Source organism: Lytechinus variegatus, chromosome 7, assembly GCF_018143015.1.
Source record: "Lytechinus variegatus isolate NC3 chromosome 7, Lvar_3.0, whole genome shotgun sequence".
Taxonomy (NCBI): domain Eukaryota; kingdom Metazoa; phylum Echinodermata; class Echinoidea; order Temnopleuroida; family Toxopneustidae; genus Lytechinus; species Lytechinus variegatus.
In genome coordinates, this window is record NC_054746.1 from 33,960,019 (window position 1) to 34,103,237 (window position 143,219).

The 143,219-nt window shown below is 34.7% G+C and overlaps 3 protein-coding genes and 2 long non-coding RNA genes across 6 annotated transcripts; 3 read left to right on the forward strand and 2 right to left on the reverse strand.

Annotated features, from left to right (window-relative positions):
- Positions 1–10,792: 10,792 nt before the first annotated feature.
- Positions 10,793–77,573, forward strand: LOC121418113 (sodium/calcium exchanger 1-like). Its single transcript, XM_041611817.1, has 7 exons — positions 10,793–10,797; positions 11,743–11,843; positions 23,004–23,138; positions 50,718–50,869; positions 72,265–72,364; positions 74,921–75,187; positions 75,782–77,573. The coding sequence occupies exons 1-7, from the start codon at positions 10,793–10,795 to the stop codon at positions 76,159–76,161; spliced, it is 1,140 nt and encodes a 379-aa protein (XP_041467751.1). The 3' UTR covers positions 76,162–77,573.
- An 11,905-nt stretch (positions 77,574–89,478) lies between these two features.
- LOC121419083 (diphthine--ammonia ligase-like) lies at positions 89,479–110,706 on the reverse strand. The gene is made up of 17 exons (XM_041613383.1): positions 110,591–110,706; positions 106,286–106,377; positions 105,058–105,242; positions 104,332–104,405; positions 103,592–103,710; positions 102,409–102,470; positions 101,763–101,854; positions 101,140–101,233; positions 100,380–100,536; positions 99,464–99,607; positions 98,597–98,726; positions 96,899–97,103; positions 95,286–95,531; positions 94,308–94,440; positions 93,193–93,288; positions 92,468–92,632; positions 89,479–90,550 (listed from the first exon to the last, which is right to left on the reverse strand). Exons 1-17 carry the CDS (start codon positions 110,611–110,613, stop codon positions 90,411–90,413), a joined length of 2,157 nt encoding a protein of 718 aa, XP_041469317.1. The 5' UTR covers positions 110,614–110,706; the 3' UTR covers positions 89,479–90,410.
- Positions 110,707–110,905: 199 nt separating this feature from the next.
- LOC121419084 lies at positions 110,906–113,795 on the forward strand. The gene is made up of 3 exons (XR_005970551.1): positions 110,906–111,090; positions 111,710–111,925; positions 112,952–113,795. It is a non-coding gene; the product is annotated as an uncharacterized LOC121419084 (long non-coding RNA).
- A 5,145-nt stretch (positions 113,796–118,940) lies between these two features.
- LOC121418008 lies at positions 118,941–120,610 on the reverse strand. Its single transcript, XR_005970420.1, has 3 exons — positions 120,434–120,610; positions 119,550–119,743; positions 118,941–119,061 (listed from the first exon to the last, which is right to left on the reverse strand). It is a non-coding gene; the product is annotated as an uncharacterized LOC121418008 (long non-coding RNA).
- A 7,568-nt stretch (positions 120,611–128,178) lies between these two features.
- Positions 128,179–141,576, forward strand: LOC121419085 (ADP-ribosyl cyclase/cyclic ADP-ribose hydrolase 2-like). 2 transcript variants are annotated; one of them, XM_041613385.1, is made up of 8 exons: positions 128,179–128,308; positions 132,840–133,349; positions 135,067–135,199; positions 135,922–136,167; positions 137,139–137,215; positions 138,095–138,196; positions 139,845–139,937; positions 141,348–141,576. In XM_041613385.1, the coding sequence occupies exons 2-8, from the start codon at positions 133,186–133,188 to the stop codon at positions 141,517–141,519; spliced, it is 987 nt and encodes a 328-aa protein (XP_041469319.1). In that variant the 5' UTR covers positions 128,179–128,308; positions 132,840–133,185; the 3' UTR covers positions 141,520–141,576. The 2 variants fall into 2 exon arrangements, with proteins under 2 accessions (XP_041469319.1, XP_041469318.1); XM_041613384.1 differs by having other exon boundaries at positions 133,152–133,349.
- Positions 141,577–143,219: the final 1,643 nt, after the last annotated feature.

The window sequence follows — 143,219 nt, forward strand, 5'->3', positions numbered from 1 at the left end:
AGTGAAGTCCACCCAGACAAAAGGCTGATTTCAATAAAAAGAGAAAAAAAATCATCAAAATCAGATCTATGTAAAAAAAGAAAGTTATGAAATGTCAAAATTTGTTCAAAGCAGTTAAATGCACAATAGAGTGATATGCAAATGAGAGAGACAATGATATCACTCACCGGCCCTTTTGTGTATTTTATTGTATGAATTATACAACATTTCAATCATTACAGATTTAATGATAAAGAAACACTTCATCAAGTCCAATAGGTTTACAATTGCAATTCCACATTGTCAGGAAATATCTTTAAATCACAATTAGGAGAAATTAACATACTTCATATGATATGAAATACAAAAGAAATAACCAGTGGGTGACATCATTGGTATGATTGGTTTTCTCATTAAATTACTGACCAGGATGTAGATATAACTCTTTTGTGAAATTAACCAAATCTAAGTTGTCATATTTTTTTGTGTTTTACATCCAATTTTGATGAAATTTTCAGCGTTATTGAGCTCGTTCAATTTTCTCTTTTCATTTTAAAACTTCATGTTGAGGTGGACTTGCCCTTTAACCTGTCAATCATCAGACATGTGCACTAGTATTTCCCTTTACACAGAGGAATATTATAAGTGGATAAATTTAGCATGGTATGTACATGTAGCACAAAGGTTTCATTTCTTTATTGAAGTCCTGGATAGAAATGGAAAGAATGACATTTGAGTATGAAAAGAGACGTATGTTTCATCTGCAGCCGTGTAATGAACATGCGTGTGGCATTTGAAGAATGCTCTAATCACAGACAAGGGAATCGAAAATAGGCTTGAACAGCCAATGCATATTTGAACAGATGCAGCCTTCTGTGCACACCGAGACTCTACAACATCCGCATATGCTTTTTAAAGTGCTTCGTAATCCCTGATCGAGTTTCTCTCCCATTTACATGCACTGCCAGCATGTTTTACTTTAATTCTTGATTGATGTTAAGTAATATGTGTGCTTATACATGTACCATGGCTACCTAAGCCATTGTTGTAATTTTGTTGCAAGCCCATTTGTAATTTGACACAGACTACATTACATTGGAGATATATAAGACTACATGTATCAATTTTATTATCCACTTATACCTCTTCATATTCTTGAATTATATTACTAGTTTTTGGAAGAATAATGAAATAAATTTTGCAAAATAACATTGATCAATGAAATGATAATATGCAATGATTTTGAGGGTAATGTACATTAAGGTTTACTATATATTCAGTGAAAGTTTTGAAAAAGATTGAAAGCAAGAAAATGTGTCATTTTATTTCTATTGTCAGCTGGGGTTGTTTGTAATTCATACGTACCAGTAAAATAAATGCAGATTTCCAGTGTGGTTATGAAATTATGAGAGATTCCCCCCACTCCCTTTTATCTATGCCTAGGATGCCTAGTCCCACATGTACACTTTCTGTGTTGTATGCAAGATTTTCACCCCTGCCATTGATTGACATTTCCCAAGTATAGAAGAAGCATACATGTATGTCTTCATTGCTCATGCTTAACGAAGTTACCAGCTGTAAAAAGTGATTTTCAAAGCTATTCATTTAATGAAGAGTACTTGCGCTTAGTCTGTATGGTTTGCTCTTTAAGTAATCCATTAAGAAGAGGGTAGATTGGGGAGGTAGAAATACTTTGCATGCAAAGTAGATGAGATGGAACATTCATTAGTCTTATTTACAGATGTTTTATTAAAGCCTGTAATTGATTTTTGGTAGATCAAAAGTAAACATTCATTTAATTATTTTCAAAGTTTGGATTCCTTATTAGAAAAATGTAAACTTATCTGAAATATACGTATATGTATTTTTCCCTGCATTTCACAGAGTGATATTATTGAGGAAATACATTTTCCATTCCATTTAAAAAATATCAATTTACAATATTTACTAACATCTTAAACAGCACAAAGTATCATACCATAATCATACATAATTATAATATTTTGCACAGCAGTAACCAAGATTTTGCACATTGACGAGTTGAGTTTTTGCATAAATGTTCGTGTGCCACTGAGATCTGTTATTTCATGTGAAAATTCCCGAAAATGAGTGCTTTTTTTTGTTTATATTAAGTCCAATGCCTTTTGCACGTAAAAGCAGCTGTGATCTATCACTTTGTTTAAAAAAATGCAGTGTAATCACAGCTTTTATTGATTTCTTATAAGTTGAAGAGGTTTCAGGTAATCCTATACTACTATTGATTTGTGATGTCAGGGCTCTGTAACATGCAAGTACAATATAGTATGAATCATACATGTAGATGTAACCTGTCTGGAAAATCATGTACCAAAATTTGTTTTTATATAGATATATATATATAAAATATTCATCACTTATCTTTATTTTGGAAATCCCTGAAAATTATCTTATCTGGTCAAAGATGGCAATAATGGCAGTATAAATACATAAAAATACATAGAGCAGTGATTATTTTGGCATGGTAAAAGAGCTATAATTGTTTGATACTTCTACATCTTCACAAGATAGTCAAATTGATTCACTCTTGGGCAATCTGTATCACTATATATATATATATATATATATATATACTTTTGATTTTAATTTTGGTTTTTATGACTGTAATCTCCATGTACATCTCTCAGAAAATAGAGTGTAAAAATAATTCTCAAATTTTTGTCCTTTGAAAAAATATATCATTAAGTTTCTGGAAATCTTCCTCTGTATTGATTTTTCTTCCAAGTTTATTAAATTTTGCCTTTCCTCATCTTTAACCTTATCATTGTTTTAATTTCTCTCCACAAATTCAAAACTATTTTTTTTAATTTGTTGTTAGTACCATGTTTGAACTATTCAAAGATTTGACACTAATTTCATATCTTGATAAGATAGCCATATATTTACATATAATATCAATCATATCAATTACATATTCCTTCATCATGTATTCTTAGACAAAAAAAACAATTGTTTTCACTTTTCAGTTCTTTCACATCTTCATTAGATCTAACTCCTCCCCCCCAAAAAAATAAAATATATATATGAAAAGCAATTTTTCAATTGCCTTTCTTTCTAATTTCCTCTCTGTTTTAAAAACACTGCCTCTATTAAATGTGACATTTATCTTTTTGTTGAACCCTTATTGTATGTGTGTTTCATATACAGATGTCTCTAGCGTATGATATATCATCCTTCTTTTCCTTCTCACTGTTGACCCTCCAATCTTTCATAATACATCACTGTCTAGGAATGTCTACAAACTCTTCTGTAGTGATGTATGAGATGTGATGACCACCCTCAGAATGAGCACCCACATGTTGTAGGTTGCATACATTTGTTCTCTTCATGATCAATCATAAAGTTGTTTTTTAACTCTTAACATACCATTGAAACTGAGTCCTGACTCTTATGTATCAGCTGGCGAATTTCAAATTGAAGAGTTAATCCAAACTTGGAATTTCTACTCGTCTTGTGCCCAGACATTCTTTCAGCCATTAAAAAAAGGGAGGCTGCATGAAATATTTCAAATTATCCACAATTTTCTTTTCACACCCTTACCTAACCTGACCTTTTCTTCTTTCATGCCCTTTTTTCTTAGCCAACTCAAGAAAAATTATTCAACAGTAGGCCTGTTTTTTGTTCATACCCATGTTCCTCATCGCAATGGTAAATGGCACTCAGTCATGGCTATGCAAAATTTATTACCCATTCCTATAGCACACTGAAAGTGAATCTCATTGTAGATTTAAGTGTTATACCCCTTCCCATTTCCCCCCTACCCCTTGCCCCCTTGCCACTGCATCCTTTCAAGATTTTTTTTGATGATTTTTAATTTTCCTTATTATACGTAACACAGTATTATCCTATTTCTTCACTTTTGATTGATACCCTTACAACCGCCTCATCATCTTGTGTCATAACAAGCTGTGATGGCAGACAAGAGGGGTGTTTCATAAAGCTGTTCGTAAGTTAAGAGCGACTTTAAGAACGACTGGTGATCCTTACGCACAAAACCATCGCTAATTAATGTATCATTTGCCAAAAGAAATGATCACCAGTCATTCTTAAAGTCGCTCTTAACTTACGAACAGCTTTATGAAACACGCACCTGATCTCCTCCAATTCTACATTATCCTTCCCCCACCCATGATGTATGCATCTCCACTTAGCAGATATCACTGTATGTGGTCCCTCTTTCATGATTTCCCAATGATTATTTTTATCTCACTTCAGTAAGGCAGTAAAAGCTGGTTTGAATGCATTCATTATGACCCTTCCATTCCCTCACACTGTTAAATGTCTGATTTGTATGATAAGCGCACCCCATTCTCCATCAATCACTTGTCATGCCCCCTCACCACCTTACCCCTACCCCTGTGTGTTTAGCAAGCTGTGATGGGGGAGTAAATTGATCGGCTCCCTTGCTGATCCACAGACCACATCCATAATTCAATCAGAGCTGACGACTATGCCGTCCTCTTCAACCCTTTCACAGGTTCGCTCCCCATCATTTACTGTGTGGTAGAAGAGGCCTATCATTTCAACATCAGATTAAAGGGAAAATATTGATGGAAATAATCTCAGCATTCAAGTTCTTTTCACTTTTAGGTATAACTTTGTAGTAGCAATGTCCAGTATGGAGGATTGCTACCCAGGATCTGTCTACATGACCAAAAATGTATCTGAAGTATTGGAGCTGAACAATATTTTGTGATAGTCTTGTTTATGCTTTTTTGTGTGCAATGCATGAGAGTTTCAGCAGACTTATTTTTGTATATGATTTTTAAAATGAATAAAAAGAATATTCCCAAATGTTAGAGCATTATAAGAATTTGCTAGTCACTTATAGGCAATTTTTTTTCTTCAAAAAATCCAATTCATGAACAGAACTGCAGTTGATCTCAAAATATTGAAGGTTTTTTAATAGATGTATGGAAAAAACTTCACTCTAGTAGAAACTGGTAGAGAACAATTATAAATTAAACATGTTGTATCATATAATATTTGTACGTCATTGAATACATTGAACATCACTTGTCTTAATGTCAAGCAAAAAGTTATTTAAAAAACATGTTCGGGCACCGATTTATGCTTTCCTATCTTGATCCACCCTAAGCCTTGGAAAAAAAGGTATATTGCTATAATTTGAGTATCCAAATAAGTGATTTCCCAAATGAAAATATTTCTTCTTTTTATGGTATTAAAAGACATTTTTTAAACAGGACTGATGAGCAAAATAATGAATTATCCAGAGGACATATATAGATCCATGTGCTCAAAGGATTTTTTTTATCCTGTGCACACCAAATACTGGTTTAGAGAAAGAAGCATTTGTTTTCATTATTAGACGGAAATGTATTTGTTTTCATTATTAGACGGAAATGTATTTGTTTTCATTATTTGAAAGAAGTGTATTTGTGAGGGGAAAATATTACTGCTTTCCTTAAATATGAATTATCTGGAATTACATGTAGGCTTATTTGAAAGGATATAGTTGATATAATTATTGATGAAACAAATCTTTTAAGACTTAAAAAGCTGTTTCTCAAACCAAGATGAAACATGTGTACAAGTGCATGTATTAGAACTAATAAACCCTGAAACAACCATTATTGAGAATAAAAAGCTAAAACTACAAGGCAAACCCCGATTTTGTAAATAGGCGTCTTATAGACACCTAAATAGTACACATACATGTAAGTGTATGAGATGAAATTAAGATGGTGTTTCTGGTCACTTTATATTTCAATTTTTGAAGCACTAAATAATTATTTTCGAACGCAATTTTTTCTGGGCTTGATTTTTGGAACATATCGCAGACACAGGTGACAAGTGTGACCTTCTAGTTCAGATTTTTTAAAAGTCAAACCAATTTTAACCAATCACTTTAATTCTGCTTGATCATATAACAAGTACAGTAGCTGCATACTTCCAGGAATCCTTCTTTGCATCCACTTCAAACACAGCAATTTTTTATCATGCATGTGAAAAAGTAAAGGCTTTCAAGTTTTATATTGTAGCTACAAAACATCCATTCATTCATATGAATACATATAATTGCTCCAGACACTAGACCAATTTATTCTCATCAGACTGTCACAATACTGCATTAACAAAGGGAAGATAGAGATGATAAATATTATGATTGACTATCACCATTAAGAATGTCTCCAACTTTTCATCATCAAAGATGCCTTTGCTTGACATTGATCAAGTTTTGCAATCATTCTATGACCCATTAAATGGAAGGTCTACTTTTTAAGCACTGTTTGGAAAGTTGTAACTTCCACATAAAATGTTTGATTGAGTGTTCCTGAACAGCAATCATCAGCACCCAAATTGAGGTTATGATTAGATCTGGTTATTTTGAAAACACTTGCGCCATTTTGTATGCACAGAGTTGCAAGATTTTTATTTTTGTGGAAGAATATGCAAGATACCTTTCTTCTTGAATTCCACTTTTCATTTTGTTCATTCATACCAGAAAAGCAGCTGCATATGTATGTCTGAAGACATATCCCAATTAGTTAGAAACTAAATTGAAAAAATGTATAAATATTGATGATAATAAATATGAATATCTACAGCACCAAATTATATTAGATTTAGAATAAGGTTTTATTCTATTTCATTTGTTCAATTGTTTAAAATTATAACTTTGCTAATTACTCTGAAATAAATACATGTATCTCTGAAGCAGTGAGAGCATGACTCATTTACTCCTCTCGTTTTGTTGAAAACACAAATATAGAGAACATTGCTGATTCTCATGTTCATTTGTGAAATGTAGTCTTCTCGCCTCTTTAGAATAAACAAGCCTTTGACTTCCCTTAGACGTGGGTGGAAATCCATCCCTTACCCACTCAAGTGAGGTGCTATTAATCACAATTCACCCTCCAATTTGGGCCAGACAGTCGTCGTCGCAGGCAATCAGCCATATTCTTGTCACATCGGCGCTTACTGCTGCAGCTTCTTTTTAAACACCTCTCTGGTCGTGTTCTCATTACAGATCACCTTTTGGGGAGATGGTTATTTCTTCTTAACAAATGCATGTTAGTGTGTTTAGAGAGAAAGATAACTTGTGTTCATTTTTTATTACTGTTGAACTTTATAATCATTCAAACATTATTCTCATCATTTCATGGCTTGGGAGTGTTGACTCAGTATTATAAAATCCAATCATATGAACCAGAAAATGCGGGTTCAATTTCCCAGCCAAGTCATACCAAATACTTTAGAATGTGACATTCTGCCTTCTTGCCAGGTACCGTAGGCATGTATGTAAGAATATCAAGGGTAATGATAATTTATGATGTTATGTAGACCCTGCTGGAAGATCCGCTTTAGTGGTTTTCCTTGGTAAAAAAAGGTAATTTCTATTGCTTTTATTATAATTATTATGATCATGATGTTGATGATGATGGTGATGACAATGATAATTATAATTATTATGATTTTTATCATCATCCTTGTCATTATAACCATGATGATGTTGATGTTTATTACTACTATTATAATTTTCATCATCATCATCATCAGATATGCACACTGATCACAGTCTCTTAGTTTTAGCTTACATGGGTCGCTCTTAGCCCCATCCGAGAGATGATGGTCTTGACACCACATAACAACATCAAGACCATTTCTTCTATGAATATCTTCTCCAATATTCTTACTGCCAAAGTCACACGTATCAATTCATTTTAGGGAAAAGTGCCTTTGATGTTGAAATTCACACATTTTCCCCCAACTAAATGTATATTCTTCGTTTGAAGTTTGGATGTTGTGTGAACATAACCAAAGAAACTTATTGAAGTCCCAGTGCTTCATAAGCTGATCAAGTATTAATGGTAGTTAGCACACCAATTCAGGGAAGAAGCATAAAGCACTTACAAGGAATCTCTTATGTTTTCCCAATTTTCATAATCATGTTAATAGAATTTGCAATAAACTGGTGACCAACCTTGACCTAAAAAAATTGTAGATTTTCCATTTAGATTCACTAATATTCATTCAGATTATGTGGGGGAATTCTAAAATGTGATTTCACCAACATTTGTCTGGTCACTTTTTGTCAAATAAAAACTTTTTATGCACTATTTTCTTAAAACTTTCTTTCATTTACTATGCAAATAAACCATTTGAGTTACCAAGTTTTGTGGTTATGCCAAATGACATTTGATTGAGAATTATCTGCATCATGTAAAATACATAAGAAAAAAAAAGTACGAGAAAAAAAATCTCATGTGCTCATTTCTATTGCATGTACATACATGTATCTTTCATTTGAAAAAAAAAATATGGAAGGAAATTAGATATTTCTATATATAATCCATATGCAGTGATGAAAGATTTAAAAAGTAAAACATTGTAAACATTTTGGCTTCTCAAGTATTCTATTGTTTCAAAGGGGTTAAGATATAATGGACTTAATATCTGATGGTCAAGATGGGCTCCAGTTGATTGAGTGCCTATGTCCAGCTACAAGGAAAACAACTGTTTAATTTTTCAATGCTAAATGCATGAAGTCTAACCTTCGTAAGCTGTGATGTGTAATTTCATATCCAGAAAGTGCTCATTAGACAAGTAGCTTTAATAGACACAGGGCTTAAAACATGGTTGTAATTTGTATGGGTTATTATGTAAAATATGAATCCCTTATCAAGAAATATCTATTTTGGCTCAGATGAGCAATTTACCAAAAATAAATCATAGAACACCAATTCCCAAGGAACTTGGCTTCTGCGTCTCTAAAATGTATGCTGTGATATAGAAATGACAATATTCATTATTGGTCTGCAAATATACTTGCAATTGACTGTTTATTTTGAGTTTGAAAGCCTACTTATGCCTGAATTTAGATTTCTGAAGATCATGTTCTTAGACTGGTACCACCTATAGATGCATGTATCTTTATCTTATCTGTGGTGATAGACCTTCAATTATAATGAGTCTACCATATGGGGTCTGATGGTCATAAACACTACATGTGATATTTGAGAACACATCAACAACAGCAGCTACGTATTAGTTGCATTCAAGCAATTTTCTAAATGCTCAAATCACGAGCATGAATCACAAATCAAATGCAACCATAACTACGAGGAAGCATTTATGTGATATTTCATCACAACTGATACTTCCTCACTTTGATGCATGCAACTGGGCATCATAGTGATGCAACTGTGCATCATAGTGCACAGTTTGACCCAGGAAGTAAAGGTCAACATGTGTAAAATGGATGAAGGCATGGGTATACTATAGAATCATGATTGAGATCTCCTTTGCACTCCATTGCACTCTGCAGTACAAGCACCATAACAGCATTTCTTGTTGTTGCATTTGAAAGGACATTTCTGAACTACAGTGAATGATTAAAAATTGATTGATTGATCGGAACGTCTTTGAAAATATGATTTTTGGATGGAAAATGGGCACTTGAACACGTCTGTTTTGTTCACTGCAATGGAGCCTGCCTGCCTGGCTATAAGAAGCCTTGAAGACTCTTAAACCTTGCATGAATGATCAAGATTTTTCCTTTGTTATTAGATTCTGTTGACATCATTTGATTATTTAATTTTATTTCAATTTGAGAGTAGCTAATTATTTTTTGTTTCCTTCCACAAGGGTTAGAGTTAGAATAAGAAGAAGCAATTATTCGCTGAAAGACCTTTTAATGTTGGGAAAAAGCATATTCAATTATTATAGACGACTTTTATGTTTGATGTGAATTACACAATCTTCAGTCTGACATGTGTTTAACATTGATGTATTTTTTCCAGTGTTACATTTGTTGTAATGTACACCATCATTTACATTAGGTGTAATATAAATGTTCAAAATTTTTTTGTTTTAATTGTTGTTTATCTTGTATCAAACATTAAATAGAATGAGAAAGACAATTGTATGCATTTATATTTGGTTTAATCCAGCATACATAAACATGAGTGTTCATAATCACTATGTATGTAGATGTCAGAGGGTAGTGTGTTTGAATCCCAACACAGCACTGGCTTCATTTAGCAAGACATAAGTCCACACTTTGCCAGTCTGCATCCAAGACCCTTATTTTTACCTGGTAGGATGCAAAAACCATTGAACATTGCATTATGCGTAGCATTTGAGATTGGAAGCTCTTGTTCTTGAATATGAGCAAGTCAAAATCTGATGATCAGGGTTACATACTGTATATCTGTAATATTCTCAGAAACGTCATCTCCTGATGAATTGCACGCAACATAAAGGCAAAGTATTCTTTTCAACTGATGGTTACTTTCCTCCTTGTAAAAAATGTTTTTCACTTGCTTTTGGGTCTGATATTTCTGATCTTAGAATTAATCACCCTTGGGCTAATAATCTAATGAGATGAGTTTTCAAGTAGGATAAAGTACTGCCCTTATGAATAATGCTCCAAGGTGACTGCTTTTGAAAAGAATTCATTAATACGTCTTACTCTATAGAGAGACATGGTCATGATTATGAATAGTCCTTTGATTGCACTGTGCTTTGGACATTAGCCTGTTGGGAGATAATTATGGTATATTAGAATGACTAAGAATGGGTTGGATACAAGATATAATATAAGAGTTAGGGTCAATGAGTGCAATATTTGCCCCAATGATTGGAATATTTCTGGTATCCCATGAAGTTGGCCATTCAATGTAATCATTGTCTTTAATGATCAATATACAGAAGGTATAAAATGTGAAGGCAGTACAGCTGGTCATTGCAGAAAAGTAATATGGGCATTAGACCATGCAATACAATATTGCAGAGCATGATGTAAACATAGAACATGGGGTATTCGTCAGTATTCGTTTCATACAGTAAACACTGTACACTGATACTGCATACACATTTTAATGCACTGTTAAAATATGAAATGTCCTATTTGGATAATAATTTTTTGTGTAAGGATTTTCATAGTTATGGAACTAAAAAGATAAAAGATGCTGTTGGTAATTATTTTTCAACTGTGAATTTACAGCAACAACAACAACAACAACAACGAAAAAACACTCAATAGCTGCTACATTCACATTGCAGATTTTGTCTATTTATTTAGATGCTGGTTTGGAAACATACATGTAGATGATGGTTTTTAAAGTTCCCTCACTGTTCATTCTGAAGTACAATTATTTTACAAAACCTAGACCCTGTTGCAAAATAGTTACATTCAAACATAACTCATAAAATCTAACGCAAGTCAGAATTGGTGTCACATTTTTGCTGTATATAACTCTTTCTCTGATGGGCCCCAGAGCTCCTCCATAATGCAAAGCTATGGAAAAAATCACACCATTGATGTGTACACTTGAACAACAGTGCAGAATAATAATGGTCAATGCCATTGGGACACAGGGATCAATGAATCCATGAAAATCATATGAAAATTTGCATTACCCTTTTATAAGATTTGAATTTAAATTTGAAATGAAATACACATAAAGTGAATATTTACCAAGTCTTCGAACAAGCTTTAAATACACTTCTAGGAAATACACTCCAAGGGAAATTTACAATGTAGGTAGAAATTATAAACATTTATTATTGTGTTTCTGCATGCCAATGGACAATATATTGTCCGTGGTATTTAGAATATACATGCAGGAAGAGTATTAGATTAAACCCAAATGGTTAAAACTACCCAGCCATTTGATATACCGATATCAGATTAACAGTGTATGAAAAAGCATAGGTTAATTAACCTTTTCTAAATCCTCTCAATCTGTATCTCCCTTACAGGAAATATATCACTGTCACCGTGATCGACGACGAGGAATATGAGAAGGAGGAGAACTTCTTCATTGAGCTTGGCTTGCCCAAGCTAGTCAGGAGAGGTAATGGTACGTGTTTCTGGGCCCTCGTCTCTTTCTTACACTTTTCATAGAGCATAATAAACATGTGACTTGCTGCAGGAAAATATTTTCTGTAAAAAAAAAGAGAATTTTTTTTTTATACTGCTTAATATTTCAACAATATTGTCCATGGTATGAACCATGTAGCCAATTCAGTTTATATTGTAAGCAATTGTTTGGGGTATATGTTATTTTATCCATGATGATGTCATGATGAAGTTTTACGTGAAGAACTGGGCATCCTTGTAGCAGGTCACATCTTCATCAGTTCACTGATGACATCGCAATGTTATATGTCTAACTTTAATGCTTTCAATCCTATGGTTCATTGAACTGACAACTCATTTCTCATGACTGCGTCTTCACTGTCTCAATAATGCTATCATTACTCAAACTCTAACACCTTGTTCACATATAAAGAACTACTAAAACATATTGCATCGAATACAAGGTATTATGAAAGCACAGTGCCATATGTTCATACTGTATGGTGGGTGCTGTATCCTGAGCTGACAATTGAATTGAGTGTCCTTACTTTTTTCAAAAATTAATTCCTATGGAATGAGAAGCACAAAACTGTTTCATTCGACAGAGACAAAGCTTTGGGTAAATTTGTGTGAGTGAGATTTGATAATATCTTCTTAAAAGGGGAGGGGTATTGAGTCAAAGTGCAATATTTTGTCTACAAATTTACCAAATTAAAAGCTCATAGATTTTATAAGAAAGCATACTTTAGAAATGTAATGTGCAACATTTGAAAACCAGATTTTCATGTGTTGTATAAGAATTTTATTATTCACTCCCTGTTCTTAATATGATAGCAGCCGATGGAAATGTTCAGAAAGTGCAATTTAATACATCTCTTAGAATCTAATAGCATTTTATGTAGTCTCATATTAAAGCATACATTCTTTACAGATAATGCTTTTCAAAACCAATCTGGTAGTCATACTCATATCTTGAATAAGTAACATCTCATTAATTTTCATTTGTGATGGTGGCTGCTTTTAAACTTCATATGTCAATATTCTTAAAAAAACATTCTCAATCAAAATCTTTAATATTTCATTAACATGCATTAACAATGTTTTATTTTAATTCATAATATTAGTCATATTAACATCTCATTCAAAACATACATTCACACTACTTGTTTCATTTAAAATTCATAATGTTTTTGTATTCATGATGTTATGAATATTTTTCTCCAACATTTCATCAATATATTTCTCGGACATGCTGCTCTTTAAAGTCATAACATTGTTAAATTGTCATATAACACCTATCTGAATTCAAATCTTTATAATGGCTCTGTAACACAAAGTGTAATGATTGATCTGTTGAACTTATTTTATGATTAATTGTATCAATGACTGTATGCTATCAGTCAGTTGTATAATCGATCACAAAACTTTGTGGTGTAGGGCCTTGCAAGTCTTTTTAACACTGCCAGACTATTGTTTGGTGGACCCGAAGTATGCTCAACGATACAGCTCATGTCATCAAAAATTATATGACCATGCATTACAGGTTTGTTAACTTTCAATTTATAGTTTCTGTTACAAACCTTGCAAAAGTTCATCGCTATCATGTCAACTTTTTCATGAATCAACCCCTTCCCCAAAAATTTTGAGGAAGAGTTAGAAGTCTCAAAAGCCTATGGTGGAAGCCATCAACTTCAATGCAAATATGTTTCGTTGGCAACCGTGGTCGTGAAAGTCAACAAGATGATCTGTCAATGAGCATACTTTAAGACCACCATACTATTATCTCTTGCAACTTCAGTCTGCATCTAGTTCACTAGTTTTTTTTCTTACTTCGTTCATCTCTATCAAGTGAGACTTGTGCCTTTGACTACATGATTGTTCAGTGAATATTGTTTTCTTGGGGCCCAGTTGTGAGTTTGTTGTAGAATGTTTTCTAATCTTCAAGATCCAACAAGCTCTTTCATCTCTTGTTGGTGATGTCATCCTAATCCACTACTTGAACACACCTATTGCTCACCTTATCCTGCAATGGGGTTTATTTGCAACATCTTTGTCCTTCGCTAATTCTACTGTTTGTTCTAATATATTATGTGAGTTGATTATATTCTACCGTATTCCAATTTATGTGATAAAATTGTCAATATAGTAGAGTAATGGTATCACTGAGTTTTATATGCATTACAATTTGCATTTGTATTGATCTTGCTAGCCTTTGATAAGTTTGTATTGAACTTGCTGATATTTGTTTTGAAATTGATTGATTTTATTTTATTTCTGCATTCAATATAGATATGCAACATAACATCTAGGTGATACATTTTAGTTTTACAAAACAATAAAGCAATAGTCTAAGCAATGAAAAATAAATTTCAACAAGAAGCAATATTCAATTAAAAGAAAATATCAGTTTAAACGAATGCAGGAGACCCATCGTACACTCTTAAAAATGCGTGGTTAAAAAACGACCAAAACGTGGTCGTTTTTGACCACGCACGCGTCGTCAACTATGCACACGTCACGCACGTGGTTGAATTGACCACGCAGCAAGTGGTTGCCCAAAATGACCACGAAGCGTGGTTATAACTTTAACCCCAAACGTGGTTCTGTCCTAACCACGTTGCGTGGTCACATTTTCGTGACCACGCATGACCACGCACGCGTCGTCAACTATGCACACGTCACGCACGTGGTCAAATTGACCACGCCTCGAGTGGTTACCGAAAATGACCACGAAGCGTGGTTATACATTTTTGTGACCACGCATGACCACGCACGCGTCGTCAACTATGCACACGTCACGCACGTGGTCAAATTGACCACGCCTCGAGTGGTTACCGAAAATGACCACGAAGCGTGGTTATACATTTTTGTGACCACGCATGACCACGCACGCGTCGTCAACTATGCACACGTCACGCACGTGGTCAAATTGACCACGCCTCGAGTGGTTACCGAAAATGACCACGTAACGTGGTTATCATTTTAATAACTCCAAACGTGGTTCTGTGCTAACCACGTTGCGTGGCTGTTAGATAACCCTTCGGACGTGGTTATTATTCCTAACCACGAAACGTGGTCGTAACGTGGCCATTCCACAGCCCTGCTATAGCCACGAAAACATGGTTATTTATGACAATGTGGATAACAAATGACATACATGCACACGAAATCAAGTGAAATTCAACAATTTGCATATATTCTTATAAATAATGGCAAAACAATTAACAAATAGTGTCTTAAGCTTGCATTATTATGGGGCAAGTTGGGATGACAATGAAATAATTGCAATGATTAAGGCAGGAATTAATGATATCTGTTTTACCCAATCGTGCATCCCCCATATCCTTCACAATTCAAATCACATGTACACAAATTATGTCGATCCAATATTCCCATTATGAAGTAGAACAAAGCTTCAATGCATAAATCAATATTAATACATTTTCAGCAAATTGATAAACTATCTATATCAAATCGAATGAAACGACTGCATACAAAAAACAAGAGCCCAGAGTGGCTAGGACCTACCCCGAGATTCTCACAATACATTATAAAAACATTATTCCAACATATATTGTGAATATTTGTAAAACATTCCATTAAAAACATTTTATTAACATTTGATTTATGTATTAACCAAAACAACGTTAAAGGGGTAGTTCAACTTTGGTAGAGAAGGCTCTGGACAACTCACATTCTTAGCGAGGCAACAAAAAAACTGAGTTGCAAATTTCAAAGAAAATTCAATTTTAATGACAGAACAAAATTAATTTTGTCAGAACAGTTCATAAATAGCTGAAATATTGATAAATGTATCCCCAATCGTAATAAATCTGGGCCCTAAGATTTATTAGGCTTTTAAAAAAAATAAGAACAAATGCTTGAACTATTTGAACATTTTCTAAGAGGTTTTAAAAGTTGTTGATTACTATATTTAATCATTATTGAAGAAAAAATCAAATGTATAATTTTGTATCAAAACAAAGTTTAAAAATTCTTGTATTTTAATGGTTCTTTTAAATGATAACATGCTGGTCACATAATCTTATGTAATTTTCTATACTTTTGCAGCATAATACTAAGTTTGTAATGTTATTTTGCAGGTTTTGATTACTAAAACTTGGCCACACAACAGCTGTACTACCCCTTGAAATAAATCAATGTCATATAGATTCCATCTTTACTTCCAATTTGCAATTTTATGTTGTACCTTCTCCTATGCGATTGCCTAGCCCTATTGTAATTTCCTAACATACAATATTTTCATTGCAATTCATTTCCAAACATAAATGCGAAGAATTTACAATTATTGATTTCTTTGACAAAACAAATGAGTACAAAGAAACCTCGCATATGTCGAAGTCCTCGGGACTGAGAAAAATGCATCAACACAGCCGAAACTCAACTCCTTACTTCGGCAAATCCAATTTTATTTAACATGTATATACATAGTAAAAATCGGGACTTTTCTTTTGCGAGGTTTTCGACTTTACCGACTTCGACACATCCGAGGTTTACTGTGTCTAATATAACAGACTTCTATAAATATTAAAAAGTGAACATTACAATATATAATATAACCAGCAATGACCTGTCAGCTGTAAGAGCTAATTCTCAATCCAGAAATAGAATGTAAACATGTTCAACATATACATTAGGCCTATGTACAAATTGTAGACAACAATTGTATCTCATCATAGTCATAGCAATTTGAAATTTACAACTGAGTCCTTTTGTGATCCACAACTGAGTCCAACTCACCAGGTCCAAAAATTCACAGCTTAGTCCTAGATCTCTAGTCCTAGTCCTCGACATCACCATCAGTCTAACCAGCATGACCAGGTAAAGGGTTTGGGCATCACGAAATGGATATCAATCTGTCTCAGCAGCTCAACATATTCCAAAACCAGCAGTGCAGCACAGGAAATGATGAAAACTCCACTCATCTAGGTCTAGACCAGGTCCAAGACAAATGGTCCAGAAATGTAGTCTACAGTTTCCATCAATATAGATCCACGAACAAGTTTAGACTGGTCCAAATAACAATTGCTCGAAAAGAAAACAATAAGAGCACAGCAGAGCGTCCAAATATCAATAATATTGAACCAGTTTGCACTCACTAGAACATGTTCAGCTCTCGTTTTTAGCTCCAAAGCGATAGATCTCCCCAAGATCCCAGTAAGTTACTGTTATTCTAGGCCTAACTGCAAAATTCGTCCAAACGCACGGTATCGATAACACATGCCATCAGCCAATAATCAGGTCTAAGTACGTTACGCGTCGGCTCGCTCCCCCAAGGACGAGCTAACGAACGTTCATCCTCAGTGAGTCAGTCCAAACTACAATACCGGTAGTACAAGTGCTCACGAATCACGGTCCTCAATCATCCGACGTCGAAACAGCGGAAGATCCGGCAACTCAGTCCAGACTACAGTCTACACTAGTCCAGGTTTCACTTCAGCAAACCACAGTTCACTCCTACTTCCATCAGAAGCCTAAACAAAACTGTGAGAGTTCCCTTCCGAGTCCGATCGTGTGACCTCAAATCGATCAGCGATCCAATGCCCGTACAGCCTATAGCTAGCCCGATCCCACGTCCGGTCCAGCTACACAATACACACACGCATTCCAGTCCAGCAGACGGTCCATTCCTCCAACGCTTCCGGTAACCCCGTCAAATGTCCAGTATTTCACATTTCTGACATGAGTTCAGTTCTGCTCGCTGCCACCATGTAATATTACGTTGGTGGAACACTGTATATCACTGAGATGGACACATGAATGATTGAACTCTCAATTATCAAGTTTATTTAACGACTCGGAGCACGTAGTTCTTACATCTTGGTTTCATGTCGCGTAGCCAAGCAACCCGTAGCAACCACTTAGCAACCACGCGCATATGCATAAACATATATGATATTATCATAACATGAACCACGCTACGTGGTCTTTTTGTCTAACCCCACTGTGCGGGGTCACCAAATTAAAATGACCATTTATAAGCATGGCTAAAATTTGACCACGACTGGGTTAGACAAATAACCACACTATATGGTCATTTTGGCTAACGGTGAGGGGTTATGTTATATAATGTTATATCGAGCTTTTTACCAGACTGCTAGAGAGCACGAATGCCTGTGAGCAAGCATGCAACCAGGGGACCGAGGGCTTAAGGTCCTCTCCGAGGAACCTGGTAATGAGGATAAATGCCTTACCAAAGGGCACTAGCGCACCACTTGGGAATCGAATCCGGGTCACCGGAGTCCGAAACCCTCGCTCTATCCAAAATGACCACAAAGTGTGGTTACAATTTGACACGTCATGAAGTTTAGGTCAAATGTTTAACCGCGCTATATACGTGGTCATTTTGGCCACTGTGCGGGGTCATCCAAAATGACCATTAAGCATGAATGATTATTGTCCATTTGAAATGTTCTGCGTGTACGTGGTCGCAATATAATCATCGTGGTTAGTTCTACTTGATGCTGACAAAAAATGACCCAATTTTTGTGACTAGTATAATTATCGTCGATCAAACCGTGACCACGAAACGTGGTCAAATTATGCTCTTTCATCTGACCACGTTCTGCGTGGTCAGTATAACTAATCATCGTGGTTAATTCTAGCAGTGGTTCTGACCAAAGAACCTGTTTCGTCGATCAAACAACCACGAAACGTGGTTAAATCATTTTGACCACGTAAAACCACGCAAAATCCGACCACGCATTTTTAAGAGTGTAAGTGGTTAAGCTTAAAAATTATGGCGGCCTTGTAAGAATGGTACATAAATGCCTTTCTTCATTGATCAAGTGGGTGCAATGCAGGTGCGGGTGAAGTAAAGGGCAGTTGAATAATTAACTTGAAGAGGGGGATGCATATGATTCGATGGTTTTTCTTTTAGAAGTAGCTTTAAATGAGTATATTGTTGAACAAGAAATCACCCTTATGAAAATATTATAGGAGCAGAGAGGCAGAGAGAAGATGTTTATCTGATTTAATGTATTTTACATCTTTTGCATCTAAACAGACAATAGGTGATTTCATGTTTGGTGTTGATATTGGTGTTAGCGTTAAGACCATGAATCGAGCTACTAAACATAGCCTAAACACTTATCGTATGTTTGCAAAAATTACCCTAATTGTTATTAATTACTATTAATTATGATTATTGATAGCTCAAGACCCAGTGATGTCAGTATCAGCTGTGGTTGGTGTGCAGTGGTGTTAAAATGACAACACCAGTGCTTATAAAAGACCACGCCAAGCATTATACATTATTATTAAATTATTGGTGTTAGTACAACACCCATTGGTCTTAGTATAACACATTCTGTTATTCATTTTAACACTATTTAGTGTTATTTTCAAAACAGACCATCACGAAAAAATTCTTTGAGCTCCATTTTCAAGAAAACTACTGGGTTCAGAAGAAAAATAATAAGCCAATGTTAGCTGGTCTGTTTTACCCCACTTTCCCTTTAAGAACTGAGGTGTGGTTCTCCCAGAACATGACCACTAGTTTTTTTTATGATGTTGTTGAACACAAAGACCAGTTGGAAATACTAACTCGAAATCACTAAAAGCAAGATAGGGGTATCTAATGATTATCAGCATTCATTTATCATTCAACAAGGTTTTATACACATCCGGTCTTACCTCCTATTGTATATTTTTTTTCACATTTTCATTCTAACTGAAATTTGCTCTTTAGTTCCTTAGACATTTTTTTTACGTTGGTCCATGGAATATTGGATTGGCTTTAGGGTATACTAACATGGGGAATATGATTTGCTCTAATGCTTTTGAAATGAGAAATCATGGAATGGGAGATTGAGAGAGAAGGAAACACCAAGTGTTTGTGAAACATTTCAAAATATTTCTTAGTTTCAAAACAGAATAGTGTTATTTTTAGAATATAAAAAAAATCCTGTGGCTCAGGCTAAAAAATGTGATTAATGAAATGGCAATGGCAAACAATATGATAGGACGATGAGATACAATGCAGTATGATATGATTGAATTAAAAATGAATGTACATTAAGGTAATCAATCACAGCGAGGGTGGTATGATGGTGAGCACAGGGAAAGAAAGAAAGACAGGGTGATGGTAGAAGTTGGAATGGAAGAGATAGGGATGGAAATGTTGATATTGAGGAGCGATATGGGATAAAATGCAAACAGATCTACGCACACCAAAAGCTACCATGCTTGCTGCCTGTATCATTTGCCCATATATTTCTAACACACATATTTGTCAGCAGCGCACCTGAGTTAACACTCTAATCAATGATGGCTTCTCTGGTTTTGATTACCGAGTAAGCAAATAAGAATCACTTCCAACCGAAAGGGTTGTATCAGAGAGATGTTTCCTTCCTGATACCGTCTTCGTAGTTCCGTCATACTAGCTTGGTACTACTGTGTGCATTTTAAGGAGCATGTTGGCACCCGTGGTGGTGATGATTATGATAATTAAGTTCATTATTAGGGGAAGGAAAGGAAGATGCATTGGTGATGACAAGGAGGATGAGCAGAAAGTTGATGATTGATGATGATGATGATGAAGTTGATGATGATGGTGGTGGTGGTGGTGATGATGGTAATGATGATGATGATGATGATGAAGAAGATGAAGTTGATGATGAAGATGATTATGATGATGGTAATGATGATGATGATGATAATGATGAAGAAGATGAAGTTGATGATGAAGATGATTATGATGTGGTTGATAATTTATGAAAATAAAAATAATAATGAAGATAAGATGATAAGGGCACTAATCACAGTGATGATAATTATAATAGGACTGGTATACACCATGATGATATTGTTTAATTTGCATAATACTGAATAGTTTCCATAGAATATGCCCTATATGAAGAATTAGACATTTAATGGAGTGTGAGATCCCATTAAGAAAATATCAAATTTCTGTTTTACAGTCATTGTCATACTTAAAAGCACAGCAGCAACAAAAAATGTAATATCATATAAAATGAAAATGAGAAACTTTTTTTAATTGGGTAATGTGGTGTTGATGCATTGAAGAAGAGATGTAGAAATTCCCTTTGCAGCCTCACCTCCACTTTGACACCATCATGCATGGCAGGTTTGTCTACTCAAATTTGTAGACAGATAGAGATGGACTACACTAGGGGTATGTTGCAAGAAATATGCAATCAATTGCAAGTCAAGTTTAGGTTCCCAAATCAATCAACAAGTCTTACATTTAATTGCATGTTTGCGTTTGATTTCTGATGTGCTTTTTCCAACAGAGTATATAGATTTGCTTCCTATATAATTAATTTGTCAATTCAAAAATTTTGAATTGATTGCAAAAACAACAACCCTCTTTATTTGCAAGCAGGAGCATGCTTTTAGCTGAACATGCAAATGAAAATGAATATTAAAAGAGAGTTTGATGTATAGGTCCCAAAAAAGCAAATAATGAAGGCAGTGTTAGTGATAACAATTTATTTAATACTTAGTATATCTGGGCCCTGCAACAAAAATATGTATCACTGCCCCCTCCCGTAAATCCTGGATCAGCCCCTATTTGACATGTAACACTGGATATTATCAAAATTGATTTTGCATAAAAATTTGAGGCACTGTTATAGTTTGATGTTACCATCTTGGCATTAAGTGTTTAAGAATCAAGGAATTGGTGGACATGAGAAATCTATTTGTTGGTTTAAACTATTGTTCAAAATAAAAATGTTACAGTGTGCAGCTGGCTGTATTTAATCTGATATGTTTGCCAGAATTATCATTTTAACATTGATATTTGGTATCCTGTATTCAATATATTTGTTCCTGTTAATGGATAAGTAAGCTTTATTTCATACTGTTGATTTAATCTAAAGCTTCTGAAAGCTTTCTGTTTTATCAAAGTGCATTCTCTCTGAATTTCTTCACCATGAAGTGGAAAACAATTTTTTATTCAAAAATTTCTTAGGGCAAATCCATTACTGTATCATCTTGCAATTATGGTCATGTTTTGCACATTTTTTTTCAATATGCAGTGCCGTACACAATACATGGCCATTGCCAAATTTAAACATGGTCACGTCGTGTTTTTTTTTCTTTTCTCATTTTTTTGGGGGGTGATGTTGTTTTACAGGTTATCAAATATATTAGTAATGGTCTTTGAAATTTCATGTTTCTGATAGGAGGAAGAAAATCACCTTAATCTTTGCATCACTACCTTATTCAAAGATATAGCATATATAGAGAAGAAAAGTTAGTAGCTACTAGCTAGAGGGGGGGGGGGGTGGTAGGAGAGAGAGAGAGGGTGTGTGTGTGTGTTTTAGATAGAGACATACATACAATAAACAGAGAGATGGCAAGAAAGATAAAGGAAAGGGAGGGAATGGGAATGAGAGAAGGCAAGGGGGTGTATAGAAAGAAGAAATAAAGGGTAAGAGAAGACTATTCACTTTGGTTTTGGTGATGGTAATTGCGTGCATAGAAAGGGTAGATAGTTTTCACATCCTGAAATATTGATTTTCATTCTTCAAGATGAAGGTGATGGAACTATGTTTTACATTTTTCTTAACATTATTGCAGTCATTGAGTTTAATCATTATGATACATTTAAAGTAATTGAATATTATTTCTTATTCGTTATTTATCTCTGTAGATCTGTAGCTCTATTTAATTATGTGATGGTGAGGGAAAACTAACACAAAAAGTTATTAAAACTTTAAAAATTGGTTGAAGTGAAGTTTTTCAGTGAGTTCACAACTGATTCCAACATTTTTCATTCAATGGTGTCAGAGTCAATTCAATAGGAATCCAAAATCTTTTCAAAGAATGGTTATTAGAGCTAAGAAAAAATATGTTCAAAACTGATATATTCTACCAATATATCAATTTTGAATGCATCTGTGACTTCATTTGTTTCAAGCTTTTTATAACAAATAAATAAGAACACATCTGAAACTGAGCTTGCCCTCAATAACTCATAATATAATGTAGGTTTAAGCTAAATCACTCTTTTTTGAGGTGGTGGAGGAAATTAACAATATAATTTCATCGACACATCTACATGTACTTATCTTCATGGTGGTGTTCACTAAATATAAGCACATACATGTATTATTCAAATACAAAACACTGCATTTTTATGACGTGTGAACCTGATTCTTCAACACAAAAGGGGCGCCTGTGGCAGCAAAGGAGGCGCCAAAGCCAGACAACAAAATGGGTCCCAGGGCAAAGAAGAAATTGCAGAAGAAGAAGAAGAAACAAAAGAAGACAAACAAGAACGGACATTCTGTGCTTTTTAACACAGGTGAGATGGAAAACAACATATTATGCTTCCCTTCAGTGTTTTTTTAATGAATTAAAACACATAGTTTTCTTGAGTTATTGAAACAAATGAATTATATGAAATTATCATTCATTCTTCAAATGGATGATTTCAATCAATGAAGAATATTACGACAACTTTAAAAACCACAGTCTTACAAACATCTATATAATGATTATTTTCGTCAAATGAAATACTATGTTTTGGCCTGTAATGTGATATACAATTCAGATGTGTGATTTACATGCAATGTTGCCTAGGGTTACACTTGTTATTTTCATTCTACTATTCCCTACAAGTATAAAGAAAGCATCACCATCACTCATGCATATCTACCAACACAATTACCCATGCTGACTGCGTTGAATATCCAAATACCTACGCACCCCGCATCACAAGTACCCATACTTATTGTATAAAGAGCATGCGAGAAGGATCGAACAGCCTGATTTAGAATACCAGGCATGCATACTTGATACTCGATATCTTTGACCTTGCTATATCCATACATGTATACTGCTCCAGACTGGAGTGAAACTGGATTCTTTTATTGAACTTTGCAATGTCTGGGTTACCCTTCCATATCATACCATCAATTCGGAAGCAGAAAGACATTGATTAGCATGTTGAAGAATGAATTGAGTTCAGTTCAGCTTGTTTTATTCAGAAGCAGAAAAATCTTGGCTATATGCTCCTTAATGTTATACAGTTTAATGCAGCCCATTTCATTTAGAAGAAGAAAAAAATCAGCTCAATACTAAATGAGTTCAGTTTCATTCAATTCAGCGCAGTTCATTCCATTTAGAAGAAGAAAGATATTAGCTCAATCCCACATGAGTTTATTCAGGTCAGTGAGTGCCACTCATATCATTCAGAAATCGAAAGACATCAGCCCAATGTAACAAGAGTTCATCTTCATTCAGTTCAGTGCAGCTCTTTTCATTCAGTAGAAGAAAAACTCAGCTCAATATTTAATGAGTTAGTTCAGAGTAGCTAAGTTCAGAAGCATAAAGATATTCCTCAAGAGTTAAATGAGGCCACTTCAGTGCAGTTCATTTCATTCAGGAGCTATTTGTTGTTAGCTAAGTGTGAAGTAAGCTCAGTGCAGTCCTGCACAGCTCATTTCATTCAGTAGCAGAAAGACGTTAGCCCAATTTTTACGAGTTCACTCGGTTCAGGATAGCTCAATTCATTCACTTGCAGAAAGACATGAGATCAGTGTCAAATGTAGTCATTTGCAATACAGCTCATTTAATTTTGAAGCAGACAGATAGGCCTATAAGCTTTTTTAAAGTGAATTTGAGATAAGTTCAGCAGAGCTCATGTCATTCAGAAACTAAAGAATCTTGACTCCATGAAAACTGAGTTCATTTCAGGTCAGAGCAGATCCTAAAGATATCGTCGCACGCACCATGAACCATCCTCTCTGCGCACTTCAATACGAAAGTTAGTTTCGCAGAAAGCGCATTTAAAGAAAAGCTTTTTTAAAACCAGAAATAAGTGCACCTACAAGTAAAGCAAATTATTTGCCGGTGTCTTCGTTCGATAGTTTAGGTTCCAAAGTTTCATCCCGTATCTTTATATTTCTTGAAGTTAATTATTTACGCCACAGTGGGCATCGTAACAGAGAGGACGGTTCGTGGTGAAATCGCGAGGTGCGATAGCGCACTGTATCTATTCTACGAGGACGGTTCGTGGTGCGTGCGGCGATATGTATATAAGATACATAATAGTGTGCACATTAAATACTAAGTACATGTTTATATAGATAGTTTAAATATTTTTTATCATTTTAATTTTTAAAGCAAATATGTTTAGCCCCCCCAAAAAAACAAAAATTAAATTAAAAAAAGATACAAGATATGATAGAAATTAAATCCTTGAATGCCAGAAACAGGAAATGATAATAAAATTTGATGAAAAACTTAACTGATAATGCATGAAAAAAAAGGATATTACAAGAAGTTTGGGCATATGTCTATTGCTTTGGAAACTTAGAAAACAAGGCAGAAAATGAAAGAAACCGCAAACCCACAGAGAGAAATACCAGTACAAGTACGAAATGTGTATACATTGGATAAATCAAGTACATACCAATGTTAGTAAAATAGGGACAAAAAAAATCCAATCCACTACACATGAAGTGGTAAATTTGTTAAAGCAATAAAGAAAGGAAGATATGATCTTTCATACACAGGTAAAAACACCCACACTCACATAAAACTCATTGATCTGTATTCTGAAGTCAGGTTTAATGTAGACCACAGTCTAACTCTGTACTAAAATTATTAAGAGCCAAAAATTCAAATATTCTGTCTGTATTGTACATTTATTATGCTAACTATTTTGTTTCTTTTTGCTTTCATAATGAAGAAAAATACTTCAAAATATTTCAGATATCATTTACAGACAATTATGGACAATTTGAGTGACAAATGAGTTAATTAATTCAATGTTTACTGTTAGGGATTTGTGCCCCAATTGGCGCTCCATAGTTAAACCACAACTTTAAACCAGGGTTTAATTTAAACCTGAGTTCAGAATACGGGCCATTGTGTCTAAATGAACTCGAGATCAGTTTGTAGTATATTAATTTTCAGAGATTTTCAATCGTGATCATGAAGTCAATTCATTTTCAGCTAATTTCTATTCAACAGTTTCTACGAAGAAAATATGTGCATGGAGTACATTTCTGGATTTAAATGTATTATTGAAACAGTGCTGTATCAGTAAATGTAAAATATTTACACTGCAATCGGCAATATATGGATAGATTTTTTAAAAGTCTGTTTTGAAAATTTTTTCATTTTGGTCTTGATTTTCAAGCAAATGAATGATTCAGTTAAATTTATGGAGTGTATACCAACGGCTTTTATTGTTTTTTATGGGATTTTATTTATTATATATGTTGAATTATAGATGGGTACTGCAGTACACACACAAAAAAAATCATCTATTTTAATGGAATAATTTTTATCGAAACAAATAAAACTCAATCTAGAAATGATTGACCTCTTGATGGATGAAATGGGCAAGATGGAGTGTAGATGGACACTCAATGATTTCAATTAACTGGCTTTCCTCTTGAGATGTATTCACACCCATCCAATCAGGGAAAATGTCTGAAATTACAAGTACTTGTTGAGAGCTCAAAATGCGTGGGAACATCTGATTAAATTCTTATAGGTTGTGATTGTCTGACAACACTAACATGTTCATTTGAAGTTTTTGTCTCACCTGCATAGCATAGAGAGACTTTTCTGACTGTGGCAGTTGGGGCGGCCTCGTCAACACTGAAAACTTAACCTAAGGTTAAATTTTTGAAATGTCATCACAACTTAGAAAGTATACAGACCTAGTTTATGAAACTTAGACATAAAGGTAATCAAGTATTACCAAACATCCTGTCTGAGTCTCAGGTCACATGATTAAGGTCAAAGGTCATTTAGGGTCAATGAACTTTGGGCATGTAGAAATCTTTACACAAGGTTATTTTTTTTAAATTTCATCATAACTTAAAGAGTATATGGACCTGATTCATGAAACTTAAACATAAGAGTAATCAAGCATAACAAAACTGCTTGAGTTTCAGGTCACACAGCCAAGTTCAAAGGTCATTAAGGGTCAATGAACTTTGGCCATGTTGCAGGTATTTGTTGAATTGCTAACATAACTTTGATAGTTTATGGATCTAGATCATAAAACTTGGACAGAAGAGTTTAGTATCAGTGAACATCCTGAGCGAATTTCAGGTCACCTGACCAAGGTCAAAGATCATTGAAGGTCAATGAACTTTAGCCATATTGGTGTTTTTGGTGGAATTGTCAATATAAGTTTGAAAGTTTATGGATATAGTTTGTGAAATGTGGACATGGGGGTAGTCAAATATCACTGATCATCTTGCACAAGTCTAAGGTCACACGATCAAGGTCAAATATCATTTAGGGTCAAAGAACGTAGTATTTCATCATCATATGAATGGTGTTTTTCAAAGTCAGCACTGCTGCTCTATTGAATCGCATAATGCAGGCGAGACTGAGGCTCCACTTGTAATTTGCTTCCATACTGAAATATCCTTTCGACATTGAAAAAAATTGTATTTAGGTCGGAAAGCATTGTGAAATTTAAAGGTACTTTCTTTTAGACATACCATTAGTTCTTTGCTTTCATGCAAGCTGAATACCTGATATTTTTCTGTTCAGGAAGAATACCTGATTAGATATTACCAGATATTTTCCAGTTAGGACAGATGTGAACACTCTTTGGTCTTGCTGGTATACATACCAAGATTGATTGACAGATAGCACTTGTATATCTGTCTGTAGTTCATAACCTAGTCTTCTTGATTGTCTGCAACTGTTTTTGCTGTTTGTGTGACAGCTCGAAGAATTGGTTGTATTATGACAACAGATCTCTCAGAATGTTTCTGTATAGGTGATTTCTTCAGTGATCATACAAACTGTTATATCAGTGAGTGTAAAGATGTAGGGATTTTTTGCAGGAATCAGGTTATCATCAGTGGTGTTCTATAATGAGTTTGTGACGGTCTCTGAGAGATAGAAATATTTGTTAAGATTGCACTTTCCCCATTCAAAACATAATTATGTTACAATATGGCAACGAAAGCACTAATTATGAATTTTATCGACGCCTATAAATCCTGAAATTCTATGAAAAAAGGCATTATTACCCAGTCATGTCAGTCTATTAGCAATTTTTTTCTTTCCTATATTTATTATGATTATGTTATGGTTTGCGGAGTCTAGCATTTGAAAGGCCATGGGCCTTCAACCTCAATTTAACCCCCCCCCATACATGATCTATAAGTTGCAAAACATAAAATTGATAATTGCCTTCTAATATTATCAAGGCACCTTTTGTTTTTCCATTTAGAGTTGTCTGGAATATAACTCTGATTTTGATCCTTCAGATTGTCATTGTAATCTGTGCATCCATTTTTAGTCATCTTGCAGATAATGCTTTCAAGATGATCCCTATATCCTCTGATTGCATTTAGTAATTGCCTTTACGAGTTGATCCCTTGCAGTAAGCCCTCTAGTGTGAGATGTCAGTTATGATCTGTCATTCCTCGACTGAATTGTCATGTCCAGTTTCCAAAGATTCTTCGTGCTTTTCTTATGAATAAGTCCATGGCTGTTTGCTCGCTTCTTTGCATTTAGATGAGGCTGTATGGAATGGCGACAAGAAGATTGATCTTATATAGCAGCGCCATTGTATCCAATGCGCAGGAGTTGATCCCTCATAGAGACGCTGTATGCCAAGTTGTCACTGTTAATCGTGCATGCCTATGCTGAAGGCTCATGTCCAGTTGCTTACAATCTTGTTGTTTGTATAGCATACCATGAATGCTTTTACAGAGCAGTTGGTGACAACCTACATTTATTGTAAAGAATATACATCTGTGTGATGATGGTAGTTCTTTGCAGGAGCTCAATGGTAGTTTTCTCATAAGCAAATAGTAAACACTACTTCATGCAATCAATGATTTGGGGGTTGGGTCTCCTATTTTGGGTAATTCAATATTTTTTGGGGCAAGACAACACTGTTCATCTTTGTTTGGTTAAAAATAATACAAAACCAATCTTTTATGAAATATGTAATAAGTAACCATGTAATGAGCTGAATTTGCTTTTATTTAATTTCTTATCCAAAGTTATACTTAGATGTACATGTGATGTTCTTTTCACTTATAATGTACTAGTCAGTGTGTGGAACGTTGATTGTGTGAACTGGTATTTATATAAACAGAAATGCCATTGAATTATTCCATAGAACTTGGAAATACTATGTATCTTGTGGCCAAAAAAATATGACCAGGGCACATCGTCTGTGATTTTACGAACTGGCACAAACCTAATTTTTCGGTCAAATTTTCTAGATGTATTTTTTTGCATATTCTGAAAGCCTGTGTTTCACTCAATTGATTTGCCAAATTTCAGATAAAAATTTGTATTGTTTAAAACATAAGGATATGTTTAATTTTTTTACGAACCGGCTCAACCCTCTCCTTTGATTTTACGAACTGGCTCAAACCATTCTTTGTATACTATAAAGTCTTTGGAATGGAGCGCACATGTTAAAGACCCAACCTAGATGCTGCACGGTTACACTTTGTAATTCCAAAGGTTCGTAATTCTGAAGGTTCTTTATTCCAAAGGTTCGTAATTCCGATACACGTAAATTGCCTATACCTCGATGTTCGTTAATCCAAAAAAAAGGGTTCCTTAATCCGAATATTTGTGGCGTAATTCCGAAGCTTCATTAATCCGTAAAAGAAATGAGGTTTGTCATTCCGAAGGTTCGTTAGTCCAAAAACAAATTCGTAATTCCGAAGGTTAACGAACCTTATTTCGCTTTCGGATTAACGAACCTTCGGAATTATGAATGTATACGATGCTGCAGATATGCGGCGTGTATGTGATTTGTGCATCTTAAAAAACAGTGCGCATAGTGCGCTGGATTTTACAAACTGGCTCAAACCCCCTGATTTGGGTAGAAATCAGCTTCTGAAATGCATACATGCTCTTCATTTTGAATATTAAAAGAATGAAAAGGAATTGTGGACAATTTTTTTTATATTACAAAAGAATAGATTGTATGCTTTAAATTGGTATAAATAACTGATGTGGTTTCTTTCAAAGCATAAAGTTATGAGTGTCTGAGAAACATCCAAAATTTGAACGCCATTATCTCGAAATCATGTTCTGGAGACAAGCAGAGGTTTGAGCCAGTTCGTAAAATCATTGACGATATATGAACACTGTGTTCAAGGTAAGCATTGAAATAGTTTGTCCCTGAAATTATGCTTGCATTTCTATCCTCAAAAATTTGTTGACACTGGAGTAGCAGATGGGAGTCCCCTTCAGCTCTGGAGTGTTGATTTTGATTGGTCTCAGTTGTCCCATACCAGGGCAATCACCGTCAAATTAGCATCGATTTTCCAAGTCCCAGTTTTGGCTACCCCCTTTCGTTTTGCAGACTGTTCAAGATATATCCTACCAGTCAGTGGGTTTTATTAATTAGATTACATAAGGGGTTGCAGTGTAATCAATAACGATGTAATCGTGACCCCAGCTTGCCTGGTGGAATTTACTTGTACCAGTATGGCTTCATCCTTTACTATATAGCTGCTTGTGTAATATAAAATAAAAAAAAAACATTTCAAGATATTTGACTGGTGGAAATGACATTAAAGTGACATCAGGGAATTGTTTTTATAAACAAAGGACAGTATTCTCAAAAGAGAATTTGAATGTCCCATGGTACAAAACGCATGATCTGGGCAGAATTAGTAAAGTTGAGTTTGCTTATTTCATCACATTTAACACTAAGAAAAGTCCAATTATGAATGCACCCTTCCATTACCTAAATCTACATAATCCATAATTTTGAACCATGGTACAAAAGAAATCTTGTGAGAATACGGGAAATACACCCCGTGAATATGAAGGTAAATGATAAAGGTATAATCACAGGAATTTGATTTGAAGTAAAAAAAACCCAAAAATCTTAATAATATAGCAGATTTCATGATAGTAATGGTATTTATCCAAAGATTTTCTGACAGTATGCTTTGTTGAATTAAAAAAAAACATAAAACAAACCCAAAATATGTGATAATAAACCTGGTCATGATATGAACAATTACATCATGGGGGAATAGGTGATTGATTAAATGGAAATCAGAATTAAATTATTATCATGCATCATCAAAGAAAGGATTTTTTTCTTATTCTCAGATGAAATCACATTAAGGGCTATATGATCTGATTAATCATATAACTTTGTGTTTGTAATTCAATTCTTGTCAAAAGAATAATTGCATCACGAATGAGGAAATTTGTGTGTCTAATACATGTACGTTATGTTTACATCAGATGAAATTTTCTTGATAAGTTTTCAAAATAGCATCAATAATAATTTCTCTTTCAAAAACAGGTAGGGTTTTACTTTCTTTAAAACATGTTAGCCAATGCCTCTCATTTTAGATCTGAAAAGAATGGCATTTATTTTATTTGTTTTTGAGAGAGAAGCATTTCTTCTATTCTTTCCTGTGAATCACTGAGTTACATTGAGTTAATTCTCCCATGTTACTCTTGACATAAAACCCCATAATTTTCTCTCCCTGAGTTCCCTTAATGAATTAGTGTATCTTTAACAGTATAACATATTAATATATCTTTTTATAGTGTTTTTTCTGCAGGTGTTGTGTAGCATTATGTTAGTTTTTATAATGTAATGTTATATAATTATACTGCTGTCATTGTCCTAGCCAATCTTCTGGTGCAAGTGACTAAGTTGTTAAAATGAATTGATTTTGGTAAATCTTCACAATTCAATTCCAGTTTAATGAGTATAGTTTTGCAATGCATGTTTTCCTCTTGATTGAGCTATATAATTTCAATTTGCACTTGTCAGGGAATTGTAAATGGTGTGTACACTTGAAGTGAATAGATTTATGATTTTTTAAATGACATTTTCAATATGTTTTTCATTCATGGTTTATGATGGGTGTGTATACCTTATAAATCCACTTCCATTTAAATTGGGAGCAAAATATGGAAACACTTTAAACAATTAAAAATTGAAATTGTAATATTCACAAGTATTCATTACTTGAGTTGCATATACATGTACTATATAAGAATTATTTTTTTTTTGAAAATGGATCCCCTTTTATCAGGAAACAATTTTATCTTCTATGGCAATTGTAAGCCATAGCATCTGAGCAACTGTAGAAATAAATTCTACCATTGTATTTTTGAAGAGAATAATGAATTACCATTTTGGTAATTGTTGGCTTAGAAATACTGCAATAATTCCAAACCATTTTTTAATGTCAGATTGGTGTCTCCTTTAATACCACTCTACTGATTAGTGATTACTATAAGTACTATTGTTTCAATGATATTTCAGTTAAAGCAATTTTCAAGAAAATATACAAACAGGAAATGAAAGGATGTTTGCGATACAAGTCTAAGTTGAAATTAGTTGCTGTAGCCTGGAGCCTTTTTCCCATAACCCTCGACTTGTGGCAACTTCCACAAAATAGAAACATACATAAACTTTTGTATAAAACAATAGATAAATTGATAAAGCTGATAATTATCATCACTATATGCATCAGGAACCTCATATACAATTCTAAAGAAATTATTTTTTTTTGTGTCAATATTGAATCCATCATGATTACAGCATTAGACAAATTTCCATACAATTCACGACTGTACACAGCAGGGGAGCAGTTGCCCCCCCCCAAAAAAAAAAAATAATTAAAATAAAGTAAAATAAGATAATGATAACAATTTTTAAAACTTACATTTTTACTGAAAATTTTCACAAAATTCACCAAAGTGTGCACAAAATCCTTCAGTTTCAGTTATAAACAAACAATAGTGCCCCAATGACAAGCTCGGTCCCTTTCAAGTTTCTTTGAAAATTTTAACCCGTACTGCCCCCTCCCCCCCTCCCTGAAATTTTTTTGTGTATGGCCTTGCTACAATTTATTGTGTTACGCAAACTTTTGACATCACAATTAGCTATGCACTTTTCTTTGTGATGTCATACACCTAATAGAGTGTCCACATAAATGAGTGCTGTAAAAAAATAATTCCATTAGATTATATATAGTACAGCACATGTTCATTAATACAAGGCCAAAGTATTTAGTTATATAATGCTAGATGGTCCAGATTTATTTGGTAATGTATGTAATGTCTGCTATTCACTGGACATTCTTATTTAATTATGGTTCAGGACGTTGGAATAGATAAAACCTTTATTGTCTTTTTCTTTTTTCTCAAAAATGTTCTCTCATCTTTAGTAGATATGAATATAGTCATTTTATATATTATAGAAAAGAAAAAGTGGGAAAAAATTCAAACCCAGAGGTGCATTGTCTCCTTAATTAACCCTTTCAGAATATTTCAATAAGAAATCTGTGAATATTGATTATGACATTGAGTCAGTCCTTGAAAACTAAGGAATACTTGCAAGCTTATTCTTGTTGTCAGGAGAAACAGAAAATTACTGATCTTTTTGATAGGAATATATATTACAATACTACATATCAAAATGTTGCAACCTGGGTAGGAATTCAGGAACATTATGGCCCAAACTCACAAAGGTGGTTTTTAAAACCATTAGTTGAACCCATGGTTTATGCAGATTTCCTGTATAGATTGTGCTTATTTACCGGGTATATTAAAAATGTCCATTGCTGATGCGCGCTTTTGTCACAGTGCACCAAGTTGATGCCTGTTTCCGTGGTTATCCATGCTATTTAATTCACGAGTCATTGTTTTGAATTAATGAGTCCACTCTTCAAACAGTGGACTCATGAATAAAATAGCATAATTAACCATGGCAACAGGCGTCAATTTGGTGTACTGTGACAAAAGTGCGCATCAGCATTGGAATTTTTTAGTATACGCTTAATTTATACAGGAAATCTGCATAAACCATGGGTTCAACCGATGGTTTTAAAAACCACCATTGTGAATTCGGGCCTATGAGTAGTTTATATCTTTAGCTGGTGCTGTTCTAAGTGGTAGTCCTATACAGGGTTTATGATTCATTTTCTCCCCATTCAATTTCAAATTCATTTCAGTTTTGATAATCAATTTAAAACATCAAATTATACATTTGTATGTATGAAATTCTTATTACATGAAAAGGAGGACACAATAAATGAAAACTTGAAAAATAAGAAGCCCAAAGGTAAACCAGGGAAGTAACAATGCGGGGACTGGCATCCTGGTCAATGCTCTTAAGAGAGTCGTATTCATGGTAGCATAATAGAAATTGATTGCAATGGTCACTGGTGCTACTTTACCCCAATAAACCATGCTCTATTAACCGGAACTTGTCTTGGCCCCTGTGACACAAAGGTTAGCAATAGATTTCAAATATGTAAACCCATTTCTGATTGGGTCCTGGTGAATGTTTTGAACGAAATGCACATGGATCAATAATCTTGATTGGCCATCACCATTTAGTGATTGTGTTACAGAGCCCTGATGTTTGAAGGCAAAAAGGGCAAATTCGTAGGGTTGGGTCACACTAGATACCATTTCATTTAGGCTCAGCATTTAAATGGCTTCATCTTACTTTTAGCAGAATGAGTGTGATGTCTCCTTCCATTTCGTCGGCGGTCATCCGAACCGTCGTATCACTCAATTTTGGTCCAAAAAAAAATTGATCTTGAGATTTTTGCAAAAATTAATGTACAAGTCCTAGTCTATTCCTAACTAAATTTCTAGGCAGCAATTTATTTCATTTTCTGAGATTTGAGAGGATTTTCGCAGCGATGCCATTTTGATAATATGAGCAAATCCCATTGGAATTTTGTACTGTAACAAAGCGATACAACGTTTTGACTGACCGCAATCTGCACTACATTGACTTTGCATGAGAAAAGCGATACAACGTTTTGACTGACCGCGCGCATTGAAAATCGCGGTCAGGGTTGTTGTATTCTCTATGGCGTTTTTTGTACGGGGAAATCTAAACTGCTCAAATTGAAATTACAAGCATGTAGCTCTTTTGCGATATTTTCTCTTGATCCTTGCTTTTGTGTAGAAATAAGGATACCATTGTCAAGCAATTGTCTTGTTCTTTCCAACCGTGTATTTTTATAGCAATGAATATGTTGTAAAGCTGGGGAACTAAGTGTGAATATTATAGTAAACTTTGAAGTCAATTTTCTCTGAAATGGGTTTTGCATTGTCGTATATGTGATATGACGGTTTGGAAGACCGTCAAAGATTTGACCAGAAATAATCAGTTTAAGATGTAGGCATCATTGCCCAGAAAACCGTGTCTAATGTCTGTTTTTAAAGGAAAAGGTTTCCCCTCTGTAAAAGGCTATTAGTGACATCTATTCTCAGAACAGGGATTACTTGAATATCAATTTTAATTATAGTAACATGAAAACAACATATCTAACAGATTCCAAGAAAATATTCCATAAAGTGTTTCTATATAAAGAAACAATATTGGTCAAATAATTATTTTAGTTGTTATGGCAAAATGAGCTTGACACTCTGAAAGCAGCATTTTTGTTCAACCAATTCATTTAACATGTGTATGCTTATCTGTTTTGGCAACATTGTTGCACACTTGGTCTTCAGTCAATTATGCATATTTATTCACATTTTTGATGTCCAGGGCCCTGTTGCATAAATGTTACTGTTACCATAACTTTGCCATCCACTGGTAACTACCATAGTAACGCTGATCACCAACCAATCAAAATCAAGGATTCCATACAAGTCGCCATCAGTAACTTTTATGCAACGGGACCCTGTCCGTACATTAATATCCCACCTTTTGAATGTTAAGATTTCCTCACTCTGTAATATATGTAGTCTGTGTAACAGTTGTAGTTGGTTTATTAGGTAGTGCACATCTTTTAGTTTGTTTTGTTTTTGTTTATGTTGTTTTTCTAGAAATGTAATAATTAGCAATTTATTCATTTATTAATAATTTGATTTTTAAAATCCCTGTAATTATTTTGTAGCCAGATAACTCTGCACTTACACCATATGTAAAACTCAGTTTGTGCAGATCTGTAATGATGTAACAGTCATAGATGAAAATTATCGCCTTCTATGGCTTCTCTTTTTGGCAGGCTGTATGGTGCATGTCGAAAAATATCCTCACACCTCTAAATTTATTGCCATTCACTTAAAAGTGTCAATGGAATAATGTCCATTTGCTCTCTTGCTGGGTCAAGATAAAAGGTGATTCGTTAATAGGGCAGCAGGGAAAGAACAGATTCAGAGAAGTGGGAAATTTTACTAAGACACAGACCCTGTTCCCATGACAAGATCAGAGAGTGATGCTATATCACAGGATGATCATTGGCACACACCTTGAAGGTCTTCTGGCCCACTGCACATTTCACATGTAATGGTAGTCTGCAACTCAATGTGATCAAAGATGAGGCAGGGTAACATGGTGTAGATTGTGATTTCTTTCCTGGATAGTTCTCCAAAGTTAATCAGTGTGGGATCATTGTCATCTAATGGAGGTGCATTCTCTCACCATTAAGGCAGCATGATTTAGATCGACCTTTCCCTTGTCATATGATCTGGATCTATTTTCCATTTTGCTCTATGTGGTATGCCTTTCATACCTCTCTTTGTTTTAACCATTTATCTCTCATTGGATGTTGAATTTCAATCACAAATCTAAGAACCCTGAAAAGTGTCATTGATTAGTATTTTGACTCATGCATAAAGGGTCATGTGTTCAAATCCCACCAAGCTTTCAACATCCTTTGGCATGATGCTGATTTTCTCCTTGCCATTCTTCCTCCAACCAGGTGCTAAATGTGTACCTGATATTATGCACAAATCAGCATAGGCATTTTAGCTGCTTGAGCTTAGTAGTTTGTGTTCTTATATTTCCCTGGGAGTGGGGGGGGGGAGGTTACAAACTTGTGAGGGCAACCCATAATGCTTTGAAAGGGTAATGGTATGTGAAGCACTTATACCCCTTTCAAAAATCTATCCTCCAATTAGCCGCCTAAGAGTAATGCGGATAATTCAATAAAAATTGCGTTCATAAACTCCGAAAATAAGCCGCATTATTTTTACGAGCGCCCGTCCTGAAAAAGGCGGATAATCGCCATGACAACTGGACACGCCCCCTCCGATGCGGTTGTGTTGGAAAAGGGTGACCTTGTGACCGCACCATGGCAATTATCCGCATTATTTGAAAATGCGTTCATAAACTCAAAATCTTGTCCCGATGCTGCTATTATGCGGATAATAGCAGCATCAGAGTAATGCGGATAACTCTTGTCCTCCTCCAATTTTACGACCAAATTATGCTGCTATTAGCCGCCTAATTCATTTTAATGGGGTTTATGAAAGGGGTATTAGAGACATAACCAGGATAAATGCCCATAAAGGCATAATGTAATAACCAATACCATGCAAAATAATATGGAATAAGCTTATTATTGTTTTTATATCTATCTTATTGTTTGAAGATGAAAGAATTCACAGGTCCGTAGATTTATATCCGTAATTTACAAGTCCTTAAAGATACCCATAGGGAAAAGCAACCAACTGTATATGAAAAGTGAGTGCAACCTTAGTCAATCTTTCTGAAATGCCCCTAGTTCAACCAAAGTCATTTTCTTTCTCAGCTGATATGTAAGTAAACAATCCTAAATGGGGTCATGTCCAATGAAGCAGTTTGTTCATCCCCTGTGAGATTTGATACCCTACCTGAAAGTTCAATCACATAAATTTCCAGCTGATATGATAGTTTATGGGCAGTACCATTGGTATATTTTCATAGATAGAGAGACTGCACTGCACAGAATGAGATGTGCATTATATGAAAATTGATTATTATTAGGACTTTATTTAATTCAAATTCCAAACTTATTGTTATTGTTATTAATTATTATTTGATTTTTATCTTTATTTTTTATTTTTATCATTATTTTTTTTTAATTATTATATGTTTTGCCGTAAAAACATACGATTGTGTAATGTAAATTCCTTCTTGTTGCAAGATTCACTTTTATTAATCTCAACAAACTACCTAGAATGATTTGATTTCAGAAAGTTATTAAATAGAAGCTTCATCTTATGCATTTACATATCATCTTAAATGATTAGCCAAATACAATATGTTAATTGTGATATGGATGAAAAAAATTTGAAATCAATTAAGTTTTCGACCTATGATTATGTTTGTCATTATCAAAATGGATGGATAATTAAGCAATTTTCCATTGATTTTCTTTCCCCATGTGCAAAAAAAAACCCAGCCTTATTTATCTTATGTATTTATATGCTATTTTTTTAATGATTAGCTGAATACAATGATTTTGATATGGAGAAAAAAAAATGAAATGAAGTATTATACCTATGATGTTTGTGTTTGTTTAACTTGGATTGGTATGCTTTTGTGAATGGTTCACCCTTAACCTATATACAAAAATAATGCGTTAGAATTCCACTATGGGCTTATTATATTAAACCCATCTGCCCTTTGATTAAAAGCTTTATTAGAATTGATTAGTAGCACGCATATACAGAAAATGTTAAAAAGCATGCCGGAAAGAATCAATCATAATCCATTGTTGAGAGCGGGCATAACGATCTTTAGCTTCCATGTGCGTAATGATAATGAGGCTCTGTTGAATGGCCCTCATTTGCATAATTGCTGATTGGTATTTTAGGTGGGCCACTGTATACACACATGTCCATATGGTAGCGGAGGTAGGGGAAACTTGAACATCGGCACTGAGCGTTGTAGAATTCACATTCTACATCCTGTATTTTCATAAAAGCAATATAGAACAAGAATAATCATGTAATAAATGGGAATACATAAAGCCTGGGCAACCCATTTCAGAAATATATTGCCCTTTCCTCCCGCCACCTTCTGAATATGTCTACTCATTTGGGTCTCTTTCCCTCTAACATTATCATCATACTGTACATGTAAGGAAAATCTGCTTTATATTGCTGTTTTGCCATCAGAGATGGAAGGGATCACATCTTGGAGAGCATTATGAGCTCATTTTGCCACAAATTTACCCTGATTACATGTTCTTGTAAGGTAGGTGAATCGCTTTGCGGTAGAAGTTGGGCTGTGTTATTGAAGTGCAAATATCTGTATAAAAGGTGTGACTCTGTCCAGGTTTCATACAACACAATCTTCCGCTCGATCACTAGGCTTGCTGGGTCTTATTGTCTGAGGTGGTAAAAGTTGAAAGAGATTTTTCCAAATAGAAAGATTCAGTATAAAAAGACTTGTCTGAATAGAACGATTCAATATATATTTTTTTATTTTTCTCTCAAGCAAAGTCCTTCAAATGAAATCATATGCATGAATGATCCTTTATGGTGTTGTACTTTACCATAAATCTAATCTTATTTTATTTTGCATTCCTGGTACTGTTGGCTTGTTCTGGAATTTTTGCTTTCATATATAATAAAATTTAATTTTTTTCCCCAAGTTAGTCACAATAAAATTTTCAGATTAATTTTAGCTCATGGTAACGCCGTAAAGATTGATTTTGGATATTGATTCTATATGCAGTTGTTGGGTATATTTTGAAGGGGATAACAAAAAGATGAATATATAAATCATTGTACATATAATATTTACAACACAGTAAAACATAGAGTATAAATAACCATTTATAATTACTGGTAACTTAAAATGAAAAAGGTAGCTATACTCTAGCTAGGATCTTTAAGAGTAGTGATGCATAAGAGAATGGGTTTTCAGCAAATTTACAAGATAAACCAATCATGCATGTGCATATCGTCAAATATGTCGCATAATTTCACAGTAGCTGTTATCCTTCGAAGTTTGTTGAAAATAATATAGTGCTAGAAGAACAATGTTCAATGACATTTAGACAAAGAATGATCAAAGAGGTAGACGTCCTACAAAGTCATTGTCTTATTCATTTAAAAATAATCAACTGGCAATCTAGTATCATATTGTTTGAAAAAAATTGAAAGTTATATTCTGCTTGAAAAGGATACAAAAAAATGGGAAACTATACAAATTCATATACATTGTATTTTTATAGTTTTCAAAGTAAATAGGATATGTAATCCCTCTTTATACCCATATTGCATTATAACATGATTGCATAGTTTTTTTCGAGGGATATATGGAGAGGGGGCAGGGGAAGGGGGAAAGGACGAGGAGGGATGGGGACACACTATTAATTGTCGTGCAAGTCACAACAACCAGTTGAAAAGGTAGCAAGAACACTAAATTGGATTTTACATAACCTGGAGTCTGATTTCACGATGCGCAAACCACTTTGACTTGTGTGAGTCACATGCAAAAGCAAGCCTCGTTCAGGCTATAAAGAGAGAGAAATATCGTAGGGGGAATGAAAAAGAAAGAGAGGGAGAGATAGAGGGGGCGGGAGACTGGGGGCAGAGAGGAGAAAGATGAGGAATGAGTCATGTGCAAAGTAGACATGCCTTAAAGTGGAATTTCATCCTGAAAAAAATTGGCTTTGATAAATGCAGAGAAATAAGAAAAAAAAATATTGGTGAAGATTTGACATAAATCTTTCACAAGAATAAAAACATTTAATTAACAATTTCCTAATTGCTGAATTAATTATAACATATACGAGAAGCTGCAGTTTGTGACATGTAATGTAAATTCCATGTTTCCATATCTTGTAATAATTTCATGATGAATAAAATCATGTTTATTTTAAGCAGCAGCTATGGCATGATACTTCTGAAGATATATTGAATGCACAATTTTCTGAGAGGATTCATATCATGTGACATGAGGGAGCTGCTCACAATCACATTTGAAATTAAAAAAATATTTAAAAAAATAATTCGATCAATTGTGTTGCAGATTTTTCTTAAATATGTGCTTATATCTCGTTTGTTTATTCTGCTTCTATTAACAACAGCTTTAAACGAAGGCTAGAGGGATAGAAGGTGGAAACTCGTGGGAAAGGGATGGTTGAGGGAGGGAAAGAGAAAGGAATTGAGAAGGAAATGGGAGAATGAAGAGAAGAGTATAAAACTCAACCATGCTCATGTGACATTAATATTCATAAGTTCTCTATCCAGCATCCACCCTTGTCTTCCCATGATAATGTTTTCTCAATATCCGTCCGTCTGCCTTGGGTGGACTTGAATCTATTCAGGCCTTCCCCCTTGTCTGGATAATGGAGAATTGCTTTAATATGCGCATGGCCTAGAGGAAGGGTACTACATTGTATGTAAGGAATCAAGTACTTCTCTGGGCTTTGAAATGGGCTAAGAAGTTCTGCAGGAGAGGTTGTAATCAAATAGGGCTAATACTGTGTATTAGATGTTAATGAGAGAGGGGGGGGGGGGGCATGGTGAAACAGGAATTAGACAGAGGCTGAGAGAGAGAAAACTGATAGAGAGGGTTCTATGACATTTGCTCTGGCGACAATTGCTCTGATGGAAAATCTACATGTTTAGCCAAACACAGAAAACCTAACCTCCAAAAGTAAATAAGCCCTTATCCATATCTTTACATTATTCTGAGCCAAAAACTCTATTACGACCCTAACCCTATGCCCTCTGAGATATTAGACAAGAGCAAATGTTGCAGGGACATAATGTCATATCACCTAAAGCCCGTCTTAAAATGTGCTGATTCGATACATTATTTTTTAATAAATCACATTTTGCATTAAATGTGAAACTTTCAAATAGAGAAAATTACTTAATTTGACGTGAGACATAATGTTAGGAATAACAAAATAATAATTTTGCTTTGCAAGCCCTGTTGTCGGAGTAAAGTCAGATTTGGCTTCAAGTCGCAGCCGGTGATGACGTCGTTATGATTTGGAATTGAATTTGCCTTTCTTCCTACATTGAGGCTCGAACTACATTTAATTTTGATTTCAGTAGTCCTACAACTATTCTGACCTCGGATGGCTCAGATTTTATTGGTTGGAGTGTTCATGTCAAAAGTTATTGTGATTTCTTTGAAAATATTTCTTTAAATATTGTTTCTAAAAAATAAATAGATAAAGAGAGAGGAAGAATGATGAATTCTAGTTATTTTCATGAAATCAGAGAGGCCAAATTATTGGTACTATCATGTATTACAAACTCTCTTACATCAGATGGTTCGAATAATGGAATTATTTAATGCAGACTGCTGTTATAATTCTACTTCATTCAAATCTCTGCAGCACTTTGCTCAGTGAAAAAAGAAATTGTTGACATGCAAGGGAGTGCAGTTGAGTGTCATTTATTAGGCGAATGCATCAAGTGGAGATGAACCTCATATTTTTCAAATGTCAAATGCATTGAGTGTTAGTTGAATTATTCTGAGGTCTTAATCAGTGGGGCCGCAAGTATTTTGGGATGTAGGAAGTCTGAATTCACAGCAACATCATTATTCACTGTATACAGACTGGTCAAAGGCAATTTCTACATGAAGTGGTTTGAACAATATTACCCAAATTAACCCATATTGGTTTAAGAGTAAAATAATGTTCTGTAGGTGATTCTTTACTAAAAAATGTTTCAATTTATACAAGATTTAATGTTTTTGTTTTACATAACAACCACAGACACTCCCTCTCTGAACAATATTTTGTATTATATGAAGATTTTAATCTAACTGGAAGTACTACTCACTGTAGCAGTGTTGAGTGAACATTTTGAACCGGAGGGTCAAATGAGATGTAATCACTCATGCATTGAGTGTTTTAAGATCCATAACCTTAAAATTTAATAGGTGATTCCTGGTATATCATGTATGGCTTGTATTAATCCACACTTTGTTACCACTGTAATGCCATTTCTTAGCATTTCAGTTCAAGTCTTCAAGATGAAAATCCAAAAAGGGGGATTAGGCAAGATATTGAAAGGATTATGATTAAACCTTGATGTAAAACATTGATTTCCTTTAATGTTTTTAATTCATAAAATGATGATTCGATTAAAAGACTACCTTGATATTAAATTCAATTTTTGTGAGAAGGATAGTTCCCATACTTCATCTCTAATAAGTGACCACTCTACAAAGTACTATGGTGAACAGAGACATGATATTTCATAGGAAAAGTGATTATTAATCAACCTATTATTGGTTTATGGCCTTCTAGCATAAACAGTGTTTCTACGCATTATCCATTAGCAACAGATGCTACCATCCTCTCATGAAAGGGAAATAAGGGATTATTTACCTTTTGTCTATTTTTGTACAGATAATGAATTTTCCTAGTCAACCCTAAAAATGCATGTGAAATTGCAAGTCTATGTCATCTACATCTAGTGTATTACAGTATGTAGTACACTTTGTCAAAGGCAGTTGTTAGGATCAGCCAAAGCTTTGAAAGACACTTGTTTTATATATACTTTGTTGTACAGACACAGCTATTTTTTCAACATTCATCGTTGCAAGTTACAAACACATTTTCTTCTTTGGAATAAAAATAATTTCTTTCATAAAGAGATGTTATTGGCTGTTGGTCAGCATCTTGGCATCTCATAAAGAGTATTTATTAGTCATGCATTAATTCATTTCTATTCATTTTGTAATTAAAAACAAGAACATACCCTCTAGCGATTATTTCAATCCGCAATAATGAACCTACATAGAAACAAAAACAAGAACATATCCATGTGTAAACAATTGGTTTATCAGATAGAGGAGCTGCATATGGATTGACATTTTAAACAAAAGAAAATTTTATGTTTTTGTTGCAAAAATCACAAACACTTAGGCCAGTATTCAATTCCATACTTAAGCCAGAACTTATTTCAGTATTTTGCTGAAGTAAAATGCTTAGACATCTTTGGTATTCAATTGTATTTATTTGCTAAGTATTTTGCTTAAATCTAAGTCAGTCACCTACCTGGCTTAAGTCTCTCCTGCCTGCAGTTTTCAACTGTGCATACTGGCAGTCGTACATACTGCGCATAGGTGGAAACATAAATTGTGCATTATTTGGCTCAGGCCTCATGACATTGCATTTATTATTAGTAATACCTTGGTCACATTTGCTCTACGGCGGCTGTACACCGAGTCGAAAACAGCCGTTTTATTCATTTGTATTCAAACCACCTATATTTTAATAGCTGGAACAAAAATGTTAAAACGGCTGTTTTCGACTCTCCGTAGAACAAATGTGACCATGATATTAATAAGTATTTCGCTTAAATTTGGCTCGGTAAAGTAAAATACTTAGATGTGATCTTAATATGAATTTAAGCATTTTGGCCCTGTAGAATGACAAGTTAAAAAATCTTTCTGTGTATGAAAATTCTTGTATTTCCTTGCATAATTTATAAAGAAAGCTTAACAAATCTGCAACCTATTGGCATGCATATTAGACCCTTACTTACAGTTGACCCTTATAATTGTGAACAATCAAGAAAACAGGAATAAGGGGATAAAGGACAAAATTCTTTTGCTTTTAACAAATATATATAGTCTTAAAACACTTAAAAAACTGCCTTTGCCAACATTTTTGCATTTCTTTCTAAAAACACATTGAATCAGGGGATGCAAATGTGACCTGTTTTGTCTTTGTTGATGTCACTATATTATAGGATATCCATTCTGTTTTGGGTTAGCGGCCCTTTTTTTATCTTGCTTATGACACCTTTTTTCTTATGATAGCACTTTTGTTTATCTATCTTGGAAGACATTGAACCATGGGATGAGAACCTGACCTGCCATGGTTTTGTTGGCGGGGGTGCGCTAATAGTAAATCCATTCTGTTATGGGGGCAGGGGAGGTGTCCTATATGTGATTGGGTTTGCTCATCATAAAGACAAGTATTCATGGAAGGGCTATTGTATTGCCACCTCGAGGCCTCAAACTGACAGTGTCATGAATTAAACATATCACACTGGTGAAGAATATCTTGGATATATGAATCTTCATCCTCCCTAATGATGATTGTGCATTGGTTTTTGACAGGTGATGATGATATGTCAAATGGACTTTGCATTGCTAGAGGCTGGGGCATAGAATGTACTTGGACTTAGTGGAGGCTCTGTGTTGCTTCTGTAGTTCTGTGGGTTATAAACTGAATGGGTTGTAACATGTATAAGTGTCTTACTGGTGTTTCATGTTCTCTTTAATGAGAGAACATGAAAAGGTCATTCTGTCTTTAAAATCAAAGTATTCTATTGGTCACATGTTATTGAACTCATCTTTTTCTGCCCTCTGCTATTTACAAGATTAAAGATGTGTCAGTAAGCATGTCCAAGTATACATCCTTATTATTAAAGGTCATCCAATATTTAAAGACAGGGTATTCTATTGGCATGTTATTGACTCCCCTTATTCTTCCCTCTACTGTTCATACAATTCAGATGTGTTACTAACCATGTCACACCATGCATCATGACTGAAAGGTATACATATAGCGTAGAGCAGCGCTTCTCAAACAGTAAGCCGCGAAGCTCTCTCAGGTGGGCCGCGAGAAGCTCCAGGGGGAGACAAAAAAATAGGATAAAAACTATAATATATTTCACAGACCTGTCCGAACATGGTATGTCCGATCAATCTATGCGGGTCAAACAAAACTCAAGCACGCCTAGGTATCATGCATGTTGCAAAGCAATGGTTTTAATGCAATTGTCGCCAATTTACCGGACATTTGCGAATGCAGATTAGTTCTCAAACTTTATGTTTCAAATTTGATTCAGAGCTTTGTGTTCAAATTTCATGAAACATTTTTTCATCAAAATGGATGTTTTCCTAAAATTATGGTAAGTGGGCCTTGAAAAAAATTTGAGAGTCAAAGTGGGCCTATAAAAAAAATTGAGAGTCAAAGTGGTCCTCGAGTAAAACAGGTTGAGAAGCGCTGGTGTAGAGGACTTGGGATCTTTGATTGCTTTGTACAGCTCAGATCACTAAAAGAAATACAATCTAAGGTTTTCTGATGCCAGAAAAATACAATATGTTTCATAAGTTGCATTTTTTTTAGAAAAAGTGGTTCAACAATATCTGAATATTATTTGAATAAACATTTAGCTATTTCAAAAATCTTCAAATTTTACTGTACATGCATCGTTGAATTAATAAATCAAATTGATTAATATTTAGTATTAGCAAATATTATTCAACACTCGTCCTGTAGATTTTAAAAGCTTTCTCTGAGAAAGAGGGGTTGTATCTTGATTAATAAATATCTTTGTTCCCTATGAGTTCGATTTTCAGTAACTTCAACATTTCAATACAAAACACCATTCTCTTTGAAGTGATTTAAGCAGTTTATTTTTAGAAGCATATTATTGCGAGAGAAATTAATTTAGCACTTTGGCCTGAAGGGTCTCGCTCTGGAAAAAACAGTAGTCCAATGTCCATTTATGCTGACCCCTTTCTTCCGCCTTATGCTCCCCATCACACTGTTTTCTGCAATAAGGACATTTCTGCCAGGCATCAGCAATGGTGTAACGCCCTTTTAGCGGTGTGCGGCTAGGTGTTGTTCTAAATCTGGATGTGTCACTGTTTAATGGTGCTGAACCACTGTTGATTTAGGAAGGCTCTTACCCATCAAGATAGCATCTCATGAAACAAATAGTCAGTGATTTTTCATGAGCAACTGTTATAAGCTACTGAAATTCTTGCATCTTATTGGCTCAGATCAAATTAGTACTGAAATCACAGGCTATTTTCTACATGATACACTCCCAATATTTGCGCTTTCATTGTTGATGTGATGGATATCATTTATCGCAATTTGGATAAGGAAACATTTTTTAAAGTCATACTAAGTGATGTTATTCTTCAAATTGCCAAAATTATTTGTCTTTCATGACTTCATTTTTCTTTAAAATTTGTATTTTAGAAATGAATAGAATATGATAAGGAATGTCTTTAAAAATTATTGATTGCCAATTTGCATCAAATCCCCTCCCTAGTGATTATGATTTTTCCATGGTGTTGCCATCTTACATTGTGAGCTTGAGAATTATCAACATAAAATGCTAATAAATTCTCACTTTCGAATAGTAGCAAATTATATATTCAAAGTGATCTGGGCAAACTGTATTTGTATAAAGTCATTGACTGCATAGAAGCGAAATTTAGAGATTAAGACCAAATATTCTGTATTGTAATATCAAATGTATTTCTTGTATTATGTTACAATATTTTTTTTATAAATTGTGTGAAGTATGGAAATAAATTGAATTAAATTCAAGTTAAGGCAGAATACACATCCATTGTGCTTGTATCATGAGATGGTATACTATTCATCAAATGACTCACAATCATTTCATTGAAATGGTAACTCTTCATATCTCATAGATACTTGAAAGATATATACAGGGAAAGCTTGATCTGATCATATCCCCTGAAAAACCATACTGGTCTTAACTCTGATGTTCTGTCTCGTTATAAGAATTCAGAGTCATATTTACCCATGACTTTGAATAGGGATTACCCAGCGTCTCCATTTCTAATCTTGTAATTCATAGACAATGTGAAATTAGGAAAGCTTCTGTGCAATCCCAGATGCAGCTAAGCTGTGGATGAGACTTTGTCTAGGTTCCTAATATCCTACATTCCCTGATCATGGTCTTTGCTTCATTATACATCTTATAAACAAATATTCACTAGATTTCAATGACGTTTTGGAAATTAGAGAGAGCAATAAGTTCACAAGTTGCATAATATTTTTATTACTATGATTAGCCATATACATTGAAGTGGATATTAAGACATCTGCAATTCCCCCCAAATAAAAAATATGTAATAATTAATGCATAAAATAAAATGAAAAAGAAAGATAATAAGAAATGGAAAAAATGAATAAAATGGAACATAAAAAAAATGAAGAAAAAAAACAAATAATAGAAAATTAAATAAAAAAAAAAGAATTAAATTTTTGAAAATAAAATGCTATGAATTCAAGAAACATGTTGACCCAGATAATTGTAGTATTACAGCAGAATGCATCCTCATGAGAATATTGGAGTGATGTTGTTATACATGGACCTGTATTCTTGAGGAAGTAAATATCATGTACATGAACAATATTATAACACTCTTTAACACACTTCTCAATGGTCTTTGGCCGGTATATCTGTATTAGATATCAAACATTGTTATTCTTGGTAAAATTAAGTAAATGTTTATTTTCCATTTGCAGAGACAGCACCAGGATGTTTTTGGTTGGGGGAGGGGGAGAAGTAGAATTAGTATTGAATTAGTTGTACAATATTAAGATTTAGTTAAATTTATTGTTTAAACTATGATAATGACATTATTTGGGGTTAACCTCGATTAGCATCTTGCTATTATGTTAGCTCCAATTACCAAATGTTTTGTTTATATGTGATGCACTATTCCTTGTAATTGTACCTGACAGTAATATTTGATAATAAATTCAATTCAATTCAAGTTGACCTCAAGATTACTATGTTTTCCCCTCATTGAAGAAAATAGGGTATTGTCTCTATATATTCTATATGCCAACACTCTCTTTTTCATTACTCCATTTATTTTCTTTAGACTTTTCTTCTCTCGTTTTATCTTCCTCTCTTTTTTTCCAAAGTGAATCTCATGGAGTTATCACTACCTTGCCCTCTCTGCACCCACAATCACAAACAAGCTATTTTTACACCAATGACACAGGGACATCTACATTGAAGGAAACAATATAAAGCCTGATATTGTAATAGGTCCTCTTGGGCATTTAATGTGTAATTAGAAAAGACCTTGTATGAAGGGAGAAATACCCATCAAAGTACATAATAGAAAGGTTGAAGTAGCCATGATAAGCCATAGCCAAGAATTATTTCTTTCAGCCTTGAAGATGGACATTGGCAATTAGATGCAATTACATACTAAGCAGAGCTTCAAGATCTTACATCTATATTATATCCTCACACTTTGCACTAAATATGCATATGTAAACTGTTTTTAGATGTACCGGTAAGTACGTTTGACCCAGAAAAGTACTTTGATACTGCTTTTGTCTCCAGGAAGCTGATATCATCTAGCAAAAAGGAAGAAGGACAAGCTGTCAGATGACTAAATTTAACACCCTTCTGCAGGTGTTACTAAACACCTCTCCAAGGATATTTAGGGATTTCAAGTTCAGTGTCACTTTTCTTTTTCGGCATTCACTTAATGTTGGGCCAATTTCAGCCTAGCACCAATCTTAATATGAATCTAGTGCTAGGACGAGGTGCTGATGAGTCACTTCCATTGAAGAGTGGACAGTATCTGTGTGATAAGAAACATTGAAAGAGGGTGCTTGTTTAGAGATAGGTACAGAACACAGTGTTAAAAAGGAACAAATGCTCCCTTTATAACCCAATATATTCTAAAAATGTAAATGTAAATAGTAAAAATCCTATATTAGCCAACATGATAGAATCCCCAATAAAAAGTCTCAAGTTTGAAATGTAAACCTTATAACTAAGAAATCTCAATCCTGAAACCAAATCCCCAATGCTATATAAACTTCAAACAATGCTTGCTTTTGCTGCACCCGTGTCCAGTCATTGCATGAGGCAAGGAATTATCTCAAGATAAAAAGGGGCTCCAAAACTTGGACCCCATAACTCTCATGGAATGAAAATGGAAATATCCTGGTTTAGGGTATCAATTATCCCAACAATTAAAGGAATCTGTGTTTTGGGTGAACAAATCTGGGATATGCACAAATCAGTTTTTATAAGGGTGTCCTAATGACCTGCCCTTGAACCCCTATGTAGGATGCTTTTTCTTAAGGAGGATAGCAACTAGATGCTGTTTTTTTTCTTCAATGGTAGTGAGATACTAATTATGAAATTCAGATTTTATATTTAGACATTTGAGCAAGGGAAGGCAGTGTCAATCAATATTTTAACACTACACTTAAAATGACCCATCTTTAGATCCTGAAAATAAAATATTATGTGATGGTGTGTTAAGCGGTTTTATACTGGAGGCAATTATACCAAGAGCAAGGGGGACCATTCTTTCTAATATTATTATTAACATTGTTCTTGCTCTCAGTATCACTGATATGTACATTGTATGTAGGAAATCAACTCAAAAAAGGTATTATCTTGACCTTGCATCAGGATGGATTGCTTTACAGCCTAAGAATTTTAACTACCCCGCTCCCCACAAACACATTTTAAAATCATGCGAGAAACTATCAATTTTTATAATCCGCACACAATTTCATTTGGCAAGTTGGTGAGTTGGCTTGTGTGGACAGGCTGCAAGCAATTTTTTTTTCAAGTACTAAGATTTAGAAGGCAAGTAATTCCTTGTTGAATTGTACATGTTAATTCATAATTGCCTCTTGACAAATGTAAAATGAACAGGAAATTGATTCAGATTTTTGTTTTCAGTGACCTCTCCACGGATAATGGGAAAGAAATTGCTTGAGAAATTGTTTTTACCTTAAAGAGAGATTGTTCTCCGGGAAGGTCAACAACAGCATGAGAGATTGATATCTTTTGATGGGATGATTTCATTTGAGAATCATATTCAGGGAAATTGTCCTCCCTCCCCATGGAGTTCTCTTTTTACCATGTGTAGCATAATGATAATAATAGGCATTTATGTTGCGCCATCTATCTAGAAATAATCTTTGCTTTAGCTCGAGCTGCCTTCCAGCGTTCAGGGCATTTCAATGAATAAATTCCTGCCAGGTACCCATTCACCACACCCGGGTTGATTGCAGCACAGTGTGGATAAATTTCTTGCTGGAGGAAACTACGCCATGGCTAGGATTGAATCCATGACCCTCTGTTTCAAAGTCAAAAGACTAATCCACCGGGCCACAACGCTCCACATATACATTAAGTGACTTCAACTTTGGTGTTGACCTGTTAGTGCTGGGCTGATATACATCAGCACAGTAACAAAATAAATACAACTTGACGTATACAATTTTCACTTGGTGTTGGGCTATATATAATTTCTCAAAAAAGGTTAAGGTGTAATAGAGCAATGACACCATCACCACCACTAATGTCAAACTTGAAATCACCCGTTGTATCACAAGAATTAAAAGTACATGTGATTTATGAGTTTGCATACCCTATTTTTATGACCCAACAGGAAGCGATGATGAGTCCATCACAAGCGAGAAGGATGAGAAGATCAAACTAATGATGTCTGAGGAGGAACAAAGGATCGCTGACATGGGAAAACCCCAGCTTGGTGACATCAGGAATCTGGAAGTTAAAATTCATGAGAGCACAGAATTCAAGGTAAGAAGTTCATTGGATTAGGGTGTCGTCGTCGTCCCTGTAAAATGTATGTGGAAATTACAGGAATTCAGTAATCGATGGTAAAGGTGTGTCTTTCATTCAATCCCTTCTGCTCCCACCACTGATGGCCGCAAGTGTATTCCTGCCAAAACATTAAGACTCACTTGTTCTTAAAAGGTAGTTCTTTTCTGAACTATAACTACATTGAAAGAAATTATAGATTTTTAGTTCTCTTAGAACTTATTTCCATTTTCTACTGTTTTTAAAGGACTACCATATCATTGTGTCAGTGCAGGAATGCCCTTATCAGCACACTTACTTGTAGTGCGCATTAGGGCATTGTGTAAAGGCGTTTCTGCAGTAGGGTGTGCGGAAGTGTGGTGCAAAGGGCTTCTTACACCGACACATACAATATACAATATGACAACACTATATGAAGAGTCTATGAATGATTTTCTTATCGACCATGGAAACATTCAAAGGACAATTTCAATCAACCCATTGATGGCGGAGTTCATTCCATTTGCCTTTGTAGAGGGACCACACAGTCCTCTTATAGGCCATGGTTAAAAGAACTGAAAAATGAGTTGCAATCAATACCTTTTTCTAGAGTGAAAGTTACTATGTATCAAAAGCCACTTCTCATAAGGATTTGAACGTCATTAGATCTGTAACAAAGACTACAACTCTTGAGAGTTTAATTGACACACAATATGAAGAGCCTTGCTTATTACTAGATGCAAAATATCACAATGTCTGATCTTGCAATCTTGATGCGATTTCTGTTTCCAACACAATATGGCATTGACAGTTCTGTTCATTGGTTTCAATTAAATTTTTTGTGATAAAGATGTTTTTTGTTATATAAAAGAATAGAAAGAGTCAGGGAAAGAGAAAGGATAATTTGAGAAATATGCATGTTAAAAGGAAGGGAAACAAAGGGAACAGAGCATATTACAAATATTGGAAAGTAATGGTGTATGGCTTCATTACATATAGGCAAAGCAATGTTATATACATGCCAACAACTTTTATCACATTCAGTTATATTTTTCTTTATGAATTTAATACACAGTTTAATGCACAATTTATTACATTGAAAGTGAGACATGAAACTTTGCAAATGTTTCACAATATTAATAATTTTTAAACAATTAGGACATAAAGAAAATAAGATAATGGTTGGGTCATTGAAGAGTTTGTGGGATAATTGTTATCGTCATAGTAGAAGCAGCGTTCAGTGGCCCTGTGATAAGTTGTATTATGAGAGGCATATGGCTTTGTTTCTTTAAAATAAATATTCAGTATTTTTGTAGGTATGCACCTGTTACAAAAATGAGTTCATATCTACTCTAGACAGTGAGTCAGACTTTTAAAGTCTACACAATCGAACAACCTTAATTTGAAATATCATAGTGACTCATGATCAAAGAGACATACAGTCATGAATTTTTCCAAAGTCAAGGACCAGTAATAAGTTTTGGTCCCAAAGAGCAACTTTAACCCAAGTGCAGACTGTTTGCATTAAAAACAACATGTACAAGAAATCTCCTTCCTTTTACCCATGTACGTGAATGCGAGGTTGATTATAGCTGTAGTTTGTCTCACACTCTGGAGTTGATGTTAATACTAATGGATCCAAATGGCATCTTTATATCTTTAAACTTTACCTGTGAGGATCGGTAGCTCAGATATCAACTGAACTTGGGTTGTTAATACACTTGGGCCCCTTTATTTGGCATCAAAGATCATATGCCAAAGTCAAATGTCAATCAAGGTCATATGTTAAAGGGCACCTTCAAAGCTCTCTTTAACAATGACAATGATTACCCAACAAGCCCCTCTTGTTACAAATGCCCTTAGATCAAAAGCTCACACAAATGCACTGGGATTCATTTGTGTGATGGTCGTGTCAAAGATCACATGCAAAGGTCATTTGTCAATTGAGGTCACACTTTTGGTTTACCTGCAAGACTTTTATTACACATAATTTGGTACATGATTTTCATTCAAACTTGGGTGACGTTCTTGGATACATTCATGTTATCGTACCTGTAGAGGTCAGATGATAGGGTCATTTTGCATTTTGCTGCAGTTAGTAATGAGTTAATATAAATGTCTAGATAGGATTCTTTTAATTCTTGAAGTTTGAAAACCAAATGTATCAGAAAACTCTGCATAAGATATTTCATTGAGTAGAATCTATGTGTAGAGTTTCCTTCTCTTTCGTGCTTCCTCCTTTCTTCCTAGCTACCAATGTGATGACCTATAGCTTCTATCCTCTCCAACCATACATATCCATCAAAGTATCCTAGTTGCTCTTTTGCCTCGCATTTCTAGATACTAGATAAAAAATGTCTTTTTTATCTTCTTTCACTTCAAAATACAATGAATATTTTAGAATGGTAAGTTGTGAGGATAGCAAGGCGCGATTGTCTTTCTTAAGTTACTCCTATTTGCCTCTTCTATCATCACTTTGTGACGCAAGTGCTTTATAAATTTTCAATAAATCTATTGATGAATTCTTAATCGCTTCTTTTCAAGTGAGCTCTGTTGTATTTGCTTTGAACTCTAGAGCAGAATCCCAATGAGCCAATGTAATAATTCAGGGGTTTCTTTACAAGTGGTTGGAAAATGAGAGAGTATTTGCCTTTCCACTTATCTGTATTAACAATGGTGAGTAATTCAGTGTGATAGATGGACTTATTTGTACAATTAGAGTGCTCCAATCAAGAATAATAATGGCTGTACTTGTATTGCAAAATTGGTTACTCACATTATGCTCGTGATGCTTGAAGTAGAGTTGTAAGGTCTTATTTTACCCAGAGTTGCAAAGATTTATTAAGGTTACACTTCTTAATATATTGCTTTTACAGATTTTAAAGGAAAAATACAGGTTTCTTAAGAGTAAACTTGAATGATGATTGATAAATAAACTTGCACATGTGCATTATGAATAGCAATCCCATTGTTTTAATTACAATGCCAGTTAGAGAATTTATCAACTAGCTTGAATTTGCATCTATTTTTAACAATTTTTCAGGAACAGCAAAATGTATGGGCACTGGATTGTAACCATATTCCATGTGAAATTCTCATGTACATCTTTTGGTTGTTACAGCCCTTTCTATTTCTCTGACCTTCCTGAATTTAATGCAAGATGATTATTCATATTTTTGTAGAAAACTGTTTAAATGTGCACATATTGCAGTAGAATGATTGCTTTTGTGAATTTATTCACTCTATAAATCTACTACATGTATTATAATTATTATTATTTCAAAATGATAATGGAAGCAGAGAAAAATATGCAAAAAAAGAAGATTTTTGGTAGTGCTACCAAATCTGATGTGAACTTTTTTTTGGTACATATACAGTGCGTATCAAAAAAAAGTTTACACTTTGGAAAAATCCTGTAAAATTATACATTTGTAATATCCTGAAGATTTTTCCACATTTTAACATTGATACAGATCCATTTAAGCAAATAATGATATAACTATCGAAAAATATTTCCGCTTGAGTGAGCAACACTTACTTTTGAAAAGTTAGTGAAAAAGGATTTGTGCAGAACTTTGAAATAGCTATGCGAATAAAAGTAAATCTTTATCATGAAGAACACGTAGAATTTAGCAAGTAAAATTGATTTGAAGATATCTTTGACCTCTTTTAACTTGTTTCCTTGCCCAATACACTTCGAAGAGTGCATTGCGCCCCACCCCCCACACACCAAGGCCATCAAGACGATATTTGATTTACACTGAGCTGTGATTTACATAAAATGAATTAGGCTTGATTTTCATTTTTTTAATCATTGTCAAGCTTGGGAAAACTGTGGAGAAACAAGTATTAAATGAAAAATTAAATGTCAACCCACTTGAAATAATAAAAACTTAGTAAAAATGTGCTGGAGATATCTGATGTAAACTTTTGTTCAGATTCAGTTATGTCCTCAGATCCAGCTGGCACAAAAAGGGTAAAAGTTGTGCTTTCTGAGTGTTGAAATTTCAATTTGGGTGGCAAATTTGTTTAAAAATGCTTTGAATATATCTGTTTTATCTTAATTGACTAAAAGTGCAAGGGAAATGTAGGAAAAAAGTATCGCAGGGTAAGTTTGATTTCGCCCTTTCCCCTTGACACTGTGTGAAAACGAGTATTTCTGCGCAAACAGATTTCTGCAAGCTTTACAGAAATGGACAGTGCTCACTCAAGTGTAACATTCTGTCAAAACTTTTACTTTCATTGGATAGATGAGACCCAAACCCAAGATTATATGTGAAAAAATTACCCACATGTTTTATATTTTTGAATTCCCAGAGCTTTTTCAAAGTGTAAACTCTTTTTTGATACGCACTGTATATAATGATTTTAACCAGCTGCTACTAAAACGAAATATTTCAATAAAATGAAATCAAACATGAGTTAGTAAATACTGGGCCAATATGTTCACTAATCTGACCTATACAACTGATGCTAAAATTTAAATTGTATAAATGAAATTGCATCATAAATTGCTATGATGAAATGGATTGTATTGCAAAACATTATTATAAAACGGGTTTAAGGATGTAGCCAATGGTGAGTGCGTATTCAAGTCACGTGCTCATGCTTTAATTGTGCGCAACCTTCCAGTCGTGCATTTTTCGTGCAGCACTGTGCATTTTTTGTGCAGCACTGTGCATATTTTGTGCAGCATTAGTTCCAATAGCACGTAAAAACTGATACGCGTTCAGTAAGACTGGCTAGGATTTTGATGCGCTTACTTAGGCGCGCATAGTAGATACGCCTGTGATGTCATAATTGACAGTCTTGTGATCTCTTTGTGCGATCGTACACAAGTTGGAGGGATTTGGACAAGATTTCCATGAAAAATTCATTTTGCCGACCCGTTTTATAAAACAATGTACATTTTAAGATTCGTGATGTTAGTGACGATGCGAGCAACTCTCGGGCATTCACAATTTCATGCAAAAGCACTCGGCGCAAGCGCCTCTTGCTTTCGCATAATTGTAAATACCCTCGAGTGTGCTGCATCGTCATAACACACTCAGAAATGTGCATTAATTGTATATTAGCACATTGGGTAGTATAATCTCCCCTCCCCATATTGGTCATAATTACTGTTATTTTTTTTTCAGAGATTTTTTTTCTTTAAAATAAATTACTTTTGAGTCCATGAAAGAAAAAGAATTCTCTGCATTCAAAGATTTAATATAATAAATGATGTAGTAATGCTCTTAATTTATGTCATTTGTGGCAAGAGAAGATGGAATTGGTTGTCATGGTAACTTGTGACTCATAGTTACATAAATCTCTTCTTAATCTGTAGAATAGAGATTGAAAGTATGCGCACTTGTAATACATCCATACAATGTTGTGCAACAGTGTTACCAAGTTTTTTTGTTTTTGTTTTTTTTTCACTTTTAATGGTATTACAATAAAATAAGGGTACATATCCCTATTGTTTGATTTAGCAGATCCATGAATTCAGGAGAAATGATTTTCTGTGATATTAAGTAAACTTCAGTTTTTGAGTAAATACAATACATCATGTGTGGAAGAGCTGAGAGAAACATCAGTTATGATTAATTTCAAATTAAAAAAAGCGTAATTAATGTAAATTGTGATTTTTCAAAAGAGTTGACATGCTACAGTAATGGATAGATATTGCTCCTAATTATTAGGCAAAAGTGTAAATCCCTTTTGTTTTAGTTACCCAACTACCAATATTTTTTTCATGATTAAAAGAAAATTTATGAAATGATATGATAATTGTCTAGGATTGACAAAGGAGGGGGAGGGGTAATGATTGAGGGTCTGAGTAAATAGGGGAGTGCAGCAAAATTGAGTGGAGAACAGGGTATGCTAAAAGAATGCTAGATTGCATCATGCGTTGGGAAAGCTTCTAAAATGGATTCACTTCATACAAATAGAAAATCCCTATGGGGAGAGAGAGAGAAAGACAAAATGAATGAGAAACTGGGAGAGAGAATAAGAAAGTAGAGTGCAGAAGAGAGGGAGTGAGAAAAGATGGTGATATCCTATTACGTCCTCGTCTTCTCCAATTTAGCATGCAGAGTTGTTCATCCATACAGATGTGTACCTGACCAATGGCTTGGCGTATCTTTTCTCACTCACAAATCAACAGAATTAAATTGCACTCATTGCTTCGATCTCACACCCATCCAGCATCACTTTGGTTTGGCCATCATTGGGGGATGTAGATCATGGCGTCCATCTGCCGCAGTGAGCGGTCTCGCCAATCTTACTATTCCACTTGGCAGTGGATTTGAAGTGCGAAATTGTCCTCTATGATCTAAGGGCCAACAGTCAATGCTATTTGGTCATGGATGTGTGGCTTTGTCTACTCTGGAAACTAAGTGAAATATAATGAAAGCATCATTATTATGCAAAATAAATGGAGTAAAACCAAAACCATTGAAGCTTTGAATGAAAAAGGTATTAATTGATCATTATGAGCTTTGCTTGGGTTTGTATGACTGCAATAAAATATTGCCATGTATACTATGATTAACTTCATGCTCTGTGAATAATTCATACTGCATGGAAATTGTGAAAGAGAGAGTAACTTAACAAGAAGAGACTGATGGTCATAATAAGCTCATAAAGTAGCTTTGTTTTTTCAAATAGCATTATTCACTTAATCTCAATGTACTTAATAAGGGAAAGTGTAGGAACATTAATCATCTTGTATATTGTAAAACTAATATTTAATTAACTTTGCAGAGGGATGTAATGTATGTTTTCTGTATATATATAGATATAAAAATTGAATTGCACATCCACTTTGCTAGAGGGAAATATCATGATTATGAGTACCATGTGGCTAGCTAGCATCTGGATAGGAAATGTTTGCAAGTAGACGGGTATCATGGATGTACTGATACAACATAGTTTCTGTGACTCCATTAGAATAATTGGAAGTCAGGATATCATTCCTACAATAATATAGGGGTGGATATTTGCATCTTCCAGTACATAACTATTCTTAGGTTTCCACTCCATAAAGAGGGAAATGTCCAAGAAGGGATGATGATGACATTTTTTGGAGTAAACAAAGAGCAGGATGATACAATGTGGAGTTAAAGCAAAGAGTTTTAATGCTTTATTGAATACCCTTTTTCAATTATTTCTAGATATATTTTTTCATTTCATTATTCTAAATCTGCTGCTGGAATTTTGTTTCATATTTTCTAATATTCTTTGCATGATGGGCCATCGTAGATTCACCATACTTGTAATATATTTGAATTAGTTTAAACACACCTGTCTCAGGCTTTTCATCAGTATCAGTTTACCTAATTGACACACTGGGGAGCAATATTTGCAGTATTTTTCATTAAACGTATCGTTTTCATCATCCGACCGCGACTTGTGTTTGCTTTCAATCCTGCCGGCTAAATAAAAGCAGGTGTGGTGTGTGTGTTGGATTATTATGTGTATGATGGTACACGAGGTATCTCCCAAAGTGTTCCGCATATATTATACCACTTATCTCTGCAGATTCACACTACCCATGGATTCTACTGGAAGAGGATCCGTGCATTATCTAATGCACCTAAGAGTGAGGGAATAGTTTGGATGAAACCATAGTACTGATAAGCCTTTTCACTGTGTGTGGAATGAGAGGCCATGTGATCAGTGAAAGCCAACCCCCAAGGGCAGCCATTTTGTCATCCTCGTCATGCGTAGCTTGCAGACAAGGTCATGTTAATTATTGCTGGAGCAGAAAATCACCTTGAATTTTTGACCAAGTGATTTATATTTCATTAGATAAAATTCATGCAGCACGGTTGGTAAGTGAAAGTGGAGAGTGCTAGCCTGTGAAAGTAACAGAGCTTAAAACATGATGCAATTCTATGCTGTCCAATACCCTCTTAGTCCCTCCTAACATGAAACATGCTTCAGAGAGAATCGAATTATAAAAATAGGACTAATTTCAAAATATTGGATAAGGAAAATACACTTGCTTACAAATATTGAATACAGTACTCATGATATCATTTTAGAATAATGTGAATTGAAATACCCATTTCCGATTTGGAATTATATATTAAACAAAACTGAGGAAGTATCAGGTCATTTGATTGTCTGAATCATATTGACTTTACGCAGTATGTAAATATGTGGTATTTTTAAGAGATTTTTTTTGTCCATTTTTTTTTTTGGGGGGGGACAAGACCGCCATCTCCTGTAGGCAGCCGTACAATGTAAAAATCAGTGGGGGGGGAACCACACTACTTTCAAGGTATTAAGGAAAGGAAGGGCTCTATGCACCCTGAAGACCCATTCGAGCCCATTACCGCCACCCCCCCCCCCTCCCAGAAAACTCTACCTCTCTTTGGTAATAAACTCAAGTCTTGATTAATTCTTGGTTGAGGATGACAGTCTATACTGTTCAAACCAACATTATGTTACTGGTTATGAATGAAAACTGTACTAGATACACAGACTATCAGTTGCCAATCATAACATGGTTCAGTTTTCAGAATTCTATGTAGGGATAACTACAGATTAGATTTGATACAGCCAGTCTGAGTAATAAAAGCCATCCTGTCACATCTCTCAAATCATTTGGTTTGATTTGTTTGGTTAGTCCCATGTGTGATATGGAAAGATCAAGAGTTCAAACAAAAAAATAAGGACATTGTGTAAACAGTGATATATTTAGTTCCAGGTGGATCAGCTTCATTCATAATTACTTTGGGTTTTTAAGGTGATGAATTGTGAAATAAATTCCAAGACTAACTCAAGTCCTGGTAAGACCTAAAAATGTCTGAACTCAATTTTTGTTTTTAATTAACTAGGGCACTACAGGTAGACAGGATGACCACCCCCTATGATATTTCAAGGAGTGAAAAAAAAATGTAGAAAGGGAAAGAGGGAATGAATGTCATAAGGCTTTGCCTTTCTAGTTGCCTGCTCATTCATTTATAAATCATGTACACTTTTTTTAGTCAACCGATTCCCAGATTTTATCATTGTAATACCTGCAATTCTCCCATGTAATTTATGTAAACTTTGAATGTGCCTTGTATTTGTTTTTTATGATGAATGGAATAAATGCTATCAAATCAATCAATCATAATATGGCATTATGTCTGTTGATCAGTTTAGAAAAATGATGACACATTTAAGGCTTTGTCATCTTGCTCCATATGACCCCGGCATTGCTCCTGCTAGTTAGTAGCAAGAAAATGCCACGACTTTAATTGTGAAGAATTTTAATTATAAAAAAAAATTCAAATTATAAAAAAAAAACACCAAGCAAAAATATGCTGGACCTATCATTAAAGTCCATGCTTATTTGACCTGGCATTGATATACACATAATGTATCAATTCTGCACACAAGCATTGAACAAATTACCTTGTGTATTGCACAGAGAGAAGACAGATTTACTTTAGCATAAATCAAAACCTACAATTATTTCAAATGCCCTCTCTTGCATACAGTAAACATCTCAAGAAATCATGAGTGGAGTATCAGAAAATCTAGCGCACATAAATTTTCTTACAAAGCCGGACAATCTGGCACTATTTTATACTCAGGTATGGATCAAAATTCCTTTCACTTGCTCTTCTCTCATTTAGCTTAAAAAAATATTTTTCTTTAATATTTGTGTATTCCTGTAGCAATATTGGACTGCAGTATAGTAAGATTTATCTTGAAGATTCAGCAAGAATCCTGCAGTACGATTGGTACACAAAGGTATCCCCATGATAAAAAAAATTCACCCCTCGGTCATCAGAAAAATACAATTTCCATGCACTGTTTACTTAAATATGAAAAGCATGTTTCACTGTATCAGATGAGAAAACTATGGCGTATTCATTTGAGAGATAAAGTTCAATGCACCATGTACCATCTTGTGTAAAAGTATGTTTCTCTGTAATAATATGGTAAATGTAAACACAAGTCTATTGAGAGATAAAGTTTGATGATCTTTGTACTATCTCAAATATAAGGTAACTGTTAATGGAGTGCAGAGGGCCTGTAACACAAAACTTAGAAATGATCGTAGAACATTTTTCTCCGATTGATTCCATAGACTACTATGTACAATCAATCGTAGAAATCAAGCGTATGGTCAATCGCTAACCTTTGTGTTACGGGACTGGTCTGATGTGTATAATTGAACATCTTATCTCAGGTCATGAACTCCCGACCTTGTTTGAACCAATTCATGCTTCTTGAGTGAAATGACTTCTCCGGGTTATACATCCTCACTAATCCATTCTCCTTTCTCTGAGTTCAAAGACCCTCCATCATACATCCTAGCATTGATTTCTAGCAGCAATCTTCCACAATCGTCAGATATCTTATTGCAACGGCAGACCCTTTCTGGTATCAGTAGCAGTGGTACTAGTAGGCTGTCTCCAAGACAAAATTAAAATGTGTTTTTGATAACACTAGATGTACATGTATGTTGATTCTAAAGCAAACATTAGGGATGTAACAAGAGATGTGCCCTTAGCACTAGCGAAGCTAGGGGTTGGGCAGGGGATGCGTGGGACATATCCCTGCCCCCCCCTGCATGCTTGAAGACCTTTTCTTTTTGCTTGTCAAATTTTTTTCTGGTGCGAAACCCTATATTTATGGTTGAAGACTTTTTTTTCCAATTTTTTTTCTGGTACGAAATCCTATATTTGTGGTTGAAGACCTTTTTTTTGGAGACGAATTTGCCCCCCCCCCCTGGAAAATCCTAGGTATGCCACTGGCCCTTAATGTTTACAAATGATGGTACTGTATGTTTTACCATAGTCTTACACCAGTCATCTCCATCCTATTGACTCATGCGAACTATGGTATGGCAAGGGGTTTCAAAATTATCACCTTGTGGTATTTTTGTTGAGATAAAGGGATAAAATTTCTACCTGGAATGCAGACTAGAATGCAGGCTAGTACTGCTATGGATAAAAGACGTCCAAACTGAAGGGTGCAAATAACTTGTATTTCTGGGTAGCCTTGTCAAGTTGGAGTGGAACACTCTGAGTAATCATCCAAGCTCTTTAGTTCTCAGTTATTTAGGATCCTCCTCGGACCCATCCTCAAGATTTTGCAATAGTTGATGGCTTGACTTGTTGCAATTTGGTGAATGAGTGTGTGACTTGACACCTCTCTTGACCTGTAAATCATTGACCTTTCTATACAGGTTGTTGATTGCTAACAGAGCATTTTAAACCTGTATGTCTGTATTCTTAATGCTTACTACATTTAAGCCATGGTGTGTTTCTGCTAATGGAAAGCCAATTAATTTTATTTATTTACACTGTTCATTTACTTTGCTCTCTTATATTGCTTTAAAGCATGTCTAAAGTTGTGACTTTTTATCTTAAAAAAAATCAACATCTTAAGATTATAATGTCATTTAGGCCAATATTGTATTGCTGATTCAACATTCAAACCTTGCAAAATTGAAATGAACATTAGATTATTTTGGATATATTGATTTTTTTCTTGAAAATTGGAAAATGCCAATTTCATTGGTTTGTACCTTAATTTAAAACCCAAACCCATATCTACAATAGCTGTCAATGTAACATTTCAATTTTGAATACCAAACCACAAAACTTTCATACAGTTGATGTCAATGTATATAGGCTGCATTAATTCAAATATTGAATATAAGCATAACAAGTCATTGTGATGGATTCATTCATATAATTTGAATACCAAAACACAAACCCATATATGTACTAGATGTGAATGTAACATAGATTGTGTTGATTTAAGTTTACATACCAAAACACAAAAATATGCCTACTGTTGTAGATGTCAGTGTAACATAGGCTTGTTCATACAAATATTGAATACCAAACATACAGCTTTATTGGCATAAACATATCTGCATTATTTTTTTCAAAACTTTAAATACAGAGACACAAACCTATTTCTATAACTAGTACATGTGGATGTAACATAGACTGTTTTCTTGCTAATTTTTTATAGGAAAACGTAAACAAATATCTACAGTAGATGTCAATGTAGCAAATGCTATGCTCATTGTGATTTTGATTGGCAAACACTAGTGAGAGAAGGTGTTAATGTAATGTAATATTAGCTGTTCCCATACACATTTTGAATACTTATCAACAAACCTATGTCTATGTAGATGTCAATGTACCGGTAATCGTCCAAATGTTCAGTACCAAAGCACTAACCCATAGTATCTATAGTAGATGTGAATGTATCATAGGTTGTGTTCATGCCAATATTGAATACCAAAACACATAGCTACATCTACATTAACTTAGACTGCAATTATTGAATTTTTGAATACCCAAACACACAGCTATATCTAAATAAATAGGTTGGAATCATTCAAATTTTGAATATCAGTAGTAGTTGTGAATGTAATAATAATAATGATAATAATATAGGGTATTTATATTGCGCTCATATCCACCTTGTTAGGTGCTCAAGGCGCTCCTATATTACCCGGCTAAGCTAGGCGTTCATAGCGCACACAGCTTTTTAAGGAATTATTTCCTACCGGTACCCATTTACCTCACCTGGGTTGAGTGCAGCACATTGTGGATATGTGCATAATATAGGTAAGGTTGTTCATGCCAATATTGAATACCAAAACACACAGCTATGTCTGCATTAACTGAAGTTACAAGCATTCAAATTCTGAATACCCAAACACACAGCTATGTCTACATTAACTTAAGCCGCTAGCATTCAAGTTTGGAATACCCAAACACATGGCTATATCTACATTAACTTAAGCTGCAATCATTCAAATTTTGAATACCCAAAAGTGTGTCTATATCTACAGTAGATCTAAATGACATGAAACCGCTTCTGCATTTCATATCAATGTAAAATAAAATGCATTCATTTATATTTTAAATACAGGAATGAAAACCATAGATGTCAGTGTAACTTTAGGGACAGTTCCTCACAAGTTTTAACACTGAAGCCCAAATCCAAGCCCAAATTGCTTGAAGCCAACCCTTATTGTCACATTGTTCACTTCGTTTATATGGTTAGCCAGTCAGTCTAACAGCAGTTTGTTGATGATTATTTTAATCTTACTTGACCAGACAGAATTCTTGTCTTTGTCTCAAAATCAATCATAAGACTGGCTGATACCACTTGCCAATTTGAGCACCATTGAATTTATTTGATCTCGTAAAGCTTGCATATCTTTTGTAGTTTGTTTTGTTTCTTTGTTTCATTGATATATCATTTTCTTGTAGAGTTGCGCATTTTATGGCCTGGTTTACAACTATGTCAAATCTGTGTCGGATTAAGTGTATGTATTTTGTTTTCATCAAGAATCAAATTGAAAACTTCTGTTACCACGTAATTGTGATGAAAAATCATTTCATATATCATCCTTCAGCTTTGCTGTTGTCATGAAAATACCATAAAAACTTCAGAAACATTTCTGAAGTCAAGTATCCTAAGACTAATGAAAAGTTTATATAACAGGATATAATAAATCGATCATAAAAGTGATAATGAATGTAATAAAGTTGTCTGAATTTATGGTGATTTAATATCTTAGGTGTTCATATCATTAAATGTATAAGTGAATGTGGTGTACATTATAAAGTATGATAAATTGGTTTACATGTCATGAAAACTTTGTCTTATCGATTGACAGATCTTGGGGTGAAATGACAAGATATACGCTTGATATTTACAATCGATTGTAGATTTTTAAACACAGATTGCCATAGGCTTACAATTTATGATTAATTGTACAATTAATTTATATGTTATACTACAGGGCACTGTTAAGTGTTTTGAAGTGCCATTTATTTTGTTGAAATGAGTTTTGGAATGCTCATGATATTTTTATTTCTAAAGTTTAAAATTGGGGCATTCCAATTTACACATGGCAAATTAGGTCATATCCAGTACTGATGCAGTCTTTTTCGGAATAATCATTAAAATTGATACAGAAGAATTGCTTAAAAGAATTCTTGAATGAGCTCAACAGGGTTGAATATTCCCACAGTCATGGCACCCATCATGTATAATGAAAAGTGAAATCAAATTTCCTTTTCTCAGTGGATTGTTATTAAACCCTGAACGTCTAAAAATGAGCGGGGCGCATTACAAGGGCGGGCAGGCATGATGAGAAATGGAATAGAGAAATGGACGAGGGTTGGACGTCAGTCGGTGAGTCACTTAAATATCAATTCATGTTCAATAAGAAATGCAAAGGAAGTAGGGTAAGTAAGAAAGGGAAGCCTTGCCACATGTAGGCACGCACCATCCATTTATACAAATATCAGAGGTAAGACTCACAGCGATGGTTAGAATTTTTATGTCAATGTGCTGTCGAGAGAAAAAGTATTAGATGAAGCATAGGAAACATGCATGCTACATTTGCATAGATTTTGTGACAAGGGGTGTGTTTGAACATGGATTGTATCACGCTCATTCAGCATGACTCAACCAATTTACATGGTGCAGTCATCGGGATATCCAGGAAGGCAAGCGGGATGTGGACCTCCTTTGAATAACATTGGTTTTGGCCAAATCGTTGTGGTATGAAAACAAATTTACTTGAAGTTTGAACAACTACACTCTAAAAATGGAAAGGGGGGTGGGGTATCACCCTATAAAAGGGCAGATGTTCATTATGCACACTGTTTGCACATGAAGTTAATTTGGATGATTATTATTACACATGAAAGGCAACAAGTTGAGAGGAACCTGCATCATTCAAGTCTATTAATTGCATCTGATGATATTTTTAGCAAAGCCAGTGATGCAACATTGTTGAAAACAATAGTGCTCTCTTCCAAAAGTTTTCATACATCACCGATGAGAGACAAAAACATGGCTGCCATAAACTGATTTTAATTTGATAGTATTCCCTTTAAATCACATGGTGGCTTTATCTTTTTTAGTTTGAAAGCAGGGTTTCTGACTGGACATAGTTGCTTATCTAATCATTAAAAACAAATGTAATTCTCCCCAAATTTTGGATACCAGGGGTCTGTAACACAAAGCTTAGCAATTGTAGAAACATTTATATACAATGTATTGTATTGACTACAATGTACAATTAATCCTGACAATCGAGCATGTGATTAATCACAAACCTTTGTGTAACGGGACCCAGGTCTTAACATGTTAACACCTCATCAATTTGTTCAAGCATCCCCCCACCCTCCTAAAGATTGCTACATCTGCCCATTGGTAATGGGAGTGTGAAAAGCCAATCCTAATAGGTGACATTGATGAAATACCAAACTGTTGAAATGTACTTGTTTACATGTTATATTAGAATGACAAACTGTGTGGTGAGCCTTCAGAGTATGTGCAGACAGAAAGAGGATAGGACTTTATAAATATGTACAGAGCTTGGTGCCATAAGGTATTAAATCCACCAATGAAAACTGAGTTTTGATATCAAGACTATTATTCAGGTAGAGATACCAAAGCAAACATTTCATTTTCAATTCTGAGGACATCCATTAAAAAAATCCCTGCCTTCTTTCTTTCTTTTAAAATATTGGAAAACAGATAATTTTTTCTGAATTATTTTAGAACCTCAGTCTTCATCAAATAGGGAGAATTGGGCATTAGATAAATACAATCATAAGAAGATTTCATTTTCATTTCATTTATTTCCACATAAAAACACATGATACATAATATACATAAAGCTGAACATAATTGTGGAGGAGTCACTAAAAGCCAAGGGCTTGTCAAGAGTGACTCCTACTGTAGAGTTACTTTTACATAATACATATACATAATACAAGTATCAAATTATTACAAGGAAAGAATATTACTACAAAAGAGAGAGGGAAGAAGAAAGAAAAGCAAGAAGGAGATTGATAAAGTGATAAAACAAGCAGGTTATGTGTTGGTTATTACATTACATATTCTCTAGTAGCAACTGTTTATAATTTCTCTTGAAATGGTTTAAAGATTTACTTTGTCTTATGCTATCAGGTAGATTATTCCATAACAGTGGACCTTCATAAAATATTGATGATTTAGCAACTTGTTTCTTCATCAAAGGTGGATGAAATTTATCCTTATTTCGGGTATTATATGTATGTACATCTTTATTGAATAAGAAGAATGATTCGAAAGACTTCGGTAGCAAGTTGTTATAGCAACAGTACATAAAAGTAGCAATATAATATTGACACATTTCATTAATTGGCAAGATATTTGTTTTTTTGAACAAGGGTTTACTAGAAGATAGATAAGTGGAATGAGTTACAATACGTATGGCCTTCTTCTGTAAGACATATATGCGATTCAATTTAGTTTTAGAAGCAAATCCCCAAACCACTGTACAGTAACCTAAGTATGATGTAATAAAAGAATGATATAAGACCTTCAGGACATCCTGAGGTAAAAAACTTAGTTTATTAAGTATTCCTATACTTTTTGCAAGTTTGTTATTCAATTGTGAGATATGCGAGTTCCAAGTAAGTTTTTCATCAATTGTAACACCCAAAAAATTAAATTCTTTAACGCGTTGTATCGGGATATTTCTAAATAATAATGATCTATGATCATTTACATTCTTGCAATTACCAAATATCATATATTTTGTTTTTTCAACATTCAAAATCATATGGTTTGTTTTCATCCATGTGTCTATATTTTCTAATTGTTCATTCATGGTTATTATAAGATTTTCAGTATCATTTCCTGTTAAGTAGACGGATGTGTCATCTGCAAATAATATGTATTTAAGTTTGTCAGAACTGCAGTAAATATCATTAATATAAATTAAAAATAACAGCGGACCAAGTATTGATCCCTGGGGCACTCCACATCCTACCGTCACTTGATGTGACATACTCCCATTTAAATAAACATATTGTTGTCGATTACATAAATAATCAATGAACCACTGTAGTGAAATACCTCTAATACCATAATGTAGAAGTTTGCAAATCAAAATGCTATGGTCAATTATATCGAAAGCTTTTGTTAGATCTATAAATACGGAAATCAATTTATCATTTTTATTGATTGATTCATTAATATTCTGAACTAATTGTAATAATGCTGAGGATGTGGAGTGCCCGTTTCTAAATCCATACTGACTTTGATATAAAACATTATTTTTGTTTAGAAAAGAGATCAGTCTGTTGTAAATGCATCTTTCAAGAATTTTGCTAAATACAGGGAGTACTGCAATCGGTCGATAATTATTCCTATTTTCTCTATCTCCTCTCTTGTGAATAGGTATCACTTTAGATATTTTCATTTTACTTGGAACTTTGAGTATCAAAGTATTTATTTGACTCTTTCCCCCAAATATATGTGTAGTTGTACTATATGTCTTGTATTTAGGAAAAAGTAATGTTCATTGATATGAATGCCTCCTTCAGTAGTTTTTTTTATTATGTCAGCGCAGTCTATTTTCTGTAATTTTTTTATCATGAGCCAATGGGCAGAGTGAATATAACCTACCAACAGCCAAGCTCTGGAAGGGAGAATAATTATTTATGGCTCCCGTATTGAAAGATGTATGATAAATGTATCATTTTGCATAGCGGGAAAACACGCTGCTGATGGCATTGGTGATAAAGATAGAGTGGTAACTTGAGGCGGGTTTTATTTCTGTAAATCTTTCTAATGAGAATACATTGCTCTTTTTGCAAGTTTAAAAAAAGATGCCTTGGTGCGAAAATTTGCTAAAATTCTTGGTAACTGTGAATAATGCATTCATATACCAAATATTAATCATTGTGTTTGTTTTTATCCATCAGATATCCTTAAGAGGTTTCTAATTTTATTGTTAATTTTAATCCTACACAATCTATAAATCTCCTTTATTTTCTTTTAGATAATGAATATATATGTCATGTTATTAAATTTAACCTAAAAAAAAAGCAGGAGTCATGAAAATTGCTCATGTATCAATACATGAAGATTTGAAAGTGACTTCTTTTTGTTGTATTATGTGTAGTTGAATTAAATCATCTTGTTCATTTAGTAATGACAGGGCAGCAATAAAAAGTATACTTTATGCATATCCAGCGGAAAGTTGAGAATAGCGTTCATCCCATCTCTAAATAATTTCTGAACTACCTACATCTGCATTATGTTCTGATACAGAGCTTTTGTTAGTGTCAAGGGAAATAATTATACCAATTTTAGGCATGTAGATGATGTAGATTCATCATCAAGGAATCATTGATTTTATCTAACAATAGTAATAATAACAATAGCTCGAATTATAGATACCTTTTGCCTGAGGATACAAAGCGCTTGCTATTATTACCCCGGCTTTAGCTCGAGCTACCACTACCGGTGCTCAGTGCATGCAAGGAATTAATTCTGCTGGGTACCCATTCACCTAACCTGGGTCGAGTGTAGCACAGAGTGGATGAATTACTTGCTGAAGGAAAACATGCCATGGCTAGGATTTGAACCTACGACCCTCTGTTTGAAAGACGAAAGTCAGAACCACTAGATCCTGACTCACCCATGACGCGCCTACTTTTATAGAGCATAATAGTTGATGGATGCATTGGAAGGATTTTTTTTTCTTTCTTTTACTTTAATTAATCTTTGAAACTTGATTCTGAATTTTGACAATGAGCTTGTCATATCATACTGTGAGTTTCTATTCATATATTCTAACTCAAATCATTCAATTTTTTTAAAGGGAATGGGATCATTAGATGAGAAATGCACTGATTTAAGAGTCTGTTCAGCTTAAAGGCTTCTGTTAGCCTAATCAATAATTAAAACACAACTTTGGAACAGAACTTGGATAAACTGGGCTTCAGAGTACAGACATCTACCATGTTTTGCCAGTTTGCAACTGAGGCATGTTCAGAGTTAATCTGCACTTAAGCAGATAATATATTACAGAAGTGAAGTAAAAATGCACTTAAAAGAGAATAAAACTGCTAAATCTATTGTTAAAACCTTGCCATCACTGCTTCAAGATTGAAGGAAAGCATAGGGGACTGTAGATAATTAGACTCTAAGGGGTTATTACCAAGAACCAAAGGATTTGATGGCCTTTGATGCTTCGAGTAGTCCATATATTGGGCATGACCATCTTCATCTTGATAACCATGATGTATGTGGAGTGCTACTTGGTGTTGATGGTATGACCTGTCTTATCTATCAAGTAACCTCTTCTTTCCATCATCCAAATAAGGCATTGTGCAATAGCTCTGATTTCTCTTCTCAGTCGGCCCATTTAGGATGTAATCAGTTAATGGGTGCAACTAACAACCTGTGTTCTGCAATACATGATGAACTATCTTATTATTCTTCAGATGTTTGGAGTAGCAGAGTTGCAACCATAGAATCGGACAGTTTCCCAAAATATTCTTTAGAATAATTAAATAGACTGTGTAAAGAATTTTGTGCTTCGAAAATCATACAATTTCAAAGATGATAAAATGTATGAATTGATGTCTTTTTAGCTAAAATTAGACTTTATCGACTTAAATCAATTAATTGTAACATCATGATGTCAACTCTCACTGTTTCCTAGTAAACTGTACAATGCTGATACAACAATTAAAAAGTAGCAAGTGAAAGAAATGAATAATATTTGTTGAAATAATTAGTACTAAATCTTTGTGAGTAGCAGGGAAACAATTGCATAGGGTGGGGGTGCCCCAATGTGTTAAAACGAGCCCTGGAAAAAAATTAAAAAAGCCCCATGGAAAATTCCCATTCATTTCAATGTTAAAGTTTATCCAATGTTGCCAATGTTGCAGATTTAAGCAGTAGGCTGTGAAAAGTAGCCCCTTGAAGTAAGAACATAATTCTTTTGTAAGATGTGTATGTTCACAAAAGTTGTATAGTAATATACAGCTCATCAAATAGTTGTATGTCTTCCAAGTTACATCAATATGTATATACTACAATTACCATTGAGAAGTTTATTGCTTAAAATCATGGATTGATATTATATTGAAGATTTTCGCATTATCATATCACACAAACAAGCATTTTTTTGCAGCCATTGACATTCTTATTCATTCAAGCATTCTTAGGGGGTGTTGCGAGAAAATATTTATAGTCAATTGCAAATATTCTGTTGCAATTTTACAACTGATAGATCAATGTTAGCTGTAGCAAATTGGATTACACTTCTTGTTTCAGAGAGCAGATTAGCAATCAATCACTAATTTGCAATTAACTAAAAGACATGTGATTGATTTAGGGACCAAAAATATGCGATTGGTCACAAGTTTCTTGCAACACCCCATTCATCCATATTGAATTTACACTGTAAAAGCTATGGTGTTAAAACTGGATTACACGAGATCCAAATCAGCTGCGAATCTATACAAATACATGCATTCGGGTGGATTCCAGAGTATTCTGTTCTCCCTCTATGTATGCGAACAAATTTGGGAGGGAATTGGGAACATTTACAGAGGAATTCGGCTTGTTATGATATATACAAAACCAGCCGAATACCCTCGAAAATACTCCAGAATGTGGCCACAACAAATTTTATTCGGGCCACATACGGGATTATTCAGATTACATTCAGTTAGGTTAGGGAAGGCATTTGAAGTATTCTGGGCAGATTTGGACCTATTTGTATCATTTGGGGAGTAACGGTCCGAGCTCAGCACATGCGGCCATATTGGTTCAGATTCGGGTCACAGTTCGGGTCATCATTTGGCTATAATTGGTGCAATTAGGCTACATTGGCTTGATTCTGGCCACCTTTAGCTTGATCCTTGCCACTATTCAGCTGGCATTTGGCTTTATTTCAGGATGGCCAAATTTGATAAGGGTAAATTCTTGGCGATTCTGCACTGAATTGTGACCCATTCATCTTTGTCAGGGGAGTTCCCCGAATCAGAGACAAATAGGTTCCAAATCCATCCGAATCAGGCTGTATTGGGGCAGAATCGGTTCAAATTTATTGGGAGAAATTGGTTTTGATGCAACCCTGGCTTTGATAAGAACACTGGTCAGTCAGTGTTCTGAGTGAGAGGTCCTCAGGTATTAAAATATACAATTATTTTTATAACACCAAATAGTGTTCGATAAATAAGTAGAATATGTTAGAATACCAATGGGTGTCAAGCTAAGACCCTGAATTCAAGACTGATGTAAAATGGTTAGTGTGAACCTGTGTAAACACTGGTGGTGCAGCATTATCATCACTGTTTTTGAAGTGTAGTGTGTCATTGTGAAACCTTGCATAGAAGCCTCTTTTAAGGCTTGGCATGATACCATCTGTTTATGAGGTACTTGTTATGTTCACACGATTATTTCATATTTTTGGAAGTTTGTAATTATAGCTTGAGTTTAATCTACGCTTGTCTGTTAGCTTCACCTTGGCGCGCCACCCAAAGTATTCATAGATCATTATTTGAAAACACACATTGTGCTAGGCTTAACTTAATTGGAAATGTCTCATTTTGATTGCTTTTCAGAACACTGTTGACAAACTCATTAAGAAAACCAATGTCTCATTAATGGTTGGGACATCTTCATGGAGGGAACAGTTTGCTGAGGCCCTCACTGTAAGCGCAGGTATGTACAACTTTACTAGGATGGTCACTACTGAGTGGTATCAGCAAAATAATAAGTTTCCAATTTTAGAATTAGAATCTGAATTTAGCACTAAAGTAACAAGGTTTAAATATACTTCTTTTCAAAGAAGTATGTGTGCTTTTGTATATGTAATATCAGTTAAGAACACAAAATGTGATGTTCATTAAAATGTAAATCTGTAAATGTATGTGTTGAGAGAGAGAGAGAGAGGGGGGGGCAGCAGAAATTACTTAAATGACAAAATGCAATCTTGATTAAGAGGAGAGTATCCCCTTCCCTGCCACTCATCTACATTTGAAGAACAATTTTTTTTTTAGTTTCGTGACAAACGCTACACCGATCCAGTCAATTATGAGCAGGCTTCCTGTGTACATTTCATCATTGAACTCAGACATCAGAATATAATTGAGTTCACAGATTTGTAACATTGGATATTTCATATTCAATCTTATTATTTAAGTGACTGCAGCAGCAGAATTGTCTGACATTATCATAGAAATAGGATATTGTGATGAAAGAAGATGATGAATAATTTACTCATGAAAAATGGATTCATTTTGGAGATTACAACAGTGCTGTAAAGGATACTGTCATGGTGTATGATGTTAGCTTCAAAGCTGCTAGCAATTATTACATTTCGGAAGGATAACATGGAGGTTATGTTTCTAAAAGTGCGTCCCCATAAAAAGTAAAATCATAAAAGAAAATGTAGGCCTAATAGAAAAATGTTATATTTTTACAAAAATTCAATTTGTCCTCTTTCTTTTGACATTGCTCCATGTTGCTAGACACTTTTACAAATGAAGATGATAAGAATATTTTGTGCAGAATAGTAATTTAAAGGCTGAATGTGGGGAGGGAGGGGGTTGGGATGTATCAGAACAGCAGGGAATTTTTGTTTTTTGGGACTGTAACAATGTTTAGAAGATTTTGCATCCTCTTTCTTACGTGAAGGTTTGATGAAAGAGGGGGGGGGGAGCAAAGCAGGCAATGATTATTCTCATTTGTACTGTAAGTTGAAGTCTGAAGTAATTTCTGAATCATAGGCCCATATTCCCAAAGGTGATTCTGAATGCCTGGTGTGAATTCTATCTCTAAAGGTTTCAGATATTTAGCTGTATTCAGACCATATAATAAGAAAGCATCCATTAATGGACTTTTGTCACATTGCACTAAAATCACACTCGTTAATAATGTTACAGCTTTAATGAGCCCACTGTTTTATGAAAATTATTTCACATCAATAGTGGGCTTATCAAACCTTCGAATCAATCATAATTGTAGCTCCCTGTGACAAAGTGTGCATTTATTATTAGATGGATCATGCTTATTGGATATGATCAAAATTGTACTTACTGTATGAAATCTGTATGAACCATGGTTTCAGACCACTGATTCATAACAGTCTTTGTGAATGCAGACCATAAAGCTCATGATTTAATTGTAACATGACTATAAAGTTGCCATTCACCACCACATTATACTCATAAATCTGATAGAACTTCATTATCTATAGCCTATAAATTAGGCAAACACTGGTCACTTATTGGGCAAATAAATGTGGCAGTTTTCACCATCAGAAAAACAACCATACTACATGTATTAAGTTTTAATGATGGGTTTACCTAATAAAATGTAGACAATGTTGCAGCACAGTATACAAATAATGAATGTTTATGAGTGCAATGGACAAAATACTTCATGAGGTGAAAGATGAAATGATCCATTAAACGAGGCTACGCCTCGTTGAATCGATCTTTATTTCATCTTTCACCGAATGAAGTATTCTGTCCATTGCACGAATGAAAAAATATTCATTATTTGGTTTATATGACACCTAAAAATGATTTTTTTTTCATATGATATTCATGAATTTTGATGCAAAACATGCTCATGCAGTGCGAGTTCCGTCTGTTGATTGTTACTTCATTGAAACATGCACACTGCTGGTGCATGAGGCTGCAGCCTCGGTGCGCGAGTACAATGGACAAAATCGTATGGATCCAAAATTACACGATGAATGGATAGAAAATTGCACGGTTGATGACATCATTGCAAAATGGGCTGAATGAACGATATCAAACAACCAATCATATCGCAAGGATCTATCTAGGTGTCATATAAATATGAATAATTTGAGTCGGTGACATACTGGTTAAATCATCATATATTTATCATATGCAAGTTCTGAATGTACAAATGGATAGATAGATCTATAAATGGTTTATTAATAAAAATCAAGACATCGCGGCTAATGCTGAATTGCGATGTATTTACAATGTAATAATGACACACATAAAACGTTCAAACAATAACACAGATAATTACAAAATACAGAGTATACTCAAGCCAATGTGAAAATACAGGTGATTGTATCTAGGTTAAATATCTTAGGACCACAGAATTTGTTTGACTTTTGATATGGAAGGTCAAACCAAGGCAGACTATAGGCAGTTCAATTTCTGAAATAAGAATTCAAAATTTGTTAGTAATTCTTTGTGATACTGCTTTTCTTACACTTCCATATCCTGTCAGGCGATGATGATGCAAACGGGGAAGAGAAGCTACCATCCTGTGGAGACTATGTCATGCACTTCTTGACCATCTTCTGGAAGATCCTCTTTGCCTTTGTACCACCCACTGACTACCTGGGTGGTTGGGCTTGCTTTACATCCGCCATCTTGGTCATTGCTGGTTTAACGGCTATCATCACTGACCTTGCCTCACACTTTGGTTGCACCATCAACCTCAAAGATAGTGTCACTGCCATCTCTTTTGTAGCCCTTGGTACCAGTGTTCCAGGTAAGAGCCTAAATGTCATAACATATGATCTGTTCCCACTGCCAAACTGACCAAATTGATCAAGCCCAATCCGGGTATAATGAGGGCCAGTTTGGACGGAAGTGGCATGGTAATAACTTTGGTCAATTGACATTGATCTTGGTCATTGACAATGCTCTGGCTTCTTGCACAAATATTCATGACATGATCAACATTATGAAGGTAACTTGGGAAGCATTTCATGAAACAAAAAGTTTGTGATTTTCATCAACTTATATTATAAAGCTACCAGAATTCTTGAAGAGCATATTTGTCTGTGAAATCACAATTTTTTTCATGAAACATGCCCCGTACTGACTCCATTTATGGTTGATTTACCCCCAGTTACCTTTCCCATCTTATTACATTTAAAATTATTTTTCATTACAAAATATGTGTGTTTGCTTGGCATAATTCATAGAATGTAAATGGCTTTAAAAAAAGGAAGCAATGCCTGGATTTTTTTCATTAGTATTATTATCTTAAGTAGAATTAGTAGTTCTTGGTTTGTTGATTGAGAATTCAAGTGTTCATCAAGAAACTTCTTACCAAGTTCTGCCCTCTTTTTTTTTGCAGACACATTTGCCAGCAAAACAGCAGCTGTTGGTGACAAGTATGCAGATGCCAGCGTAGGCAATGTTACTGGAAGCAACGCAGTAAATGTATTCTTAGGTATCGGTGTAGCATGGACTATTGCTGCTGTTTACCACGCCGTCAATAACGAGCAATTTAAAGTGGATCCAGGTAGTCTGGGTTTCTCTGTGACTGTGTTCAGCGTGTTTGCGCTCTTTGCCATCTGCTCACTCATGATACGGCGGAAGCTGCCGATGATTGGTGGTGAGTTGGGAGGTCCTGCAAACTCAAAACTGATATCTTCAATGTGCTTTGTCTCCCTGTGGTTTCTCTACTTGATTCTCTGCAGTCTTGAAGCCTACGGATTCATCGAGGGCTTCTGAGAAGCTGCTCTAAGCTGTCTTCTTGTTCTATTCAGGTTACTGTTTTTGTTCTTCATCCTTCTGCAACCATTGGCTGTGGAGTATTCTCTGAACATGCCTCGTATGCAGGAAGCTGTCATGTTGCACTCCAGCTGTGTGTGCCGGATTTCTGCAACTGGAGCCATATTTATGCAGGAGTTGCTTTGTTAAGATGCCATCTCTGTAACATCATGGAGCTTCTTTCAAGAGAGGGACAAGCTGCTGTCCATCTTTGATGGCTCGCTATGAGCGCTTGGGAATTCTTCAAGATGGCTTTTCTCAACAACCATCATTGGAAGCAAGTATGCACCTTGTGGATTACAGTTACACCGCAAATGGCAGATAGAAAACACGTTGCACCAAGTGTCGAGCTTTATCAGACACACTCTGTCATTCAGAAGACATTGAGGAGGGAGGCTTTAAAACAAAACAAAATGATTGTTAATGTGAAAACTCAGAAATGAGAGAGTGCAGTGTATTCAGGAGAAGGTTTCTATTATTTTTATTCCATGTTTTTGTATGTTCTGATTATTGAATATCTTCTTTTTTTTAGTTTTTTTAAATGAGGGGTGAGAACAGAGTAGAAAATGCATCATATTGGGGTTTTGGGTGTATTATATACTTACAGTTGCTTTCAAAAAAATTGCATTCAAGCATTTAATGATGTTTATTTGAGATTAAAGGTTTGGATTAAATTTCAAAGTAAAATTTAAGTATTTGGCAATATTCTTTTATTCCTGTGACCCTGCATTCTTTTTCTTGTGACCTGGTGAAACAACACTTCTATTATTCTAAATTTGCTGAAATAATGCAATCTTACAGCCATCCCCCTCTCAATCGCCCTCCATCTAACATTAATATATTTCTTTCATAAGATATATCTTAATATCTGTGTTGGATGATCCCATATGTAGTGATTATCTAAAAATTGAATTTCCCTGCAAAGGTTTTATATTAAACCTCCAATGATAAAAATTCATTTTTTAAGAAGAGTGGAAAAGTATGACTGTAAAAAAATGACTTACATCCTAAGAATTTCAATTTTAATATTTATTTAAATATACTATTTAAATCTTGCCATTTATTTCATCCTTTTATTTTTCAGTGATTTACATTTTTTATCCCAGGTTTATTGGCTTTTCATGTTTTTGTGTAACAAATGACCAATAATTAATACTACAATTCAAAACATGAGGAGTCGCAAAGTCAAGTCGTCCTTCACGACACATCTTGGCACTAGTCAAATAAACACATCCGTAACAAGGTGCACTGCGATATCCGAGCCCCAATATTGACACCTCAGAATAGCTCCTTCACTTGCACTACTGCCATGGAAGTACAAGTGGTAGCAGCATGACTTTTAAACATTGCTCCTTCACCATGTATCAGTTGAATAAGACCAACTTGACTTGCCTACACAGTTCTGTTAGGAGGCTGTTTGCTCAGTCTATGGTTACAATCTAGCATATTAGAAGGAACATGGATGAACCCAAAGTGCAGTCAGTATTGCTAATTTCATTTCTCCCTCCTCCTTTGAAAAGTTAACCCATTGTCTATTGGGCTTGGGTGATCACTGTATTAAACTGAAGGATAACTGTCAATATGGTAGTCCAAAGATTAAATTCTTTGGCATACATTTAAATGGATATTAGTATGCAAAGAATACAAGAAAAAGAAATAGGCAATAATGATGATTTTATTCAAGTTCATATTTTATCTTTCACAAGGGTATACTGACATCTTTGTCATGATAAGATGATCAACAGTGATTATCATTCAATTACACAGCAATTTACACAAAAAATCAGGTAAACATGTTCCTTCTTCCAATTTATTGAGAGAAAAAAGAGCATGCTGTATTTCTAACTGAAATAAACTCGTTTAAGAGACACTCAAGATTCATTTAGTACCTATACTTCATTAAGTATTTGGCATTAAAACCAAGCATCATGGTATGGTTTGATAGTCCAAATCTGTTTGGAAATGGTCGCATGTGAATTCATTATAGTCTTACCTCCAAAATAAATAGTAGGTGATTAGGTTTTGATAATACACCTTTCATGCATTTCAACCTCCCGCTGCACAGTGCTAAAGTAGTCAAATAGAACTATGTATATGAATGTATGAGTAAGAGAATTTCATAGGATCTAGATCCTATGAACTTAACTAGCCATTATAGCAATTATTTTGAAGTGCAATTTCATATAGTTTTTTTATTATTTAACAGTAGTGTTTGCAAAACATTTCTAGTTATTAAATTTTTATTCATATTCAGGGTTTTTGTTATAAAAATTTTACTTCCTTTGTTCGAATACAAATACCATGATGTACAATCACTCATCCGAGAAAACACATTAATTCTGATATACAATCTGAGGAGATAAAGATATGAATTATACAGTCTATTTATAGACTCCTTATCAAATATTTATGAATGAAATGTTTTATATTCTCTAAGTAATGCTGGTAGGAGGGCAAAGGAAAGATTATATTAAAGGTGATCTTTAACAGAGTGTTTGTTGAACCTGAATGCAAACTATTATTTATTATGTAACTTATACATTGTCAATACTGCTGTTATATTTCCATAATGGACTGTATTTATTACGGATTCTCTTTTTCTATCTTGCATGTGTATTTAAAGTTGATGATATATTATATTAAAGGCAATTTTGTTATTCGTTCTGTTCCGAGATGAGCTTCTCGTTTTCTTTGAAATGAAGCAAAATGTGTGTTGATTGTACTCTGGTTCATGTTTGTGTATATGTATTTTTCCTGTACATAGGTATATTACCAAGGATATTTGAGTGTAAATAGGCACAAAGTTTGAGAAAAGTCTGGAGGAAGATATAAAACAGGGGGCATAACTAATACACTGATCACATTTTCAAGTACTCATTTGGACAATATAGCTTAAAAGCACAAAATTGAGGTTTTTATGAGATTATGGTGTTTTAAAATTTCTTTTTGCATGAAATAGAGAAAATCGGAAAATATGAAAATCATACAAAGCGCTTGCAAATGGATGCATTCCAGTAAATCAAATAAAGATAAGCGATTAATAAGTTGTTTCATTAATTATTTGCATGGATTTGTGGTACAGCTTTCATACAAATGCATTTTTATTTCTAAATGCATGGAACTGTTCTTGTTTATTATTATTGGAAAATATACAAGTTATACAATTTTCTTCTGATTTTTATGAGTACATGAAGTGTTAATGAAATATATGTTGCACTGAATGGATTGTTTGAATATAATCATCAAGTTTGTATGAGATTGAGTTTTTAAAAATGCTTCAAACAGATCGCTACATAACCCACGTGTCATATATCATTTGTTGTCATGGATGAATAGAGGTAAATCGATACCAATTTATACATCTTTTGGGTACTGCAAATATGTGCTGTGTGTTGAATAACTCAAATCTTGTAGGCCAAGTTTGGTGTCTTTTTGGTATGGTAGAAGAAAAAAGTGATGACAAAAATATACAAACTGGTTTGTATCATACACTGTCAGTGGTAATTCATGTACAGAAGTACTATTTTTAATATTCCTGTACAAATATATTCTTTTCTCTCCTATGGTTCAAGACAGCTGACTCTATAGTCATTGTCAAACTCTTCCATTTCATTATTTTTGTGAAAGTAAAAAAAAGCTTGATTTTGTTGCTTGCAGCAAATATTTCAATTTTTATACACATGTTTACCTCATTTAAATGTATAATGTAAAGAACAGATGACCATCACCATATGCAGAAGTCCATTCATTCATGCCCCAGATATTTGATATGATAACTTGCGGTGAAATTGCAAATGGGGTTTCTAGCTGTCATAGTCATGTGAAACTTTTGTTTTCAAACACCCAGTGATAGTCATCACACTGTTCTAAGTAAATCACCATGACAACATTTTAAGAAACAGATATCCTTCAATAGTCTCATTTAGGGAAAAATGACAGTATTCTTTTCATTTCAAGATTCTGCAATGGTGCAACTATTTGACTGACACAGGAACAAATGTGTAATGATATCAAAATCTAGGCCTCGTCTTACAAAGAGTTGCGATTGAATTGATCAATCGCAACGATGGACGGCCAGCAACATCATCATAAAAAATACTTATTTGTTCAAAAAAATTTCCAGATACAAATTTATATTTATAAATTAATTGATTTCTTGACAATTTGGTGTGTTCTCCTTTGTTTAGAAATGACATTTTACAACTCTCCTGTACAAGAGGTGATTACACTGATGGATTTCCATAGAGTTACAATTGATTGGATTGATCGTAACTCTTTGTAACACGGGGTCCAGATCATTCCTCATGTAGTCATCAATGGATCAGGCAGAAGTATTACAAGTAAATTTTCTGTGAAAAACTGTTTAAAAAAGGGTTGATAATGCATTCACCTGTGAAGTGTAAATTTTGTACTTTGCCTTTTTGATAATCACATCCTTTGCAAATTGTTTGCCTGCCCATAAATCTGACCATACTTTGCATATTGAGGTCTACTTAGTTCAAATCTTATCACACACACACACATTAATTACTCAAATACACTCCACACATCTTGAATTTTTATTCTTATGGTGCAGTCACTGTTTGTCTTCTTTAATACATTTTAACATATTTTATTTATTACACAGAAATTCATACACAATTTTACAGTGGAGTGAGTAAAGGATATGGTATATATCACATTTTGAATTCCAATAAGTGATGAGTAAAAACAACCAGGGTACTTGTATAAAAAGCTTGTTGAACAATTCTAATTGACAGTAACATATCTTACTATGGAAGCTATATTTGCGTAGAAGGAAGAAGTAGGTCATAATTCTTATGGTACAGGATATCAATTGATGTACAGAGTGTTTTTAAAATACATAATCTATGAAGAGAAATTTGAATCTCTGAGGAAAATAGCCAACGAAAGTTCATTTTGTACTATGAAATGCACAGAGTATAAATGTGTTATGCAATACACAAAAAAACTGCACATTCAATAACAACGTATTAGTATATCTCTCTGTATTCCCTGGATAAGACATTGTCATGATAATCAAGATATTTTATTGTATAATATACATATTTATCCCAAAATATGGGAATTGTAGGCATTTTTAGAAATGCATCAGCAAAAAAAAAACTAACGAATTGGCTCTGAAGCCTTGTTGAAAGTCAACATATATTTAACTCTATATATTTGGATGTTTTTACATGGTAGCTGAAGTGGACATTAATTAGCAAGAAGTGTATGATATGTAGGGTCGGAAAGTGATATATGATCAGTTTAGGGATATATCTACTCAACATTTATTCTATTTAATATTTTAAGATTTTGAGGTGGTTTGAGGGGATCGAAAAACAACCGTACACATTTTAGTAGGAGGATGTGTAAAACATGAAATGCAATATTATATAATTGATTGAAATAAGGTTTTACAAGTTTAATACGATAATGGTAGTATATGATATTTTACTCTGTCATGATAATAAAGGATCACAGAACTAGCCTTGTTTTCAAGCAAAATGTGTTCTTAGACGTAGTAGCTTTACATTGTTGAAATTTGTAAATAAATAATACCGAAAGAAGAAAGGAAGAAATAGTAATCATTCAAATGTACATGTTAATGATTCTGGCTTATTATTTGGCTTGTAGTGTAGATTCTTCTTTCTAAAAATATATCTTTTTTCTATCTTCACCCATCTATATCAGTACAGCATATGATGAAATTCTGATTAACTGGTTTAAGATGATGAAACAGGAATGCAACGTAGACTAAGCACAATGCGCATCTAATAGCATAAACTGCACTGTATAGGATATACAAGGTCTAGTAAATAGTAACTTAACTTCAAAGCCCTGCAGGTATTACATTGTAATACATAATGTAGAGTCTACTTGTGTGCTTTTTTTTTCCTTCAAGTTTTCAGGTGTTTTGACGTGATTTTAAATTATTCACTATCATTTTTTGCTTTGTGTGAAAACTTATTTCCCTTCAATCTTTTTTTTTCCACTGTTGACAATAAAAACATAAGTGGAAATAGATCAAGCTCTTTGTTTGTTTGTATTTTTGTTCTTGTCTATGAAGTTTTAAAGTAATATCATAAAATATTCTTTTCTGAATTACCATTGATACACAACTAAAGTTCCAAACAAAAACTGATCAGGGGTATTTCATAAAGCAGTTTTAAAATTTCACACAACTGATAACATGTTCTTGCTTCTAACAATATACCCAAGATATTTCTTATTTGAACATAATGGGAGTGCATTTTCCTTATGAAACCCCTAATCAAACTCTGATGAACAATAAACTTTGCATCCAGATGCTTGAAAACAACAATTTTAATCTGCAGAGATCGGATTTCATAACCATTTGGCTATCCTTCCCCCCCCCATATGCTATGCACAGGAACGACCAAGTTGTAGTAGGAAACTGTGAACTGATGAATCAAAATAATTGAAAATCTGATTTGGCAACAAAAAGCAGATCACCTGTATCAGGAAAACCTTTTTATAATCTACAAAGTGTTTTATGAAACATGACCCATGTGAGCACTTCAAGTACCATTCAAACCCGGGGGGGGGGGGGGCACTCGACCAAAAAAGTGGTAGGGGTGTGCCGCGGGCGAGACAAAAAAAGGGGGGCTTGGAGCGGGCTTATTGTAAAAAGGAGGGTCCTCGGAACGGGCTTCGGAACTACAATTTTGTGAAAACGGGGGTCCTTGGAACGGATTGCCATCGTGTGAGTACGTGCGTATGCACCCCTATGGAACGGGTATGCGTGCATGATGCAGCAATCGCGGCCTCCGCCGGTTGCGCTCGCAGCGCGCGCCAAGAGAGACGATGGTCGGACAGCGCTCGGCGGCCGCTTTTCACCAAATTGCATCAGATCAATGCGACCGGAGCGGCGTAACGAAAAATATGCGAAGCTTTGGAGTGGATTTCTTCTTTTTTCTCGATAAGAACAAAATGCTATGCCTTGGAGTGGCTTTCTTTGTTTTTTTTCTCAATAAGACAAAAATGCTATGCCTTGGAACAGAAATTTGGGTGTAAAAATGGGGGTCCCCTCTGCGGCACATACCCACTATGCATTATATACTGAGTGCCCCCCCCCAGCTTGAAACCCCTCTATTTGTTCATATTAATAAAGCTGTAAACAGTTTGATTTTTTGGGGGGAGGAATGCAATATAATCAATTGACATCATTAGGGAATGGGTGTCTCCCTAACTTTTAATATGAAATATTTATCTAAATTGGTAAGAATGCAAAATGTTGAAATTTCTTACACAATATCACTGCAAAGTCTCCGTAGCACATATTTTGCTTGAAAATAAAATTCAACCAACAAGATGGCGCAAACAATGTTCAACTTTGGAGGGGTTCAATTTGAATTTGTATGGATATGACACTATCTGCAGAAAATATATATGATGGAGTCAAACACAATCATATGTAACTGGCCCTATATATATATAAGTGAAATCGACTTGTTTTACAAAATTATTCAAATTTAAGTTTTCTTTCAGGAACCCTGCTACAGTAGTTGTTGCTATGTCTAGCAAGCAACTAGCAAGCTTCAGGATGTCAAGAACAACAAGTATGCATAAAATTTGACTATTTTTGTAAACGGATCTAACTTGTCAGAGCTCGGTGTGATCCTGAACCAATCTCTTCCTTCATGATAAGAATGTGTCTTTGAATAGGATAACACATACCAATGCACATGTATATTGACGCTTCTAAAGCAGGATGTTTGTTCATTTAATATTGGATATGAAGGTATTTTCATTATTGAATAAGGAGCATAGTCACAAGCCATTCAATGATCAAACATCTTTTTTTTAATGAAAACACTTGGAACTTGGTATCAAGATATTATAGGGCTGTTTGTTTGTTTTTAGTATCAAGCATATATTAATATGGGTTACACCCCTAAATCTGACTACGGCATTCAGTTAGACTTACTATTGTAGAGCAGGTCCCTATTGTACAAGGATTTACGATTGATCTGATTAATCGCAACTATGTTTTTTCAAAATATTTTCTAGCCGTGATGTATATTCATGCATTCATTGTTTTGAAAATTCACTGTGCTTCTCTTTTCATAAAAAGGACATTGTGCAAATTTTTCGTAGAAACTATGGATGGCCAGCAACGTCAACATCTATTATGCATGTTTTTTTCAAAATATTTTCTAGCTGTGATGTATATTTATGCATTCATTGTTTTCTTGAAAATTCACTGTGCTTCTCTTTTCATAAAAAGGACATTGTGCAAATTTTTCATAGAAAAAATTATGACACTGGTGGATTTCCATAGAAGGCCCTGGTGTCAATTTGAACATGAATACAGATACATTACATAATAGTGGACATGAATTTGAGTTCAGTGGCTACTTTCATGAAGAAATTAGATTTCTATTATTGTAACTTCCATGGAAGCTTTTAATGTCCTACCATGGTAGTTGCTATAATGGCAGTTAAAGTAGTTGTATCTCTTTATGAAAAAGGCCCCAGGTGGGTGTTACACAAAGCTGTTCGTAAGATAAGAGCAACTTTAAGAACGACTGGTGATCCTTTCTTGTGGTAAATGGTATATTCATTGGCGATGGTTAAGCGCATAAGAAAGGATCACCAGTCATTCTTAAAGTCACTCTTAACTTACGAACAGCTTTATGAAATGGCCCCCAGATCTTTCATATTGGGATACTCTGGTTGTAGCTACATGAAGGCTTTACCATGCTACATTGATGACTGTTTGACTAGAATACTACATTGACAAGGATACATATAGTTCAACTACATTCTGCTTTGAGAATTGCTAAATACGTCTACAACTGAACTGATCTTCAAAATGAAGGGCATTCATTTAACGATATTTGCAGTAGGTGATTAAAAGTCAAGCCCGCCTTCACACAATATAAGCTATGGTCACAAATACCTTTATGAACATTGTAGAATACTACATTGAAAAAAAATACATGTAGTTCAACTACATGCTGCTTTGAGCATTGCCAAATAGGTCTACATCTCTGGTTTGAACTGATCTTCAAAATAGAGGGCATTAATTCAACAATATTTGGGGTAAGTGATTATAAGTCAAGCCCACCTATTACAATATATGCTACCTTTACAAGCATTGTACAAAAATGATTCCATACCATTTTATTGCAATTTATAAAAATCGTCCATACGGTGTTGGTAAAGGTATTTGTGACCATACCATGAATCTAAATGAATAGAGAAAAATCAAACATGTCTTACAGTTACACTGATATTTCATCATTTAAATGGCAATTTTACATGTTTACAGAGGAGTGAGCCACGTTGTTCCCTGTAAAGAAATAAAAATGATATGTCAAATTTCATATACAATACAACAAAAGATTGAGTGGGTGTCTAACTGGTTAGTTTAGTTGCATACTGCCTGTTCCGTGCATATTGCTGTTTTGTGGAAAGCAGCTAAACTTTTAAAAAGTCAAACTGTCAAAATCTCATATTTTACATGCAATGTTGATAAAAGCTTTAGCATTTTACTTGTCTGATTTATCCATTTTTATCCAAATCCACTTGTTTCTGGGTCACTTTCATTTGATGATTTTACTTTTTATAAATTTTCATGATCAGATAAGGAAGATTTTCTTTGATACTATATCACAAGATGGTCTTATTACCAGAACAATTCAGACTTGCGGTAGTTCCTTTGTTGTGGATCTAGTAATAAGTCTACTGAAGGGGCTAGGCGGGTCCATTGGTCTATCGTCATACAGTGGTGCTCAAAAAGTGAACCCCATATAGAGTTCATCATGCACTACCAAAATATGGTATAAAAAAACTCTGAAATGCAAAAAAAAGTTTTTTGTGACATCACTTTGGTACTCTATATATGGAGAAGATACTCACGTACAAATTCATTTACAGATATTCTATTCAATTTCACAAATATTTCCTCCCATTTTTCTGATTGTATTTTTTATTTACTTTATATGAACTTCCCCTCCAATAGATCCAGTCCTTGCTGTGATAAGTTCATGGGGGGGGGGTCTTTCTGGCCCTCATGTTGAACGACAACCCATTGTTTAAAGTTTACTTAGTTGTAATTTTCTTTCAAATAATATCACTTTATTCTGAGCATTACCTTTGCATGAGTGCATACTCATTAAATTCAATTTAACAATTTAAGATTTCCCTGACTAATCAATATACTTTTTTAGCTTAGGTAATATCTTTTAGATGATTACCAGGGGTGGTATTCTGTAACACTGTCATGATTTTTGTCATAAATTTTGTCATTTCTCTATGAGATGTGACACCGCTATGATTGTCACAAATCAGTATTCTGAACATTGTCTTCCGTCATATCTCTCAAAAGTTCCTGCCCATCTTTTTGGAAGCAAACCAATCAAAATTATCGTTAATTCCCAGTGGGAGCCCTTCTAGCCAATAGGAAGGCCCGTGGCAGGTAGGGAGTATCCCCACGACAGTTGTTGGCATCGCACAACTACACGTATATTGATGTACTTAATTAGAAAGAGACATGGAGCTGCGAAGGATTTTAGACAAATAAAAAAAGAAGGAAAACAGAGAAAAAAAGGAGGAATTGATATGTAGGGCCTAACTAATTGTAGCATGAAAAAATAATTTTGAAAATTGTCATGGATGATGAGTGAAACTAATACCACAATCTAATCTAAATAATATTGTTATATGCTAATTTGGTACTAAAAGATATGACAAAATTTATGACTGCTACCCCATGTCATAACTTTTGTCATATCTTTTGCTTGTATAAAAGCATTATGCGTGTTTAAAGCCGCATATTTTTGGTGCACGCTAAAGAGAAGAGACACAATTTATGACTTTGTGACAAAAGTTATGACATCCACCAGAATACAGATTTTGTCATATCTCTGAGAAGAGATAAAATATGGAGAAAAGACAATGTTCAGATTACGGCCCCAGGTACATTAATACAGTAAAAAGTATTTTAAAAAGTTAAAAGTTCTGAATAAATTGAATTTTTTGCCTGGTCAAATTTTAGGGATAGAGAGCATAAAATTGTCACTTATTATGGTAAAATGTAATACTGGTACATAAAAAGGAGGAAAATTCTAAACTGTCATGGTTTGATTGGCCAAATTTATATATACATACATGTGTGTGTATATATATATATATATATATATATATATATAAATGTGTAAAGTTATACATGTACAACAGCTTTTGGCAACTCTTTTTTATTTAAATATTGTAAGAAATGGATGAAGAGAACAATGGTAGGCGTAGCTTAAATCAAGGTTCCCAAGAGCTATCTACCCTTTGGAAAAATTGGTGATGCCGAAAAAATGTCTCTGCCGGGAATCGAACCCGGGCCCCCAGCTTTGAACGCCGGTGCCTTAACCACTAGACCACAGAGACGGTTAGTAGCTAGGGCGAGCCCGATCCGATTGACCGTCAGATAGACAGATTTTCGACACTATACCAATTATATATTCCTTTGTCGGGTGAAGGTGAGTTTTGAACAATGACAAGCCGCCATGCCTCAGCTGGATCAAAGCTATTGCTTCGATACAGTACACATATGGGAGAAGAAATACAAATGTGTAAAGTTATACATGTACAACAGCTTTTGGCAACTCTTTTTTATTTAAATATTGTAAGAAATGGATGAAGCTAAGCTACGCCTACCATTGTATGATCATATATGATTGGATATCCACCATGTGATTGCTATTGTTCAAATCAAAAGAAATGGATGAAGCTAAGCTACGCCTACCATTGTTCTCTTCATCCATTTCTTACAATATTTAAATAAAAAAGAGTTGCCAAAAGCTGTTGTACATGTATAACTTTACACATTTGTATTTCTTCTCCCATATGTGTACTGTATCGAAGCAATAGCTTTGATCCAGCTGAGGCATGGCGGCTTGTCATTGTTCAAAACTCACCTTCACCCGACAAAGGAATATATAATTGGTATAGTGTCGAAAATCTGTCTATCTGACGGTCAATCAGATCGGGCTCGCCCTAGCTACTAACCGTCTCTGTGGTCTAGTGGTTAAGGCACCGGCGTTCAAAGCTGGGGGCCCGGGTTCGATTCCCGGCAGAGACATTTTTTCGGCATCACCAATTTTTCCAAAGGGTAGATAGCTCTGGGGAACCTTGATTTAAGCTACGCCTACCATTGTTCTCTTCATCCATTTCTTACAATATATATATATATATATATATATATATATATATATATATAAAAACATCAATTTTCCTTTCAAGCTTTTTGATAGAATCATAGTATATTATCCATTTTACCCTTTTCCCTAGATGACAATAGCTACAGTCAATGGAAACTCAAGTCTTGTTTCATAGTTTGAAATAAGCACTCGCGTGTCATATATGATTGGATATCCACCATGTGATTGCTATTGTTCAAATCAAAAGAAAATGCTAACTCAACAAAATCAAAAGATTAACTGAAGCGAATGCTCGGTTCCATAGAGAAAAGCATTTACATTTTCTCAGGTGTTTGCTTACTTTGAGCAAGCATTTGCCTTTTGTTTTTAATGATAGCAGACAAGATGGTGCAAACAAAATCAGACAGGTTTCATTTTCAAATGGCAAGTGTGGAAAACCTACCTCTGCTTTTTAACAGTTGAACTTTGCTCATAATGCTTTATAGATAGGTGTGAGATTAATTCAAAGTCAAAAAGAGATTAATTCAAAAGTCAAATTATAATAATTCTTTTATGAATTTTTAACCAATTCATCCTATATTTCCCATGCTCTCTCGGGCAAATAAAGCAGGACTTTCTGAGCGAAAAACCTGAACATCATAACTTATGTTGTAAGCAAATAATGTCTTATAACCAAATGATTAATACTGATTAAAGCACTTGTTCTGTGTGATTCAAATGTACTTGAAATTCACATGATGTGCTTGTGGAGGAAGCAATCTCTGCAAGCAACTACTATGTTATTATATTTAGCCAAATATCCCTCCCCTCTAACCATTCACTCCCTCTCTCTCTCCTCCCTCCCTCTCTCTCTCAATCCTTTTATCTCTTTCTCATCCTGTCATTTTCTCTCTTTGCTTTCGATAATACAACACATATTTTATCGAATATGTGGACCATTTCTGCTAGGGTGCTCATTTTATGCAAATTTCTATCTGAAAGCTTCAAGTATCTGCCTCTTTGAAGCACATAATCTTGAATCTCAATTTGCAACAAGATATGTAATATACATAGGGATTGGTGGAGAAATTAATAACAGCAAGACTGATTCAATCTCTACTTTTATATAATCATATTTAATGCGAGTATAAATCAACATCAATATTTGATATTGAATTATGATACCTCATTCATAATATACAAAGTAAAGGCATTAAAAATAAAGAATTATAAAAAGGAATAATTAAAATTTGGCATACACGTAGATTGTTTCTTCTTCAAAATGTAAATGTACTATCTTGACATAATAAGTCACAGCCCATAACTATTTCAAAACTTTGTTATATGTTCATGTTTGTTGGATACAAGTAGTGACAATGCACAGCATTATCTAATGGGAAGGTGCAAGAATCCTGAAACTGATAATGTGTGAGTACAGGATCCATTAGCTCACATTACAGTAATTTATTTTGTTAATATTTCTTTTTATTTTAGTAGAGGTAGATTCAAATGCAGTCAGGAACGAAATAGGAAGAATATATATTTGAAATTGATTCATAATGGCAAAAGATCACTGGTATACTTAATCAAGAAGAAAAAAAAATTGTCCATTGTTTGTACTAGTGTATGAGCGAAAAGAATGATAGAGATAAAGATGTCACTAGCATAGATGATTGTGACTTAAAATAATAAATTATCAAATAATAACAATGAATATAAAATGATCATTATTTGTTGGGATGCCGTGTAACCATGTACATAGAATGAAATGCAAGAGTAGAGAGGTTGCTAATATTCTTGGTCTAACTACTAAGAATCAAAATAATTAATCACTGTCCATTGTTAGAACATGTATTTGAACTGAAAATGAGGGATAGAGAGGTCACTACTTTATTATCAATGTCCATTGTTAGAACAATGCCCTGTATCATTCTAAAAGTATATAAATACTAGATCACAATAGAGATGTTGCTGGTACATAATGTATGTTACAATTGATAATTAAAATAAATGAGAACAAACTCCACTTAAAATTCATTGATAATCAAATTAGTCATAATCATCCACTCTTGGTACACCTTGTACCCATATACAGGCACAAAGAAGATTTGGATAGGGTAAAGATGCCACTGGTATACTTGTAAAATGCAATGTGCTCTCGCAGATGACCTGTAGTTCACTCTGAAGTACTGTACACAAAATTAAAATGGAGAAAAGCATGGACAATGTGAAATTCATATTATTTTTTTTTATTTAAAATCATGTAAGAAAGAGTTCACATTAAATCATCTTCTATAAATTCATATTGTTAAACTGATTGATAGAACATATAGGAGTAAATTTGAGATGTTTGTAGCAATGAAGCTTATATTGTGTACTAACAAGTTTATGCAAGAAATGCACTTTGCTATAGCTTTGTGCATAATGCACCATTGTAGATTCCCTTATTGAAGGGGACATATCTCTGTGTTCTCGTACTGTGACCCCTGTCATAGGCCTATTATGGCATTTTGACGCTTGAGACACATACCCTTTCATAAAAAAATTCCAAATATATCATTAATCTTAGATGAATAAATTATGATGGATATACAATCTTTATTGAAAAACAAGAATGCTTGGAAGCAAACTGAAAATATTATGTTTCTTGGTAAATATTGTGGTATGAAAATATGAAGGTTGTATTGAAGAGAGGAAAAATATTCATTGCAAGGCACAGATATTTAATACAAGACTATATTGCCAAAATATTACATCCTGGGTAAGAATTCAGTCACCTAATACACACATAGTTTAATAGTCTAAAGATAAATTCCAGTTCTGGTAAGGATCTCAAAATTACTTTTTACAGAATCTAATATAATGACCACCCAAGTGTTTGTATGAAGAAAAAATATGTGCCAAAGGATTCTGGAAGAAATTGTGTAATTGCTGAGAAAATAAGCGCGGATTCAGTCACTTCCGTCGGGTCTTTATTCCAGCAATAATAATACACTGTCCCACGTGTGCCTTTCTGTGTTGCCGATCTTCAGTGTGATCGTATTTCAGCTTAGATTTTATGATTTCACAAAGTTCAGTTTATGTAACTGTACCCAGAGCTGCCAAGTTGTATTTTGCATTTTCAGTATTCTTATCCCCCCAAATCAGTATTTTGACCAAAAAAATCCGTATTTTTACCATGCATGCATAATGGCAAAGTTCGATCACTTCTTACATTATTTTGCGCCCCACATCGTCGCACACGAGACCGAAAGCTTCAGTCTAGATTTTGGTTGTTCCGCTGAACTGCGTTGGCTGACTCACCAATACATAGACTGAAGAATTTGGAGGCCCGTACGTACAGACAACGTATTAGCAGTAACGTTAGATCTAACATTCGACGGAAACCTGGTTTTTTTCCGATCGTTTTTTTGCACATAAAATCATAAAATGTCACATTATGAAAAAGAAATTCCATCCATATTTACGGAAAAATGTATGAAATTCAGAAATATCGTACCTTAGACCGCAGTTACGGCTAATTCGTTTCAAATAATGATCGAAACATCGTCATCTTCGATCCTTCCGTCGATCAACGTAAGTTGCCATCTTGGATGACGTCATCATCCTTACAGACGTATTTACCAGTCGCAAAATATCGCGATTTGAGCCGCTGCTTTGCGCTTGTAAAATACGTGCGTGCGCTCGGAACTTGTCACCCGCATTGATTCGCCACCCGCATTGATTCGCCAGGATATTGAAAATTCTAATCGGAAAGCCTTGATGAAAGCATAACTCATTGAACGTAGAGGGCAGCAACACACGGAATACCTTTTCTTCTTTAATTTGTTTTTTCCCGTATTTTATCATGAAAAAGCGTACTGCCGTATTTTAAATTGATTTCCGTATGAAATACGGAAAAATCGTACTACTTGGCAGCTCTGTGTACCTGATCTAGATCCACGATGAAATAGTCATACTTATCTTTGGTTTTACAGACTTTCTCACAAAATTTGTATTTTACTGCAACTACTATCATTTAGCTTTAAGTCTTGTGCTGGTGAATTGACAGTGGCTTACTGTCTTAAAAAGTATGTGCATGATGTGTATCAATTGAACAGACTAACCAGTATTGAGTTGTATCTGTGGAATCAATGACTGGTTATGAAATACTTTGAAAGAAAGGACATCATTAAATTCCTTGCTGTGATCTTTTAAAACACCAGCGATGGATGAACAGAGTCTCTGAACTATGGTCTGGAGATGTAGCTCTTTTCTAGAACCTTGGGGATCTAAAATTTTTTAAATATAAGTAAAAAAGAAGTAAATCTATAATGTTTGCCAGAAATTAAAGGCAAATTTACCTAACTGACCGGTCTAGGCCAGAATAAACAAACTTCCAACATATTAAGATGAAATACACTTTGACATTAAGTAGGTTTTATCAAAAGCATAAAATGAGGCATATCAATAAGATTTTGATAAACATCTAGTGTGAAAAAAAAAAGTACCGGTAAATAATAATGCTACCTGAAAAGTGAAATATCTACTCTTGCGTACAAAAGTTACAAAGTGTCTTATGAAATAAAATAGAAGGGATACTTTGTTAGATTCTTACCCAATTGAAATTCATAAAATTCATGTCTAAAAGATGGGTTTTGGGGAACACAAAACTTGCCCTCAATGTTAAAGATGTTGGGTTGCAGTATTCCTTTTTTATGTCTTCATGAAGACCATTCCACAAAGTAGGGCACATGTATAAAGCAAATATTTTTTTACTTTGTTGGATTCTGTGAGAGATCATTTTGTGATAATTACCAAAAGTGGAATTATATTTTTGATCATAACTTACCTACTGTTGCCATGACGGCCATTGCTCCAGACTGATTACACCATGTTGTCTCTATTCCCACAGAAATACCACTATCAACAGTATTACTCTTTTCATCTAAAGGATTACAAAAGACAGACCATTTTTTCATCTTTCTGACACAACATTATTTAAATCATACACCAAATCTGAATAAAATATTTCTTACCAAGTCTAAGTAGCAGAATGGTGTGCCCCATTGGTTAAGAATCACTGCGTCTGTTTTACAAACACCTTGTAAAATATTATAATTCACAATCTATTTTGGCAAACATTTGCTGTCTAGTGTGATACCACCTATACGTTATTGATTACATGTAAGCCAGGGCGCTACATTATACATAAGCACTTGCCCGATTGCCCGGGGCAAGTAAAAGTTAGAGTCGGGCAAGTGTTTTGAAGTAAAGACCAAAACTACTTGCCCGAATTGGGCAAGCAAAATTCTCACAGTAGAATGACCAAAATAAGGGTCGATATAATATGATATTTTGGTCATGGCAGATAGATCAGTTCATGTCAGAGAGAAAAAGGTCAATGGTTTATAAAACCAAAAAACTTTCTTTTGAAGAGGTAAAACTTTATTTGAAGGATTTTTTCGGGCAAGTGAAATAGATCTTGGGGCAAGTATATTCCAACTATTTGAAAATTTACTTACCCGACTGGGCAAGTGCTTCTAAAAAGTTATGTAGCACCCTGTGTAACCCTTGATGACTCTTACCATTAACTTTGTTGGAGAATGAATGGGATAAAACAAAACACAATATTTTCTCCATGCATTCTTATCACTCATTCTCTTTTTTGCAAACAAGCTTCTTTATGCTTATTTAAGTACACCTGTGAGTAATTCTGTAGTTGCAATAATTATTTTATTTAAGATAAAAAACACAGTGCAACACAATCCTATTTCATGTATACCCAAAATATAAAAATACTTGTAGTGAATCTTTGAATCAAGGTTCTGTTAACTTCAAAGACTGATAAAACGTAGACAAAGAATGAAAGTTTGATAGGTAAAAGTAAAATTTAACATGTGATGCATTCAATACCCATCACACATTAACATTCTTGGTACGTGAAATATTGATAAATCAACTTACACTGCCATGAATGTTTGTTGGTATCTGCAACTACATGCCACTCCACACATACTCCCTTGGGTAAGCGAGGAACGATCACATAATTCATCAGGCAAGGAGTGCTGGGATATGTATCGGCATCACCCTCTTCTAACTTCAACACACAAATGATAAAAATATGGTTGTACTGAAATGTAATTACCAATGATTGTTAAGAGACATTGCATCAATGAAAATATTTCTTGCATTATTGCTCAATGACTTTATTTTTATTAAGAAAAACAATGAAATTATTCAATGTAATCTATTTGTTTATTTGGGGGAAACAGCTCTATACATATGAAAAAAATATGTTCAGATTTCATGATGTCACATATCTAATTTTCTTTTTGTTTTTCATTGAATATAATTCTTATTACTGTCATACCAGATACCTTTTTCAAGACATTCTGACCAAAAGAAAATGATCTCAAAGCAATTTAACTTTTTTTTAATAAATTACTGAAAAAAACCTAAATTATTGTTTGTTAACAATAAATCCCTAAAGGCATGGTCACACCGGCCGAGCATTGTTGGAGCTGTCGTGGAGCAGAGAGAAAAAAATCATCACCGCTCGCTACCGTTTACCATGTTCGATTTCGATTGTTGTTTTTTTGTTTTCGATTTTTTTCCCCAATTTTGAGCACTCCATGACTGCTTCAACAACGCTCGGCCGGTGTGACCATGCCTTTAAGATCATGACCTGGCTGGTGTTTCATGAGCTGTTCAAAAATTATGCATGACTTACATACAACTGGTGACTATTTTTTTGCTAAACGAAACTTTTTATTTTCTTTGATGCATGTTAAAAACAAGAGATTTAATGTACTATCCAATTTTCAAGCTGAGCTGACAGGAATCCAAATGATTTTGAATCTGATTCAGCACCCAAGAACAGATTACCAGTTGTAACAGTGTGTATCTTATGAACAGCTTTATTAAACATCATCTGGAACATACCTTGTGCTTCTCTTCATTGAGTGCCTGGTCCCAGTGTCTCCTTGCTGTCATCTCTAACCCTGACTTGTTGACATAGCAGGTTGCCATGACAACATGATTCAATCCCATCCCAGGATGCATAGCAGCTAAAACTCTGGTCAAGCTACGCAGGGAGATTGTGGACTCAGCATTAATGCCCCCCTCTATAAGGGTCATGTTGCTAGGGCAGAGAGGTATCATTCCAGCGCAGAATACAAGGCTACCTATCTGAGAATGATAAATATAATAATAAATCATAATCACTAATAATTAATCATAATTAATCATAATGCTTGCAACAGGTGAATAGATGTTAACAGGTCATTGAAAATGACAAGCTGAAACCTGTCTTTTATGAATCAGAATTACCAAGTTAAAGATCTCCATTTCAAGGTTGAATAGTTCCTCGATTGTTTTTCTTGTCATATTTCTTGTCATATTTTACCTTTAAATGTATTGAATTTAAATTTAACCCATTGCACTTGTTGATATAAAATTATTATTTCACATTCAAAACGGTATTTAATTTGTAGTCTTTGTCATTTTTTAGTTTCTTTGGGAGCTGGGGCTGCTTTACTGTAACTCAATAAGTTCAGATCATTTTAGAATCAATTTTACTTATTCCAGCTACTCATTAAGTTTGTCAGTCATCAGACTCTTCACTCTGAAATAAATGTGTGTCATTTGTTTAGAGCAAGAAGGATTTTAAAGGAAATGCTCTTACACATAACTAATGCCCTTCTTGTTTTAACACTTCATCAGTCTAATCTGTTCGAGCAAGAAGGGCATTAACCCATAAGCTTGAACACATAATTTTTGTCATTATTCTACCATGATATAACCTCTCATATATCATGTTAGCACTAGAATGGTATATGGATTATTATTACCTATACAAGGCAATTTAGCAGATAAATAAATGTCATATTTCACTCGCTACTTTCAATCTGAGACCAATGGGGTAAACATTTGCCATGTTGCCCTCTCCGGGCTTTGCCCATAGGAATACTGTACAGAAACAGAGGGCAACATTGGCCATAATTCTGTTAGTGCGCTTGCGCAGTAGGGGCTGATTTTGATAGTTAATTTCAGTATTTTATCGAAATCTGGTTGGAACCAGTTTGTGAACCAACGCATTGCAGATAGCGTGCGGCCCGGCCAGTGCATACACATTCCCAGCTGATCAAACCTAAGTGCAAGAGTTTTACACGTTAAGTGTATGTGCGTGCCATGCGTGATGCACGATAACAATTTACATCACAATTGGTCAGCAAGGATTACCTCGCCAAATTCGTGAATAACTTGACATTAGAAGTAGTGATAAGTACACAGGCATATGAATTGTTCCTAATAATGACTTTAATTACACATTAAACAGCTGTAGGTAATAATAATATTACTGACTGACTCTTCTTTCAGGAAATGACAAATATATTGCCCTTAAAAGAACCATATTGCAATTGTTTAAAGACTCCAGCCAATATCATTCTGTTGCGAGCAACATATTTAATATTCCCCTCAAGGCCAGTCAAGATTATATAAATATTCTTCAAGACGCAGTTTACACTAACACTAAACAAACATTATGATCATACCTGTACAGCCTGACTGTAAGGTCCTACATTGGCAGGTGCCCAATGTGAGTAACCCTGAACATGCATGGTGGTCCTATAATGGGCGGGGTCCCTCTCTATGTCAACCCCTCCCTCGCCTGACCCTTGGGCAGAGGTGGGGGTGTGATGGGCTAAACAGTCTAGCTGTAATGCTATACCTTCTGGTAAGTCAGCCTGAACACATACCCTGTGAAGAAAAACAAGGAAAGGGAAAAGGAAACTCTTGATGCTGTAACATCTAATTGTTTTACAACATAAAGAATATTTTGTTTTGAATAACACAGTTGAAGAGGGCATTGTCATTTCTCTAGATACCACTGTAAAAATATTTGCCATGGCCTTTTTAACTCCCAAATTCTACACCAGAATTCAATTATACAAACTTTTTGTTTCAATATTACCCTTTTCAACAAGGAACCAAACAAAACCATAAGTCAATTTTTCAAACCATAGAATTGGTTTTTATAAAATATTATACAAACATTGAATGTTTATGAGTGCGATTGTACTGAATATCATATGAGCATGCAAGTTTAAAGAGTCTATTCAACAACATGAAGCATAGAGTGCTTCAACTTTCACTGAATGTAATATTTGAATGGTTGCACAAATGACAAAACATTGAATATTTTTTTTATACTACATTTGATTTGATGGCATAGCCAATGAAGACCAAATAACCAACATAGAGGAATAGGACTAGATCTACTTAGATCTGCTCGGGCCTCTCTTTAGCCTTTTATTATGCTGATTTTATACCTGAAGCACAAGGCATGCGGATACATGCAGTAGGGGCACAGATCATGGTACGTATGTTTGTGATCTATTGCATTGCTGGCTCCCCTTGCATGAGCGTGCACTAGTCAACTATTGTACTGCTGGCATGGGTGTCAAATGTTGGCGTGCTATAGCTGATTACTCTGCATGTCATGTGACACGTACTCATCCAATCGGCTGTCAGGATCTATGTATGTGTTGGATAATACCTGTCAGTCCACAGATATACTATACCCAATCAAGGGATTACATCAAAGTAATGTATAAACTAGGTGAATAGTGGATACACTAGATTAAGAAGTCATTTCATATCAATGGGTACTGAAAGTGAAAACTATTGTCAGAAAAGGCAAACATTGTATTTCTGAAGCATAAATGGCATTTTGGCAGTAACTCTCCTAAAATGCATCAAACTATTCAATTTTGAGTGTTGAAGTATTTTTGGAGTATATAATTGTTATTTGGTATTTTCATAAATTCATGATTTTCTTTGAACAATACTTATGCCAAGAATTATAATAGGAGTTCCTAAAAATGAATAAATTATTTCATTTTTCTCTGATACTGTTTAAAAGAAAATGCTAATAATATAATTTTTTTTAATTAAGTACTTATATGAATATGCACTGATTCAACAAGGAAAGTTAGAGGGTCTGACTGCACATAACTGAGAGAGTTTGTAGGAATTACATGCATGAGATACGTTTGGAAAATGGCTGGGACTAAAGCTGAGTTTTTAAGGTCACATTTCATTAGTAACATATGACAGGTACAATAATTACCTGGTTACATCCAAGTGCACTCACAACAAATCATTTGATATCAATTCAAGTGTTAATTCAAAATGTGTCTAATGTATGATATCTTTGAAAATATATATATGTTACACACTTCTATACATACCTTGCTGATGGATTGAGTTTGAAGTACTGACAATAGACAGAATTGATGGATGCAAAATCTGACATATTTCTCACATACAGGTGTATTAGCACAGCATCTTTTAGTGAATACCCTTTGCTGTTAAGTTGTTCTGAAATTTAAGGAATCAAATTAAGCTAAAACTTCAAATATTATTTGTTTTAAATCCTTAAAAATATGTTCAAGAACATAACATTGACAAATCTGCAAAGCCCCTTTTTTCATTTGACAGCACACCAACATACATTAAGAACAAAATGGTTTATCTATAATTTCTTTACAGAGATGAAAACAATACAGATTTTTAAAATGAACATTGGATTGGAAAAATTATATTTAATATTTCAAATACAATTTGGATGATTTTTCTCATTTCTATATGATTTTTTGTGAAAGAGAGATGTGATTTTTTTGTAACTAACCTTTTGCTTGACATATCAGGACATGCATATCAAAGTACAAGCAAGAATGAAGAGACTCAACATGAAGAAATAAAGATTAAATCAACAACATTACGATGTAACAGAGGTGCCATTTAACTGTGGGCTGCAAGTGAGCAAGATGTTCAGACTTTACTTTATTTCTACTTCCAGCTGAGGACACTGATTTTCATGCAAATGTTAGAACATCTTACCAATAAAGCTTTGCTAATAATTATACGGCAACAATCTATATATTCAGAACTTCACTGACTTGTTAAGACCATTTAGAATCAAACCCCCCCCTCCCATCTGAAAATGTCTTTTTGCTCATTATGCAATGAGCTGAAGCCATACAAATTCTCACAATTTAAAACCATGATAATTCAAAATTGTTACATGCAGCCTAGCACTTTAATTGCGCTTTTACCATTAAGTGTTTCCATAGCAACCTGAGTGCTAAGTAGAATAGATGAAGTACTATATTCTGCTTTACAAGTTGCTCTTACTCCACACACCCACACAAATCCTTGATTACTGCACTGGCAAGAGGGTGACAAACGACTCTTCAGTTCTGTAAATGAGATAATAATATTGTACAGTATTTCATATCCTGTTGAATTAGTGGTTTATGAGTCATGAATAGTTAAACTTAATGAAATCATCTAATCTTAGTCATATCTTCATCAATTACAATAAGAGGAAACTTTAGATTTGTGACTCGAGTACTGCAAACGTTTATTTGGCTCAAATTAATGTTGTGGAAGAAGATGAGTAACTGATATGCACAAGTACATAATAATATTTTGGCCAAACAATCTGTATTAATTGGGCCACAAAATCTAATAATTGGAAACTCAAGAACTATAACAAATTGGGACATTATGTACAATGGCAATGCACACATATGTGTTACATTGCAATGGCCAACTCAATTCTATAATCCTTTTCATTTGATATGATTTCTTTTGAAACATACTCATTCATGTGATGTTTGTATTCAATTCATGTTGATATACAATTTGCATAACATAATATAAAAGTCAAACAATCAATAATCCCAAAGAAATTAATAGAAATTGATTTGAACCTTGATGTATAACTTACATAATACACACAAGATAACAGAGATACATTTTATTTGAGCTAAAATGATATGCACATCAATAAGCTTTTGTGGAATTTTTATGGACACAGAATTCTGTTTGATTCAGAAGACATTAACAACACATGCTTGGTACCATCTGGTTTGAAATGTTGCTTTGAACTTAACCCATAGTTTAAAAAAAGGAAAAAGTATTCCAAGATTTTATAAAAATGTTGGAAAATAAGATGGGTTTACTCACTATCAACTGTAGGACAGATGATATCTAGATGATCAGTCTTGGTGCTATTTAATGGAGATGGTGTAAGGTCTTTGATCATCAATTCTCTATGTAGATTCCTACCCCTCTTCATCTTTAGATCCTTTATCCTCTCTGAAAAACTCTTTTCTTCCAATCCCTAGGAGAAGACCCATTCATGAAGAGATTGATTGTTTATCATTTGTAAATCGTATCTGGGGCCGATTGCAAAAATAGTTGCAACCAAACAAAACTCCAAATATCAGATTCAACCTAACTTTCAACCAACTTTTTTTTTATTTTCTTTTGAACACAACTCTTTATGTAACAGGATCCTCTTCATTATTTCTGAGCCATGAATATATCAATAGCATATAATTTTTTAAAGATATAAAACAATAGTAAATCCATTTTTCACAATTTGCTAATTTTGACACTAAAATCATCCCACATTCTCTCCTGATAATATCCCCTCTGATATGTAGATATTGATATCCTATTTGAAAGTAACATTAATTGATTCACAAGATGAACAGCATGCAGATTGAGAGGTCACAGCAGTATATTGTGCTTCCCCTTTTGTAAATGGGAACATTTCATATTGTTGTACTAATTCAATGTGTAGTTAGACAAATTGTAATATGAGGGAAGTGAAGCCCCCCCCCCATCCCTTCCTTTTTTGCTTATCAAAATATTCTGAATAAATCAACAAACTTTTTGCCCCACTCCCTTACTAAAATAAAAGATCTGCTCCTTGACTTACTATATCTTTATCTGCAAGATGCATTTTCCCAAAGTGAATATAGAAGACTGGAGACACTTCGTCATCATCATGCTTTACTACATCAAAAGAATCGCTGGAAAATAGAAAAGGTAAGATATCATCTTTGAAATCAGAAATGTTTCATCAGAAAAATGTTGCAAGAAAAAAAAATAACATGCAGCAGTAAATAAAAATAAAGAAAAACAGTTGACATCACAGTATTGAATAAAACCATCCTATTATTTGGTTAACTTTAACTACAAAGATAATACATAGTCTCATATGTAATGTATGATTCAAGAGGCCCAAAATCATTTTAAGAAGTACTAAACTACCCGAATACTATGATCTCTGAAAAGACTCAATTTATTTCAAATCGATTTTCTAAAAAAAAAAACAAGAGAAAATCTTTCCCTAAACATGCGTGTGAAGGCCTGACTGTAATATCTTCGTCAAAATTCTCTCTTTTTTTCAATCTGTAAGGAACAAACAGGATGAAGTAGAACTAGAAATAATAAGACAATAAGAACACATAAGTTTTTTTGAAAAATATAAATTTAGAAATAATAAGACAATAAGAACACATAAGTTTTTTGAAAAATATAAATTAGAAATAAACTTACATGACTATTTTCTTGGTAAAGAGAGGGCAATCCAGTGTAAAAGTTTCATACTCTCCACCTTCACCACATACATTCAGGTGATATTTTGTTTTCTGCAAGATAAAATGGTTTCTTACTAAATCACTAGAATCATCAAACCGCCACTTGTTTACACTTGAAATTTATGGTTATTACCAATTAAAACATACATGTGTGAAGAAATGAAAGTATGTATATCTTAACAAAACACAGACAGACCGTTATTTTGCCCCGTAAAAATTAGTTGCAAAATTGGATTCTTCCATCAGACCTATTCAAAGGAGTTTGTTGGGTTTTTTTAGGGGGAGGGGGTGGGCAGATATCTAATCACGTATTTAATTACATTTATAATTGATTACAGAGCCAGAAAATCACCTGAAAACTTCTCCCAAAATTCCAGAGAATCACTCAGAATCATGTAGCATTATTTATTACAAACATAAACAACCAAAACCATCAACTTAAAATAAATTCCTTCCGATGTGATACAAGCTTATTTCCCCTGAAAAAAACTATCATCCTGTATATGAATTTCAATAGGTAACCTGTCAAGAAAGACATTACAATATTTCCGTGTTATGTGAACAGGAATGACAAATATACAATACTTGGGAAAGTCTATTATTACCATGATTTCCATGTATGGTTGTATTTCTGATATTGTCTTCCCAAGATGCTTAGCTCCAAGACCTATAAGGAGAGAGAGAAACAAAAAAAAATTAAAAGTTTGTCTTTCATCAATAAGACTGAGGAGAGCATGTTTATATAAGAACCTCTTGAATATTAAAGCCAAAACAAAGGGGAGTTTTTCTTCATATTTAGACAGAAAATCCAATCGAGTTTATGACTGATTCAATATGTTCCTATAATAACACAATCTACCTTGAAAGGTGGCAGATGAAAAAGCTTGTGTAAGCCAGCATACATTCTGTTTATACAGAAAATGCAAGAGGTCCTTTCTTATCCTATCAAATCCATGAGTATCCGCCACTATAAGCCTAAATCTGGATTCAATGCACAAACACAAAGATTGTCCCTTGGAAAGAACCTAATATCATTGGTCCTACATTACTAAGAGAAGGTCACCTTTGGGAAATGTACATTAAGTCAATGCAGAAATTTACCACTCACTACCATATATGGGGGCAGAGATAGTAATATACAAGCAATAAATTATTCATCAACAAATTAACAAGAAATCTACAAGAATAACATCTTCCAACAATCCACTTGTCAATTGAAGAGTGATATTTACTCTCAGGCATGGAGTAATTTACATACATACCCCTCCTCCCTTCCTGTGTAATGTACACTACATCTGTAAACAAGGAAGAATCCAGGTCACAGTTTGCACTGTTGTGTGGCTGGAATTGGTTTTGCATGAACTTTGATAGATTGATCAAAAAAAAAAATAATTTCAGTAATCCTTGGAAAGGAAAGACTTTTCCATTAATTTTGCACCACTTTTGTCTCCAAATTCTCTTGATTGGTAAGCATGTTTTGTACATCTAAAATTTCTTTTCATGATATTTACTTTATTCAAGAAGAATATCATAGAATAATGGCCCACTCCAAATTGTTTTTCAACTTGATATGAATAAAAAGAGAGAAAAAAAGACAAAACACTAAAAACTTTGTCAAAATCAGACGCAAATAATAAAGTTAATTAAAATTAAAATTATAATTAAATGGTAAAATATCATATCTTTCTTGAATTTTGAATTTAATGAAACAGTCAGCTTTATACTAGTTTGATTTATATTTTCATTCAAATAGGCAGTGGACTTGGGTAATATTTTAACCATGATTACCTAATGCAGCTACTTTAATGATAATGGCATGGACGTTTGCCTGTATCATCTCTTGAAGGAGTTCAGATTGATCTCGTCTCCAAAGATATGCAAGTGGTATGAGGCCAAGCCGCTGGCAACTGGAAAAAAAATTCACATACTTATATCATCAGCTGGGAGGGGTGCAGGAGGGAAATTGTGGTATGGGGAAGAACAAGACAAGATTTGAATAGTGAGGAGAAGAGAAAGACAAAGAAATAAAAGATCAAAAAGGAAAAGTAAAGGAAAGATATAGTTTGATTGTGTAACTTTATGATGTACAAGAAATGTATCATATTTTTAGAAGTGCTTTTAGAAGCTCACTTGATATTTTTCACTCACAAACATCATTGATTATCATATTCATGTGCATGAAAATCAAATATGCTGTATACAAGAAATATTCAAACCATAGAAATGAAACTATGTAAAGTAAGCTAGAAGAAATGTGTACTGTAAACGGAATACTGTTATGTGGTTGAGAAAAGATGTTATAGTGCACTCCAAATAAAAGAATGGTCTACAATGATTCAAAAGAACTCATGCTTATACTTAATGGTTGAATTAAAAGATACATTATACTGTGCAACCTGAAAATGATTAGAGTTCTTTCTGTCTTCGTAACAACACTCCTAAAATATATGACATTCTATGCAGATTACTCATCCATGCACAACTTTGAATACAATGCAGAATTGTTGGATGTAATGAGTATGACTTACACATTTTCCACTCTAACTCGCTGGTAATTTGACAGAATGGCTCCAACTGAGACTCCCTCTACATGCATCTCATCCTGTAAGACAGGTAAGATGATATTATTCCATTTACCTGGTTGATTGTAAACAATCCAAAAATATTGGCCAACATGTAGGCTCAGTCTCAAAGGGTTAAACTAGCATCAGTCTTTTCAGGAAATTTAAAACTAGCACGATGCTACAATGTACCCTTCAGCAAATTTTCTTCACCAAAAATTTTATACCATGAGACATGGGACGTACCATGATTATTTGCTTCATAAAGTCATTATCTGTCTACCTTTACTCTGATATTTGCTGAAGCAAGCAAAAGGATGCCTGTCATTTAATTCAAAAGTACAATTTGAATGACTGAGTCCCAAAGATATTTTAGTGATTTTTATTGCCTCTTCAAAGTCTAGTAGCAGGTATTTTGGTGAAATCTTAGATAGACCGACTTTATCACAGGGATAAAACTAAATCCAAGTATTCTGATTCTATGTACTATCCGTATTTAAACTACTTAAGGGACATTTACCATTCCAAATTAAGAAGTTTGATAAAGAGTAAATTACATAACTATTAAGACATATATTTTGGTAAATAAAACAGAAATATAACAGATATAATATAATTATTGAAAAAATATGAAAATCAATTTCTAGATGCTTTTTTAATCAATATATGAGTTAACATGTTATTAATGCTTGCCTTGATTTTCTTCAGGAGCAAGAAAAGGTCCTCCACCTCATCCCCTTCTGTGGGTTGGTAGTCACTGCCCTGTTCTTTAGACCCTCCCTTAATAGCAGTTCGGTAGAGGGGTAAACCCATGGCCTGAGAATAGAGGTCAATTGCATGGTGACCAACAGTCTGGAACATGTAACTGTCCAACTCATCTATATGTATATAGGAAGGTGTTGGGAGAGGAATATGAAAAAGGCCATACAGAGCAATAGGTAATATTTACAGCTCAATACTAAACTGTAATACAGTCTATCATCAATAAGTTTTAACTAATAATATCAATGATTATACTTGCACCAGGGGTTCAGAATTCTGCTGCATAATGTTAGTTAGAAAGAAATATCATGTAGACTAATTTAAGAAAAATAAAACATCACAAGCAAATCTGTCTCTCGAAGAGTAAGTTTCAAAAAATGGATTCCATTCTGTTACTGTTGGTTATGTCTCATATAATATTATATAATATTTCATCTTACTTCATATAGGAAGGTGTTGAGAAAGGAATGTTAAAAGGGCCATACAGAGCAATTTAATATTTACAGTCCATCCATAGCCTGGAATGTACTATTTATAATCAATAAATTTTGAAGAATAATAAAAATCAATGATCACACTTGCAACAGGTGTTCAGAATACTGATGCAATAAAAGAAATATATAAGTAGGCTATTGAAATAACTGTTACCACATGCTTTAAAAGCCAAAAGGTTGATATTCTTTTAACTATTACCAAAAGGGTGTGGCCTGGAGAGCATTAGATTTACAATTATCTCTTTTAAGAAAGGGGGAAATGTCAAATGTTTAAAGCATCACAAGTTTTAAACAAACATTATGACTAGTAGTAATTTCTGTATATTTCATTAATTAATCCACTTAACCTTATTAATTTTTTTAATTTTAATCTTAAACTTATGATATTTTCCTATACAGTTATGATACAAGTTTTTTTTTTTTAAACCCTCTTAACCACTTCCAGCTGCTTAGAGCAAATCTCCCTCTCAGGGTCTTTACTCTTTTCTATTTTTATCCCAAGTTTGGAGACACGATTACAGGGCATTATAAAACTTACAGTGAAAGCAAAGCTGATGAACATGACTTTTCTTACAGTACATTTAAAACTTTTACAATTAGCTATCTAATTCATTCATCTGTTTAAAAGGGACAGGACCTTATCAAAGAAGAGATCAGAGACTCACCGACATCTTGTGGATAGAGATTAGCCAGAGCAACCAGGTCATGACCTTCAGCAACACACTGCATCATGTTGAAGCAACTGTCCTTGCCTCCACTGAGTTGGAAAAGGAAGTAAAAAAAAAAAAAGAATCAGATGAGTATCGATGAGTATTTATCAGATCTGGGCATCCAAGGTCTAGGTACCAAGCAATGCTTGGCATTGAGAGGGGACTTGAATCTCAATGTCAAAAGAGAAAGTCAGCATCCAGCATGTCCAACTTGGCCAATGTCATCAGGCTTTGACGCTTTTGCATCAGACTGGTTGGATGTTGATTTCTACTTTATGGAAAACAACTTGGAATCATGGATTGATAAATCACATTTTCAAAATGATGGAGTAAATACTTGATGTAAGTGCAACCTCTTGTTTTATATAAAATTATCAAGTGCAAATTAGGGATGGAAATGGTTTATTGCATAGTGACACAATGCTCAAGAAATTAATACATTTTTTCTAAAAATAAACCTCTCTACATAGATGTATACAGGATTTTTTATCATGCATTATCAAAATTAATACAACCAGCTAGGTTTCTCATATTTGAGAATATTCACTTTAAATACACATGTGAAATTTATCAAGTAAAACTACAAATTGTGAGAGTAGGTGTTTAGCAGTGAAAGGGGATAGGAGAGAAGAGATAGAATAGAAATGCAAGAAAGGAAAGAGAGAGGGGGAGGAGAAAGAGAGAGAGAGAGGGGAGGTGGAACGAAAGGGAGGAGTGGAGCAGAATGTCGGAAGAAAAAAGGGTATGAACATTATGACAACCCTAAGGGTCTGGTTCCACTATCTTGGTGCTCATCCATTGAAGGGTTGAACTCTGTATCGTGTAATCATGGTAATGGTTTATTTTATGGAAGAGTTTCAGATTTGACACCACTCTCATATATGCAAACTTTCTATGCCAATTTTAAAGGCTACAGCTACATGTACAGATGAGTGTACGAACATGCAAGCCAATCCACTGGCGCGTCCATACGTACATGTACGCTAAGCTGTCGATTAGCTGATGGCAAACGAGTGATCAAACAAAAACCTGGCTGATCCTGATCTATTTGTCATCAAAATTTGCTATTTTCAAGCATATTTTTTGGGAGAGATGGTTGTATTTTTAATCTACTATAAATTCAGCTTCATTATTTCGTCCTTTTTCCCTGTCAAAAAAGCAAAATTAATGAGTAATCGAGAAGGTTGCGCCAGCATGCCCTTTTCTCCATAGACACTGTTCTGACTGTAGTTAAGGCATCAGTGGAGCTCTACCATTATGAGTGCAAATGGACATCATCCATCTGTGTAATGAATAGCAGGAGTCCAAGCAGGGCGTGGACAAAATTTAGCAAATGTTTACAAACTCCTCAAGCTCCGAAACAGCAGATTTATCAGTCTCACTCACACGTATTGCGAGGTTATATAGGCCTTCCTACCTCGCACTATGGATGTGTTTACGCAATGAATTTTAGAGTTGTCGGTTAACATCGATCGCTTCAAGACGAGAAAAACGTTAGCCGAAACTCATTCCGCTACTCACCAGGGCTCTTTCTGGTGAAAAGCATTTAATTTTCAATTTTTTAGATATTTTATAAAAAGCACATAAAAAAGAGCAAAATGGCTTACCTCGGCCTGAAACGTTGCTTCGCATGTCTCTTCCACGGAAATAAAAGCTCATTGGTTGTTGCACTGAATTTGGCGCTAATACAATTCACAAATTCATGCAGATTGCATGCGATGTTTTTAAATCGGCCAATAATACGTGTGAGGAAAAAGATACTGGCCAAAAATCACCAATTTTGAGGATAACCGTAGGATGGACACAGAGTGAAATACGGGTGAAGAGTAAGAAATTAAGCTTTTTTTCTTTCTCGTTATATTTTTTTAAAATTTTTTTACAATAAACCAATTTTTCTCCCACCTTTGTCACTCGGAATATCCGATTGAGTTCACACTTCAACCACTGAACTGAAACCAGTTCAGTGGTTGAAGCAGGACATTTTAGCACTTTTTAATCTAACAACGCTCATGATTTTGCCGCCCTCTATACGCGTCACATAACTAGGTTGCATTAACAAAGGATCAAAGATGGCGATGACAACAAATCGTTGCACGCACCACGAACCGTCCTCTATGCGCATTTCGATGCGAAAGTTAGTTTGGCAAAAAACGCATTTAAAGAAAAGCTTTTCTAAAACCAGCAATAAGTGCACCTACAAGGAGAGCAAATTATTTACCGACGTCTTCTTTCGACAATGCAGATTCCAAAGTTTCATCCCGTATCTTTATTTTTTTTTAAGTGAATTATTTACGCAACAGTGAGCATCGTAACAGAGAGGACGGTTCGTGGAAAAGATACAGTGCGCTATCGCGCCTCGCGAAGTGCGCAGAGAGGACGGTTCGTGGTGCGTGCGATGAAATGTAAGTAAACTCTCTTCTACTTTTATTATTTTATCGCATTTTGTCGTCATTTTGTAACCATAACTATCCATTTTTTGCCAAACGTTGCCAACCGATATTTTTACCCATGTACAGAAGTGTTAACCTCAGATTCTAAACATAACTAGCAGTTTGGCGCATTTTATAGTTGCCTTTTCCCTTGGTGTGTGGAAGCCTATATATAGGAGCGCCAGGCTTCATGGGGAGTAAGCCTACATATAGTAGATGATTTTTACTCCCCAGAAGCCTCCAGGCTAATCATCCTTACATATTTACGAGTCGATATCGCGATTTGTGCCACTGCTTTGCGCTTGTAATCTACGTGCATGCATTCAGAACTTGTCGCTCGCATTGATTCGCCAGGATATCGAAAATTCTAATCGGAAATCCTGCCCTTGATAAAACTAAGGACAACTCATAAGAACGTAGAGGGCAGCAACATATGGCTGTCATTTTCTCATCTCCGGCAGAAGAATTTTAAAAATAAGGAATAAATAATTTGTAACATATATTTTTAATATTTTATTGGATTTGCATAGTATCAAAAGAAAGATTAGAGTCTAACAAAAATAGTGGGCATTCATTCAAGAATCAATGATATATTTAATCATATTAATGTCATTTAGAATTTAAAAAAATATAAACCCGGTCACCCAACTCCAAGTGGGAGAAATGATTACACATGCAGGCTCGCACTAACACACTACCGTGGGAGAATGGGGATGATAGTAAAATGTCAGAAATTGTTAAATAAATCCCCAGAAACGACGGTTATTGCTGTCTAGTAATAGTATTAATGCGCGTGCATAATCATGTGGACATGAACAGATCAAGACACACTTGGAAATGAGCACGTGGGACTGTATAGGCACGTATTGTATTACCGGACACTATCATATTTCCGGACGCGCATATTACTGCGTACGAAATCAATTTCGTTCCGTAAGACTTCCGCAGTTCAATTTCACAGATCAATTCAAAGAACAAGATTGCAAAAACAAGGCGAAAAAATCAAACTTTTACCTTATTTTTCTCTAAAATGACAGAAAATGCTTAAAATATCATATAACATAGTTTTGCATTAACAATTGATTCCAACTGATCTATTTTCTGATGGAAATACGGACCTAATTTTTTGCCGAATTTCAATCTCGTCCGCTCCATCGCTCAGATCGTCGACGGCCGCGGCTATAGTCACAAGGTACCCGGTACCCCGGCCGTGCGCGAGGTTTACCGTGCATAGAGAGCCGTCGACGATCGACAGCGCATCGACAGAACTTGATGTCTGAGGGTATGAACGATCATTAATACTGGAAAGTGCCATATCGAACGCGCAAAAAAAAAATAAAACTAGTTTATAGCAAACACAAATTTATTACAAAGATCTGCTCAGAATCGATATAAGAAAGCAAACAAAAACTTAGAATTTTCTCATGATATATGATATATCATGAAAAAATCACATGCAATTCTTTCTTACATCATTATAATCAAGAATATTTTGACCCAGGCACGCGGCGCGCGTCCGGAAATATGATGTAATTTGTCACGCAAGAAAATAATTGTTTTTCGCGAAGGGGTATGCGGCAAGTGCGGTGCAAAGAAAACGGTTGGAAAATATAAAATTATTTCATCATATTCATAATTTTCAGAATATTTGGAATAGCAAGTGATAATTTTTTCTTGATTGTATTTCCTATAGTTGTCATTTTTAAAGCACTGAAATAAGTGTCCGGCAATAGGATGCACTGCCATACTATAATAAGAAAGCAGACCCCAGCCAGCTGAAATATCAACTAATTAGATCAATCTGAAGAGAATAAATCAGAGTATCATTTACCTGACCAAAGCTACCATCTTCATCGTCTCGCTTTCACTTTTGAACTATATACAAACAATATCTAACCCGCAAAATAGACTTTAAAACACGTGAAGCAGTAGGTATACACATCGAGTCGAGATTTCGGGGTCCGGACAGCCCGACCACCAGACAGCCCGACCCTGGACAGCCCGACCCGCTGCCCTGGACAACTCGTCCCGGTCGAGTTGTCCAGGGTTGGCTCTGAATCGGACAACTCGACCACTTGAATTCTTCTTCAAAATTTCATTAAATAAAATTTCAAACTTTACTTCAATAGTATTTTCCCGCATAATCCATGTTTCTTCAATACATTCTCGACAGAAAAATTGACATTTCAGTGCGTTTTGAGCTATTTTGAAAGAAAATATAGCGAGTTCCCTTGCAACGAGAATAATCCGATACCGCCGGCGAGCCGTGTTCATTAATCTTACAACTTGCAAATTTGAGTTGATTTTTCCGTCACTTTACATATTTTGATGGTGAGTGTGTGCTATTTTGTATTTTCATATTCCATTTTCACATTTCCTGTACTTATTTAAAGTTATTGCATTTTACAAAACTGATAATTAATGCAAACTTTTTGAGATAGTTCACCTGGAAAGGACACCGATGCGGTGCTTCGCCTCGCCGGCCGGCCAGCTGGGCGACCGGCTGTGCTGTGATTGTGACTGAGTGAGGCAGTCGGCTCAACTAGAGCGAAGTCAACTTACTTATTTTTAGTTAATATTTCCCATTTTCCAATGGCGAGAGTGTGCTATTTTTGTATTTTTACACTTCTACTTATTAAAAAGTGTTTTAATATCACTAAGCTGATTATCATTAGGACAGTGACTGCGTGGTCTGAGAATGCGCTTCCCAATTAAAGTAACCAGCCTTGACGCCCTTCAGGCCGCGGGGGGGGGGGGGGGGTGGTGCTTCCAACCAACATCTAAACCAATTAAGGAAATACATTTGTAAGTTATGAAGTTTACGATATGGAATAGTTTATTGAAAAAATGTATTGTACCGAAATTGAAAAACTTGTTTTTATAAAAATCTAAATTTTAAAACTTGCTTTTTCTTATCGAAAAACATGTCTCTTATTTTTTTACCTGTCAGTATCTGTCACAGCTTTTTAAAATGCAAATTCCACTGGAAACAACGGGTCTTCTGGAGGATACAAGCACTTGGGCTGGTCCCAACCACCTACACCCGGGATGAGGAGAAGAGATTTCATACTCGACAAGCGATGGCCTTTCCATTTCTTTCACGAGCAGAAATGATACCGAGTTCCAATGACTTGGGCATCAGAGCAGCAGTCCCTTGATCGATGAGGTAAGTACAGCTTCTTAGATAATAATCAAATTTGTGCACTTCATGCAGGCATATCAAATTTCTATTTTTATTTCTTGGTATTTTCAAATTCTTTAAATGGAAGAAAGAACAATTGAATTGAACATTTACTTATTATTTCTTTTATACATTGTTTGAATTGAAAAAAAAAATAACTTTTTTTTATATATATGCATTGTATTCATAAAAATTCAAAATTGCTTCTTAAAAATGTAACTACTACATGTTTAGGTTAAGTAGAAGTTGTAACATTCTAAATTAATTTTGGGTATGTAGGGGTTATGCTTAATTCATGAGGAACATTTATGTCATACACATATAGATGATACCAAGTATCGTTCAAGTGAGCTTGAAGGGAAAGTTCACCCTGACAAAAAGTTAATTGTAAAAACAGCAGAAAAAATAATAAAAAAATATTGACAAAGGTTTGAGGAAAATCCATCAAAGAATTGAAGTTATTAGAATTTCAATTATTGGATTTGTGATGTCATGTGCGAGCAGCATTTCTGCATAATAAATGGTAAAAAGTCAAGAAATTGTAATTTTCTAAGAAAATTGAAACTGGTTTTACTATTCCTTTTGTATATATTCAAAGACAAAACATTTCACACCCAAACATGAAAAGAAAACAAAAATAAGTCATCAGGAACCATTGAAAAAAATTGAATTCATGAATTTTATATTACAAAACATATGGGGCAGCTGCTCATTTATGACGCCACAAATCTAATACTTAAAATTCAAATAACGTTTTGAAACTTTTCCTCATACATTCACCAATATTTTTTTTGGTATATATTACTTTTCTGCTATTTTTACGACCAACTTTTTTTCAGAGTGAACTTTCCCTTTATGATATTGAATTAGTTGCAATTAATTTAACTTTAATATATTTAAAAGTATTTGCTTCTAAACTGAAGGTTGAAATGATTTGATTTGTTTCAGTAGCAAAAGAGGTGCAGAGCTTCAAATAGTTGAAATTACTTTATTTTATTTCTATCTTTCCAGCTCTTTGAGACCACCTGAATTGCAAGCTCTGTATGGCCAGTTTTTGTGTGACAAAATAAAAGATAAGGGTTGAAAATCCCTCCAGCTAAGTTAGGGATCATGTAATTGCCATGGAAACCAAATATAGTAATGTATAACAGGTTGTATATTCATGAAAGTGCAATTGTTGGATAAATGTTAATTTATATTGGCACTAATGTAATTTTAAGATTGTCCTTATTTTTAGCTTTACATAAACACCAAAAGCAGAGAATATTGTTCCCAGTTGGAATTGTGTCATATTTATTATCATAATAGTATTATCATAATTGTGGTAATGTAATCCTATTTGAAATTATGAACCAGTATTTATTTTGTGTGGGATATAATATGTTTTATATACACTGAAGTTCAATATGTGTTACTATGTAATTTTAGATCTGATCAAGTTTACCTTAATGTTACTTAATAAAACCCACTTAAATCCAAAGAAGTATTTTGAATATTTGGTTCTTGCACTATTTTGTATCCCTTTTCTCGCTAAATATTTACCTTTTATTGAGAGCTGTGTTGACGGGTTCCATGACATTTGCTCTGGCAAATTCCACACCATAATCTTATGAACAGCTTCAACCAGTAAGGTCTAAACCTAACTTAAAACCATATTGCAACCCTGAACCTCTATCTTAAGGGGCTTTCACAATTGCTCGTGTGATTGTTTGCGATCACTTGGTCACAATATATGTTGCACAGAATTGCAACGGTGAAGGGTCGTAAGTAGTCACGCAACCAATTGTGAAAGGGGCTTTAGACAAAATTAAGCCTGGGGCAATTGTCGCAGGAGCAAATGTTGTGTCAAATGGTAATCAGATGGAGATGACTGAGAGATGAAGATGGGAGGGGGTGAAGATGGTGAAAGGTGGGATGGCCATGATGAGGAGTGATGGAGTTGAGAGGGGTGTGGATGATGAGTGGGTGGAGATGAGAGGAGGGATGGGGATGATGCAAGGATGGATGGAGATGATGCGGGGAGGGATTGAGATAAGGTTTAGAGATGAGGATGGAGATGGTGAGGAGTGGTGGAGATGGTGAGAGGATCGAGTAGAGATGATGAGGTGAATGGAGATGATGTGGAAGGGTTGACAGGAGTAGGGGGTGGAGATGAGAGAGATTGAAATGAAATGGGGATGGAGATGCGAAAATGGTTGGAGAAGACGGGAATGGAGATAATGGGGGTGGAGATGTCAGGAGGCGTGTTGATAACGGGAGAAGAAAGATAAAGGGCAGGGGGGATCATCATCACAAACATTATTGCCTCCACCAACTTCATCATCATCAATATCATTACCGTCATCGTCATTATGACATCATCACCACAAACTTCATCATTATCATTGGCGCAATGAGTGAAAGATTTTGAGGGGTAAGATGTGGCCCATCATGCCAAAGTTATTTTTTTTTAATTGTGAATGAGTAAAATTTTTGACATTTTTATTAGACAAACTCATTTTTTTATTATAACATCATACTAAAACTTTTCTCTTTTCGTTTCTCTTTCATTCATTTTTTGGGGGGTATTTTATCTTCTTTTTTTTGAGGGGGGTGCTCTTGCCCCCAAGACCATGATCCCCCACCACCTGTACCAACTGATGACATCACTCACTCACTTATTTCTTTTGTATTTTATTATATGAAATATGAATATTTTTATTTTCTCGACATTTCATGTGAAATGAAGTTTCATTCCTCCCTGAACACGTGGAATTCCATTATTTTAACATTTGTGCTTCAGGCAAGGAGGTCCTAATCATTAAATTTGTAAAAACTGAAATATTGTATAATTCAAACGATAAAAAACAAGAGAAGTAGTGAGTGGGTGACATCATCGACTCTCTCATTTGGATGTAACTGGCTCGTTCATATAACTATTTTGTTAAAAATAAGCGAAACTTTGAAATGTCATAACTTTCTTATTCTACATCCGATTTTAATGAAGTGTCAGCATTGTGCTTGTCTGATTTTTCTCTATTGATTCTAATCAAAATTTTCTGAGTTGGGACTTGACCTTTAATGATAAGTTCCGAAAATTGGGGCATCAAGTTTTACCCATCAATCCTTCTGTCAAAAATTTATCAATAAATCAACTCAATCAATGTGCAATATGCTTGATCAAACATTCATTTTTTTCAATAAATTATTTAATAAATCATCATCGGCCTTATCAGTCAATTTCTTGGTAATCATTTGGCACCCCCTAGTTCAAGTATCAACCCCCCCCTTAGTTCAAACATCAATTTTGCACTCCTACATGGATAGAACATGGCAGCGGATAAGGTTTTAATATCAATGACACCCTTAAAATTGTTATGAGGGAATGTGGTGACCGGGGATAAAATCTTTGAAGAATTTGAATAGTAAAACTTAGTTGATTCTAGAGCAAATTGATGACATGAATGAAATAGTACATTAATACATAATATGGCCCACATATATAGCGATTATTTTTCTTTGTGGTCGAAAAAACTTGGTAGGGCTTGAGCGATTTTTTTGGGGGAAGGGGGGCTTTAATCCCCCCCCCCCAAAAAAAAAAACACGCACCTGAAGAAGAGCAAAAGGGAGGGAAAGAAGAAGAGAAAAAGTGGAAAGACAGAGCGAATGAAACAGTGGAATGGGGGATAAAGGAAAGAGGAAAAAGAAAAAAAAACAGAAAAAGCGAGAGAAGAGGGGAAGAGAGTGACGGTCCAACTTTAGGCCTTTTGAGATAACCTAATCCTGTTTTTTAGAATGAAATTATGATTTTCTTAAACTTTGGTCTGCAGGATTATCCCCACAACATATTTATCTTGGTGCCCCCTACAAAAGTTCAAGGCCCCCAGTGCACCCAAAGCTGAATAAACCCAGCTACTTCATGCACTGATGAGATCGAGTCAATGGATTGCATCATTTCCAAGAGGTTCTCAATAATATTCCTGAGATGATGAAAAGGATGTTGGTGGCGATGGTGATGATAATGATGAACATTGGTGATGACGGTGACAATGGTGGTGATGATGATATTGGTGATCATGATGATGATGATTATGATGGCGATTATACTGGTGATACGATGACAATAATGGATGATGTTGTGATGATGGTGGTGATGGTGGCGATGATGGTGATGTGATGAAGATTATGGTGATAATAATGATGGCGATGATTATGATGATGATGGATGAGAATGATATTGGTGGTGATGATAATGATGTTGGTGTGATGATGATGGTGGTGATGGCAATAATTGTGATATTGATGGTGGCGATGATAGAGACGATGATGTTGGTGATGATGTTGAATGATAATATGAAGATGATGATGATGATGACAGCGATAGTGATTATGGTGATGATGATAAGTGGTGATAATGATGGCGATGAAAATAGCGATAACGATTGTGGTGATGATGATGATAATTAAGATAATGGTGATGATAATGATGGCGATGATAATAGCATAGTGATTTGGTGGTGATGATGATGATGGTGGTGGTGATGGCAATGATTGTGACGATCGTGGTGGCGATGATAGAGATGATGTTGGTGGTGAACTGGTGATGATGTTCCATTCCTCCTCTACATCCCCTCATCTCCATCGCCTCCTCATCTCTGCTCCTCTCAGCTTCATCTCTCATCCTCTCAGCTTCATCTCTCATCGTCATCCCCTCCATCCTTTCCCTCATAATTTCAATCCGTCCTCTCATCATCTTTTCCTCTCATCTCCATCCTTCCTTTCATCTCCATGCCTCCTCTCATCATCTCTATCCCTCTCATCTCCATCCTTCTTCTCATCTCCAACCCACTTTTCATTACCATCCTTTTCACTTCACCGTCTCCATCCCTCCAATTTCAACTTCATCTCTCCCAAAATGTCCACCTGATCACCACAGCACTTAACAGTGAAATGTTCAGCAGAAAAAAATACATGGGAGTAATAGAACCCAATATTCACAATACTTTTTAGTAGACTCTTTATTTTCTATGTAACAATGTGATAAACTTGATCACAACTAAAATTACTAAGTAACACATAATTTTCTGTTATATCTTACAAACAGTAGGGGAAGGCGGGGTAAGTTGTGATAGTTTTTGCTTTTTGCATGTTAAAATTGATATGATTAATAATCTTGTCGAAATAAGTACCTTGCCTTTAAATTTAATTCTTCTGAAATATTTTCCACCTATATATAACTTTCTATCCCCACACTGAAAGTCATCGTGACCTTTAAAAAAAAACAATGTCAAATGGCTCAACTTGCCCCATATATGGGGTAAGTTTGAGCCATCTTCTGGGGTATGTTGAGCCTCAAAAACTATGTACAAAGTGTATGAGGGGGGAACCAGCATGTCAATTTTTTGTTTAGTCTTTTCACTTGCTAATTCTCTATAAATACTAACATCCTTTAAAAGGAAAAGAGCAGTCATGTAAATTTGCTCCTTTCAGCCGGCATTTCAATCAATTTTTATGGTTTGTTTGTTTTTTAAGATACATTACCATAGGAATTACCATGGCTCAACTTGCCACATGCTGTTCGGCTCAACTTACCCCAGTCCGAACTAAGTGCGATAATTTTGTATCCACACATTTATTATGCATCCATCATATAAAAGACTATGACAAGAATGAAGATCTACCGGTATACCTGGACTAACAATGTTGTTATCATGTCTTTATTATATTTAAAGACGTGTGTGTTTATAAAGCACTTATTTATTTCACACTCTTTTTTTACTTTTTTGGCTGAAATTCATATTTTTCCCTCTAAAAAACTACTTTTTGTTTCAAAGTTGAAAACATTGTGGTGGGGTTAGGGGTTATGCTATGGGTCATCAATACATGACACCACCACAGTGTCTGACTCATTCATTATTGGCCTGGGGCTGGTGGCTCAACTTGCCCCTATGCTCAACTTACCCCGCCTTCCCCTATAGCATAACAAAACATGGTCTTGTTATGCTGTTGAAAAAAAAACATACATAAAGAAAATCAAATAGTGCACCATTCCTGGTATATTTGTTTATTATTTATATATTCACAAATTCATGTGTGCCCAGTCATACTTTTGCCTCTTAGTATAAAAAGCAATTGCCAGTCCAACTTCAGACAAATAATTCCTGCTATACTTCCTTAAACTTAAAGCCTGCTATTATTTTTGTATACTATTTGTGCATATTCACATATTCATGTGTGCCCATACTATATTTGTTGATTTGTAACTCTGATTGAGAACAATATTCTCTGCTTTGGGTGCGAATGTAACAATATAGACAATCTTAAAACTACAATAGTAACCATACACATTAACATGTAAAAATTAATTGCCCCTTTTGGTTTAAGAATATACATTTCAAAATTTATTGCATGATTACCATGACAACTAACTTAACCCTAACTTATGTAGAGGGCTCTTTCAAGGTTAATTAAGTCCACCCCAGAAAAATGCTAACTTGTATACATAGAGAAAATCAAACTAGTATAGTGCTAAAACTCATCAAAATCGGATTTAAAATAAAGTTATGACATTTTAAATTTTCGCTTATTTTTCGTAAAACAGTGATATGCACAAATAGGTACCGATAAGTAAGTCGATGATGCCCATCACTCACTATTTCTCCTTTTTTTATTGTTTGAATAATAAATATTTCATCTTTTTAAATAGATCTGATTTGACAATAAGGACTAATTTGACTGAACCATATTAGCATTAAACAATGATAATTCCACATGTTCAGGGAGGAATTAATCGTTGTATCACTTGACAATGAGGAGAAAATTAGAATATTTCATACAATAAAATACAAAAGAAATAGTGAGTGGATAACGTCATAGTCTCCTCATTTGCATACCAGCCAGGATTTGCAGATAACTGTTTTGTGAAATTAAGCGAAACTTTAAAATGTCAAGACTTTCTAATTTTACATCCGACTTTGATGAAATTTTCAGTGTTATGCTTGTTGGATTTCTCTCTTTTTATTCAAATCAATTTTTTGTTAGAGTGGACTTGTCCTTTCAGCACTTCCTTACAATTTTGTTTTATAAATAAAAACAAGCTAAGTACGGTTTGCAATCCATGTTGTCTCAACTAAGTCAAACAGCTGAAAAGATGAAATGAAGTATGAAATGAATTATTGACAAAATTATTGTAATTTCAAATATTTGAAGATCTGCAGTCTGCACCTCTTGATAATAAAAGAAATTAGACCATTTTCAATCGTCACCTTGTCTTGAACAATTTAGAAGCAAATACAAGTTTAATATATCAAAGTTAAGTTAATTTGCTAAACACACTAGAACTATACCTGTTATATTCTGGAATAATTACATAACATAAAGGATCCACATAAATTTCGCATTACCATACCCAAAAATTAATTTGAAATGTTACAACTTCTACGAAACCTATAAGTAATTTTTTTGTTCAATTCAAACAATGTATAAAGAAAAAAAGTAAATTCATTTATATTCAATTGTCCATTCTTTCTTTTAAAGAATTTGAAAATACAAAAAAAATTAAATTTCACTTTGATATGCCTGCATGAAGTGCGCAAAAATTGATTTATTGTATCTATAAAGCTGTATTTACCTCATCGATCAGGGGACTGCCGCTCTGATGCCCAAGTCACTGGAACTCGGTAATATTTCTGCTCGTGAAAGAAATGGAAAGGCCATCGCTTACAAGTCGAGTATGAAACCTCTTCTCCTCATTCCTGGTACAGCCCAAGTGCTTGTATCCTCCAGAAGACCCACTGTTACCAATGGAAGTTGCATTAAAAAAAGCTGCGACAGTAATCGATAACGAAAAAGCAAGTTTTTAGATTTTGATAAAAAGTTAAGTTTTTCAATTTCGGCAGAGTACATTTCATTTTTCAATAAATTATTCAATTTTGATAATTATAAATACCCAATATATTGTCAGTTGTTTACCCCTGCCCTTCAAAACTTCGAAAACAATAAAAAAATTATAGTTATTTAAGAAAAAAAAATAAACAATGACACTTTCCTACAAAAATTGTAAACTTCATATCTACATGTAGTTACATGTACATATGCCGGCTACGAAGACATTTTCAAATCTATTTCCCTTTTTTAGTTAGAGACATTAAAATTTAAAAAAAAAACCTTTTCAATAAGTGGAAGAAGCGTAAAAATACAAAAATAGCACACTCTCGCCACTGGAAAATGAGCAATATGTCAAGAGACGGAAAATTAACTGAAATAAGTAAGTTGACCTCGCATAGCATAGCTAGCTAGTTGAGCTGACTGCCTCACTCAGTCACAATCACAGCACAGCCGGTCGCCCAGCTGGCCGGCCGGCGAGGCGAAGCACCGTACCGTATCGGTGTCCTTTCCAGGTGAACTATCTCACAAAGTTTGCATTAAGTATCAGTTTTGTGAAATGCAATAACTTTAAATAAGTAAAGGAAATGTGAAAATGGAATATGAAAATACAAAATAGCACACACTCACCATTAAAATATGTAAAGTGACGGAAAAATCAACTCAAATTTGCAAGTTGTAAGTTGAATGAACACAGCTCGCCGGCGGTATCGGATTTTTCTCGTTGCAAGGAAACTCGCTTTATTTTCTTTCAAAATAGCTCAAAATGCACTGAAATGTCAATTTTTCTGTCGGGAATATATAAAAGAAACATAGATTATGCGGGAAAATACTTTTGAAGTAAATTTTGAAATTTAATTTAATGAAATTTTGAAGAAGAATTCAAGTGGTCGAGTTGTCCGATTCAGAGCCAACCCTGGACAACTCGACCGGGACGAGTTGTCCAGGGCAGCGGGTCGGGCTGTCCAGGGTCGGGCTGTCCGGTGGTCGGGCTGTCCCGGAACCATGAACGGAACGCGATTTACGGTATCTTCGAAGCTCAAACACAAAACTTATTGCAATTGTAATAAGGTTCAAGATCTTCTCGGTGCGATTTATCGCTATCTCCGAAGAGCTGAGGATCAAAACACAGAGAGAGAGAGAGAGAGGGGTGCTAAAATGCGGGCTAAAATGTTCATAAACGGTAAACCCCACCAGAAAATGTACTATTTTATGCTGAAAATTTAATGTAGACAATAACACTAGAGTTCAGCGAACCGAGAAAGACAAACTTTATTGAATGTAATATTTTATCACCTTACTCTACAATTAAATATCCAAATGATGGCAGAATTTGATCAATTTTAAATATTTCAATTTCTGGTGGGGTTCACTTACTTTTTAGCACCACTGTATCTCTATGTCCAGCTCATGTTGATAAACAGTACGCATAAAACAGTTTACGCCTATAAATGATCCTATAAAATAGGTAAATAATCAAAGGTTTTTTTTCCCCACATTTATACATTGGTAAAGATCTCTTTAAGAGAATTACGATATAAGGAAAAAAAATCTGCTTGAGTGTGCACCGCTTATATTTTAAAGTTCGTGAAAAATGATTTGCGCAATATCGATAATAGACTTTCATCGTGAAGAGCACATGGACGAGCTAAGAAGATTGATTTGAAAACATATTTTACCTTAACTTCATGCCAAATGCGCCCATCCCTTCCTCCCCACCCACCGAGACAATCGTGATGATGTCTGCTTTTACTGAGCTGTGATTCACATGAAATGGATTAGGCTCTATTTCGTTCTGTTAATCATTATCCTGCTAGGCAAAAGTGTAGAGAAACATCTTTAAAACAAATATGAAATGTAAACCTACTTTAAATGATGAAAAAATTAGTAAAAAGTTAATGCTGGAGATGTCTGAAACAAACTTTTGTTTGCATTCATTAATGTCCTCAGTTGCAGCTGGAACAAAAAGGGTAAAGTCTGTGCTTACCTAGGGGCACAATGATAATAAGGGTGACAAAGTTGTCACAAAATTTTAAAATGTATTTGTTTTATTTCAATTTGCTTTCCGTTTTTCCTCCAACACAGATTCTTTTTCTTCTTCTGTTGGTTTGAGTGGCGAGTAGTCATATTTGACTACTGTCGCCATTTGACTTCATCTAAAAATATTTCACGTCTTATATCACACAATTATTCTTATCTTTATATTTTATCTTTATCTTTTTTTTCTTTTATTTCAATGATATTTACTGAATCACAGTCAATATCTTAATGCGAACGAGCGAAGCTAACCCGTTTTCAGAATAATTCAAAAAATATCTTTCATGGGATGTGAAATAAGATAACTGTGGCGAGTGAGAGAGCCTTGAAAAACTTGCTTCAGTTGTTTAAAACAATGTGCATAAGAGAGAGTAGTAATGGTAATTTATTGATAAGAAAAGGGAAAAGAAATATAAAGTTGATTTATACAAAAATAAGGATAAAACAGTCGAGATTTGTTCAAAGAAAATCCATTTTGTTCCTTAGAAGTGAGTTCAGAATAAAGAAAATATGGGAACATAATTATTATCGGGTATAACGCACGGTGCCTTATGAAATGATTTTAGAAATGGCACAATGATGCAAATGAAAAGATTGCAGATCATGTAGGGAAAATATTGAATAATATTTAAGATTATATTCTGGCGCGAAGCGCAAGCAAACAATTTATATAGTAACATGAAAAAATTTTTTTTGCAAGTCTTCCCCTCACATTATTTCATTCACTGGTCTTCCTCCTCTTATTTTCTTTTCTTCTGTCTTTCTTCTTTTCCTTTTTTCTTTTCTTCTTTCTCCCTTTTTTTGCTCTGCCAATTTTTTCTGGGGGGGGGGCACACCAAATCTCAGGGGGGAGGGCACGTGCCCCAAGGCCCCCCTGTAGCTACGCCACTGGTTCGTTAGTCCGAAAACGAAATGAGGTTCGTAATTCCGAAGGTTCGTTAGTCCGAAAACAACATGAGGTTCGTAATTCCGAAGGATCGTAATTTTTTTAAAGTTGCAAAGTCTGTGCACTCAGGAGCGGCATATCGTTGTCTTGGGAAGGGGGGGGGGGGCTATCAAAACAGATATGAACCAGAGAAGATTTTTTTTTATTCATAGTTATGTTTCACCCCCCCCCACCCCCAACCTGCTTGTTAAGAAATAAATAAATTTGTTTTGAAAATAATCGATCCATAAAAGCATTACTATTCAATTCAATTCAATTCATCTTTATTTCACAAGCCAATTAAAAAGGCTCTTATTAAAAACAACATACATACAGTATAAACAGTTCAAAGAGAAAAAATATAACAATGAAAAGTAGCTCATCGCAGGATATATAAATGTTCCATAAGGCATTGTGGTAAAATACAATACATGTTGACTAATTATTAAAATATAAGGACGTGTTCAGAAAATAAAGGCTTGTGAGGCACACCTAAAAAGGCCTAGAGGCCTGCAGGCAAGATAGCCTGAATAGGAAAAATTAGCTATTAATAAAAGAAGAGAACACATAGTTGGGGCAGGAAGCTTAGAAAAAAAAGAAGAAGAAAGGGGGTACAAAACAAGAGAAGAGATAAGAGAAGGGGGTAGATGTGGAAAGAAATAAGAAAAGAAAGAAAAGAGGAGAAGTGAAAAAAAAATGAGCTCCAAAGTAGGGAAGATGAGCAGGAGAGATTGGATAGAGATATGCAAGTATATAATAAAGAGTAGACATTCCTTTAGACCAGACAAACCCAGCAAAAAAACAAAAATACCTTGATGTAATGTACATATGCTATTATTCGATGTGAGCTTGTAGAAAAGACTTGTAATATTTTTTGAAAGTATTTAATAAAGGTGAGTTCTTTAAGTAGGATGGCGTATTATTCCACAGCTTTGAACCATTCACTGTGATCGAATTTGAAGAAAGTACGTTTGATTTCATGAATGGGATGCGGAGATGTTTGTTATGTCTTGTGTAGTAAGAATGAAGGGAGTCTGCAGTGGAGAACATGTTGTCAAAAATATGGGGTAAAATTTGCTTGTGGTATTTATACATGAATAAAGCCGTTTGGTATTTAACAATGTCTGGAAGTCGTAGGATATTCAACTGCTTATATAGAGGGGGTGTGTGAGCACGGAAATCTGCATGCGTGAGGATGCGAATGACCTTCTTTTGGAGGATCAGTGTACGGTTCAAAGCTGTGGGAGATGCTCTGCCCCATAATATGTTACCATAATTTAAGTATGGCAAAAACAAAGTATTATACAGTACATGAAGTGTTTTTAAAGGTAATACATGCGACAATTTATAGATTATACCACAATTTCTTGACAAGATTTGATTAAGACTGTCTATGTGACTTTTCCAATTTAAGTTTTGGTCAATAATCACACCAAGAAATTTAATACAATTGACTCTCTCAATAGTATTCGAATTAAGAGTTATATCATTATTTTTTATCAATTGTTGATGAAAGCCAAAATTCATGAATTTTGTTTTTTGAACATTAAGAGAGAGTTTGTTAGCTTGAAGCCATTCTAATAAATTGGCAAGATTATTGTTAATATCCTCTGTGAGTTTTGCAGAATCTTTGTTACTAAATATTAAGTTTGTGTCATCTGCATATAAAATAGTGTCACAATGTGTTGAGGAATTATTAATATCGTTCACGTATAAAAGAAAAAAACAATTGGCCAAGAATTGACCCTTGCGGAATTCCGCACTTAACAGATAACAGAGGGGAGGAATAAGTATCGACACAAGTGAATTGTCTCCGCCCTTTAAGATAACTTTCTATAAGATCCAGGGCGGTACCTCGAATACCATAGTAATACAATTTTTTCAACATGATATCAAAGTCTAGGGTGTCGAATGCCTTGGAGAGATCAATAAAAATGCTTGTACAAAGTTCTTTTTTGTTCAAGGCATTCGACACCCTATTTATGAAATATAAAAGTGCATGTTCAATGGAATGATTTTTACGAAAACCGAATTGGCTTGGATGTAATAACTGATTTTTTTCAATATAGAGTGATAATCTTTTATAAATAATTTTTTCAAGTATTTTGGAAAAGAATGGCAGGATAGAAACAGGTCTGTAGTTATTTACTTCATGTTTATCACCCTTTTTGAAAATTGGAATAATTTTAGAGACTTTTAATTTATCTTGAAAAATACTTTTCTTTAAGCAGTGATTGAAAATATAACATAACGGATCGGCTATGGAAAAAATTACATACTTTTGACAATATACCATCAAAACCACTGGAATTACTATTCTTCATGCTTTTCACATGTTGAATTATTTCACTGGGGCTAGTAGGGGAGAGGAATATTGAGTTGGAAAATTTGTGTTCAAATAATCGTTAAAACATTTTTTTGGAATTGGAATATTTTTATTGAGTTCTGGACCAATATTCTGAAAGTGTACGTTGAATAAGTCGGAATTTTTTTGTTAATCCTGGGTTACATCACCATTACATTGAACATAACTAACATGTGAACCTGCATTTTTGTTGAGTGCGTGGTTTATTATTTTCCAAGTCTTTGTTGTGTTACCACATGCAGTATTTGATGCATTATGATAATATTGGCGCTTACTTAGTCTAATAAGTGAGTTTAGTCTATTTCGGTATGATACATACTTCAACCGTTTCAGGGTGGTTGGCTTTTTCAAAAATTTGCGGTATAAATCATTCTTCTTATTAATTGATTTAATAATGCCCCTTGTAATCCACGGTTGTCGTGGACATTTACGATTTACAACATTCTGAAGGGGCAAATGTTTATCATATAGCTCCTGAAAATTAGAAAGAAAAATATTGTATGCTTCATTTGGGTCTTCAATTCCAAAAATACCAGACCAGTCATGCATGCTCAAAATTGACGAAAAGTGGTTAAGGTTGTCGATTGATAAATTTCGTTTTTGAAATTTTGTTTTGGGTTGATTTTGTAGTTTAGATTCTGAAATATGAAATAAAGGAAAATGGTCAGATATATCGGAGTATAAAACGCCATTGTTTGATTTTTTATTACAGAGATTGACAAAAATATTGTCAATACATGAAATTGAAGTAGCTGATACACGCGTTGGTTTCGTAATAAGCGGTCTGAATGAGAAAGACGCAAGTGTATCAGAAAAAGTTTGAGTGGATGCATGATGAGGTCTGAGTAAGTTGAAATTAAAATCACCCATGATATAGGCTGGTTTATTTTCCTGGGTTATATGGCATAGACATTGTTGTAAAGAATTAATAAAAACATTTGGATTACAGTCAGGAGCGCGATATATGATCCCTATAATACACGAAGTCTCTTCACGTGTACCTGATAATATTTCTATAAATAAAGTATCAATTTTTTCAGAACTGAAATTCAGATCGTCACGTGTATTATAGACAAGTTGATCAGATACATATAAACAATACAAACAAACCCCTCCACCTCTTCTTCGTGGTCTATATTTTTGTAAAAAAGAATAATGAGGAATATTATACAAAGTGGAAACAGAGCTCTTGAACCAGGTTTCAGTGAAACCATATATTTGAAAATTATGTGATAAACTCTGTAATAAGTTCATGCAATAGGGGAATTTCTTGGCTAAGCTCTGGGTATTCATATAGAATATAGAAAAAGATGAAGTGTTCAAGTTAGATGTACTACATGCATTATTAAAAGAGTCAATCGAGTAGTATTTACAGTATCCCTAAAAGCTACGTCAAAATTTGACTCGTCAAGTAGAGGAGAAGAGAAAATCTCTAGGTTCTCAAAATGTCGAGTTTGTACAGGTAAGCATGAGGAACATGAGACTGCATTAACAAATTCTTGTTCATTTTTTATATTATAGAAAGGTAAGATAGAGGCAAGGCAAGATGGACATGGCGAATATGTATTGATACCGAGTCCTACTTTATTTAGACAAGTGATGTGTGCAATGGACTCACATATAGTACAGTTAGCAGTATCAGCTATGTCATTCACATCATTTTTGCAGATAGAGCAGGTGTATGACATGGGCAACACAAATACAATTAACAACCAACAACAATTACACAGTAAAAAGAGAAAAATTAAGACTACAGTTGGGTAAAACAAAAATACCCGATATACTCTCAAGACATTAACAATGGAAGATCAATAAGTTCATCGCGTAAAGTCCAGTCCTAGAGATTCAAGAGATCTTGTTCACATGTGATGAGTTTCTTCACAGTCTTTCCATTAGTGGAGGGTAGTGACACAAATACTCTGCCATCAGTGCTCCAACAAGATAAGATCTTGGAAGTTTCTCTCGATTTGAGGACCTTCTGATAGAGGATTTGGCGAACTTGTGTCAAATCTTCTTGGATACTCATTTTCTTCCCTTTCAGAAGCTTTCTAGCACCAATGACCTTAGCTCGGACTCTGTAAGAACAGAACTTTACAAGCACTGGACGCGGGTGGCCATTGGAAGCTCGTTGCTTTACTCTGTGGCATCTGTCGATATCATCTTTGGATACATTGACTTGTAATTCCTTTTTAAACAGAGAGCACACAACATCGTCGACATTTTCTCCTGATTTTTCTGGAATCCCGAAGATACGTACGCTGTTACGCCTTGTATACTGCTCCAGATTATCAATGAGGGAGGTTGCCTTCTGCAGCTTGTTGTTTTGGGTTTCCAGTTGCTCTTGTAGTTTCTTGACCTCTGCGTGACTGGAGACCTGGGATGATTCTATATCCATAATTTTGGCTTGGTTAATCTAACATGTTATACTCTACGTTGAGAATGATTTCATGAGATTAAAGTCAAGACTTCCTTTCTTTCGTATATATAATTTTGATAACTTCCTTCTTTACCAGCAGAGCATGCGTCAAGAGCGACATATGCCTCGTGTTGGAGCTGAGGGGATAACGCACGTAAAACATTACCCATAGACTCCTGTGTTAAAACGGCACTGTTAAAAATCTAATGAAATATTAAGTTGAAATTAGAGGGTTGAATCTGAATGTTTACTACAGGTGGATAGGATATATATCAGACATTCTATATCTGACCAGAATAGGATATCTAAGCTCATTTAAAAAATAAATCGGCCTTTATGAGACATCTCTTCACGGGATCAAAATCATCGCCTGAAACAGTAAAGAAGCCCCAATTCTTCCGCCAGCCAAAAAAAATAGTTCCAAAGTCATCAATATTTCGTCCTAATTTGGGCAAAGGAAGTTCAGTAGTGACCCTCCCTATAATCAGTGTTAGATGGTCAATCATAATTTATTCATACACTTTTACAATCATGGTTAGGTCGAATGAATCTCTTTTGCCTTCCTGTTGTAATAAGGCTCGTGGCATCTGAGGGCATTGGGGTATTGGGGCGTGGCTATAAAAAGAGACATTTCATGTACTTCAGACATAAAGATAAAAGTGGACTGTCCATATTAAAACGACGATCACTTTCTTTCCTTCAATTAACTGAGGTGATTGTTACGCGTTGTACGGATCTGAAAACTCTTCGTCTTTGCAAATAGTAAGTTTCCTTTTGCTGTATCATTTTCAGTCAAAATGATGTATTCATTGTTCTTATAATTACTTATAAAGACAGTGAGTTATTTTTTTATTAGATTGTTTAATTTTTTGTTCCAGAATCCAAAGTTTATATTGAGAAGCCAATGTGATTAATATTGATGAGAACTTCGATGGAAATCGATTTGCTAACGTAAATTTCTCTTGATTTTAAACAAGAAAATATATAACTAATGTAGTTTAAGACAGGTCTGCGAAATACATTTTACTTCTCATTTTCTATCGAAATATTGTCTCAAACTTCTAGCAATTTTTCCAGAGCATGATATAATTATTCAAGCTATCACTAATGGTAAAACAGATGGGGTAGACTATTATTTTGAATGCAATATTCATGTAGCTATAATCCAAACTGGGGAAATATCATTCATATAGTCCCTCTGAGGCTCATAACGCAGAAATTAAAGTGACAGTTAATACCCTGACTGAAATCAAAATGTGATTATTTTGATGTACATTTTACATTGGAATCAATCAAAGGTACCACTACAGCAGTGCTATTTCTAATCAAACTGAAAATAAAATATCTTAAGAAGTCCACCGAAAGTTCAGTCAAATTCAAAACTAAGACTACAAAACAACAAATCTGATAATAATCAAAGTTATATTTACTTAATTTCATTCTTTAAAGTGAAACGATTATAATCACAACCCAGGCGGTATGCAAATAAGATAGCCGATGATGTTTAACTTTTGATATTTCTTTTGTATTACATTTTATGAAATGTATATATTTTTTTCATTTATCCACCGTCGTTGTCACATCTACCAAAACGAAATACTAGGTAAACGTAGAAAATAAATACCAGTGAAAGATTATCACTCCTCCATTTGTGACCTGAATTGTAATGCAGAGATTACTGTTTTTTAATAATTAAACACAATTTCAAAATGCCACAATTGCTTTACTTTTTCAGTCTGTGTCGTTTTTAAAGAGAATAAGGTTAGAATAAAAACAACTAGTAACGACATAGTAGGAGAAACCTATTAGATTCACATTTTCAAAATAAGTTTTGATAATATTCGCCAAATCAAAATGAAAGTAGATCGTTGTTTCACCAATGTGTCCCGAGTAAACTGGCACGTGGCAGTAATTACAAAACTAAATTAGATCAATCATTTACTTGACAAAGGGCAATCACCTCCCGATTCTATGTTCGGTCAAAAAATCTAAATGCTTTACCAATCATTGTGTAGCACCCCTTTGGTGTACTATACTCTTTTTAACTACGATATGAATTCTTTATCATTTTAAACATATAATAACTTCTATAATGTTTCGTTTTCAAGAATATAAAATATATTCTTAATTCCTTCAAACTCAATGCATGTGTTAGAAATTATAGGTCTTGCTGATTGCAGATCCCATTTGTCTTTATATTGTCTGAGCTAAACAATGAATGTTCAGATTACTTCCAACCTTCTTTGTCTGAGAAAGACTTCCCTCCATACTCTGATTTGCACACACCCCTATAGTGAACTGAACGTATGTATTGATAGGTCAGCTTGAGATTTAAGTGTTATATGTTTTATTTCATACATTTTAATATTTTGAGGTGATGTCTTATTCTAAGCATTATGTTTTGTATCATTTTGTTGCATTTACAAATACATAAGTATTTCTGAAGTATAGTCAAGTAGAAATGGCCATGGATTATTACGTAATATCTAACACCCCCCCCCCACACACAGATTATAATATTGGAACAGTCTGCTTTTTACTTCCAAGGGTAATTTCTCGTTTCAATTAATATTTGAACTAAAGTTTGTTCCTTAAGGTTATAGGGTTATTTGAAAGTTCAATACTTCTGGAAACATTTATATCTTAGCATTCTAATTCATATGGCCTTAACCAACGATATATTTTGCTTACTCCATTATTTAAACTATATCACAAATATTACATTTGCTGTTTATTGATATTCAAATATTGAAATATATTCACAATATTTTAAAGTAAAAAAATGATTTGATTTTGATCGATGGTCAGTTTCATACTACACAATTCGCTTTAGAGATGGAGACAGGACAGGCCTCCAAAAATTACCTCTCATAATTCATTCTCTCGTACTTCACACTGAGCTAACTATTTTTCATTTTGAGGAGGGGGTGGATCGTGAATGAAGTGGGACAATGAGAAAATAAACACGGATGACACCTATAGCGACATGGGCGACGTTCCCTACAGGGACAGGAGAAGTGCAAGTTCTCTAGAAATTTTGAATTTGTAATCAATGAAAGAGGGTCACCCGGGTCCCCGGCCATTAAAAAAAGATATCACACATCACAGCGCATGGTTTGTGTGATAGGATATGAAGTAATTCGAACCTAAAGATATTCCAGAATGATTTTTTAGATTATTTTTTCTTCTTCAGGACATTCTAATATGTAGAGGCACAGCTTTGCAAGGCGGCCGGTGGCCGCCCATGTACCGTCTTGAGCTAGTGGCGTACCGTGGGTCACGGCATTGGGGGTGCACCAGCAAAAATCTTGAGTCACCAAGTGAGCGCGCTTCGCGCGCTCAGTTGCTAATTTTGCTGACCTAATAGAGATATTTTAAGGACAGTGTCATTAAACGGATATGTATGCCACTGATCACATAATGCGAGCGCGAAGCGCGAGCTGAACATTTTTTATATTCAGACCTAAAAGGGGAAATTATAAGCAAATTTTTGTAATTATGATATGTACCTGTTTCGCTAAACAAACAATGCGAGCGCGAAGCGCGAGCTAAATTTTTTGTATAAATTGATCCCAATCAGACATTTTAAGGACTATATTTTAGGAGTCTATTAAGAGTATACATATCTCACCAAAGTATTCTAATGCGAGTGCCAAGCTCTTGCTGATTTTGTTAGAATTATATACATCCAAACACATAAAGCAATTGTCATTGTAATCATGATTAAAATGCGCATCTCACTGATCAAATATTGCGAGCGCGAAGCAGGAGCTAAAAATTTAGGAAATTCAGACCTGAAGAGGGACATTTTAAGGCTTTTTTTGTAGGAATTCACGACGACCCTACGTATTTCATTAACCAAATGAAGCGAGCGCGAAGCGCGAGCTGAAATTTTTGTACATATTGACCCCAAACATGGATATTTTAAGGACTATTTTTAAAAGAATCCATTAAGAGTACACATATCTCACCATAGTTATCTAATGCGAGTGCCAAGCGCATGCTGATTTTGTTAGAATTACACCTAAAGACATACTTTTTGTAGTCATTGTAGTCATGATTATCATACGCATCTCACTAGTCAAATATTACGAGCGCGAGCTGAAAAATTTGGAAATTCACACCTGAAGAGGGGGATTTTAAGTCTTGTTTGTAGGAATTCACGTAGACCACTAACCAAATGATGCGAGCGCAAGCTAATATCTTTGATATTCAGATTTAAAAAATTGACATTTTAAGGACTGATTTTAGGAAATCATGAAGAGCAGACATATTATCTCACTAATCCACTAATGCGAACGTAAGCACGGACGGGAAATGTTTTATATTAAGACCTTAAAATGATATGTCACTACATAAAACAATAATAATTCGAAGTGCGAGGAGATATATTTGGTGTATATTGGCTTAAAAACGGGAGGTTTTAGTACAACAGGATTATATATCTCGTCAAACAGACAATATGCGAGTATCAGGAACAAGAAAGACATAGGCCTTGAGCAAATTATGTTTCATAAAGTTATATATATATTTTTTTATTTTTATGTAATATAACATAAAATAATTATATTATAATATAACATAATAATAATTTCTTCCTTCCCACTATGTTTCTTTCACTTTCTCCTTCTTTTTCTCTTTTTCCCCGTTTTTTTTTTTTTTTGGCCAGCCGATTGGGGGGGCACGTGCCCCCCCATGCCCCCCCGTAGTTACGCCACTGGTCTTGAGCTACCCATGTACAAAGAAAGACGGAGTCAAGATATGACAAGTTTGAACGAAGAGATGAAGTAAAGTTGTACATAAAGTGTTTATTTCAAATCAATGTCAAATCAACAAGCTCGCAAATCTGGGATAAATGCATAACTAAACCGACATGGCCTACGGCAGCAAAACAAGTCGTGAACAAAAAAAAACTACCCCGCCCGACCTAGCACACGCCCTTTTTATCCTTCTTGGCTCAAACACCACGTTGAGAGTAAACCCTTTCCCAAATCGGTCCTATCACTTTTGGTGCAATGCGCCCATTTAAACAGCCTGTAATATTAGGGTATAAAATGGAACTCAAACTCTGATTCCAAATTCAAGTTCTTCGGCTTCATTATTCTTCCCTCTTACGTAACTCTCTCTGCACCACTCCCCAGCAACTCTGTTGATCAACTTTCCCCTCTGCGACTCTCACACTTTAACCACTCCCACTACATGCCTCTCTCATCCACTCTAGACTCCTTTGTCTTACAGCTCAGTTATCTCTCCCACCTGTTCTTTTTATCTCCCTTTCTCTCTCTTTCTATAGTCGCTAAAGAATGCAAGCGAGCCGGAGAACAGGAAATCAGAAGCAGAATAGAAAAAAAAGTTCAGCTGGACTGTCCATAAATTCTAATTCAGTATTCAATTCTACTCTTCAAAATCCATTGAGTCCCGAAAAATACTAATTCTACAGCCCAAACGCATAGCAACCATTCAGTTTGAATTCCTTAACAAGTTCACTACCACATTCCAAACACAGCTGTTCTGATCGACCAAGAAAACCGGCAACTCAAACTAACACAACAGTGCAAGACGGCAAACGAACTTTTTACCTCACCCGCTTTTTATATCCCTTCAGAAAAATCCTAAACTCTTTAGGCTAAAGAGTCACGATGAATCTCCTCCGTGTGTTCATTTGCTTGTCATCAATGACGATGACGGCTATTGCCTATACACTACCTGGACCAGGAACTACTTGGAACATGACAGACGTTTTGAGAGGTAGATGCCAGGAGTACCGCCAGTGCCTCCACGGGGGTCTTTGTCTACCCTATTAGTAAGTCCCCCGTTCCCACTTTTGTAATGTTTTGAGACGATAACAATATAATTGCTTGTGATGGTTGTGTCAGGTAAAAATATTCTTTTTTATTTGTATTTGAGAATACAATAATGAATACAAATATATTTTTGTACGGTTGATGATTAATTCTTGAAAAATATTGATAATTCATTACAAATGTCTGAATATTTATTTCATTTAGGCTTTATAATGATCGTAATCTTTATTCTCAATCTTATATCTCTCAGCTCAGAAATTCTTTCTGAATATTCTCATTATCCTATACTCCATGTGTCTCTCTTTCTTCCCCTCATTTCCTTTATCCCAACACATGCGCACTCTATTTCGATTTCTCCTTCACCCTCCCACACACACCCCCGCATACACATACTAAGTCTCTATGTTTATATATACAATGTATATATATATATATATATATATAATCTGTCGATCTGACGGTCAATCGGATCTGGCTCGCCCTAACCATTAACCCGTCTCTGTGGTCTAGTGGTTAAGGCACCGGCGTTCAAAGCTGGGGGCCCGGGTTCGATTCCCGGCAGAGACATTTTTTCGGCATCACCAATTTTTCCAAAGGGTAGATAGCTCTGGGGAACCTTGATATAAGCTACGCCTACCATTGTTCTCTTCATCCATTTCTTTACTATATATATATCTCTTCCGGTCTCTCATCCTTATCCATATACCTTACCATGCACGCATCTGTTCAGCTTTCACTAGTCTTCTACCCACACCCACACGCCATTATTTCAATCCATATACCATCCATCTCACTGTCTTTCTACCACACACACACTTTCTCTTTCTCTCACCGTCACGAACAGACAAATTTTACTCCTGTCCCCTTTCTCTCTATCTATCCATTTCTCACTCCCACACACTCAATTTATCTTTCTCCTCTCACCCTGACTTAAAAACACAACTCATTCCGCCCAAGAGTCCAAATCTCTCTCTTCCGATTTCTTTCTTACCATCACTCTCACTCCAACACACTCTCCCTTTCTCCAGTCTAACCCCACACATACACTCTCTTTCTCGTACACTCACCAACACACTCACAATCTCTCCTCCTTGTTTACCATCACCCCTGTCCCTCTCCCACACGCACACAATGTTTCTTTCCCTCTTACCCTATTACGTTTGTTATATCTTCTGCTTTTATAATCATCGCTATACCCACACACGCACCTTCTTTCTCTCTGTTATCACCCACACCCTCACACTCTTCGAACATTTATCGTACCCAATATACGCTCTTTTTCCTTTTCATACTCTCACCCATACTCAAACCCACACAAGCACCTCTAGTCTATTGTTTTTTTTTTCTCTCTCTTCTTTCCCCTTAAACATAAACAAATACACACACACACACCTCACTCACACACGCCCTCTCCCTCTTTATAACACTCGATCTCACCTTCACCCACTCTTAAACCTGTTTCCCTTTCTTTTTCCTCTCGCCATCACCATGGCATGCCCCTTTTTTCTCTCTCCAACTTTTCTCCCTCTCTTACCGTCACATACAGTTACATTCATTTTCATCATTACCCACACACCCTCCCTTCTTGTATTTCATTTCTTAAATTTTTGTGCATCAATAAATATCAGTTTTGCGACGGATCCATGTCAACAGAACATTTATCCCTCAAATAAAAAAAAAATCATTTTTCTAACTATATATCGTTATCGTGTTTAGCGGTGATGTCCAGTGTGATGCTGCCGTGAATTCCTTTCTTGGAGCTATCCGAGGGATGGATCCCTGTAATACCCCATACAACGCCTATGATGAATTCCTTACCATGGCTCCACCGAATACTAAACCTGGAACGGTAAGTAGGAGTCGGTCTGAAGCTTTTTTTCTCTCTCTTGACATCCCGATCATTTATTTCCCGGATTTCTTTACCTTAGATATTTCTTTAAAGTAAGCTCTAGTGCATGTTAAGCTGTTTATGCTTTGTTTTCTCCATCAAATTTTCATCTGTATGAATTCATCTTGAAAATCAGATATTCATTCTCACTCCTTTTAGTCTTTCAATATTACGAACTTACTTTACAATTGGTTGAGTCAGAGCAGAGACTTTTTAAGACTACTTCAAGCAGCATTATTAGCCATTGAAAAATAAAAATCAGAGAAAAATCAAATTTTATCAAAGTAGGATAGAAATCTCTCATAGCATTTGGTGGCATATCTCGTGTGACAGATCGCGTTTCATTTCCCATGGACTCGATTTCTAGCACTTTGCGCCAAAATATTTCCTGTTTCCAAAATATCTTCTGTTCTTTAGTCGTATTAATTTTGGTAGAAATTATTAATTAATAATGTTGTCTACTGTTTGATGATGAAGGAGATAGTGATAATGAATATGATAATGATTATGTTGTTGATAATGATGATGATGGTGGTATGATCCTATCAATGACGATAATGATTTTGAGGAAAGGAAGGACATGCAATGGTGGTTATAATGATACTAATGATGATGTTTCAGCCCCTCTCCTTGGCCCTCATCAGTTCCCTTATTTTGTTTTCAATTCTCCATCTTCCCAACAGACAACGATGTGGACAGGTGTCAGCGGTGCCTACATACCGCATGACGTTGCCGAGGTGAGTCGTGAGTACATCGTCCTGGGTGAAACTTTCCCAGGATACATGGCTCTAAACCTATCCTTCTGTGGTTCTACTGATCCAGATGAACCGTCTGGGTTCAACTACACAGTCTGCCCTACTGAAGACACCGACCGATCTGGATGTAGCAACAACACAGTTGCTACCTTCTGGGATCGTGCGTCCGAGCTAGTAAGTGCAGTATTCGGATTAAATACTTTAAAAATAATAATAAAAGCTGGTTTTATAAAGCGCTATTTGCAAGAGGATACAAAGCGCTGCTATTTTTACCCCGGCTTTAGCTCAAGCTACCGTCACCGGTGCTCAGTGCATGCAAGGAATTACTCCTGTCGGATACTCATTCACCTCACTTGGGTCGCGTGCAGCACAGTGTGGGTAAATTTCTTGCTGAAGGAAAACACGCCATGGCTACGATTCGAACCTACGACCCTCTGTTTCAAATGCAAGAGTCAGAACCACTAGACCACCAAGCACCCATCTTATTTATCTTTTATTTGAACATTTACCTTTGCCAAATCATGATGGATGAATATACTGCAAGTATATAGTTAATCTTACAGCAGTGGCGTAATGAGCCAATTTGATGCGCCAAACATGGTGTGTTTTGGGCAAAATATCATTAAAGTCGTACACGAGCAAATATTTTGACATTTTGAAATAAAACATTCTATATTCTTTTATAAATATATATATTCAACCATTGAGGTTCTTTTTTTAGCTCCAAGATTTGACGATATATTAAGATGAAAAAAATATATATTTAACCCTTTACCTTTCCATTTTTTTTTCTCTTTATTTCTTTGTCGAGGAACTCCCAATAAGATCCCTACCTCCCCCTATTTATACGCCAGTGGCTTCCAGTGTCTAGACTTATACTTCTTTTTAGTACGTTCATGCATGTCCATCAATTCTAAATCGATGAACAAGTCGTGAAGACTAGAGGTAGACATTTTAAAAGCTTTAAAAAAATATTGGGGACTATAATGGGTATATTCCCAACACTGCCTTAAAAAAAAATTACTGCCACAAATGCCTCAAAATGTCCAAACTGAGACCACCATCATAATTTTGATTATAGGTCTCCGATACATAATTAGTTGCAACTCTACATTTTACTTGGCTTTGAAATTTTATCCATACAGTTTACAAGACAAGCTAGTGGTGTGGTCTATGTTGTTTTGAATGCACAAAGAGATCGAGGGGCGTACCATCTCGAAAGGTAATACTTTTTTTCAACATACATGCTAAGTATGCTACCTTAACAAAGAGATGGATAGTAGGCCTAATCATTGCCGCGTAGATTATACTCAAAAGTCTTTTTACCCATTTTGTGTAGATAAAGTGACAATGATTATCATGATACCCTCTTAATAACCCATTGCGGCAATTATAGTGTCAATCAAGCTGAATTAAGCCAATCAATCAAACAGTAGTGTTTTACCCATGCAGTGCCTATTCCTTGGAAAAATAGGATAGGTGCCCAAACAAGGAAGCACATTATTCTTAAAAATGTAATTTGTTTACAATTTAATGAGGTGCAATGTTTGTCCAATTCCTTAAAGTATATAGGGTGAAACCATCGACAGATCGACTCGTCAGATATTACTTTAAAATAGGTCTGTCTAACAACACCCATTTCCGCTATCCCCCATTACCGATAAGAAATATTGTTGAATTGGCTTTGATAAGGATGATCTACATTTACACTATCTGGGAATCGTCACCAACCGTAATAAGATCAGTTAATCGAGCGATGACTTAATGAACCCATTTGAATCCATAGTAGATCGTAAAATCATTATTTTCAATGTTAGTTTGGATTTGTTTTAACCACAATCTTATGATACGATTAGAAAATGAGAGCATAATTATGTTTATATGTATTATACATATATATCATAGACTATGACTCATTCTTTCTATTTTTTTTATTTATATTTTGGTCTTGCCGATAATTTTATCTTTCGTTATCACTTTATTTTTCAAAATTTTCAGTATTTTTCGTGTTCTTTAGCACTGTGAGGAGCCGTCAAAATATTATGGTATTGTCCAATTTTTAACCAGTTTGCCACCATGTTCCATTATATCTCTATAATAGTACATTTGCCCGTATTGAAGTACCTGCATTTGATCGTACCAAGGTTACAAACATTGCCATCTATCTCATCCCGGACTTCACAATTCCGACACCAAACAATCGGTAAGATCAGACATTCACCTTATTTAAAAGGAAATTGTATTTTTTAATGAATGGGGTGATACTCGAAGTTGCTGACTAATACTAAACTTGTAATAAACAGTAACAAGATTTAACGGACAGACAATTACGAATTTGATGATTATTAGCTCAAATTATCATTTGAGTTATTACAAGGCATGATAAATATTTATATTATGCACCACCCTTTGGTAGAAAAATATGTAAACCTACACACTAAGAAAAAAGGGTTCAACTTTGCACCTTTAAAGGTGCAGACCAAATATCACACTGGGAGCATGCACCTTTGAGGTGCAACTTTGTACCTTTTTGGAAAGGTGCAACTTTAAGGTGCAATTGGCACCATTAAGGTGCAGAATTGCACCCCACATGTGCTTATTTGCACATTCAAGAGAAATGCAAAGTTGTACCTGTCCAAAAAGGAACAAAGTTGAACCTTAAAGGTGATCCCAGTGTGACATTTGGTCTGTACCTTTAAAGGTGCAAAGTTGAACCTATACACGGTTCTAACTTTACGCGGTTTTCCTATCAGGATGCCACCGTGCCTGGCCGTCCGCTTCTTCTGTTTGGCCAAATATATCCGGTATTCATGGAATTCTTCTGCTAAGCATGATTATAACCAGAGTCAAAGATTTCTTATTCTACCTTTCCGCAATAATCAATAAACATTGGCACAAACAGGAAAGAAATGGTGGATCGTGTGCAATGTTTGGTTCCCCATATATAAAGGTTTACTAAAGTTGCAGTTATCAAAATGACTATCTTAGCCAAACGACCTGATCCCCCAAATGAATATTAAACATAGACCACTTTTCTTACAATTGATTTTCCCAAAACAATCATGGCAACCGTAACAATAAAATATACGAATAATGCATTTTTATGTGTGTTTGAATTCACAGACCCCTCAACAAGTACGATTTTAGTACATTACCTTTAGTAATTTAAGCCTACACTGTTAAAAACCCCAGATTTTACCCCTCAAAATATATAAATTTGCAGAAAGCAATTTTGTAAATTCTTAAAACAGGAATTTTTCTACAATTTAACAGAACAGGTCTGTTTTAAATAGGGTGTTTTATTTCAGGAAATCTGGAAGGTTTCATATATACACCAAATACCAATTTCCTGTATTTTTACACGATATGTGTTCTCGAGACTCTGCTGCAGGAACTTCTTTTTTGGAGAAATTTTCTATAACAGTAAAGAAAACGGTACAAGCAGGTGATGAAATCACGCCTTGATAAAACTCCTGTTGTTCATCGGATTGATTTCTTTTGAAACAGATGCCTTAATCATCCCCTTCTCTATCTAACTCTAGCATATCTCAAAGTGTTCAGTGATAACATTAATATGGCGCTGAGAACAAGGTCGTTTTGCGATTAGCACTTACTGAGAGTGATGTGCAAACGCAGGAATGAGCAGTAAACAAAATCAATCGAAGGACAGACGGTAAAGAGATCAGAATCTGACTTGCTAGAAGATAATTATCAATATATCTATAAATCGATATTGCTGCCGCTTGCTAAAAATAAGAAAAATACCCAAGGTTCATTCGTATTAATGAAATAACACTGAAGCATTCCGAAAGTTTCTTAATTGTCACCGATTACATACATTTATTTTACAGGGCACGTGAGACCTGTACAAACGGTACTGTGGCTTATTTGAGAGGAATCTTGGACAACTTGGGTCTTAACAATACATGTGAAGAAGATCCAGAGTAAGATATCCTGAAAATATAAATGTTGATGATTCACTTCATAACATTCTTTTTAAAACTATTTTAGTAGGTTTCCACTTTCCCTTTCATTTCTCCCTCTCTGGATCCCTTCTCTTTCTTCTCTCAGCCTTTTCTTTTTGAATTTGTGTCACACATGCAGACGTACCCCGCCACATACTTTTGCTTTTAATATATGGAATTACGCCGCCTACTGCTAAAAAAATCTGTAATAATGGCCAATAATTTGGTATAGTTAACATCGAAAAATCATATTTCGTGAAAATGGAAGGAAATAAATTTATCTGAATGAATGATTGAATGAGTTAAAAAGGGAGCGGCTCAATAGTAAAATCATTCAAATGGGCCCGCGTAGGCTTATTTATATTTACCATCATGTCTGTCTTGTGTGACAAAAAATGATTTTCTTTATGTTACAATATCAAGCAAATTATATAGCTAGTGCTTGGAACTTGCATAAATTCTTCAAGTACATGAGAAAAAATGAATTTAGTCCTTTCATTATAATGTATATATTTTTTCATTTAGTTTTTTTTTCTTCTTCGTTCATTCATAATAGTTATTGCCAAAATGCCATTAGTTATAAATTCATAGTTTTAAAAAATGCTCAGCATTGGCTTAATGAAAATTTAATATTTGAAAACTGACCAAGGTAATGATTCCATTTTCGAAAAGTGCATTTACAAATTCAAATCAAAATTTTCTTTTAGGAATGAGAGTAATAAACGATATCGAAAGAAACAGTAAAAGTGAAAGGCGGGTTATTTTGACATAAAATTGAGAGGTTCTAAGCATTCGCAAGATTTGACAAATCCAAGAAGTACGGTTATTTATGTAAATAGAGTAGATGGGTTGCGGCAGTCCTGAATATGAAAATTAACGAATGTAGTTCCCGAGTTTTTATTTCCGCTTAACAAATTCAAACATATGTTTGTTTTTATTTGACCGTTAGGCCGTTACCTATAAGGTCATCAACCCAAATTTTAGGGGGGGGGGACAACACACGTTTCGAGGGTGGTCCACGTGACGTGGGGACGCTGGAAAAAAAATGACAAGCAAAAAAAAAAAAAAAGGTTATAAAAAAAAATTTAGGGGGAAACGTCCTGTGCCCTTAACCCTAAATAAACTGGATTTGTACACGAATATTCGTTTTTGAGCAATTTTGGGTCTTCATGCACTTACGAAATGTTACGTAATTTTGGAACCGTGTACCAGGGGGTCGCAATTTTGGTCTCAAAAGACTTTAAAGTAAAAAAGTCATACAGCGACGCGGTCAAACAAAATTTCACAGCGGATTTATCGTGAAAAATGTCGGGGGGGGGGCTGAATTCAGGTGGAGTGTAAGGTGAATTCTGAACAAAACTTTCAATTGATTTTTTGTCATTTTCCCAGAGACATCATGTGGCTGCAGTGTGCTCGATACACAGACAGCCCTTACTGCGTTCCATACAGAAGACATCAGCCTGATCCGCCCTTAAATGGAGCCAAAACCATCGTCGATGTCCTACCTTTGGCCTTCCTAATGATTCAAGTAGTGTCTGCCATTTTGATCAGTCGTCGATAAAGTGCTTAATATCTCTCAAATCTCTAGTCCATTTTATAAATGAGAAATTATATTTTAGCAGAATAAACAAAAATTGGATTGTAATTATTCCTTGGTAGCAATTATTGTAAAAGAAGAAGCAAATCTCCAACAACAGCCAGGTGCTAACTATCTCGAGTAACTTTAGCTTCGATCCTTCTGTGTCAAAGGGTTAAAACTGAGATAAATTTTACCATTTAGGGGAAATAATTACAGGGCCGTAACCAATGACTTGATAATAATAGGTCCTATCCAGCTTGTTATAGTATGTACTGAATTGTCTCTATATATTAAAGACTACACCATTACTTATTGAATCCAAAGGTGTCAATTTTATTGCAGGCATTCACCTAATATCGTTTTGAACACCTAAATTAATCCTTTATTTACAAAGATTCTTGTTACTAATTTGATTGGTGGCCATAAACAATGTTATATTTTATGCCTTTTCATTCTTGGTATATAGCCTTCCCTGAAAAGCCCGTGACAACATAATTGTGTAAAATGAAATTATAATTAGTGTTTTATTTTTATACAAGAATATCCGCATACATTCGTAATTCCGAAGCTTCGTAATTCCGAAGGTTCGGTTATTCCGAAGGTTCGCATTTCCGAAGGTTCGTAATTCCGAAGGTTCGTCAATCCGAAAACGAAATAAGGTTCGTAATTCCGAAGGTTCGTTAATCCGAAAACAAAATAAGGTTCGTAATTCCGAAGGTTCGTTAATCCGAAAACGAAATAAGGTTCGTTAATCCGAAAACGAAATAAGGTTCGTTAATCCGAAAACGAAATAAGGTTCGTTAATCCGAAAATTAAATAAGGTTCGTATTTCCAAATGAAAATAATTCATTTTGGTAACAAAAACGATGTTGTCATTACAAGATTACACGATATTATGCAATGATAGTAATAACGATCGATGATACATGCGTGTGTTGGGGCCAAAGCATGTATTTCATTAAGAATATAGGCGCCCTGATCAAGCATAGGCTAATTTCGATTTTATCTGAGCAATTGCTGCCTATAAGCAAATGGTTTAATTAAAGATGCAGGGGATCAAGTGTGTTGGAAGCGTGCGAGCAACCTCTAGATAATAGGATTTGTATTGGAGGGGATGTCATTTTAATAACAGCTTCTGCTGGTAATAAAAATAAAAATAATACTAATAATGATCCTTGTGAAATGTTGAAAGCGCGAATCGCAAGCTGAAACTATGTAACAAGACGTGAAGTGAGCATTCGGAGCATTTTTTGTAATCGTGAGAAAGATGTGTATCTTTCTAAAGAATTAATGCGAGGGCGAGCTGTAATTTGTTTATATACTGACCTGGGGCCCGTTGCATGAAACTTTTGGCGGAAATCAGACTAACCTTAGTTTTCAGTTTTTACCAGAGTTTTCTCAGGTAAAAAGTTTTATGCAACAGGCTTCAGAAAGTAATCTTTTAAGGACTGCATTTAGTGACTCATGAATAGAATATATATCTCACGAACTAAATAATGAGAGCGCGAACCGCAAGCTTAAAATTTGTTATATTCCAACCTGAAAACTGGACATTTCATACTTCTTTTTTGTAACCAGGAATAGAATGAGTTCCTCAATAAACAATACTTGATGCGAGCGAGAAACGTGAGCCAAATTTTTCCGATTTTCCAACCTGAAAACTGGACATTCTAAGCATTCTT

Bases quoted from the DNA above. Each gene is read 5' to 3' on its own strand.
- LOC121418113 (XM_041611817.1), top strand. The intron at 11,844-23,003 runs GTACGTGTTTCT...TCAACACAAAAG, and splicing joins GCTAGTCAGGAGAGGTAATG to GGGCGCCTGTGGCAGCAAAG. The intron at 72,365-74,920 runs GTATGTACAACT...ATATCCTGTCAG, and splicing joins GGCCCTCACTGTAAGCGCAG to GCGATGATGATGCAAACGGG.
- LOC121419083 (XM_041613383.1), bottom strand. From the start codon at position 110,613: ATGAAGATGGTAGCTTTGGTCAG. The intron at 102,471-103,591 runs GTAATCATGGTT...CTCTCCTTATAG, and splicing joins CATTAAAGTAGCTGCATTAG to GTCTTGGAGCTAAGCATCTT. The intron at 99,608-100,379 runs GTGAGTAAACCC...TCTCATTTACAG, and splicing joins CATCTGTCCTACAGTTGATA to AACTGAAGAGTCGTTTGTCA.
- LOC121419085 (XM_041613385.1), top strand. From the start codon at position 133,186: ATGAATCTCCTCCGTGTGTTCATTTGCTTGTCATCAATGACGATGACG. The intron at 135,200-135,921 runs GTAAGTAGGAGT...TCTTCCCAACAG, and splicing joins CGAATACTAAACCTGGAACG to ACAACGATGTGGACAGGTGT. The intron at 139,938-141,347 runs GTAAGATATCCT...TCATTTTCCCAG, and splicing joins ACATGTGAAGAAGATCCAGA to AGACATCATGTGGCTGCAGT.